We start from the raw sequence: 144179 nt of genomic DNA, 5'->3' as shown, positions 1-144179 counted from the left end.
TCTCTACAATTTTCAGCCAAGACCTTCAGACCTCCAATGACTCTACAAGACCAGATAGGAAGCCAAATCCCTCTACAAGACCAGATAGGAAGCCAAATGCCTCAAGGAAAAGGCCAAAGCTCAGAATGTTTATGGCACAATGCAGTAAACCCAGAACTAGAGCTCTATAGGCAGGTCAGTGTATTCTGGCTTGGGCTGGAATAGAGTCAATTTTCTTTCTAGTATCTGGTGCTATGCTGTGTTTGAGCTTTAGTCGGAGAACAATGCAGATAGCATGCTGACGGTTTAGCTGTTGCTCAGTAGTATTTACTTTCATCAAGGACTTCTCAGTCTCTCATGCTCACTCAGTGAGGAGGGGCACAGGAAGCTGGGAGGAAGCAGAGGCAGGACACCTGACCCAAAGTAGCCAAAGGGATATTCCATACCACAGCATGTTGTGCTCAGTATGTAAACAGGAGGAGTTGACTGGGAGCTGATAATAGCTACATAATGATGGGCTGGGCATCAGTCAGTGTGGAGTGAGCAATTGTATTGTGCATCACTTGTTTATCTTGAGTTTTAACCATCTCTCTCTTTTCATTATCTCCCCTTTCATTATTATTAATTATTATTATATTTTACATTATTCCAATTATTAAACTGTTCTTAACCCATGGGTTTTACCTTTTCCCATTGTCCCCCCCATCCCACCCAGGCAAGTGGAAGGCTCTGCTCAACTGGAGCTGGCTTGAACATCAACATTTGACCAAAACTTCTGGTGCTTACTTCCACCCCACACCCCCCTGCCACGTTATTTGTGAGCATGTCACCACCACATGCCATGAGCTGAAGTCTGAGTTCACAGCATGTCAACACCTACTAGCTCTTCTGGCTGGATGCATAAGCCAAGGGTGTATTATGTGTCCAAAATGCAGTAGATTGACACCCGAAGTAGAAGAATGGTAGGTGAGTGCTAAAAATGGTAGTTTATCACCCAAAAGGAAGAGCTGGCAGGAAGACGCTAACTACTGTATAAAAACTACCTACACAAAGTTAGCTTGTCAAAAAATTCTTGCTTTCATTGAAGGAGCATCACATTATCGATGGGTTATTGCAGGGTAGGTTTGCACATTGAGGCTGAAAACACAGTGCTGCTAAAGTTTTGCAAATTCATAACCTACCTCACCTGAACTAGATTGCCCTTACGCCTGTATTCTCAGATTTACAGTGGTTTAGCTGTTTTCCAGCTCTTCTGCTCAGCCTTCACTGTTTTCTCAAGGTTTGCATGGCATGCAACTCCTCTGCTGTTCCCTACAAATCCAGCTCAGCAGTGAATACTTTTTGTACTTCAGTCAGAATATCTGCTCTCCCATTCTTCCTGGTATACCAGAGATGTCCCAGAACTGCTCACTGCTTCCTGACTATGACATGGCTGAATGAAAGGGAGAAGTTTCTAATGTGTTTTCCAGTTGATTTCTTTTTGACTTGAAAGAGGTGGAAGTGCTGCCTATGACAATGTGAACTTGGACAGCACATACCAGAATTATGGTGCAGACTCTGTTCAGCAGAAAGCACAGGGAGGTCCATGGGCCAGAGGTTTAGTGCATTCCAGGGCTCATAATTGGATTTCTTCTCAGCTTTCTCTTTCAGTGAGACAGCACCTTGCTTCTGTAGAGTCCAGATGCAGTCTAATGCGGCTTGGCTGACTGGGGAGGCTGTGCAGGGCTGAGCAGCCAGCAAGCAGGTGAATGTTACTCAGGGACAACCTCCTGCTGTGCCACTCTCCAGCCTATGCTCTAACATCACAGCCAATTGCACGTACCCTGCCTGAAAGTCCCTGAGCTTCTGCTGGAGGCTGGAGGTAGGGCTCAGCTACTGGATTCCAGCTGAATTTGGCAGCTGATGTCTCTGCCTCTCATGGAAAGGCCTCTTCATCCAGCTCTGGGCACAACGGCATCTCACTGGGTGAACAGAGCAGGAGGTCTCACACAACCTGGCTCATAAAGCCATGATATTCAATATCAAGGCTGCAGGACAGTGTGCCCTCTAGGCTTTCACAAAGGGAGATCCCCAGCTGACCTGCCTGGCATGCAACAGGGCTTGGGACTGCTTTTTGGGCCCAATACAACTTGGACCACTTGGGACCTAAGCAGCCTCAAGCAAGAGCAAACAAGGAACGGTTTGAGGAAGAGGCTTGGAAGGGAGTCACTGGGGTAATGCCATTTACCCATCACCTCAGCGCACAGCTCCAGCAGAGTGGAGAGCAAGAACTGAAATTTCACCCAAAGGAAGGGCCCGGCCTCCTATCCAGTGCTGGGAACCTGCTAGCTTAGGTCAGTCCATGTGACATTTGTGTGACATTGCTATGCCAAAGTAATACATCAGAAAATATCCTTGAAAGATGCGTCTTGGACAGGGCTGGTCCACAGGGAAGATGTCAGACAACAAGAAATGGTCCAAATCTTCCTGTTTCCACTCAGGAGGAAGAAAAAGCTCTTTCCTAGAGGAGAGTTAATCCAAGCAGGACCTCACCTCCAGTGGGAGTTAATTTGGAAACAGAAGCATTCACTCCAATGACTGGTAAAAAATCATGTGCTTCTGCCACATCAAAACCAACCTTTTTTCTCTATCACTTGCCTACATGATGGACTTGGAACTTTAGGAACAAATTGCTCATCCTCTTTTTTTGCCTCAGCCTGCCAACAGCACAAAGGAAGTCGGACAGTCTCTTTTTCACCTCCCACATCCTTGGTCAATCATTTATATGAGCTAATCACTAGCTCCCATCTTCAGTTTTGTGATGCTCCCTGGAAGGGTAGATGGTTTGATGGACTGTTTTATTCCATGTTCATGAAAACACCTTCTCCAGAGAAAAGGCTGTACCTGTACATAAAGACTCTACAGGGGAAAACATTCTGCATGCAATCTTACTTGTGACAGGAAGCAATGCACAAAATACTAGCCATTGTCATACAAGTCTTTGAGAGGGACACATCAGCAGATTCATCCATGACAAACATTCACAGTTGCAGTCCAGAATCTGTAAGAAAGTACTCTTCAGAAGAAATAAAAAGTTCTGGGAGTTGCAATCACATTTCAGTCTTTGTATCTTTTAGCATCATGGTCACACTGAAGCAATCCCTGTAGGGTGTGCAACATTACTTACAAACACCATTGACAATTCTCAACAAAATATTTATAAAGCTTCAGTGGTAAATGGTAAGAAACAGATGATGATTACCTTCATAATCTCTTATTCCAGATATCAAAGTGGTTACAGTGAGCCTTACCAAGCTGAAGAACATTCAAGCTCCTGTACAAACAAGCGTACCACTTGTGCACCGCTTTTTCAGTTACTAATTGGAGTTGGCCAAATTATTTGTCAGGAATAACATGTTGGCTGCATTCAGCCCTTCCCCATGTTTGTGAATAACCCTCAAGCAGGCTGCAAGGAGGTCTGGGGTTTTTACACCAACCTACACCCATCTGAGAAAGCATGTCTGTATTTGTCTGAAACCAGAGGCCAGATGGGAGTACCGTAACCGCATGTTGGCTGTGCCATGCTTGGAGTCATGGAAAAGAGGGGAGAGTAAAACACTCTATCATAGACAGGGCAGATAAAGAAAGGGTTAGGTGGTTTTGTTTGCCTATTTGCTATATGTTTACTGAAGCAAACAGTGGATTGCCAGATCATTCGGTATCATTCTTGCTCTGTGTGACTTTCGCCCAGAACAAATTGCTGCTTCACATGACAGTCATTTAACAAAAGAGGTTTCCTTTCATTCACAGTGATAGAGCTAAATAATTGTTCATCATTGAAGTGCCTTATTTCCTCTCATTCCTGTCTTCCTCTTGCTCACCAAAGGGGCTCGTGATGCCCATCTTCTGTTCCTGCTCATTTCCTCTCAATCTCATTCATATCCCTGTTGATATCCCTGCTGTTCCCAGCAAGACACCAACTTCTTACTCTCCACCAAGGATGTTATTACTTTCTCTGATGCTTCTTCTTTCATCTATTAGACCCCTTTTGACCAAAAAGCATTCTTATGGAAAAGTTACATCTTAAATTGCAAGGCTGGTAATTGAAGGAGTAGAAAACCTTAGCCTACCAGTGCTGTGAAGGGCAATCTGAAAATAGCCAAAGAAATTTCCCTGAACCTTAGAGGACCTGTGATTTTTAATGGTGTACATTAAATAACCTTCTCAATGCCAGAGGCTTCAGGAGTTGTGATTTCTGAAATAGCTAGCTTAGAACACAATATTTTTCCTGGGATTTGTGGGAATAACTATGTGTTTTATTTGACAGCAGCTGTTATTTACATGTAGCTTTATGATAAAATGGAGGCATTCAAGGAGCTAGGGAAGTATCCTGGAAACTGCTTCACCTCCTGGAAGCCTTCCCCTGAGCACCTTGGCTTGTGAATTACATTGCCCTATTGATACTGCTCTGTCTTAAACCAGCTCATGCCATGTCTCCTCCCAGGTGAGCATGAGCAGATGACCAGGGTCAAAGATTCCTTTCTCATAAGATGATGCCTAGTGGGTAAGTTTAGCAGCATCAGAGCAAGGGATAAAGAAGAAGTCTGAGGGGACCCAGCCTGTAGTGACCCTAAATCTGTATCCTGGTGCAGGCAGGAAGAATGAGGGTGGTGCAGCCATCCTGGATTTCCACATCCTCTACCCCAACACCATCTTATGGAATAGTTACCATTTGTACCTGGGTGCCTTTCGGAGGGTTGCTCCTTGAAGTTATGCAATTATTTAATGTTGCTATAAGCTGAATTAGAGAGGTCTTCTTTTATTGCTTCATTACTGGTGAAGAGGTAACAAGAGTCCCATTAATTTGCTTGCAACCAGGGCCATGTCATCCCCCATCCTCCCCAAGCCATCCCATCCAGCTGTCATCAATACTGCCGGAGAAGTCCATCACCTGCAGCATTCCCAGTGTGCCAAGAGTTCATTAAAATTAACATCAGCTCATTACAGCCACCATCAGCTGTGCAAAGGCCTCCTTAGTCAGGTCTTATAAGCTTATGGTACAGTTGACCTGGGCCTCCAGAATTTAATGTACTGCCTTTATCTGCTGCTATTTAACATAATCCTTAGCTGCCGTGGGACAGAGAAGCTCAGACTCTCTGCAGTGTGACAGCCTCTTCCATCATGTCTCCAAACACAGCACTCATTTAATACTTCTGCTTGTTTTACTCCATCATTGCTGGTTTCATCACTGCTGTCTGCAGCAGGATTTGGTTCATTGCCAGACCTACTTTTGGTCCTGACGATTTATTTTTACTCTTTCATGGATTTTTTGTGTTAGGCTGGGAGCTGCTGCTATCCAATAACCATCTTTAGCTTTCGTTAGCTATAGCTGAACTCTTAATATTAATTCACCATTGTTAATGTCAGCTCCATTCCTCCTGGTTGATAATGAAGTATTAGTAATAATAGTAATATCACTTATGATTACTAGTGTTACATATCGCTATTTATGCCCTAGCCTTAGCAGAAGGGTTTTGCAGTGTTCAGGCCAGAATGCAGGGGTTTATCCTGTGATTCACAGCGCACATTGAAACAAAAGGTAATAGCTCAAGTGCCCAAATTTCCTGACTTTCAAACGTCAGAGAGTATGTGGGAACAACGTCAAACCTTCCTTCTGCTGTTCCGTGCGACCAGGGGCTCCCTGAGGGATTCATTCTGCCTTAGCTGACATTTTCCTTGGGAACATCATTTTTCTGTGTTTGTTTTTTGTTGGGGGTTGGTTTTTCTTTGGTTGGGTGGGTGGGTGGGTGGGTTTTTTCCTTTTTTAACAAACCTACAATTTACACAATTATTCTTTTTTTTTTTTTTTTTTGCTCCTGGCAGCATTTTGTGATGTTACATTTCTTAGAGAAGTGCAAACAAACAAACAAAACCTTGTTTAAACTATGAAAGAAAACCTCATTAACCTACATAGAGAGCAACCAGCCAACTCAGGGATAAAACTGTCCTAGTTTAGGTGTAAAATGCTGTACAACAGGGGGAAAAAAACCCTAAACCTGCTAGAAACAAAACAGGCTTTTTCATATTCCTAGGTGTTGGTGAGAAGGACAGAGGCTGGGAATGAAACAATGGCCAGCTTACAGGTGGGTTCTGGGAGCAATGAGTGTTTCGGCCCCAGGGATCTGGGGCTAGGATGCTTGGGAAGAGCCATTGTGGCCACTTAGCCCATTCCCCTTGTCCCTGGAGGACTGTAAGGAGCCAGAGGCAGCTGGCCTGGGGACACCCATGTGGGTTATGGGCAACCTGATGTAGTTGAAGATGTCCCTGCTCATTGCAGGGGGTTGGACTAGATGACTCTGAAGATCTCTTCCAATTCTGTTCTATGATTCTATGATTTTCTTGGAAACACATCAGCTTCACCCAGTTTCTGTGAGTTTACTCTGAAAGGCATTATTACCAGTACGATCCTCAGTGAGATACAGAGGACATACAATACTTCCCAGCTACCTGGGCCAGTGCAACTATAACAATGATCTCAGAAATTAACACGCCATTCTTCTGAAAACCCTTCAGAGAGCCCGAATCTAGACGGAGATGCCCTCAGAAAGGAAGTCCCAGGTAACAGGTACCCATGTGCAGAACACTCTGCAGGGTGGGGGCCAATGTAGTTTCCATAGCAAGATTATTTGGACCATGACGCTGATCTCCTTGCCCCCAGATGTCACCCGTTCTGAGTCTGTTTACTATCAAACTTCTCAGACACTGCCCTTCTCTGAGAAGACATCACACAATGCCTCTCAAATGAACATACTCAGCTGGGGAAGCTGGAGTGCATGCTCATGATCATTTTTCTAGCACATTTTTTGCCTTCCCATGGCTAGTTTGTCAAACAACCTCACAAACACAGCTTTATGATGGAGCTCTACCAGGAAAACTCTTTGATACATATTCATAGCAGATTCTTGGCTTATCTCTGAGCAGCATTCACACATGCTGCTTCCTTGAGCTGCTACTCTTTTTTTAATGCTTAACATACAAAAGTTTAATCACAAAATTGTTTAATGTTTGTTTCTTATGAAAAGCATTATTATTGCTCAAGAAAATTCTCTAGAGGTTCTTCATATATACAGTGCTGCTTGATGCGTGTTGAATTTAGATCAAGTATGCTGAGATGCAGCACTGCTTAGCTCCTTCTTGCCAGGGCTTACCAAGGTCAAATATTAGCCAAAAAGCTATTGATGGGACAATAACATGAGCCAGAGGAACTGTGTGCATCTTCTGGCACAGGTATTTCCTTCTTAATAATAATGACTAGGATGCGGGGCTAAATAAAGGTTTTCTGTAGCCAGAGAAGGCATTCCATCCTTTTCTGGATCCAAAAGAACAACTCAGCCAAGGAATAAGCCCTTGAGTAGCTGGGACAGGGTGGATAACAGCCGAAGGAGTCTGTCTGCTGGGAGGCAACTACTGATTAGGCACTGGCTGGAGCCAGAGCGGGCTCAGGCAACAAAGTGCTGCTCACTGCACCCAGTTAAAGGGAGTATTTGCCTTCACGGATGTTCACCGCTGCCTTGCCTCCTAGAAACCCAGCAGGCTGACGCCTAGGAAGACCTTTCCTTGTATTTCCAGGGAAATACAGCAGCCTGGTGGCTGCTGCTAGAACTGCTGCGGTGGCCCGAGGGCAGGAGCGAGCAGCAGGAGGAGGCTGGAGCAACAGGGGAGGTCATATCAGCCCCTGGGGTCTGAGAAACACAGGGAACGGACACATCCTGGGCATGTTTAATGTGAATATTGGATTTATTGCTACAGTGCAGAGAAACCAGATTATAGAAGGTATCTAACACCCCTCTGAAGGGCTCCCAGTGCTGCTGAGTGCGCCCAGCTCTATACGGCTGCATGCTCTGTGCATGCACTTTCAGAGGGAGGGATGGTTGCTGAGGATTGCTAACATGAGCAAACCTTGTCTTAGCCAGCAGCAATGTCATTAGATAGAGGCAAAACCCAGCCAGGCCTCTCATGACAGAGGAAAGAAAGGCCAGGAAAAGATCACTCATGCTGCACTGGTTCAGATGCTCTGAGGTCCAGGATGAAAATGTCCAACTGTGGGTCAAATTCAAAGAGAGTCTGGAGAGGGGAAAAACTCTCTTGTAACAGCACTAACATGTTTCCATGCCTCTGCCCAAAATAGTGCTGGGATAGAGAGACACCAAAGTACTCTGGGGCTTGCTACAAAGAGCTGTGTGGTGTAGGTGGTTATAGAACCCTTGGAGAGATCTATCTAAACTTTTCCATTTACCATAGAATTGCTGCCCCTATAAGATAGGGACAAGGACACATGACCTATGAGGAGAGACTGAGGTACTTTGTTCTGGCAAAGAGCAGGAGGCTAAGGGAAAGTATGATAACAACCTTTGATTGAAAAGGAGTCATAAGGATGATGCAGCCGATTTATTTGGCAGCAGAGCAAGGGATAATGGCCGCAGATTGCACTATCAGAGGTTTAGGATGAACACTGGGAAAGAATTGTTCCCTAGGATGGTGGTGATTCCTAAGGGCAAGAGGTTTGCTGTCAGGAAAGGTAGCCCTGAGGAGACAAAACATCATGAGAAGTGTGACGCACATTTCACCTCTTCCCAGCTCTGGCATTAATTTCTGATGTCAGTAGTTGCCCCTCCACTCATTTGGGCTGCCCAGACGAGGAGGGCTGGCAATGGCAGGGGCAGTGCTCCCAGCAGCACTTGTTTTGTTAACATCCTGGAAATGAAGGACAACTCGCCTGCAGGGCAATTTCTGTTTTGGTGCTGCCACCAACCCAAAGTGCTGCTCCACATCTAAACGCAGTCTACAGAGTGCCCTGGTGCTCCACAGACACATGGTCCGATAGCAGCTCACAGTCTGGTTTCTTCTCCCATTTTCCTCCTGCTGGAGGTGTCTCGGCCCCATTTCTCTCAGGGACTGGGCAGTTGCTACTCTCCATCTATCCTCTGCTTGCAGCAGCCAGCCCATGGCACCCGGCCCCTTCTTGCTGGTCACCTTCAGAAGGAATATGACATGCAGGCCATAAAAAAAAGGCTGAGTAAAATTAATTGTCATATTACAAACATGCTCTGAGAGCTTACAAAAGAGGGTGGGAGACAAAGTGATAATAATAAAGCAAGTTACGCATATTTCAGCAGCAAACTAGCTGTTTCTTGACACCTCGTTGGGTGGTGGTACTACATTGCTGTCTGCTGCAGAAGTCCAGAGTGGGACTTCTCAGTGTGTTCAACCACTGATCCCAGCATCTCGGCCACAGAACAGCTCTAATGAAAATGCCCTTTCAAAGGGCAAATGGAACCAAGTTCCTGAGAGGAGTCAGGTCAAAGGCACTGCTCCATAGCAGGAGATGTGTTGCATAATTCCTGTCAAGTCACTGCCCTCCTCCTCCTTCCCATCTGCTTCCCCACTGCCTCTGCTTCTGTCCTCTGCACACCCTGTCCTCTCACTGCAGCACAGTGCCCAGAATCCCCCAGCCTCCCTCCCCCAAGGCTCCCGTATGCAATGCTCATTTGATTACTATGTATGTGACCTCTCCAGCCCTCAAGCTATTTGTGTGCCTTGGTTGAAGGGCAGGCTCAGGAGGAAGCTCCTGCCAGGCATCTGTGACCTTTCTTGTGGCCTGAGCTTTAAGACATTAAAAAGTAAAGCATTCCTTGCTAATGAGCTGGTCCTGGGCTGGAAGAACAAGTCATTTCTCCTCCTCTTGCCTCCCTGTCAACACCCAACCAACAGTGGCTGAGCTGTGCTGGGTTGCTGCATGTTAGCACAGTGCCATGAGCAAGGGCTGGTGCAGACCCCAATCCAGGTGCCCTGTGGCACAGTGCACGGGGTTGGTAAAAGGCTAAAAACCTCAGCAGACCACTTGAAAAAGTCTTTTTTTTTTTTTTTGCTGTCAGATGATAGCTGATGAGTCTCAGACCTTCCAAAACAGAAGGGTTGGGATGTCAGGGCACCTCCATGTTACTGTGAAGGGCACAAGGCAGGAGAGCTGGGCTGGCTGCAGAGCTGACCTTGTGGAAGAACTCAAATTCTTCATCTTCCTTGTGACTCTTCCTGAGGATTTTACCCTGATGTAAACAAACTAAGCCCTTCAAGAAGTGCAGACAAGCAATAGGGACCTTTGAGGATGCTGACGGTCATTTATGAAGCAGGATGAGTCACTCTGTGTTTTGTGGCTTCCCAAAGTGTTTGTGTTGTAGTGCTGTATGCCCAAGTACATCTCCCAGGCCAGCTCTGTGGGCATATTTTCGGATGTCCTTTTCAGACCTGAAGTAAACAGTAGCCATTCAGTCACCAAATCCCAAAAGACTTCCCAAATTGAGAAATGCAGCAACTCACTTCTAGCAACTGTCAGGCAAGAGCTCTGTAATGACTGCACCATAATGCTAATGTCAAGTAGAGCAAGAACTGCATAAGCTGTGATGGTTAAAGGATCTGAATGTAATAGACAACATTGGTCTTTACTGACACACACAACTCTACCATACATTCCTCTTTGCTAGGACACTGTTCCTCAGCCTCTTTTAAAATGTGTAGCATCTCCAAAGGCCAAAGTGTGGACCAGAAGGGCAATCATTTGTATGTTTTCTCTCCCAGCAAAACCAATGTAACTTGTCCAACCCAAGGAGTTAGGAGGAGCAGGCGGGACCCATGGCCAATACCAAGCTAGTGAGAGAGGTCTTAAGAGGTGAGGATACTGTCTCATCAGTCACCAGGAGAAACAGCTCCATCCCAGGGAGCTGTGAACATTGCATGGCCGATCACCTGAGGCACAGTCTGGCTGCAGCTTTGCTGCCTGTGGAAGACCCCTGCAATCTTCATGAAGATGCTAAGCAAAGCCATAACCAGAAAAACCACTGGAGGGAAGCCTGCAGCACTTCTCCTTGCAGAGGCGGAAAGAGACCATATTCAGCTGTCTTTTCCAGCTGCTGCTAGCCAAGTATACCTCCTGCCTCCTCCTTGCTGTCAACGCCTAGGAAATGCCTTGATTTCAGTCATTGCTAGAATGTTTTTTTATCTTTGACTTGCTCTTCCAAGTTGATACCTCTTAAATATTTGCGTTTTCCTGGATTCTCCAGTATTGAAGACAAAACTCAGGGCTCCTGGAAGATGGTGTTCACCAAACTGCCATGAGGCTTTCTTTGTAGTACAAGGGTACCACAATACACTAGTAGATGTGACATTTTCCTTGCAAAGGCAGAGATGTCCAGAAAATAGCACATACTGTAGTACTACTGGGTCCCTAGTGCTGGTGAATATGTGGTTAGGGTGCCTCATCCTCCACCCCAGATGTGGTATCTGGTATCTTTATTTCTTCAGCCATGATCTAGTTTTGATTTAGGAGACATCTGCTGGCATAGAATCACAGACTGGTTTGAGTTGAAGAGACCTTAAAGCTCATCCAGGTCCAACCTCTTGCCATAGGCAGGGTCACCTTCCACTAGAGCTGGTTGCTCCAAGCCCCATCGAACCTGGCCTTGATGGAGAACTTTCATGGATGGCTGCAGACTTGTTTCCCAAAGATCATCTGCTAAGTTAAAAGATGCTCTGGGTACCAGACCTTGAAAATCTGTGGGTGGCTGTATCCAAATTCTTCAAGCCCCTCTCAATACTCAGTACACATCCGCAACATAATCTCTTTGTTCCTGTTCAAAAACCCCAACAAAATGGCCTTTTGCTGCTGAACAATCCTGAGCCAAGACCTTGGAGGGAGGTTGGGCAAAAGCCCTTGGTTGCCTGGAAATGCCCCTTCTGCCTCCTCCCAACCCCTTTCTGCACTTCCTCTTGCTTCTGCTGCTGGGCGAATCCATTTTATTAACAGCTCTTCATAAAGCTTGGCAGCATTTGGAAGACTGCAAGGTTTGCCTCTGAATATCAATAAGCAGCCTCCTTTCCATCCTAGGGAAAGTTTGAAGGAAGCAGGAGTGAAGCTCTGAGGATCAGTGATCAATGCCAGTCCCATGGGGAGCCCGGGTTTAGGAGATTTGATATTGAAATATTAACTGAATTCCCACCCAGAGTGGGCTGAGCGGGAGCTCTCAGCTGCTGGGAATGTAAAGCACTTGGTCTCCAGTCACTATGAGCACCGGCAGCATCCCAGGGGTATTTCCTCCTACCCTCCCCTTGATGCCAGCACCCGCGGCCTTGGCCAGATGGGCCCGCAAAGCATAGGAACAGGTCTTGTCGTCCCACTCAGCCTGGCTTTTACATGCAAAATGTTGGCAGAATTAGAGGTGAAATAGCTTTTCCTTCTGCAACAGAAAGCAGCATGGATTTACGCAATGGCCAGCTTGGTTTCAGGTTATTGTTGCTTGGGCTTATCTCCAAGAGCCTAGCAGGGCTCAGGAGGGTGATGGTGGCACAACTGGGGATAGGCAGGGATTTGTACTAAGTTGCTTTTGATGCAGTGTGTATTTGATTGGTTGGTTTTAGAAAAGACCGTTTCATCCATTTCATCTTTTCTTTTTCCTTTCTTTTCAATGAAATAATCATATGAAAACTTTCTTGGTCCAGGGGCAAACTTCCAAGAAGTGAGTGGCAGAATCACAGCACTTTGCCTGGTGCTTGAGGCATTGACATGGGACTCGAGGGCATAAATTCTAGTTCTCCAGAAAGGACAAGAGCGCAGAGGTTTTACTACATGGCAAATCCCCTACTCGAGATACTTGCTTTGTAGGCTGCCCCCCACTCTGAGCACATTGGCTTTGACCTAAGATCCCATCCCAGACCTTGGCAATCTTCCCAGCTGAGCTTAAATGGAGACTTTCCTGCAAGACATTTCACTTTTGACAAAAATAAACAAATAAGGCTGGCAAAAAATACTTTAGCAAATTCCCCAATCAGGCTCTTGGCTGTCTCCATCCCATCCAAAATCTGCTGCTGTTCCTGCAAAGAAAGCCTGCAGGCATCCTCCTTTGGCTAGCTACAGAGCTGCTTGTGCCCGTACTTCTAAATGGGTAGCGCTATAGCAATTAGGCATCTGTTTCTTGTGGATGGCCAGCACCCCTGGGGTCCTGGGGGTAAGGATGCCCTGCTAAGCCTCTCTGCAAAGGAATGATCTGAGCTTATTCCTGCACTGCAGAGACTACTTGGCCAAGAGGGAACAACAACTTGGAGGTGATGGGGAAGCTCCTCTTAGAAGGAGCCCGTTGCCTGAGGGAGATCCTGGGGGTCAGCAAATAGACTATCCTTGCTCACCTCTGTCTGAATACTCGCTGCCATGCAGGTGCTGCTCTCCTGGTCTGAAGGGTTCTGGCAACAGAGGAAGGAAGAATGGATGACACAAGCACCAGTAACACAAGCAGCACTACTACAGTGGAGTAAGCCCTTAGGGAGCCAGGGATCAGGAGCTACAGGTACCAGCTTGGTTTCCAGTGTCACAAACACATCTGCAGGGCTGCTTCAGGTCAGGTAAGACCAAACCACGACCTGCTCCCCCCTGCGCCCGGAACAGAGACACACAGCATGACCTCTTGTGCCAGTTGTCTGTGTCAAGTGGAATGATCCCAGTGTCCCACTCAGAGCAGTTCCAGTTCTATATGCCTCTGCTGGAACAAGACACTGGTATGGCATCACTGGGATGTGGCACTTTTTGCTTTTCCTGTGTTACTAGCACCACACTGCAGAGGTGCTCTGAAAACCCCATGCCTCTTCCTTTCCAGCTATATATTTTCTTTCTGAATTTTCCTCATGTCAGACGATGCAAAGCAATGCAGGCAGATTTGCTCTTGCTGGGAGCTGCTGCCTCATTCAGTCCCTCCAAGCTCCAAATTGTGGTTTCCTATGCAAAGCTGAAAAGATTTACTCCTCTATGGGCAGCTCCCTACACTGGACTTTAACCCGACTATCATGGAGCCCTTTCCTGACATCCAAGGAGTAAAAATAAAGATATCAAGAGCAATTCAGAGAGCCTGAAAGCACCGAGAGGGAAAGGGTGAAGTGCCAAAGTGCTGTCATTTAAAATAGAAAAATGCCTCAGGAAGGATCAAGAAATGGAGAAGATAAACATGGAAATATCTAGACAGAGATATGGAGAACACAGTAGAGAAAGGAGAAAATACAAAGAGAAGAGTATCTCCAGTGCTGTTATCAAGGGCTGGAACATGAGCAGGACTGTGGACACATTTGGTTTTGCAATGCTCAGTGACGGGCAGAACTCCTTTGTGCTTCCTGATGCACCCAGCATCTGGCAGAAGAACTTCAACACTTCCTTCTGCCTTCTTCTGTTGCTGCTGGCTCACCCAAAGTAACAATACAGCTGATGGTAGCATTTTGAAGGTCACCCTTCTGAGGAATTGGACCAGCCTTCGTCAACAGGCTTATGCTGACCTGAGTCCCCACCAGTAGCACAAAAAGGCATCTATCAACAGAGGTTTGGCCAACTGTATTTGGATAAGGAGAGGCAGCAGCAGCGTCCTGCTTCCCCTTCTCTCTCCAGGTTTGTCCTGCTCCTCATCTAGAGGATGCACAACTCCAGCTCCACCATCCACAAAGCAGGGAGATCAATGCCTTGCACAATCAGGTGAGGAACCTCCCTGCACAACATGGTTTCCCCCCAGGTTTTGGAATGGCTGAAGCATGCCCTGTGTTCTCCCTGTTTCTAAGAACAGTCAGCATGAAGAAACATCAAAGGGGACTTTCCAGCCTGCATTTCCTAAAACACAGCACTAGGCAACAGCGGAGGGGAGCTGGTGCTATTAAATATGCATCACCTTGCAGATCACAAGGTAGCACTTAGCCATCCTCTAATTAAAAGGCAGCTGCTTCCTAATACAGTGGAAAAAGCTTCCTAGAAAACACTAGACTTTCCCTGCTTGATGGATGATTGATGAGGAGCCCTTTATCTCATTCCAGTCCAGCTCAGAGACATCAAAGAGATCCTTCAGCCTTCTGCAGCCTCCTGGCAGTGCTGCTGAGGGTCTCTGCTCAAGAGACCCTCTAACCAGGCAAACAATTGGGATCTCACTTGATTTGCTAAGCCAGTACTGTAAAGGTTAATGCAAAGAATAGGTGGAAGCTCTTTTGGACATCCATGCTAGCTACAGAGCTGCTTCCTCTGCTGAAGAGCTTATAATGAATAAAAGAAATGTTGCAATGAATCAGTCCCTCTAGCGATGAGCTCTGGCTTCCCACTGCTAATTTTCATTAATTTATTACATTTGTATTCATGGAACATGCAAGTGTCCCAATCATGGTCCAAGATCCCACTATGCTGGGGCCTGAACAAACAAAATGAGACAGCTCCTTCCCCAAAGAGCTTCAAGTATGGAAAAACATGAGATGAGATGAGTGAAGTCAGTGAGCCACAGGGTGCAGTGAGATTGTTGGGCTTGGACAGGGCTGCAGTCTGATCATATTTTGGGGAACCAGTGCAGTACTGCATGACAGCGTGATGCCAAAGGTGCCTTTTGCATCATTCCCGTGTGCCTGGGATAAAGAAAGACCAGCTGGATTCTCAAAGTCATATTCCTCTAGAGGACAGTGGCTCAGATGTGGAAGGGAGCGCTTCCCACCAGGCTCAGCACCCCCTTTTTTCCTCAATGCAGGAAGCAGATGGTGAAGGAGGTACCAGCTCTCAGGACCTTGTCACCTCAGGGCTGATCAGAGCATTCCTACACGTCCCGCTCCGAGGAGCCTCCCAAAGGACAGAGCAGGTTTGAGCCCCTGAGGGAGGGAGCTGCATACAGGTTCTCATGCTCAGCACTATCCTCTATGGCATTGTAGGATCAAAGAGACACTGACTCACAGTCAGCAAGATGCAGATTGCATGTTAAGTGGCTGCATGCAGCTCCCAAATGAAGCTTCCTCTTAACGAGAACAGAGTCATTAGGGATGAGCCAGTTATTTATGCTACAGAAGAACAGAGGCGATGCTGAGATAATATTCAGAGGTGCTTCCCATCTAGCAGTAATGAATCAGAGCTTCTTCCTGCTTTTGCCCCAGTTCCCAGCACCTAAACAAGAACCTTTCCTGGTGGCCAGTGGAGCTAATATGCCCCCCTCCACTCTTCCACCAGCTGTGAAACAATGCCTAAAAGGCGGGCATATGAAGACAGGGATAGGGAGGGGGGAGAAAAAAATCAGCCTTGGATCATACATATTTTTTATGTGACAAATTAAAAAGCAAATGAACTCTGGATCCATTTCAAAGCCAATGGGATGAAAAGAATTTGCAGTCTTTTTTTCCTGCCTTTCTATTTATACCATTTCAGCTAAACCAAGGGATAAATTCCGCCCAGTATCTCCCAGCACCACAGAGCCTTCATGGGTAATCACATGCACCCAGGAGTCTTGATGGTATTTAAGGTAAAGCACAGCTAAACGCTTTGCAGGAGTAAGGCCTGAGCTTGTTAGTAGATCTCAGATAGGAGCACTGTATGGGAGGCAGAAAGGGCTACAGTGAGTTTTGCATAATCCCTCCCAAGGATGTGAGCTACTAAACGTGCAAATATTTGTCAAAGGTAAACAGAGAAAAAAGGTTTACTTAAGATGAAATAACGCACAGCGAGGAGCCGTCCCGGAATGAGCTTAAGAGGGAAAACATGCATGGATTAGAGCCTGTTTCAGAGATCGGCTCCAAGGAGCAAGGTTGAGATCTCGTCATCTGCAGCACACAGCCCTGATGGGGATCCCATGTGGCATATGCTGCATTTCTCTGGTAGCTCCTGTGGTGTCCTGGGAAGTCCTCTCCTCTTTCACATGGGGTGTTCCCACCTCGGCAGACGCTGTAAAATGGGAAGCCGGATCTCCTATCTCCCTGTTGAAGCTCCCAGTTCACAAGAACTGGCCAAACAAGCAAACAACCCCTGCCTGTGTAGACAGCAGGGCACTGGGAGATGATGCCCTTGGCACATCATGCCATCACCTTATGACGTGAGTGCTAAATTCCCAGATCAAAACAACCTTTCTGACTGGCAATAGCAATCTGACGGACATCCCTTTGCTTTCTACATGTAGGAGCTTGCACCAGGTTCCCTTTTACCCTTCCCACCAGGTTAGGTGTCAAACACACTCAATGCTCTCACAGCAGTAACCCAGGATGCAGCATATGTATCTTGATCAGCTTCTCTGCACCCAGAGGCAGGAGGAAAGATGCGGAATTCATGAGTAACCTTTTTGTTTTTCCTCTGTGAACTGTTTTCAACATTTAGAAATCATTTGAATATTATGCAAATTGAAGTGACTTGGCTTCTAAATATCATGAAAAATGCCCACTCTGGCAGTCTATGCCATATGGAAATTACCTCTGCTGAGATGTTGTGAAATAAATCACCATTAAGGGAAGGATGGATTGGCCAAAAGTGAACAGCTGACATGCCAGGGGCGAGGTTTGTGGTTAACTCATTCAGTCTGCAGGTCACCAGGACCCCTCAGGACACATTCTGCTCCAGGGCACAACAGGATACTCCCACTGCAGAAGGGCACTGTTCCACCATGGGCAGGCAGCTTCCCTCCATGCCTTCCAGACTGCCAGTTCAGAGACAGGTCATGGGAAATTGCTGTTTCATTTCCATTTCAGCAAACAGTGTGACCAGCTTGGGATGCTTGGGAAATGATTCATCGGGAACTGGGAAACCAGCTGATGTACTGGGCACCAAGTCAGTCTCTTCAGGAAACAAAGAGATGGTGATGGTTGGACTGCAATCTGGCATCATGAACACAGATGATAATTATTGTCAGCCCCACACCATTAATGCATGCATGCATGCATCCATCCATCCGCCCGTCCATCCATCCATCCATCTGTCTGTCCATCCATCCGTCCATCCATCCATCCATCCATCCATCCATCCACAATTGCAAACATGCAGAGGGGCATTGCCCATGCCCAGGACCTGGCAGGGTAAGCGAGATCAATGAGTGTGGATGCAGATGTAAGTGGTAATAGCTACCAGGAAATCGGGAGAGAGTGCACAGGAACTCATGGGTTGCCATGCGCATGAATCAAGGCAGGTGCAGGAGAAATGTGGCCAGTCTTGGTGCAACTGGTTCCAAACACAGTGGAAAAAACCCTGTTAGAAGACACTAGATTTTCCTTGAATGATGTGGAAAACAGAGGAAGATGGGAAGTCAGAAGAGAAGCCTTGAGGCCCTTTCCTATGGAAAGGGGTGGAGGATCCATACTATGGGGCTACCCAGAACAGGTCCTGGAGTGGAGTGGAGGGAAGCACATGATAAGTAGGGCTGCTTGTGTGTTTATTTTACCAGAGAGAATGAATACATCTGGTATTATGTTCAGCCTTTCTGCATTTGAAGTAAACATTCTAGGACTAATCTACTGCAGAAGTAATTAACTCTCTCAGCTCTATAGATCCATTAAGGGAATCTTCTGCAAGCTCATAAAGATTCCAGTTGTTCAGACATGGGTAAAAGCTGTGTTATTTACACGTGTGGGATGGAATCGTCAGCTCAGTCTGCATGTAGTGAGCGAGCTATAAGCAAAATGAAACCCCATCACAGGTCACAGGTCCTGGCTTGGTTCTACTTTGCTGAAAGTGCCCAAAGGACTTCGGGCTTGGGCGAGCTGTATCTGAACCCAGGTGAGAAGGAGGAGGTTTAGGGTTTTCGAGGGTAAGAGAGGTTTGGATGGACAGCCAGCCCTTCTTCAGGGGCTATCTAACTCTGGGAAGAGCCCCTGATAAAACACGGCAGCAACAATTCAGGACCACATCAGACAAGTGATGGATGGACAGATTGCAGTGCTAAAACTGTGCAATACTGTTAACACTGCCTGTGTCCCAGCTGCAGTCAGAGAGATGGAAATAAAGGTGGAGCAGTGAGCAGGGCTCAATGTACCCCGGGATGGGCTAGCAGCAGTGGACAAGCCAGGGTGCCCTATAGCTGCATGTGCGACTGAAATGGCCAATGCTCAAGGCAGCACTCTGAGGCTTTCCTCTAGGGCTGGCAAAGCCGTTTGAAGTCAGGAAGTGCTCGGTAAATGCCGGCGATTATCAAGTAGGTATTTCTATGCTCATTTGCTAGTGAAAAGCTTTGCGTTCCCCTGTAACTGGAAACCCCTTTGATGCAGAGGACAACAGCTATTCTCTGCTTCATTAAATCCCATTATAAACATCCCCCTGCTCTGCTTAGAAGCTGGCTACAACTGAAATTCAGCCTGCCCAAGCCATCAGTGGATCTGAACTCCCACCATCCCCCCCTCCCCTGCCACCCAGCCCTGAGCTCTGTGCTCTGCAGCACCGTTTTAGGGGTTAAAGCAGGGCAGGAGCTTCCCTGAGGAGCACACTGAGCCAGATGCTTCCCCCTCCTAACAAGCAGCAGGATGCTAAGCTGACTGCAGGCACTGAATCAGAAATTGTCATTCTGCTGCTTTTCATCCCATGGGAACTCCGTTCCCTCCTGACACAGGCTGGGTGAAAACAGCCCTTCCTGACCCACGGACTGCAGAGAAAGAAAGGGCTGCGAAGATGCGAGAGGAGGGGACCTCTGGAGTCCATTTCCTTTCCCTTTTCTGCCCCCACAGCATCCAGCAGGCAATACTGCCTTGTAACGCAGAGTTTCTGACGCACTGGGAAGGGGAACGGTTTATTTCGAGGTTTCCAGCAATGGTGTGAAATTCAGATCTCATTCAATAGCAGCTGACTCGCTCAAGTATTAGTTGAATTTCCTGCGAGGTTCCCTCATGCCCCCTCGCTGCCTTCCCCTGCTCCTTTGCACAATGTGCCATAATTACTGTGTAGAGAAACTGTCCCAGGACTCCAGAACCTCCCCTGCTCCTTTCACCAGCAGGTTCCTTTCCTTTGTGACTCACTTGTGCCTTCAACGCTGTACCTGTCTTCCCTGCCCCTTTCTGTTGCTCACCTGAGGTGGCATCTCTGCCTTGCATCTCCCATTTTGTCTGGAGAGTCTTGGACTTTTCTCTCCCATGGTTGGAGCTGTTGGAGCGAGGCCAGAGGAGGCCATGGGGATGCTGCGAGGGCTGGAGCAGCTCTGCTCTGGAGCCAGGCTGAGAGAGCTGGGCTGGGGCAGCCTGGACAAGAGAAGGCTCCTGAAGGGGAGACCTGAGAGCAGCTCCAGTGCCTGAAGGGGCTGCAGGGAACCTGGAGAGGGGCTTGGGACAAGGGCCTGTAGGGACAGGCCAAGGGGAATGGCTTGAACCTGCCCGAGGGGAGACTGAGCTGAGCTCTTAGGCAGAAGCTCTTCCCTGTGAGGGTGCTGAGGCGCTGGCCCAGGGTGCCCAGAGAAGCTGTGGCTGCCCCATCCCTGGCAGTGCTCAAGGCCAGGTTGGACACAGGGGCTTGGAGCAAGCTGCTCCAGTGGAAGGGGTCCCTGCCCGTGGCAGGGGTTGGAGCTGGAGGAGCTTTAAGGTCCCTCCCAGCCCAAACCAAGCTGTGTCTGTGATAACTGTACGAAGCTCCAGAGATGCTGGAGCACTGAGAGAGGCCCTAGGGTTGTGCACAGGCTGCCAAGCACGTGCCAGACACCCCATTGTACACTCACACAGCCCACACCAGATGCTAGAGCATGGTGCAGATTCTGCCATGTGGCCTCAGCCTTTCCATGTGCAGCCTTGGCCTCCTGCTCTCATGAGGAAGAGCCATGGGAGACCCACCACTGTGTGTGAGTCCACCAGGACTTGCCTGGCACAAAGGGTCTCTGGGGCTCTTGGGCTTTTAGACATTGGCAACCTTATAGAAAAATACAGCCTAAAGAGGTGGAAGCAGCTGGGGAAATACTACTTTCAGTGCTGGTTGAGTGATGGGTTTCCTTTGAATGAAAATGTTGATGGAAAGTGATTTTAATGTTTCCCTGAGCATTTTCCATTCTTCATTTCAAAATTAAAAAGAGGGGTTTATCTGAAATGTTTCTGTTACAATTCAAAGTCTGCACAAGGAGAAACTCGGGGGGGAAAAAAGTAGTTTAGTGAAAAATATTCAATTCTCAATCAAAATACAGCTTAACTGGGGAAATACGAACCGGCTGTAACAGTATTGGATCAGGAAAGAAATAGCTGCAGATAGAATCTTATTTCTTGGAGCTGACTTTTCATTGAAGCTCTCAAGTTTTATCTATGTGATTTTGTGTGCCCACAGGAACCAGGTACCTTCGGAAATCAATGCACTTTATTCAAGAATCCAACTTCCCCTCCAGAAACAGTTGGGGCAGCAAATGTTTGCCTTTCTCTCCACATTTCAAGTGACATCCTCTTCCCCTCCTCCTAGATCCACCTCCTGCACATCACAGAGGTTGCTGTTGAATCTGCTCTGGAACACTTGCGGTCCCTGCAGAGGTCATTAAGCAGTTCTTGGTCTTTATCTCCTCCCAGCTGTTTTCTTTTCTTTTTCCTTTTTTCCCTTTCTGAGCATGATGAAAGTCTTCCCTGGGTGGACTGAAGCTAGGACTGAACATGGACTTCCCATACTTCCTGGGACTTGGAACAAGAATAAGTACAATAGTGTCTCCCAACTGTTGATCATTATCAAATTAGTTGCATATGAATGGAACAGGCTTGAAGGATCTGTTTTTTGATATGAATCTCTGGGCACTGTTCTGTAATAATTGATGGCATGTTATAAATGTTTAATTGGCATGGCTTTATGATGGTGCATTACAACGCATGAGCTGTGATAGTTATTCCAAGTGAATAACTGTTAAACGTCAGACTGCTTTACCATATGGACACCACCAAGAGAGCTGCATAAAGAGGTTTTAGGCTTTTCAAAGTTTTCCCTGATCTGTGCATCTGAGTCTGTTCATATTCTAGCACCCAGGGTGAATTTCCAGGACAACAAGGCAAAGGACAAAGATGTCCTCAGCAGTCTATATGAAGAATGCACGTGGATTCTCCACATGCAACATTTCATGTCTCCTTAACATCAAAGAGACTGCTCGTTTCTTAATTTGAGTTTTTCTGAGAGCAAAACCATCCTCACTTCATGATGAAAAAGGGAGATAGATGGTGCTGAAATGATACTGCCACCAAAGACTTTACAAAGGAACCCTGCTGAAGGCAAAGATCTGGTCAGCTGGGAAGCCCTTGCCCTGAGCAGAGGGTTTTGGCTTCAGACTTCATGTACGGGGGCTCCAATACAAATTTATAATTGGAGAATTAGGTGCCGCATGATCAAAAAGCAAATAGCAAATGCCTGTTTCACCAGGCCTTGCTGCACTGGAGAGGTGGATTCATATAAAAGATAATGAACCATGGTATATTTGTTACAAAGCTAAGCAGCTAATCTGACATCCTCATGAAGCGACTGCTGTTTGCTACTGCTGCTCACGGGGTAATGTGCTGTGTTTGCTAATGAGATTCTGTATCAGAGTGTTTACCAGAAATCCTTTCAGCACAAGTCTGATTTGAATGAGTTTCAGTCCCTGCAAGACCCTGCCTGCCAGTAGTAGTAGCTTCTACTGAGTATACTGTACTACATACTATAGGTACTGTGTGGTGCCACGTGCCCCAGCCATGCACGAGGACCATGTTGCTACATGGCTTACAAAGATAACAGCACTGGAAACATCACAGTTTGAACATCTCAGAACCATAGTGCTGGGGTTTGCCCATGTCCTCTCTCAGTGACTGCACTGACTCTCACAGCCGCTTTGAGGCCTGGAAAGAGAAAAGTCTCTTGTATTTAGGAGGTTGCTCCCCTGAGCTGAAGGACTGCCACTTCCACATGAGCATCACCTCCCACCTGATACACTGGATGAATATGCCTGTAAGACCTGTTGGTAATGGAGCCAAAGTGAGAACATGTGTACTTCCAGAAAAATTTGAATTTGCTTGCTTTGTCTTCAAGCAACACATATCCATATCCATGCAGCTGAATCACGGAAAGGGTCCTCCTGGACTGCATGGACTCCAGGGCTGCCACATGGCTGTATCCTGTTTAGCTGATCCTGCTTGAGACTTACGTCTCAAGATCCTTGGTTATGAAGAATGGTCCTGGATGATCCAGATACACTTATCATTACTGGAGCTACCTCCAGATAGTGAGCTGGATCCTATCTTCAGTGCTTGTGTGTCTATGGAAGTTTGGAGTTTACCATACGATAACTCCCAGCACCTCTGTAAACAAAGAAATAAAAAGAATAACATTAGTTCTACTGCAGTGTTCTTGAGACAACAGAAAGGCACATGGCCTTCAGGGTGCAAATGTGCCTTGGTGGTTCCAGTTCATCCTGCTCTGGTCTTTGTTCCTGTCAGGATTCACTGACACACCACCCCGTGTCTCAAAGATTGTTCTGAGTCCAGGTGGTCTTAGAAAAGCGATAGTGCAAAAGAAGCCAAGAAATAAAACAAGCAGTGGTTCAAACCATTTCTACAACCGATGGTTTCTGTGGACGTATTAATCTGATCTGTTTAGTGCTGTCAGGAGAGGTGGTACTTACAAACTGCATGTTTGTTGAAACACTCCTTGGTGGGAATTTACGGGAACTCGTCCTCTCCCCCTTCAGAAGTATATCCCGTTTTAACCGTGGGGCGGAGAGAAGCGGCAGGAACGTTTTGCTTTTCTCACCTCAGCCTCGCCTCTCCCAGGTCACTGGGGCGGTTCAGTTGTTTTCTCGGGCCGTGCAGAGGCGCTTTTCTCTGCCAGGAGTTCCTCTTTCAGCGCTAATTGCGCGTAGTTCGCCTGATTCTTCTCTTGTCTCACTGCTCGTTTAAGTCAAGTCCCGGGTCCCACAGGGCTCGGACCAGGGCTGGTGAAGTTTGTGCGCACCGGGATTCTCTGTTTGTTGCAGTTCTCCATCCTCACGGCAGCAGCCGAGCTGCTCTGCGGTGCACTGCTCCAGCGGTGTCCCGGGGGTCTGTCATCCTTGTCAGAGGTGGTGGAAGTCCACCAGGGTCTGTAGTCACTATCAGAGCAGTGTCCCAGGAGTCTGTAGTAGTCGTTGGAGGTGGGTGGGTGTCCATGTGGAGTTGTCCCCTTGAAGGTGTGCTTTTCATGATGCCTTTTCCCCCCTTTCATAACAAGTTGGGGCAGTTCCTCTGCTCTTAATGTCACATACTGTACGTTCCTGGCCTTGCAGCAAACTCTTCAACTGCACCTGTCTGCAGCAATTCTTGGGATAATGAGCAGCAATTCCTCACACAAATCCTTGAGATAAAGGAGGGAAGAGTCTTTTCTCAGCTCCCCCCACCCATCTCTGAGACAATGGATTGGTGGGGTCTGATTTTGTTCAGTCTCTCACAGCTCCTTACACTCACCAAGTGCCCTTTGCTTCCTGATGACCAGAGTGCACTAATACCTCCATAACTATGTCAAGTTCTTCTTGACCAGCGTGGGCTAGTTTAGAGCTTGCCATTGTACTCATGTGGAAAGGATTCATTTCCCTATGTGCTTTCTTTTGTCTTTACTCACAGTAGTATGTACCTTATAACTTCCTGACTTCTATTTTATTGAATACTGCTCCGTTTCCTAACAGCCAGTTTCAGATTTGGCTGCTCTCAGTAACAGCACATCATATGCAAATGATGCCTCCTTTTGGTTTGTTCCCTTTTCAGGTAGTTTAGGAACATTATACACCTGAACCTCAGCACAGACCTTTGGGGAACACTGCCAGCAACTGATTTCATTTATTTCTGCTATTTATTCCTCTCCTTTAACATATGATATGTTCCCACTTATGCCAAGGCAGTGAGTTCTTGAGGAGCTCCTAATGAGACAGCATGCAGGATGCATTTGGGAAACCCATGTGCTATATATCAAGCTGGTTCACCCTTCTCTACATGCTTGTCAATTCCTTCAAAGAGCTCAGATGAATGTCTGAAGCATTTCTTTCCACTGCACATCCATAACTATTAATTTATTCTGCACTCCAGCTTTTTCCAGCTGTCCCAGTACAGAAGCCAGACTCACTGCTCTGTGGTGCCTCAGCTTCCCCAGGGGTTCACTTGAAAATCTGGCATCTCATTTGCCACCTCTTATTCCTTTGGTACTTGGGCCAATTTAAGCAATGGGTTACAGGCCACAGTGCTCAGCTCAGCAATTTCGTATCTGAGCTCCTTTATAATGCTCGTGTGACTAGCAGCTGGTCCTGACTGTCTCTCATTATTCACTTTATTGACTCTAAAATCTAAAATCCTCCTCACTGACACTTCAGTTGAAGGCTGTTCTCTGACTTGTCCTTCTCACCACCCAAAAGGCCCCAGTGAAGGACTGTTTCCGTATTCTAGTGCAAGGAACTAACAGGGATTTTCTGCTATCCTTTTACCTTAACGAACACTTCTCCAGACTTTGGTCACCTCTTGCTTCCTCCAGGTCTTCGGCAGGTTTCCTGATGGCCTCTCCTTCTCAGGACTGTTAGCTGCCAAAGGACTGAGCAGAACTGAGGATTAGAGAAAGATTTTTCTGCCTATACTTTTTCCAGATGAGCCCAAGTAATATGATGACCCACTGAGGAGCTGCATGAAAATAGTTCCTTCAATCTGGCCTTTGCAGCCAGCTGGGACACCCTCAATCAGCCGTGCATGAAAGAAGCAGGCTTATATCATCTGCTTGCATTTCCTACCAGTCCCTGGTGACCATGCTTGGAAATGAAGCAGACAGAAAATAGGAGTTTTTTAGAGAGTTTAAGAAGTCCTATGGAGTTGTCTATTAGTCTTGAAACTTTTTCCCCATAAATTCAAATAAGCTTTGGGGGTAAAATGTATTTCTTCCCCTAATGCTACCTGTTCCCCTTGGCATCAATCCTGTGACCAGTCCCTTACGGCAGAACTTGGAGTTATCTATGAACCCAAAATAGACATTTTCCCAGCCTCAAAGCAGTGTGTATAGCTCATTCAGGTGCAGCTTGGCTAAGGGACACTGAGTAGGGGAGTGCAGTTGGAGTACAGATTTTAAGCACTATGTGTGCACCCCAATCTCCGTGATGCCATAGCATGCTTGGCCCTCCTCTCCCTTATGGCATCTCTAGAAATGGCCAAAATCCATCGAAGACTGGGAGAGTCTCTCTTCTCCACCAGACTGCATTTAACACACAACTCCTTTTCTAACCAGGACTGTGCCTTTCTGGTGCACAAAAGTCTGTAACCCACAATAAATATTGTTAGAGGAGCTCTCTGCACCAGTTTATGAGCATTGAGGAGAAATGTCCACTGCTCACTGCTTGCATGACAGTGATTTCATGCTCTATTCCATGTGAGCCCTTCTGGACCTGGGTGCTGAGCACGCTATGCAAATGCCTTGAATAAAGGGTTTGGATTGGCACGAGCAGGGAACTGCAAGGGCCACCCTATACCGGCATCACATGGATAGCCATTACTCAGGCTTCTCATTAATGTTTAATGAAGAGGGATGCTTACTGAATTGTAACTAGAAAGAGAGCACCTGGATTACTAAAGACACTGTCCTGAGCCTTCAGCCTGCTCCATTTCGAAGGAGACTGCTGGGAGGAGTGGGTGACAGCAGCAGAGGTAGACAAGGGTAGAATCTCCCCACCTTGCAATCACCCACATGCACACACGCTCCAACACACACACCCCCTTCTGCATGTGCTTGACAGCAAAGTTAGGAGCTTGTGGAAGTCCGCGTGGCACAAAGGCAGCACCATGTGGAAACCCAGCATGAGGATGATACACATGTACCAGGATGCTCTCAGTGGAAACCACAGTCTGAAGGTCTGGCCATAAAAGCTGTATCTAACCCTTTTCCAGGCAGAGCTGCAAACCCAGGACATCTATTTTGTTCTCTGACATGTTTTGCAGTGCTCTCTCTGAACTAAACGATGCTTTGGCCAAAAGCAGCTTTATCTCTCTACACAGGTCACAGGTGTCCTGTAACAGAACTGAAGCAAAATGTCCTAACGCTGGGGAGCTGAGCCTCAGCTGCAGACCTGAAAGCATTTGCCACCCTGTCGGTAAATGAAGCTTTTTCTCTCTTGATTTTGTCCCAGAAGGGTGAGAAGGGCCCTTTGGTAGGGGTTGAGGGGATCTTTGCAGAGTGGTGCTGAGGAATGTATCAGCGCCTTCCACCCCCCAGGTTTCCAAAGCCAGATTTTTTTTGCTACCACATCAATTTAATTGTGGGGATAAACTTCCCTTCCTGAGTTACGCACCACCAGCACCTCCCCTCCACAGCATTTGTTCCTCTGGACAAAATTGACATCCCCCAGCTTAATAAAAGAAACGGAGCATTAAACGCAGCCCCAGCAGCGTGAGAACCTCCACACGAATTCCAAAATGTCACTTTGGAAGTTAGCACTTCATCTTTTTAAGCTGCGAAGGGTAAAGATCTTCCTCGATGCAAATTAGCACTGCAGCAAAGATGCCAAAGCTTCTTTTCCTCCCCCAGTCCTGGTAAGATTCAAGATTGCGGCAGGCTGAAGCTCTGGCAGCTTTCCCTCCCCTCCGCTTTCTAAAACAAACATTAAATTATGAAAATAAATGTAAAAAATCCCTTCTGCCGCCACAATCTGGGTGTTACGGATCAAATGGACCGGAGTCGGAATATAGAAAATCAAAAGGTTACAGAGAAATATCAGCTCTTCATCCTTCATTTCACAGCCTTTAAATCAGTATTAAATGATTGCGTTAAGAAGGCAGAATATTAGAGAGGGAATTGGCTGAAATTTAGTAGAAATCCTTTTAGTCAGTAAAAATGCAAATGTGTTAACAATAAAAATGGTTTGCAAATCCATACTTGTTTTGCAGCTTGGCATTTATTAAGGACACTCGGGCAATGTCACATTCTTTGGTTTCCAGTCCTGTTGCTTTTTAGACTTTGAGATGAACTGAAAAAGAAAACAGGTATTTCCAGTTTTAAATTGAAATGTTTGTGGTTTGACAAACAAATTTTCACCTTATGCCCCAAAATTGTTCTTTGAATTTCTGGTTTTCAAAAAATTTCAGGGTCAGTTTTGCTTTAGCTTGGAATTAAATTGGATCCCATGAAAAAATCTGGGTCTTTATATAAGCAGAGGTAAAATTTTCACCAGAACCGTTCCTTTTTATCTTCTAGCTCTTGGATTTGCATCCTAATTTGAGAGATCTTTTAGCTTTTATTGCTAGAATATGGTTTAGTAAATATTTAGTAAGAAACCTGTCAAGATTTCTTCTTTTCCTTTCTTTCTTTCAAGGAAGAAGTCCTTTTGGGATGAAATCTGCAGTAGTCATTGCTGGGAACTCAAGGACACGTGTAGGGGCATTCTCCATACACTCAGCTACTTAGTCCTGTTAAAAGCCTTTGCCACACTGGGAAAATGTCATGTTTAATATTTTCTCATGTGCTTCCTATTGTACCTCACCAGGCTCCCAGCAGCTTAGTGCTCTCATCATGCTCACGTTGCTATACTCCCTTCCCAAATACACTCACCATCTCCATGTGACTGGGACAGCTGTGATGATCCAGCACTCCACTGGGACATCCTTGATGAAGCCCTTCTTCTAAGATTCATGGTGTGAAGAGAAGTCCAAGCGGAAAGTAGGAGAAATCAGAGGTCTTGAAGAATAAAGGCAAATACTTTTAGTGCTGAAGGACATGGAAGGTGATGGACACACCGTGAGACAAAAGTACGTGGAAGCACTATGCTATGTGCTATACAGTGATGGAGACCACTACAACCAGTGTGTAGCCCATGGGAGAAGGCAAACGGACTCCCCTTTTTACAAGGAGTCACATGGAAAAGATGAGGGGTGATGGGCACAAGTCACTCCTGAGGAGATTCTGACTGGACACAAGAGGAATTTATTGTGGAAAAAGGCTAAAACAAATATTGCCCTTTCCCAGGAGCAGAGGACCCTTATTCATGCTCCCAATCCTCCTGACAAACCAGGGCTTCCAGGCATAAAACCTCACAGTTTTATACAGTTTAGGCGCATGCAGCCAAGCTAGAGAGAAACACAGCTTCAAGCATGCAAGTCACTGCTTTTGCCTACTTAGATATCTCCCTGATAGCAAGACTGATGGCTTTCTGGCAGAGAAGATTTCCCACTGTTGACCATAATGGGACTTTAGATGATTCCTCAGATGGAGACATCTCAGTCTGCATCAATGTTCAAGCAGATGAATTCTAACAGGGTCCCAGTCACTGACACGTGCCTGTACACTAGGAAGGAGCACTCTGCCTCACCTGATTCATGGCTCAGTGTTCTGGATGAGTTCAGGAGGATAAGGTCCTATCCTTCTTGCCCCATAGCCCAGTCTAGGGCGTGTCTTTCCAGCCTATAGCTTGCTTTTGAGTCACAGGAATGCTGGGCTCCCACCCCAGCTCAAACATAAGCCAGGTAAGCATCTATGGAGTAAAACTCCCCCCTCCTGTAAACCAGATTAAAACCAACTCCCCTAAGATAAAATACTTCCCTTCCTGTGAGAGAAGGTATTTCATTGGGCATTTTAACCCAACAGGAACTGTTTTACTTTACAAAATGCTCTGCAAAGTTGCGGGTTTCAGTCAACCTCAAACAATTATTTTTTTCTGGATCACTGGCCAGATCAGGAAAACAATTACTTGCATATCTCTGTCTGTGACAATCAGACAAGGCAGCCTTGCCCTCCGTCTGCAGAAGCAGCAGAAGGAGGTGAAAGATCTGAGCCATCACTGTCACACATGCAATGTTGGAGGCGATTGCCTTCTGGGGCCTGAAAAAACAAGTGGTTTTACAGGAAGCGGTAAAGTTAATTATTTCTTGAGCTCCTTTCCCTGGGGCGCTGAGGATGGGATGGGCTGGGATTCAGAGCACGTGGCTTGGAGCTTCACGGAAAAGTGTGCTTTGGTGCAGAGGTTACTGAAGCAAACCCACGGCACATCATTGATGCTTCCAGGAAAGTGAGCATAACCCTCAGAATGGGCCTGAACTGACTGAGAGCCCATTACCTCTATTAAGGGCTGCTCCCCATTACACTTAGTACAGATGTGATCTAATATGACTGATTCTGCCCCAAATCTGTTGATGATTAAATATTTGCAGTTTTTTAGAGACGCCCTCATGATTTGTTTTATTACATGCACTGGAGCACAGCTTTGCTTTTGTTGCTGCCATTTCTTTTAGTGCACCTAAATCAGAGAAATTCAGAACACAGGAAGAAAACACATGGCAAGTTCAGGGTAGAAAAGGAGAAATGCTTTACGAGGCTGTTAGCTGCAGGTTCACTTCTTTCCATCAGATCTTACAACCCTCCTTCATGTGGGAGGATTCACAATTGCAGGCAGCACAGAGGATGCGCTGTGTCTGTTCAAGCCACCCATCACCTGCAAAGTGATGATCGGGGCTGTAGATGTGAGGCAGGGTTCATGGGAAGTCTGTTTTCTTGTTCACTGGTCTTTGCTGGGTTGATTTCCATTTCGGTTTCCACTATCTCATTTGCAGTCTTTGGTGCAATTTCCTTCTCCATGGAAAGGGACAATCTGTGGAAGCAAATTACCTCTTGGAAGGGCAGGATTGACACCAGCAATCTTGATCTTCTTTTGCCCTTGGCTTTTCTATCTAGGATTAGGAACTAATTTGTCACACTTTGTGCAATAATGCGCAGGCAGCAGGCTGCACCCAGTGAAGATGGAATATTTGGGACTCGGAGTAAAAGAAGTATACCCATGCAGGCCACAAAGCTGCTTGACTTTACTATTTCTGCCTGAAATGTGAATTTACAGCTTAGCATATCCTCCCTCTTTGAGCAGACTGAAGGATTAGGGTTCACCAAGGCAACACCCAAGAAAACATGGGTTTTAGACATGCCTCTGGCTCTAACACAGTAGTACACATCCTAAATTTCAGTCCTAAAATGCCATCTCAGGCTGCTGCTTATAAAATCTGCTGCTTTGGACTTTGTGCAGCTGCAAGGCACTGAATTTCTATGCAAGACCCAGCCCTTCCAACCTGGTCTCCACAGTGCACAGCTTCGGTGTGTCTAATTTTTGACTGGTTCTAGCATACAGTCCAGCACTTCTTAAATAGCAACATTATCATCAATTGCAGCCTGTGCGTCATCTGCAGACGCAGTCTTCCATGCCTGCAATTTCCTACCACTGGATCTTGATTTGTCCTTATCTGCAAAATTAGACACTGTTTTGCTATCAGTGATCTGCACCTTATGGGTGGATTTTTATGCTGTCACTATTATTCATAAACTTCAATTTAATAAACTGAAAGATGGAGCCCTTTCTGTTTGTCACACTCAGGCAGGTTTTCCAAGACTTGACTCATCCTTTCAAGTCTTTGTCTACCTTTTCCTGATTAACAATGTGGGTATCAGATATCGATCCAGTAGTTTATCTTGCTCTCCCTGATACTGTATGCAGAAATCACACTGCCTCTTTCTATCCAGTTAGCATTTCCCTATGAATGAATTTTTTGGCTCATGTTCACCATCCCAGTTTCCTTATCTTGGAGTGAGCTTCCATTAGATGGTTAGCTCAGATGATCTCCAAGTCATTTGTGGGGTTACGGCTTTAACATTTCTTGTATCACAAGTACAATCTGTGCTGTCTGAGCCTTGATTTAAGTCCCTGCATGGGTTAAAATGTGCATTGTTCACCTGGGCCTGCCTTGTGGGATTTGCCCTTGATAACCGACCTGTCATTTCCCCAGTTTTTTGAAGACTATACACCATTCCAGCTGCTGTTGAATGGTCTGGGGATGAAGACAGACCAGACCCTACCAGAGCAGCTGAGAGGAGAGGGTGGTGGACAGCTCACTCTGCTGGGGCTGGGCAGCGTGCATGGTGGTTTCCTACCTGGTTTGGCCAAAGATTTGTCATGTGGCATTGTTCCAACAGGGGAAGCAAGTAGCTTCCTCACCAGCTTCCTCATCAAGACTTTGAGCAAACCAGTCTAGTGGAAGATGTCCATGCACATGGCAGGGGATTGGAACTGGAAGAGCTTTAAGGTCCCTTTCAGCCGAAACCATTCTATGTTTCTATTATTCCATGATCCAACTATTTTAAGTGGTTTCTGTGTGTGCAGAGTTTTTTCTCTCTGCTGCAGTTTTTCTCTGTGCTGCCCTATGTTTTCCTCCACTTCCCTATGTTTTCCAACATCAGTGAAGTGTGGCTTTTGCCAGTGTACTTGATTATTCCCTTGTCAGTGGAGAAGAGCAAGCCACAGAGCATCTGGCCAGTTTACTGCCGCTTCCCAGGCTTTTGGAGGAAGACTGAGCCAGTTGACAGCTAAAAATTTACACCCAGCCCCTGGTGCTGCAATCTGGTGCCTGCGGAGCTCACAGAGAGCTACTCTCTTCCTATAATAAACCTATCAGAGCCTCAGTGTGGGCTCTCCCTGCTCTTCACCCAAACAAGGGTGGACAGGGCTGTTGTGTTTATCACACCACTGTGCAGGTGTGAGATTTGGACGCTGTACAGAAAATACATCCAGCAGCTGAAGGAAGATGCACCAGAGGAATTTCTAGCTTTGCTCTGAATGGGATAGAAAGACAGGCTGTGCAGCAAAAACATTTTGCAGCTTGCTGAGTGCATCACCACTGGGGTATGATTAACGAAGGCGCAGCTGCAATGGGACAGACACGTGGCTCAGATGGACACAGAGACACCTCAGCAGTTCCAAGGAGTGCATGTTAGTCAGGTCTTTTGAATTGCCACTTGTAAAAAGGCAATGGTAGAGCAGCTACTTGGCGGAAGGCTTGTGCAGAAACAACTGCACTGGGGAGAAAAAAGCACCCAGGGTGAATAGCACAGCAGCAGGGCAGTATTGCTTTGTTCAGCTGCAGGGCACCCGTCACAGCAGCACCACCACTGCCAAAACCATCTCTCAAGGTCAGAACCAAACTTGAATAGTATTTTAATAAAAATTCAGTCACATTAGGAAAGAAATATACTGACTGCGGAAGGAAATAGAAGCTAATTGGTTTGCAAAGACCCCATAGCCAAGGCCAAAAACCCAACATGTGCCCCTGATGGGTGAACTATGTATGAAACAGCAGCTATAGACACAATCCCAGCAGTTTTTCACTCATATTAGGGCTCCTCCTGCCTGCTATTTGCCAATGGAGACCAGTGAATGAAGTGGTTGCATTTCCTTGTTATAAATTCATAACCAGAGGGGACTATTATGCTGATCTTTTCTGATCTCCTGCTGATCACAGAGCAATAGCCATCCAGCCCTGGTATTATGGCTGAAGAACAGATGGTACAGCAAGATGTTAAATCTTCACCTAAATCTGCACAGAATCCTGCACGTTTAAAGGCTGTGGGATAAACTTGTGCTTTGCTAGGGAAGAGCTAATCCTCTGCCATGCTTTGCTGTGTTGAAGGGCCCTTGCTCTGTGCCCATGAAGCCCCATGGAGTTCCATCAGTGCTGGCACAGGGAGGCTTTGCACTGTGCTCTATTGAGCCTGGTAGAGATGCCCTAACACCCTTGTGGTTTATGTGGCCAGGAGTATTCTGTGGTGTGCAGAATGATACCATTCACACTGGGATTATCCCATGATTTCTAAGCACTCCTGGAAATAGTGGCTTTCTGCTACCCATCCCTCCAAACACAAATAATGTGAATATCATAAGCATTTCTAATTCACATGAATAATTTATGCAAAATAATAAGTTCCTGATACCAATAAACAGAATAAATACAACTCCCAGAGACCACATTATAAACTGGAATTCATTTTTACACAGATATAAAACTGTTATGATCAAGTAAGGGGAGGAATAATCTCCATCAATATCACTTCCTTATTTCTTCATTGTTTTATTTGCACAGTGCTATGTCTTGGTATAGCACACAATCCATCCAGCTGTCCTGGGGAGCCTAAGAAGCTATTCCAGCAGGTATTATATTAATCATTTCTCATCACTAGACAGACATTGTTGGAGGCATTTCTTGTTTTGCTTGCAACATTAGATCACTTTTAGCAACAAGCAGAGTAAGATCTAAACATATTTCCCCCTGCAGATACTGAGACACAGTGTCTTGTTTGTAAAACACATATTTTCACTATTAATTCTGTACTGGCATTCACTGCAAAGACATAAAATGCCATTATTGGACACAAGGAGCACGTCTGAATTCAGGAGCTGCAAGTCAGTGAAAACACCCCATGTCACTTCTTGTTTGCTTCGATGCTTGCAGATATTTTGTTCTATTCAGGTCTAGATCATCTTTTCCCATTACTTCCCAGCTTCTACCATTTTATCATTCACTAAAGGATTTGAGAGCTCAACAGAAGCATTTTGATGCACTATTTACTTAGCAGTGTTACTTTTATGGCTGTATTCTGTGGGCAACCCTAATATCCTACTTTTCATGTAGCAACCATTTCCTTAGAGTGGATGGGAAGGAATCGTTTATTGGGCAACTACTGGTTTTCCTCATTGTTTATCTGATTTTCTAAACTGCTCCACAGCTCTGAAGAGCACATTTTTGACAGAAATTTGGGATTGTCAGTAAATAGTTAAAAAAAATCCTGATTTACTACTTCACAGCTTTTCAGACTTAGCTGGCTGCATTACAGCAAGGACAATATTCAACTGCATTTCCTAAGCAGCACAAATTAGCTCCCTCAGTAGGAATCTCTCTCATGCTCAGCATGGAAAACATCATGTCCCTTCAAAGGGGAAACACCTACCTCTGCAACTCTTAATTGCGACTGTTAATTGTTGGGCTGGAAGTGCTGGCTGGCTACAGGTGGGAACTGAAGATGATGTATGGAAGATGAACAGAGAACAAAGGCAGCAGCCAAGTGCAAAGCCTGTGTGCTTTGGGGGACAAAGCCACGGGGACAGGCAGCCTGGGGACCCAGCACATCCTTGGTAGAAGGGCCAGAATTTGAAAGGCAGCAGGTTAGGTGCGGGAGAGCTGAGTCTGGAGGCAGAGGGTAGAGTCAGCCTAAAGCACCCGCGGGGCAGCGCTCCTCAGGGTCTGTGGTGCTTTCTTCTCACACCTTCAAGCAGCCAAGCCTGGGATGTGCTACACAAGTGGGTATCACAGAAGGGTGAGGAAGGAGTAGTTTGGGGTCTAGCCAAGCCGGCTCCAATACCAGGAGGAACATCGAAGGGCATGCACAGAGCTGCAGGCTCAGCTCTACAGAACCGCCCATGCTGCCCAGCTATGGGTGCAGGCAGGGAATTCTGCATGGGTTACACGCAGGCCACCCTTCCAAGGGTTTGATGTGGTGTAATGATGAAAGCTGCAAAGCCAGGGCAGGATTTTACTGACAAGAAAGGATGTCATAGCAATAATCTCAGACACCTATCAAGGAACCTGCAGCTCTTTGGACATCGTACAGGTGCTGGGAATAAATTTCACTTGGTTTCTCTCCATCACTCTTTTGAGTAAAATCTTTCCGCAGAGAAAAGTGGTTCAGGGAAACAGTAACACTTAAACCACTGAGCAAATTAAGGAGGCCTCTGATTGTTTGTTCAGTTACTGTATTTTCAGGCAGAAATCTCTTTACAATTACTTTCATATGAAGATTTTATTTTCCCAGAGTTTGCGATATTCCCTCTTACTTGATCTTTGTCCATTTCAAAAACTTGGGCAACTGGAAGAGACATTTGAAAAGGCAAACCTTTGTTTTTAATTAGTCATGATTGCACAGAGAAAGCTACCCTCTGAAAAGGTTTGATGTTATCAGGTGGCTGGAGCTGGGAAGCTGGTATCCACGTGGGAGAAGCTGAGTTTTCTCCATTCTAACAGGTGTTCGGTGGCCAAAGAGAAGAAAATCCACACGCTGAACTAAATGCCCTCTTGGAGTATTGGGGAGAAATTTTGTTTCTCAAAATTTTCCTTAAAAATTGAACGAAAAAGTGATTGAAAATCAGTGTCAGTCCTTCAAAAGCAATTTCCTTCAGAGAAACACTGGCTCCCGAATGAAAAAAGATACTAATTTGGGGATTTTTTTCCATGCTACTGCAATTAACATCATCCATGCAAATACTCTTGTTTTTGAGTATAAGACAAATCTAGCCAAATCCACACATACTGTTTTGATCACATTCTTTGGATCTGGATCTTTCCTGTCCTCTAGCAGACCTACTGTGACTGTTTAAAAACCCCAATGGCAGTTTTCCTGGGCGAAGTCTATTTTTGACCCACCTCAATACAGAAGGCATATTCTCCTTCTTGTTTTGCCAAGGTGAGCAGCTCCATAGCCAGTCATTCACAGTCTAGGAGGTTCCTCGAGTGCATTGATGATAATTTCTTAATGCAAATGGTGGACGTACCAACTAGGAGAGCAGCGCTGCTAGATTTAGTACTCGCCAACAAGGAGGGTTTGGTCGAAGTGGTGACAGTCAATGGCAGCCTTGGCTGCAGGAACCATGAGATGGTGGAGTTTAGGATCCTGTGTGGGAGGAATAGAATACCTAGCAAAGCCACAGTTCTGGATTTCCGAAGGGCTAACTTTGGCCTCTTCAGTCAACTGCTAAGGGAAGTCTCATGGGAAAGTGTACTAGGCGGTAAAGGGGCTCAAGATAGTTGGTTAGCATTCAAGGATCGCTTCTTCCAAGCTCAGGATCGGAGCGTCCCAATGAGTAGGAAGTCAAGTAAGGGATCTAGGAGACCGGCGTGGTTAAACAAGGAGCTGCTGGGCAAACTCAAGTGGAAAAGGAGAATCTATGGATTATGTAAGGAGGGGCTGGCCGCTTGGGAGGAATATAGGACAGTTGTTAGAGGATGTAGGGAGGCAATTAGGACAGCTAAGGCCTCCTTGGAACTCAATCTTGCTAGTCGGGTTAAAGACAATAGAAAGGGCTTCTTCAAATACATAGCAAATAAAACTAACACAAGAGGCAATATAGGCCCACTGCTGAACGAAGTGGGTGCCCTGGAGACAGAGGATATAAAGAAGGCAGAGGTGCTGAATGCCTTCTTTGCCTCTGTCTTTACTCCTGCAGACTCTCCCCGAGGGCCCCGGATTTCTATCGCCCCAGAAGGAGTCAGGACAAAGGAGGAGTTTGCTTTGGTAGATGAGGATTGGGTTAGGGATCAGCTATGCAATCTGGACATCTGTAAATCGATGGGTCCGGATGGAATGCACCCACGGGTGCTGAGGGAGCTGGCGGAGGTCATTGCTAGGCCACTTTCCATCATCTTTGGTAAGTCGTGGGAAACGGGCGAGGTGCCTGAGGATTGGCGGATGGCAAAGGTCACACCAATCTATAAAAAGGGTAAGAAGGAGGACCCGGGTAATTATAGACTGGTCAGCCTTACCTCCATCCCTGGAAAGGTGATGGAACAACTTATTCTTGACTCCATCACAAGGCATATCAAGGATGAGGGGGTCATTAAGAACAGCCAACATGGTTTTATGAGGGGGAAGTCATGTATGACCAACCTTATAGCCTTCTATGAGGAAGTGACTAGGTGGAGGGATGATGGTAGAGCGGTAGATGTAGTTTTTCTTGATTTCAGTAAGGCATTTGATACTGTCTCCCACAGCATCCTCATAGATAAGCTAAAGAAGTGTGGGCTTGACGATCAAGTAGTGAGGTGGATCGAGAACTGGTTGAAAGGAAGAAGGCAGAGAGTTGTGGTCAATGGCGCAGAATCTAGCTGGAGGTCTGTGACTAGTGGAGTCCCTCAGGGGTCGGTGCTGGGACCGGTGCTGTTTAATATTTTCATCAATGACCTGGATGAGGGAACTGAGTGCACCCTCAGCAAGTTCGCTGATGACACAAAACTGGGAGGAGTGGCTGACACACCAGAGGACTGTGCTGCCATTCAGCGAGACCTGGACAGGCTGGAGAGTTGGGCGGGGAGAAACTTGATGAAATTTAACAAGGGCAAGTGTAGAGTCTTGCATCTGGGGAAGAACAACCCCATGTACCAGTACAGGTTGGGGGGTGACCTGCTGGAAAGTAGTGAACGGGAAAGGGACCTGGGGGTCCTGGTGGATAGGAGGATGACCATGAGGCAGCAATGTACTCTTGTGGCCAAGAAGGCAAATGGCATCTTAGGGTGCATTAGAAAGGGAGTGGTTAGTAGGTCAAGAGAGGTTCTCCTCCCCCTCTACTCAGCCTTGGTGAGGCCGCATCTGGAATATTGCGTCCAGTTCTGGGCCCCTCTGTTCAAGAAGGACAGGGAATTGCTTGAAGGAGTCCAGCGCAGAGCCACAAAGATGATTAAGGGAGTGGAACATCTCCCTTATGAGGAGAGGCTGAGGGAGCTGGGTCTCTTTAGCTTGGAGAAGAGGAGACTGAGGGGTGACCTCATCAATGTTTACAAATATGTGAAGGGTAGGTGTCAGGATGATGGAGCTAGGCTTTTTTCAGTGATATCCAGTGATAGGACAAGGGGCAATGGGTGCAAACTAGAGTATAGGAAGTTCCACGTTAACATCAGGAAGAACTTCTTTACTGTAAGAGTGACAGAGCACTGGAACAGGTTGCCCAGGGGGGTTGTGGAGTCTCCTACACTGGAGATATTCAAGGCCCGCCTGGACAAGTTCCTGTGTGATGTACTGTAGGTTACCCTGCTCTTGCAGGGGGGTTGGACTAGATGATCTTTTTAGGTCCCTTCCAACCCTTGGGATTTTGTGAAATCTGTGAAATAGGGGACCCTTCAAGGCAGAGCATCTGGGAGCCTCCATCCTGAGGAGGAGAGGAGGCTGCAGTGTAGGGCTTGGAGTGTAGAAAGTGCCTCCACTGGTCTCTTGAGGAGTGGGTGCACAATGGACAGGGCTGCTCTAGGTGCAAGCAACCTTTATGAAGAGGAAGTCCTGCAAGGAGCATCTCAGACTGGGGTAGCTACCTTTAATTTCTCAGCTCTTCACCCACCCTGTGAGTATATCAGTGCTCTGTTGCCCATGCATATCTGTTCTAAGTGCGGGGTGTGAAGAGGGGATGGCCACTGTCTCTGGTGTGAGCATCACGTGCACAGTCCCTTCAGGGATTTGGTTTCTGCCAGAATTCAAAGCAGCTTTTTTCTTGCTCCACAAAAGCATGATCAAAGCTTCCCTCCCTTGAGCTGATTCCAGCAATATTCCTCATCAAAAAGCAAGGAAAAAAAACCCCAAACCACAACATATTTGCCTGTGGTTGTCTTCCAAATAAATCCCCCTATCTCAGGAGGCTTGGGGATGCTGTCTCATCCCCAGTCAGCATCGGTGCTGCTGGTAAGATTCTGCTTTTCTCTGTCACCTTTGGATAAAATCCCCCTATTGTAGATGTTTACATCTACTTATTTTCCTTCTGATCTCAGGATTCCTATAATGTTTCAGCTCCCTCTTTAGCTGTATCATTAGTTCTGCACTGATCACTGAGAAAAGCCTTCTTGCAGAGCTTTGCCTCTGAAGCCAGCCCAGCACTGGTGCCCCAGTGAGAGCATTTCCACCTTCCTCTCCTCTGTACTGAGCTCCCTTTATTTATCTTATGGCTTGCAAAAGATCTCAAAGGCTTGTTTTATTAAGCAATCTTTATGGCAGTGGCTGTAGCCAGACTCTGTTTCTCCTGCACCTCTGTATATTAGGGTGGTCTGCATAGACAGGTCTTGTAAAACATGACATTTCTACTCAAGTTTTCCTTCCAGAGGCACTTGTACTGTTTTCTTTCCAGGCATCCCCCTGCCACTGGCCTGTGCTGAAGACCTGCATCCATGACAGTAAATGGCAGTGTCTTTCCATCGATGTGCTGATCATGCAGAGTGAAGATCCAGCTCTAACCTCAAACCTAAGCACATTGTGCTCGATGGCACCTGATCTCCCTCATGGGATATTTATAACCTCCCCCAGAGCAGAAGCAGGTTTAAAACATACCTGCAAAACTGGGGTATACAGGTGTCCTGGTGCACAGCTTCAGCCAGGGATGCTCTTGCTCCTAAGTTGTTTAATGCAAGAAAGCTGAGACAAAGTAAACTGTCCAAAAGCCTCCAAAGCTACAGTGGCTGCAGCAAAGCTGAGTCAGAAACTTTGAGTCCATAGTGTGTTGTGGTCCTCAACCTTGCTCCAAATGAAGCAACATGATGCTCGGGTAGGTGGCAGTAATCCCACAGCATCAATATTCCTTGGGACTCACTAAGCAGAGAGTCTCAAAGGAAGAGCATCTTTCCACCAGTCTCATCAATGTCTTATATAGAATTTAAAATTACCTTCTCTACCCTGTCCTCAATCCTTTTAAATCCTACCTCCGTTTGCTGGCCTGGGAATGATGGCCAGCACCTCACCTCCTGCAGATACCTGTCAGAGCTGGTGCCTTCCACAGCTCATGTCTGCCCTGCACAGAAAAAGCTAACACTCATCTGCCTGTGTGAAAACACATTTTAATTGAGCAGCCCCACTCAGCCAGGAACTTGGCTAAGTCTGAAAAGCCGCTTGCTTTTCCCTGTACGTGCCACTCTCCTGTCCTGATGTCATCTGCGAATTTCAGATTTATTTTTGGATAATTGATAGACATGTTGGAAAGTACAAAGGCTTCACCATTTCCTTGAGATCCCCACACAAACGTCCCCATTCAGTGACAGTATTGTGTTGATTACTAGTGTTTTGTAGTCTATTGTCGCTTCCCAACCCATTTAGCATGAACTGGGTAATGCCCAATACTAATGTTTAAAAACAGAATATGATGTCAGGTCCCTTGCAAAAGCTTTTTATGGGTTATATCTGTCAGCTTCATGCTGAGGGAGGCTTCAGTGTCATGAAACCCAGCTATTTTGACAGTGTGCCTCGCTTTGTTCACCCCATACACAATGGTCCAGGAACCTCGTGACCAAACAGCACAGAAGCCATATTCAGACTTCAAGATCCAGGAACCTTTGTCCAAAGGGGAATTTGTTCTGCCCTGAGGGCTGGCTCCGCTGATGCAGAACTCCTGTATTCTGTATATGATGTATTCTCTATATGATAGGACAAGGGAGAATTGGTTAAAACTTAAATAGGGGAGACTGAGATGAGCTCTTAGGCAGAAGCTCTTCCCTGTGAGGGTGCTGAGGCGCTGGCACAGGGTGCCCAGAGAAGCTGTGGCTGCCCTATCCCTGGCAGTGCTCAAGGCCAGGTTGGACACAGGGGCTTGGAGCACGCCCCATGATGCTACAAGCACGGTGAATGGGTTATCCATAGGGAGAGGGGGAAGGAGCTCTGCAGGGACAATGCTCAGCTGTTACCCTGCTCCCGAGGGTAGTTCTGGCTCTAAGCCTGACAGTGTTCAGCATCAAGCAATGCCTGACGCATCCCTGCGTCCCTCCAGCCCTGTAGTGCCCTGCTGGGTATCTCCGCTCTCACTGTCCTGCCCACCCCAGGAGGGATGAAGGCAGCTCTGATGGTCTCCCCCTGGCAGCCTCATCTGGGCTCCTGGCAATTAGTTCTCCCTGCTGTCCACCGGCTCTTCAAAGGTGTAAACAGGGGGCTGTAGGAGCACTTGGCAGCAGCCCAGGAGGAGCTCAATGTGTCAGGATGCAACAGGCACTTGCAGCGGGGATTTTTATCTTCCTTTTCTTTTTTTATCACCAAGGCGAGCTGCAAACAAACCTTTAATTAATTCCTCCACAAAGTTCTGCTGAGCTTGTGGCCTCCAATCTTCTGGGAGGCTCATTAACCTGATCCTCTCCCTCCCTGCTCCTTGCTCAAGACTGGCAGTTTTCACTTGTTGAATCTTAATGCCTTCCACTGGTGTAACAATCTGCTCTTGTTCACCAGACGCCTCTCGCCCCCAGTGCACAGGCTCCGGCTCTTTTTTGCTTATATGAGCTCATGCTACAGCTGCTTGAAAAACGACAAAGCTCACACTTCTTTGCAGGAAAAAATGACTTTCTGCAGAATTTCCCCTTAGCTCTGGGAAAGGAACCATCAGGAATTTCAGTTTTCCACTGAAATCCTCAGTTTTCAACAACGGATGTTGGGTTTTTTTCCCTCTGTGAAAGCCAAAGTGTTCTGAACATATTCCTGTTTCAGTGTTTTCAGGAAAAACTGGTGGAGAAAGAAACCAAACTGGTATCTGCACAGATGTACTCAGGCAAAATGGGAAACAGCCCCTTTTTTTACTGGGGAGGACTGTTTCACGCAGCTCTATCTTGATCAAAAGCCCATTGGTTTCAGGCAAGAGGCACCCAGGTTGTTTTCAATGTGCATCTCCAGCCCTGAAAATATTCCCTTACTGAAAAAGAGAAGCTTATAAAAGTAACTGAGATGTTTTGGAGACTGTGCTTTTAGTACTTTTCTGATTTAGTTCCCCAAGGTTAATGCAGGAGCATGGGGCTTTGCGGACTGCCCTGGGGACTGACACTGGGCACCAAATGCCTAAAGGGGCTGCAAGAACCCTGGAGAGGGGCTTTGGACAAGGGCCTGTAGGGACAGGCCAAGGGGAATGGCTTGAACCTGCCCGAGGGGAGACTGAGCTGAGCTCTTAGGCAGAAGCTCTTCCCTGTGAGGGTGCTGAGGCGCTGGCACAGGGTGCCCAGAGAAGCTGTGGCTGCCCCATCCCTGGCAGTGCTCAAGACCAGGTTGGACACAGGGGCTTGGAGCAAGCTGCTCCAGTGGAAGGGGTCCCTGCCCGTGGCAGGGGTTGGAGCTGGATGAGCTTTAAGCTCCCTTCCAACACAAACCAGGCTGGGGTTCTGGGATTTCTCAGCAAGCCCACATACACGCACAGTGTAAGAAGGAGCAGAGGGGTGCCCTGGGACCTTTCTTTGCCTCCAGCATTCCTCTTCCCTGGCTGGTGAGATCACTTTCCTGAGGGACAGATCCAGAGGAGGGACCCAAGCTGCATCCCTCACTTTGCTGGGAGGAAATGGGATGGCCTCTGCCTGACTCTCCTGGGGACCGGTGCCTAAGTGCAGGCTGCTATTTCCAAGCTTTTAATTCCACTCTAGAAACCTGAAATAGAATCAGTTGAACAGATTTTGGTTTGGGTTTTTTTTTTTTTTTGCATTGAACACACAGTTTTCCTCTTTTCAGCCCTCCTGAGGAACAAAACAAAAAGCAGAAAACCACTGACATTTCTGTTGGGTCCAAACTCTTTTGCCCACTTTATACATCACAGATTACTTACATGTTGATACCATTTACACCACTCTCATTAGAGGTGTTCTGGCAGCTTGCTGCTCTGACAAGCCAAATCCCATGTGTGTTTTGGGTGGATCACAGGGCAGCAGCACCAGATTCTGCTCTCCCACTGCCCTGCTCTCCAAGCACTGGGGAAAAACTCTGCCTCCAATGCTGTTGAAACAATCTGCCTATTTTACAACAGTCTTGAGAATATTCAGGACCAGCTGGGAAGCACTTGGATACCATAGCAATAAGCACCAGGCCATTTATAGCCTGTATTCAGAGCAGGGCTGAGTGAAACAGGCCACACATTAAACAGTGCCTGTGGAAAGGAGAACAGAGGCTCCTACCAGGTTCAGTGAGGTGAGGCCGTGTGGGAAAGCCATGAGATCATTTAGTTCATGATCCGAAGGCATGCTTACAAGGAGTCTCCAGCAAGCCTGCACGTGGAGGCAGCTCTGGTCTTCCTGCCTCTATAGCATTTGATGGAGCATCACCCTATTGCAAGGTCACTCTTCAAACCAGGCTTTCCAGCTACTGCTGCCCACCTTGTGTGGGGGAAATGAGCATCTCTAAAATTGACTCAAACCTGCTGACTGCCACTGGTGATGTTATGCGAGGCTAAATGCAAAGAAGCAGCCAAATATAAATGATTATCAGATTTCAGCCTTATTCGGGAAAGATGCCGATTGTTGCTCATTTAAGGATTTAAATTCTCTTCATATTATTTGATGAGCCCTGGACGAACATGCAGCAGTTTGTGTCCAAATCCCTCTTCTGCTGTCACCCTTTAAGGACACCTGGGACATCCTACCCCCTCAGAGCCTCCCTTTCTCCCACTGAGTAATTGCAATGTAGGGCTGAGCCCTTCTTGGAGGCACTCAGGTCTGGAAGTACTGCACAGGAACTCCGCCTTTCTTCATGACTCTTGTGACATGGGGCTCTGGTGACTGCCAGCCCCTCTACTTTGGCTGGGTTTTGCTGTTGTTGGTTGTGGCAAAGGGTAGAAAAGGTCCCAAGGGTCCTAACAAAACACCCTGCCAGCCCAGCAGCATGGTCCCAGGGCTGAGGGTACAAACACCCTTCCAGAGACTGGTCCCCACTCCCTGGTGAACCTCCTACAGCTGCAATAGCATTTGGGCTTTGTGCCCACAGGCAGCCTGCAGCCCCCCATTCCTAAAACAGGAGAGAGCACCTCCAAGTGCAAGTGCCCAGATCTGCAGTGGGCTCACACAAGGCAAAACAGACCTGGAGGAGGGAAGAGGGGGAGGACAGACTCAAAATAAGGCTGCTGGGGAAAGCAAAAAAGGGAAAAACCCACCTCACACCCTCTGAAACTTGAAACTGTGAGTTGCTCTGAGGCTGCAGGGATGACAAAGAAGGAGCTCCAGGGAATGGGTCTAAGGAGGGGGCTTCTGTGGAAATGAGGAAGCCCCATCTAACAGCACCACTTTGCAAAGGCCCTGCAAGGGTGAAGAGGGATGCCTGTTATCTCATCACAGCATATTAGCATTCTTTGTTTCTATATTATTATCCTCCTGTTGCTAGAGCCATAAAAGACTATCTCTAAATAGCTCGGCGTGGTGATTTGCTAATTGAGTTAACTTGGCTGCAGCAGCTGAAGGATGTGGTTTGTGATTAGATAAGACCATTGCCCCTTTCAAAATGAACAACCCATTAAGAGGGTTTTCTAGGTCACACTACACTGCTCAGCACAGCACTTTGCCAAGCACTGTGCAGCCCAGGGCCCATGGCCCCAGCCAAGACAGACAGTCATTACAGCTAATGAAGGTCTGTGCTCCCCTTCCTTTGGAGGAGGTACGGAGCCTGAGAAAAACCCAGGCCCTTCTCCAACCTGGAATCAGTTCCTTCTGCCTCCAAGCGCAGGGAAGTCCACCTCAGGCTGCTTGGACTTTCCAGGTCTTGCTGCACAGGTAGTGAGAGGGGTCCCCATGCACCCAGGGGAGGCATGTACTCGAATGTCCCCACAAGACAAAACCCTGCTTGTAGACCTCAGTTCAGAGTGGAACAACACTGCGCCAGAATGGTCTTTCAGGTCAAAACCTGCTGGTCCATCCCTTGCATTTCCTGCTGCTGTTTCCCCCAAGACCTGCCAGTACCATGCTGACCCTGGCCAAGCCTCTTGTTTCAGAAGCAGCAAACGAGACGCTTCCTCACTAGGACACATCTCAGATGTACCTCCCAAGTTGTGGAGAGCCAGCACAGACCCACTTCAGTGAGGACCTAGCAGCTCCAGTCTGTTTCAACTGTGATGCAGTTGTGCACAGAGCTCCTGGCCTGCCCATGGAAGAGTGGATGGAGTCGGTGGATCTCATTGCTCTTCCATGCACATGGCTATAGTTTTAGGTGAGCTAGTTCTTGGGTGCACATGGGGGCCAGCCCCCTTGGTTGTCCACAGCAGCTGGCACTGCTGAGCATTTATCTCAGCTTTGTTGGGACTTTCCTTGGCAGGAAGGCTGCACGGGGCTGAGTCACAGAGCCAGCAACGCAACCTGAAACAAGCTGTGTGATGCTGTGATCCCACCAAACCTCAAGAGCTGCATCACTCCATAGAAAGAGTCAGCCCAAAGGGAAGATCAGGTGGTAGCATACAGAGATCTATGTTCACGTAGAGACAGATCCCTGCTTTCTCAGACCCTTGTGTCCTCCAGCTCAAGCTGACAGAATTTGAGGCAAACCCTACATTTCTAACATCTCTGAACTCAGTACAAAGGGATTCTTCTTCCCTCAGTATTGTTGGGGTTTTCACCTTTGCCTGCACTCCTATCCCAAAGGAGCAGCCAAGGGAACTGGAGGAAACAGGCATGGGGGAAAGCAAAGGTAGAAAAGGATTAGGGATAAACCACGAGAAAAGACCACTGCAGCCATTTTCTGGAGCCACCAAAGTGCTTTCGACCATAGAGATGCACCTGAGAAGACCTCCCATGGGTGACCAGCTCCTGCGTCATGCCTGCCTGCGCCTGCATTGCTCCACAGTGGTCATGGCAGCGCAATGTACCCAGCTCAAAGCACAGAGGGGAGCTGCACCACATCAGAGGAGACAAAGCTGCTGTCCCTGCCGCTCGAGCACCGACCAAGCGGCTGTTCTGGAACATGAAATAAAACCCCATTTAACAAGAGCCTGAAAGTTTTCATCAAGTGAAATGGCCTCAGATGGAGCCTGGTTCCCCCCTGTCAGCTGAGAGCTTCAATTGGCAGCCAGACGAGTACCTGTCAGGGCTGGGCTGGAGTCATTAGCAAGATCAGAGTCCTGGCAGAGCAGCGGGAGGCTGGACTAGATGACCTAATTTGCGTCCCTTCCAGCTCAGAAAGGTCTGTGATGTATTTTTAATGAAGCACACACAATAAACTGCTAACATAATATTAGAGGCTCACTTCAAAGCTGGAACAGGCAGGGAAATCAAGGTGAAAGTTTCTGTGAATTCATCATTACGATGTGTCACTCATCTTCACTATGACAATCCCTGGGCACACCAGATGCTTCCTTTCCAGTCTTTGGTACAAGGGTTGGAGCCCACCCTCCTCCTTGTGTTTTTTCAAGCAAACCAGAAAGAACCTGGAAAGTATCAAGCTTGACTCAATGCCCCCCATAGGTACATGCATTGTTGCAGCCCCACAAAAGGTTTTGCAAGCAGCATAATTCCATGACTCTGAAGAAGGCTGAGGTCATACCTTAGACAAGCTTTGGGTCACCTGGGCTGCCTTTTGTTCTGCTGGCTGCTTCTCATTGTACAGCTGGTGTCTGTGAGGTTTAATGATTCCACGAGATCTGCCAGGGAGCAGGAAGAGCAGGGCTGCTCCCTCAGGGAATGCAAGCCAGGAGCTGTGTGGGATCCCACAGCTGGAAGGGGCCCCACCAGCCACAGGCTGCCCCACAGCATCTGAGTGAGGAAACAAGACCAAGAGATGGTGGCCAGGTCCAGCCCAGAGTCCACATCATAAGCAATAAATGGCACAGCAATGAGGCAAGTCCAAGGTGAAGCCAGAAAATGGATTCACAGGTCAGGAACAGATTCAGAGACCACCACGCAGGTCCATAGCGAGGTGACAGTTCCGAGGTCAAGCCACGAAGTCACCCCTCAGTGGCGGTTCAGATCAGCAGGGCTCTGTAGCCAGGCAGAGACATGACTACGGCCAAGCTGTAGAGCAGCGCTCCTCCAGCATGGCTCCAACAGGGACTGAAGGCACCAGGCTGAACATACACAGAGCTCGTGGGCCCACGGACTGGGTGGAGACATCAAACAAGGCTGGTCAGCACCATTAGGACCCATTATTTAACTCGGAGCCCTGGCAACATATATGAGCTTTTCCAGAAATAAACACACAGTGGAAAATGGGATGTCCGTGTACCAGTTTTCTCCTTTCCAGAACTATTAAGCCACTGTGGCACAAGAAAACAGACATTTTCCCCACAAACACCCATTCCTTCTGGGATGGCACCTGTTTTACCCAGTGGCTGGGTATAATCTCTTAGGTTCTTTAAAGACCACAGCTCTGGTAGAGATAAATAATATATTCCAAGGGTGGAAACATATCAGAAGCTGAAGGCAGTGCCTCTGACTGCACCTCAATATTCCTCACCTCTCCAGGTTACAAAAGCTGACCAAGACCAAACTGGTCAAAGATCAAAGAACCTCTCAGCTCCAACCAAGCCAACAACGCCGCAAGAACTTACCCATGTGGAGTCTGGAGGACCTTGGTATTGAACCCCTCTGGTGAGATGCCACTGCTGGAAACATACCTAAAAGTGACACACAACCTCAAAACATACAGAGTAAACATCCTGCCCCTGGTTTACAGAAATCACATGTGCATTTGAATGCATTCCCAGAGCTCCTTGTTTGAGAGACTTTAAGTTGCTTTCCCTTCATAGACTCAAAGAATGGTTTGGGTTGGAAAGGACCTTAAAGCTCCTTCAGCTCCAACCCCTGCCACGGGCAGGGACCCCTTCCACTGGAGCAGCTTGCTCCAAGCCCCTGTGTCCAACCTGGCCTTGAGCACTGCCAGGGATGGGGCAGCCACAGCTTCTCTGGGCACCCTGTGCCAGCGCCTCAGCACCCTCACAGGGAAGAGCTTCTGCCTAAGAGCTCAGCTCAGTCTCCCCTCGGGCAGGTTCAAGCCATTCCCCTTGGCCTGTCCCTACAGGCCCTTGTCCAAAGCCCCTCTCCAGGGTTCTTGCAGCCTCTTTAGGCACTGGAGCTGCTCTCAGGTCTCCCCTTAAGGAGCCTTCTCTTCTGCAGGCTGAACCAACCCAGCTCTCTCAGCTTGGCTCCATATGAGAAGACAAGCTTCTTCGATACCCTTTGTCCTCACAGCCTCATCCTCACAGCCCCAGCAAGCTCTGTCTGACAGCAAGGGAGAGTCAATGAGGAGAGAAAAGAAAAGGATTTAGCAAAATACAGAATTGAATAGTCCTGCCTGGAAACCTTGTTAGAATTTCCACTTTTGTCACCCAAAGCAAATGGGAACATTTAGTCTTTGCATCTTGAAATCAACTTGAAATTCGCGTGAATAACTGACATGGCTGGGTGAGGAGCGTGCCTATTACCGAGCCTCGCTGCATCTTGTCTCAGTCTCTAATTGTCATGCAGAAAGGGACTGAGCCTTCCAGGTAACCTGGTGTTAATTTCACTGTGGGGCGGAGGGGAGGATGGAGACAGCTAATGAATGAGAAGCAGTGATTGATTCCTGTCTCAGTGTCAGGACACTGAACGGCTGTTTGTCAAGAAACAAGGAAATGTCACTGGGATTTGTAAGCGCTTGTAACTATTACATAAAGCACTTTGAGTACGAAGCACATAAGATAACTTTCCGATGCTGCTGCTCTGAGAGTGTGTTAATACAACCACTGGCTCTTCTTGACATTTCTGCAAACAACTAATAAATATTCCATGGGAGCGGCTGCTCCTGCTGCCACTGTTGTTGTGGTTTGAATGGAAATACCAGGGGAGAAAAGAGCAGCTCTGCCCTTATTTAGCAAGCATGCAACCAAGTAAGAGTCCTCAGCCAGCCCACACCAGGGCTTTGCTCCAGTGAAAACACAAAGCAGCTGAGTATCCTGCCCTTCTCCTGCTGAAGAAGCTTGGATGCGTGTGAAGACCCAGAGGTTAAATGACTCACCCGAGGTCTCATATTGTGCATGTGACACTGGTGGAGATTGCAGCTCAGCCAGAGCTGTCTCTGTTGCTTTATCCCAAAGCTCAAAGGCTAAACAGAGTTCCTCAAGAAGGCCAAGGCAGTGGTAGGCAGGCTGATTTCAGAGGGTATCAATGTGGGAGATCTGTATGTATCTGGAGACTGCTCATGTTGGGTGCTGTAAAGAAAGGTGCTGTACCACTCCTCCAGAACACAGACATGCTGGTGCATAACATGCCATCCTGCTCCTGAGCAATGGGGGGGATCACACAGCAGATGTGGTGAGAGATGCTGCTGTGTTCCTGGGCCACGTTGTCCATGCCAGGAAATCCCCTGTCCTGCTCTAGAGATGCTGGATCCAGCTGCACTAGAGAGGCTTGTGCAGAAAGCAGAGCAGGATCTCACAGCCAGGCAGCAGCAGCCGCACATGCAGTGAGTTGCAGGAGTGCTGGTTTAAACCCCACTGACCACAACCTGCCAATAGCTGCATTTTCAGTGTTTTAAATTGTTCGCTACCTCCTCCCATGGAAAAGTCCAGCACTTCCAGCTCGTCCCAGATTCTGCAGTTGTTCCCCTTCTGCTTTAAATCCAAGTAATAATACTCAAACCCAGCCACAGAACAACGATTACAAGTAGGAGCCAGCCACAACCACACCACCACAAAGGAGCTGAGCCATGAGCAAACTGCTGCCAACAGCCCCGACCCACAAATAAAGCACTGCAGATGGACCCTGACACAAGTAAACCACCGCAGATGGAGCCACCCACCACTGAAACGCTGCTAAGGAGCCCAGCCTGTGACTCATCCGAGCTGTGTTGGTGCTGTGAGGACTGTGGCAGCCTATCAAAAGCTGTGATTTCATCCCAAAAGATGTTACTGTTTTTATGCCTGGTGACAGCTGGGCCTTTTTGGTAGCTGCTGACCTAGAACAAGTCTCTCAGCCTGCACTGAAGGTGGGTCATTTAAAGATCTGAAGCTCCTCATCGTTCAGTGAGTGGGCAGTGGATACCTTTATTTTCATTGTGTGTCTTTGCCAAGTCTCCATTATCCCTATTTATAGATGCCCTGGGAAATATTCCACTAAGTGTCACCGGCATTTACCCATCCAATGCCCTAGTTATGGCACAAATTAAGGGGTCTTTAATTGGTGTTTCTGTCCTGAGCCATATTCAGATGTCCAGGCTTGGCTTTATAGCGAAGGTCTCTGTGTAATTTCACAGGTCATTTTCCCTCACCGTGGTTGTACCCAGAGTTCATGTTATCTCCAGAGCTTCCAATCAGCCAGCACAATACCATGGTCCAATATCATCCCTGAGAAACATTTACTTCTCTTGCCTGTTTTCTGTTTCCCTGCCCACCCCCACTCCCAGTGACTCTGTGTGGGGGGGTTTATCTTTTTCTGAGTTTGAGAAGGAAACAGAGCAGCAATAGCTCTTCTTCCTCACTGTCTAATGACAGGGAACTAATCCAGAAGCACAGCTTTGAATTAGAAAACCTTCCAGACTTTATTATTTCTATGCATCATGCTTGTTTATAGCAAAACTCAGCAGCTCAGATAATCTGCTCCATATCAGTGCAGAGATGTGGGAACACCACTTGTTCACAAGGTTTATGAGAGCCTGTTTGGAAGAAGAGATCTCATCCTTGTGGAGTCACAGGCTGGACATTTGCCTATGATCTGTGGGGAAAGGATGGGACAGAGATGTCATCTGCCTACAACCCAGGGCCAAGGTTACAAGAAGACAGGTACCACTGGTACCTGTGTACCTAGTTACAAGCAGCAAGTACCACTGCCAGAGCAGGTTCCAGTCCCTGACACAGCTCTCAGCACTGCCCTGGGTCTTGTGAGATTTGATGTTTCTGCACTTCTCAGAGAAGGAGTGGGGACACTTCAGCCTCAGGTGGGAAAAGCTGGGAAATGGGGTCTCCAAACCAGTATGCAGCCAAGCAGAATGCAGAAGAGCTTTAAGAAGTCCAATATTAAACTGATTTCACTCCGGGGACCTGGGTATTGTACTCTAGCAGCTGGAGAGTCACAGTGATCCAGAGGACCAGCCTGGAAATGGGTCCCATCCACAGCAGAAGTACAGTCCCATCTCCCTGCCCTCTGCAGGAGGATGGGAAGATGGAGGGAGAGAGCAGAGGTTAAATAGACTTGACCTGATAAGGAAGGGAATAATCATCTCCTTGGCTAGCACAGAGCCTGGCAGTGCTTAAAGGTGGACCTGAAAACCTGGAAGAGTGTTTCTCTTTTGGTACTGTTCCTGCTTGTTGCAAGCACAAGTGTGGAGCTGGCAGCAAAGGAAAAGTGTGGATCTGTGGAGGCAAATGCCATTAAGGAAGTAAGCTTGAACACAATGTGTTTCCACCACTTGAAGGCCTTTATTTTTATCACATCTTCAAGAGTGAGAATTGCATTATCCAAGTGGTGTCAAAGCGGAGAGGACACCATGTGCAGAGTTGTGCAGCTCTGTAATGGTGAGTCCATTCTTCCCAGGACAGTCTGGACTGCGTCCCTCATCCATCCAGAGCTGTCCTGGCTTCTTTGTTTATTTGATTTCACTCCTGGCATCAAGGACAAGAGCAGAAAATTGACTGTGACTTGCACAGTGAGAAATGGAGAGAGAGAAAGTATCATGAGATGGGGAAAAGTCAACAAGGTCCTGAGCGCCACTGTGTAAATTCCGTTTAACTCAGTGATGACTGAGTGTAAAATAGGTCTTCTAGGGTTATCTGGAAGATTTGTTCCAACCCCAACAAAGCACAGAGGAGATGTGAAACTGCCTTCCTTTGAAGTCCTCAAACCCTCCCTATCCTCACCAATACCACAGTTCACCCTTTGCCTCTTCAGAGTTCCTACAGGTGTTCTTGCTGTCCACGGAATCCCTTTCTTCAGTTATTTGTCATTCAAATGGCCTTCTGATGACTGTAAACACAGGAATTGGCATCTGGACAGCAGGAAATCTAGGAAATTAGCACAAGGGACTCCTCTGGGCTTGTGGCCAATAAACAGTCCAAGGAGCCACTGAAAGCACAGCAGAGTCAAGCTCTAGAAAGCAGGAAGAGTGTCACTGTGTTGGCATAAAGCAACTCCTAGTCCATTCAGGATAAGTGACAGTAATGTGCTAGTCTGTTTTGTGTTAACCACAGGGAGCATCAAAGCCAGAGCCAAACTCCCCTTGATACTGATTTGGGTATGGGCAAGCCCAGATCTTAGGTCTGCTCAGGGCCCATTTAGTTGCTTCAGGAAATGCCACAACACACAGCTCTGCTCTTTTTTCTTTCTCTTTTTAATCTTTTGTTCAGGTTCATCCTGGATTTTACACCTCATCTGATTTTCTCATAAGCATTTTGACCACAAGACTGCTGCATAAGAGAGGCACGGGTGTGCCCCGAGATCATGACCAGATGGGGAGTTGCCACAGCTGCCCATTACAGCATGAGGAAGTTCTCCTGGCTTTTCTGTGGGCTTGGAGCGGTGCTGACCCCGTGGCCAAGTCAGGCTGAGTTGCTCCCTGCTACTGTAGTTCAGCTTCAGGTGTTTGAATCCCTCAAGGGTTTGAATGATGCTTTTGGGTGAGTAGGAGGTGCCAGGGTCTGCTTTGGCCGTGCAGGACCCCAGAAAATCCTCCACCACTGGCATGAAGGGAATAAATCCCAGCAAGCGTTAGAGAAAGCAGCTGGTAATGTGCTGATCACTCACCTGTCTTTGTAGATAAGTACGCACATAAATTGGACATGCACACAGGCATTAGAACAGGCAAGGCTGTCTAGCTTACCAAGACACTTAAGAATCCCAGCACAAGGCACTGAGTTCTTACTTCATCCTTTGAGCAGGACGGTGTATTTGCACCAAAATATGCCTGGCTCCTCTGCAGAGGCTGATGCTGGTTGTGAAGCTGGGATAACAGCAGTCAGATTTGCTGGGATCCCAGGGCTGTGAGGCATAGCATCTCCTGCCCAGCCACAGAGCTGGTGCTGACAGATCAGCCCCCATCTCAGCGCCAAGAGTGAACTGTTCACTAGTACAGGTCTATGCCACATATTTTTGGCAGCTCCAATGGTGGATTTGGAAGAGACATCACAAATGCACCAGTTTGGGCATTGCCATCCGCATCATTCACACAGGTGGAAACTGGCTGTAGCAGAGGCACAAAGTACCCCAGGAAGTTATTGCAGGTGGGCCTCAGATACTGCTATGCGGTCTGCCCAACCTGCGGCAGCACAGTCTTTCTGGGACATGAGCTGTCCAACAAGCAGCCTCCCCTCCTTCTGCCCATGGTTACTGTTCCCTCCACATCAACCATCTAGCCCAGAGCAAGGCTGGCATTAAGGCATGGCTCTGCTGGTGTCCTTCACTCCTGGCTTGGAGATGGTGCCTCCCTCTTCCACCTGTGGTCATTCTGGGAAGCTGAGCACCAGTGCTATGAACCTCAAGGGTGGCTAGGGCTGCCAGGAGCCCCTCGGCCTTGACTTGCACACACAGTTCTCTAGCACACATTTCCAGGACCTTGGGACCATGATACTGCTCTTGCTTTTCTCTAGCCTCCATTACATGCCACCTGCATGTGACAGGCTGGTCTTGCATGCACAGACCTCAATATCTCAATAGTCTTCCTGGAGAGAGAAGCACAGAAGAAAATCTACAGGCCAGGAGCTGCGTGTCTGGGGAGATGCACCTTATTTCACAAATACAAAGCTTGAAGTGCTGCTCTGATCTGGAGCTACCTTCTGCTTCATTAATCACAGAGCTGAATCTAGTTATCTGTGCATATCAGATGAAAAATGGCCCTGCACGACTTGTTGGGATTGCTCATTAACGTTCTTCTACCTGCAACCTGGAGTCCTCAGTTCCAAGGGGCTGGGCTATTATCTCCTGCTATTCTGAGCATCCTGAAATAAGAATGACGTCGAGTGAATGCGTGCGACAGTTCGAAGGGAACAGGAGCATTAGCAGAGCACGTTTCAAGCAACGGAAACTCTTTGCTGGCACCAGTTAAAGGTTGCACAACCACACCGAGTATGTCTTATTTATTACTGTCATGTTAAATGCTCAACCTGCCCTTGGATCACAGATTAGTTGGCATCCTGTGACTGTTCCAGCTCTGTGGCCGGTTAACGACCTTTACCTCTTGCAGATGACAACCGTTTAGGAAAAAGAAATCTTTATTTTATATTTTTTTTGTATACTTGTACACAAGTAAAATAAAATGCATATCTATATATACTGCAATCTTGTGGAGGAAAAGGCAGCATTCTTTAACAAATGCTGCCAGTAAACATGGCGTGATGGAATGAATACAGAAAAACTGCAATATTCATAAACATAGGATTAAAACAGCATCAAATTCATTACCTCTGCAAATGGGAACCTGCAGTATTGTTCAGTGAGATGTCAAGTTACAAACGGATTTTAGACATTCTTTTCAGAGCATTTCTTACACTTTTTTTTTTTTTTTTTCCTGTAAATAAACCGTATTTCTTTACCATCTGCTGTAGCAAAAGCTGCTTTTGGGCAAGTGCAGTTCCGAAGACCAAAGGTATAATTCACAGGTTTCAGGACAAATAAATTATGTACATCATGGGTTTTGTCTTTGTTTTTGATTTGTGGTTTTTGTTATAAAGGCATCCAGTTAAGTTTTGTGTAACAAAGCTCTCTCAGGGTGGATGGTAGTTCTGCTTTTGTCTGCGACATTTACGGAGGTCAGCAAAAGTCTAGTATTAAAGTGTCATCAACCCAGGAAAAGAGTTTTAGCAGAATAACAGTAAGCTCCACACCAAGGGGGGGATCAAAAGGCTTAGGCTGAGCTGCAACGTGGAGCTGTTTCCTGGCTGGGTGAGGCGGCACTGCGCCTTTGATCTGTTCTTTTTAGAGCAGCCCTGCCTCTTTTTGGTTGGGACTGTGGAAGGTTCAATAGGCTCTGGAAATTCTGGTCTCAACTTGGTCAATGGAGGGTCTACAATGCTGGGGAAGGTCCCAAAGGGGGAATCGTTTATCTGCTTGTTGCTGCCATTTTTGGAACGGTCCGTCTCAACGTACTTGGTTTTGGACATGTTCTCCTTATCCTTGAGAGGGTTGTTGGAGGATGGCCGACTGCTGTGGGAAGAAGGACCTGCCTTGCCTTTAGCTTCATAAATAAAAGACTTATCTGTTTCTGGATGGCAGCACTTGGAGGAGCCGTCATGGGAACCGAGAGGGGGGATCCCAGTTGGCAGTTTACCAGATCTGGTCTTAGTGCTAAAAACACTTGTTCGTATCTGGTTGTAGGAGTCGACGATGCATCCTTCCAGGTCAGCGCTCTGCAGCCTCTTGAGGTCTCTCCCTGCCAAGCGGGGGGGAAGGTGGCACTCAAGCTCTGAAGATGATCCTTTAAACTGCTTAAACCAATTCCAGAGCGAGCGAGCCTGGCAGTCACAGATCCACTGGTTGCCGTTCAAGCGCAGGTACTGAAGGGACACCAGGGGAGCCATAGTTTCCCCCGTCAGCACGGTCAGGTTGTTGTTAAACAGATACAAGGTCATCACTTTCCCAAGGTCATGAAAAGCCCGGTGGTGAACCAGGCTGACCCTGTTCTGGTGCAGCAGCAGCCGGTCAAGGTTGATTAGCCCTCGAAAGACGTTCTCTGACAAGCTCTTGATTTTGTTACCGTGCAAAAACAGGTAGGTGAGGTTTGCAAGATCAATGAAGGTGTCATCCAGCAGATTCTGAAGTTTATTATCCTGAAGGTAGAGATATTGCAAGGAGAACAACCCTCTAAAAAGCCCTGTGGAGAGCTCCAGGAGCCCACAGCGATCCAGGTGTAAGGTGTGGAGGTGAACAAGACCCCGGAAAGTGACAGGGTTGATAGATTTCAGGTTCGTGTTGTCACTGAGATCCAACTCCTCCAGTTTGCTGAGCCCATAGAAGGCTCCAGGCTCAATTAGGCTGATGTTGTTGGAGTGGATCCAGAGAATTGTCATGTTGCGGCAGGAGGTGAAGCTGGTGGACCTCACAAGGGTTATCTTGTTGTTGTGCAAGAAGATGCGCTGGCTCTGGATGGGTATCTCCGTGGGGATTGCTGTCAGTCCTTGCTGCTGACAACTTATTGTAATCTTCGGTTCACTGTAGCACACACACGCCCCAGGGCAAGACTCCACTTCTGACTGGATGTTCAAGCAAAGCACCAAAATCAGCAGTTTGCTTCCTAAAGGATAACAAAAATAGTATGCAAATTAAGCAGGGTTATGGAAGAACGCTTTTCTTTGCAACTAATAGATGAGCCTGAAAATCACCCTTCTAAGTGCATTGCCACTAACCACAAACAACATATGCCAGGGGAGCCAAACAATTAAAATGCAGAATTAAAAATGCTCTATCACTCAACACAAGAGATAAAATTGATACACACTTGTAGTGGCAAAGTCTGAGCACTTCCTCAGCCTTTCACTCTTTCACTCAGGCCTCTGACTTCGGTGGCAAAAGAGAGCCACCATCATTATGTATTTGCATCATGGGTCTCAGATGCACATCTAACATATGGCCTATCCCAAAGAGCTTACCTCTGAGCAAAGGAGCTGTCTTCAAGGGGGATGTTTGTCTCTGCCACAGGCACATTTAGAACAGTTCAGCTTATAGGAAAGCATCTGCCCAGCTGTGGCTGATGCCAGCAGCCGCAGGGTTGTACTAAGCAGCTCTGCATCCCATTCCAGCAGTGCCACCAGCTCCTTCCTTTTCCAGATCATTGAACAACTCTGCAAACCAAGCAGGTGTCTCCAGATTGCACCCAAAATGTGAGATGGAAATGTGTCTTTTGCGACTTTCCGGGAACAATTCAGGACTGATCTAGTCTTCCTGCAAGGAATAACTCTGAAGGGTTCCCCGAATAACTTACAGGTCAACCTGCCTGTAGACGTCTCAGGTACAAGAGCATCCTTTCCTTCTCTTGGTCAAACCTTTATGCCACTTATTCTTCCTTCTGTTCCTCTCTCCTCTTTTTAATCCTTACAATCTGTGCAGCCACTGAGGAAGAGGAGAAAACAACATGTTTTTCCACAGAGGGCAGTGCTGGTGGAGGAAATCATGTGCAATGTTTGATTCAGGGATTCCTCAAAGGTTGCAAGGCACAAGTAGATTCCATGTGCCCCAAGCGTGCAGGCAGCCCACTGGGGTTGAAGAGCCATGGAGAGGAACATTTTCCGTGGTGATGATCACCTGCTTCCCCAGGAGCGAGGCTGCACAGGAATCACAAGGAAGCCTTTTGATTCACCACATTCACCAGCCCCATCTGGGATGCTGTGAAAGGGCCTGGAGAAGGGACAGAGATGGGCAGAGGCTGTGCACCAGCATCTTCTGAAAGAGGAGCTGGAGGGAACCTTCAGCTGAGACACCTGCGCAGGGACCTGTTGTTTCCTACCCATGGAGGGGAAGGCAGGAAGAAAAGCAGCTTCAGCAGTGCTTTACCAGCAATTAGCAACAAGTAATTAGATTGCTTCCTCTAAACCGCAGACAGGAGCTAAAGTGAACGGGCAGCAACAGTAGCAGCAGGAAGCTCCATTTGTGAAATACCACATGTGAGCAGGGACATGTGTGTCTCCTTCCCATCTCATCACAGTATCTCTGGCAAAAAGAGCATGTTCCTCCAGCCCAGGAACCACAGCAGCTTCCCCTCTCTGCTCTTGTGGGAGGTTGTTTTCTTCCTTGAAAGACTGAGAATACTTCAGGCATGTTGATGCCTTGTTACACCTTCAGGTAAAAGAGTGGAGTTCAAAAACGCAGGCAGAAAAGGACAACAATGCAGAATGGGATAAACTGGGGAGACTGGAGAGAGCCTGATTGCATCCAGCCACATGTACACTGCGCAGCACACGGGGCCAGATCCTGGAGACAAGAAACTGCATCTCATGGAAAAGCCTAAAAGGCAATTGCATTGCTAATGAAACCACATCATCTCTGCACTGAAGTAGCAACCACATCATCTCTGCACTGAAGTAGCAACTTCAAACCCCAGTGATAACGGATTAAATCATACGGAAATCTCACCAAACTTTTTACTGAAGCAAGAACAAAAGGTATTGGAGAAGCCAAGGATGGAAAGTCACTTTTCTGCAATATGGGATCCCAGGCCTGAGCTTCATTATAGGGAAAATAATTCACTGTGTGCAGCTAATAAATCTGTGGTGATCCAACAGTCCAATGTAAGCGGGAGACTTCTATATCTCATAGTCCACATGGGAGAAAAAATAACAGCTCAGCACACAGAGATAATTTGAGCCTGATATTATTAGCTGCTGAGCAACCCTGGAAGGCAGTGTGTTGAGTGCAGTATTATGACACATTCTGGCTGCCATGTCATGTTTTGACATATCATGTCCCATTGTATGGAGCAAAGTAACACGAGACAACTGAAATTCCCTGCTGGAGACATGTCACACCAAGAGGACCCTCCTGGGAAATCAAAACAATGCTGGCAACCCTCTGTCCTGCACGATTCCTCTCCAGCTGATAATGAAAACCTGTAGCCAGAGAAATAGGACTTCCTGCAGCCTCTTTCTCCAGTGTCATGATTCAGATGATGGGGGCCGGGGTGGCACTGGAGCAATGGGATTCACCTCACTACGCAACAGCACCCGCTCCAGCAGAACAGCACCCAGAAGCAGAGACCACTTCAGGCTCCATGGCTTTTCCCAGCTGATCCTCCCTGCCGTGGCCATACCATAGAGGCTATAGCCTACAGCCCAGATGCATCCTACATGCCTTATAGCTATGTGACACGCTCGCAGTGGAGTGAATGCAAAGAACCATTCCTGTGCGAGAGGAATCATGATGACAACACTTGTGTTCCAGCACCAGCCAGGGGAGGCAAGTGCATAATAATTATGTATATACACAGGGAGAGAAAGAGAGAGCACAAAGCAGTTGGCAGAGAAGAAGTCATGCATATAAATACTACCCTGCCCTGTGCCACCCCCTCCTGACAGCCATGCCCCTGCACCCTCTGCTTCACTTCATCGCTATGCTCCGATCGTGCACCACCAGCCCTTTCCTATGGACAGAGCAAGGTCCTGTCCCAGCTCCTGAATGTGTGCAGGGCTTGAGGCATGCTACAACACCTCCCCAGCACAGAGGAGTAGAAGGAAAGGGGCATATCCTTCTCCACTCTGAGACACAGGTTTTCTTCTCCTGCTGCCGCTGTCTCTGAGGCTGCTGGGAGCTGTGAATCAGTGGCACTGATAGCCAGCTGCCAGCCGAGCAGCACAGGGAAATTAATTACAGGCAGGGCTGGCCTGTGTGCTTTAATTAGGGACCTGGTGTTCACGAACTGCTCAGATTAGTTCCTTCCACCAGAGACAGTTACTGCCAATCATCCAGCAAAGCCTCTTTCCAGTTAGTTTCCTGTCGAGCAGCTCAAGCATGTTCTGACTGATCCATAACAAGGCTCAGCACCCAGCAGTCATCAGAGGGCTCCCAGCTGGCTCAGGACCTCAATCACAAGCAGGAATGGGTGCAGTCCACAGACAGCCTTGGGAAGTCAAGGTGACCCATTCTCCCCAGGCCGGGTGCCAAGTGACTACTTTAGGACAGGGATGAGCACAAGGCAGGGTCCTGGGACAGAAAGGTCGCTAAGACCTGGCATCAAACCATGTTAACACAGACACGGTTCTAGGATGGTTTGCAGCCCAGCACAGCTTATTCCTGTCTGCCTGGAATATACACCCATATTTTCACTTTCTCTCACCCTACACCAAGCCCTGCAAGGTCGAGACAGGTCAATGGTATCACTGCCCTGTGCTCCTGGAGCTGGACACCATCAGCTGGAAACAGGCACCTGTTTTGGGGCCCAATGCCATAGAATCATAGAATTGTTTGGGCTCCTCCAGCTCCAGCCCCTGCCATGGGCAGTGACCCCTTCCACTGGAGCAGCTTGCCCCAAGCCCCTGTGTCCAACCTGGCCTTGAGCACTGCCAGGGATGGGGCAGCCACAGCTTCTCTGGGCACCCTGTGCCAGCGCCTCAGCACCCTCACAGGGAAGAGCTTCTGCCTAAGAGCTCAGCTCAGTCTCCCCTTGGGCAGGTTAAAGCCATTCCAGCCAGATGCCACAAAGCAAAGCACAGACCTAAGCCCCTTTATGCTGCAGCATGGTGTGGAGCATCGCTTCATTGAGCCTCCTGCTCTAGCACAAGGCTGGGGCTATAACACAATGGAAGGAGCTGGAGCACTGATCTGGTGACTGTATTGCACATGTGTGTACAAACGGACACCCCAACACCCATGAACTGGGCACCGAGGTACAAAACCAGGCGCTCCACATTCTTCCATTGTCCTCCTCACTTCCTCTTGTTCTTCCCCCTTTCTGATGACCTCTTCCTTTCCATCCTCCTTTTCCTCCTTTATAACCACCACATCACAGGGCTCATCCAGCTGAGGTGAAGGCAGCACCCAGGCAAGCCAGTCCATTCCCAGAGAGACTGTGGCACATCCTGGCTGTGCCCAGAGCCTTTACAATGTACACCATGCTGCAGCTTGTTTCCCTTGGCAAAAAGTAGAGGGGAAGGATGAAGCCCTTGAGAGGGTGGTCAGGTAAAGATCACACAGAAACAGCTTAAAACTGGCCAGAAATAGCAGGAATGTCATGGGCTCCTGCTCCTCTTGTGAAGCACCAAGTATCCATGACGCTGAGGGCTCCCAGCATCACGGTGCTGCCCTGAGTGGAGAGGTCAAAGTCCTGGTCTGAGGGCAGATGACAAGAATCCAGAGGACCTGTACAGAAAGAGCCAAGCTCCTCTGCAGTCTGGTTGGCAGAAGCAAATGACATCGCTGGTTTTCCTGGAGTCCTGGTTCATCCCTGGCTGTGGGCTCCTTCCCTTTCCAGGAAAAACACTCCCTGTAAATACATGCCAGCCCTTCTCCCAGCGGGGAGCTGCAGCATCCTTCCATCAGTCTGCCAGATAGATCCACCCGGAGCTCTGCATACACAGTGCTCTCTACCACCACTACCAGATGATTGATGCCAGACCCTCCACTGCCTGCAGGACTCAACCTCAGTGCCCATCCCTGAGAAAAAGGGTCTTGGCGCAACACCCGTTCCCTGCTTTCCCAGACAAGAAGCCATCCTACCCTTTCCAGAACGTGATTAAACCTTAACTGCATAGTTCCAGTCAAAAGCAAAAGATGAAAGAAAACCCCGTACCTGGTACCTTCAGTCCCTCCAAAACTTTGGCTTTGAGTTTAGCATTTATTCCTCCAGAGCTTTCTTAAAAGCCAGAAAGCTCCTTCAGTCAAACTGCCGCACTTCCCCTTTGCCATCTCAGAAGTGTTATGACTCATGGAACTGGGAAGCAATTAAAGTGGGTCCATTATCTGTCTTTCCACTGGTCCCCTGTGCGATCGCATTGTCAAACATGGCAATTAGAAAGAAAAGGCTCTGGGGGCCTCTAATAGATGCTTTGCAAACTTTGTAAGAGGCCAAAACAAAATGCAATTTTCAGCAGTTTGCAGAGCCGTGGCCTTTCTCTGCTGCTCTGCACTTGTCTCGATTGATTTGGAGATATTATAATGTGCCTTTCCTACAGTGGAGGGTCAATAATAATTTGAATTCTCTCCCGGTTGGACATAAAGGGAGCACTTTACAGTGCAAGGCATTTTGCTGATGCACACAGCATTCTGCCTTTGTTTATAGTACAGAGACACTCGAGCTGCTTAATTCCCTGTTCTGAACGGGTATTGTTTGAAATTCAGCACATGGCTTCGGAAGACACTCTGCAAAGCAGCTTCAGTGTCTGTTGCTTTATCTTGTGACCAAAGGTGGGTCTGTGTGTGTGAGCTTATGAGTGCCAAAAGGAAGAGGGTAGCACTTCTATGCATTTCAAGTTGAAGGAGAATTGAGAGGTGAAAGAGAAAGAATTGGTTTGGATTAGTATCACCCCAGGGTGGAGCTTCTCTCCCTTCTGCTGCCTCCTTCCTCCTTCTGTGGCAGAGGAAGGATGGCTTGTGATGGTGCAGCTGGAGTGGCTTTAAGGGTGAGGAGGAGAGAAGTGACGCTCTGTCACCACACAGGCACCTGGGAGAAGCAACCACTGTTACGGCTCTGGGGAACTGAGGACCCAGAGCAGGTATGAACAGAGAAGGTCACAGCTGAGGAGAACACTCTGAGATGTCACCACAGCAAGGGGCTGCAGCTCTGTGTCTGTTCTGGCGCACGCTCCAGGCTCAGGTGACTGGGTCAGCAGCTCATGGGCTGGAGCTCCGAGTCCCAGCTCACATCAGAACACCTCCACCTTGTTCCAGTGTCAAATCCCAGCTGCCTAAAAACAGGCGGCTAATTCTACCTGAGGGTCTGAGGTGCCAACAGGAGTGCTGGCAGAGTTGACACAGCTCCTCCAGCAGACCTGTGCTGCTCTGGCAGCTGCAGTTTGTTCTGATATAAATCACAGACTGGTTGGCTTGGCCTTTTCCACAGGAATAGTCCAATTTTTTCCTTTAAGATCGTAAGCTTTTCCCTTTGAAAGGTCAGAAGCTTTTCCCTTCCAGCTATGCAATAGATAGTTGGAAACAGGACAGATGGAAAACATGCAGATTTATTACATCTTACACGAGAACAGCTGAAAATTCTGCCTCTGCTGATAGAATTGCCAGAGTCTTAGTCCCACTAGGTGAGGTGGCAGAGCACAGAGCTGGCAAGAGCACTCACTGAAGAACGGCCTAGGATATCCATAAGGTTTTCCTATGCCTATCCATAACAAACAGTGATAACTAGGTCAGCTTTTAATACCTAATAACCTCGTATCAAAGATTCAAGCAAAGTTTATTCCTCTTTTATGTAAACCATTTTAAGGAGCATCTTTAGCCTGTGTGGATAGGTAGGGATTACTAAGAGCTTGTTTCTGTGAGCTACTGCTGCAGCTTGGCTGCTGGATCAGGAAGATGTCACTGCTTACAACCAGCTTACATTTTAAGACTTGGGCACAACTGTGAACTATGGTAATATTTCTGCTTGAAAGGAAGTGGATATTTGGGCACATGATTTGTTGCAGCGAGGGGCTTCACGGTAAAATTCATAACCACAGACTAGATGGCAGATGCAATTCAGCATTTATAAATACAAAGTAATGTACACTGGCAAACAGCCCAGAGCCTTACCTAAACAAATAGCATGAGCTATGGCCACTCAGCAAAGTGATCCTGGGGACTTTGTGGAGGGCTCTCTGAAAAGCTCAGCCTGATGCCGAATGGTAACAGGCACAGTGCAGGAGCTGCAAGGGACAGAGCAGGACATCTGAACCTCTCTGCATGAGTCCATGCTGCAGTTGCATCCCAAGTATCATCCTCCCACCTCTACCATGAAGAGGATCTGGAAAAGATGCTGAGAAGTACAACAGAAATGTCTAGAGCAGCTCCCATACAGTGACCTAGGGCTTGGAGAAAACCTGCTAGAGTGGAAAGAAGGTTCCATAGTCTGTCATAGAGACAGGGACATTCTGCTGCAGGCAGCTCCTGCATCACTGTTTACCTGGGGCATGGGGACTATGCCAGGGTAATGTTCACACCATTTAGTTTTGCCTTTCATAGAATCATAGAATAGTTCGGGTTGGAAAGGACCTCAAGATCATCCAGTTCCAACCCCCCTGCCATGAGCAGGGGCACCTCACACTAAACCATGTCACCCAAGGCTTCGTCCAACCTGGCCTTGAACACCGCCAGGGATGGAGCACTCACAACCTCCCTGGGCAACCCATTCCAGTGCCTCACCACCCTAACAGGAAAGAACTTCCTGCTTATATCCAATCTAAACTTCCCCTGTTTAAGTTTTAACCCGTTACCCCTTGTCCCGTCACTACAGTCCCTAATGAAGAGTCCATCCCCAGCATCCCTATAGGCCCCCTTCAGGTACTGGAAGGCTGCTCTGAGGTCTCCACGCAGCCTTCTCTTCTCCAGGCTGAACAGCCCCAACTTCCTCAGCCTGTCTTCATATGGGAGGTGCTCCAGTCCCCAACATCTGCTTCTGACCCATGCTGGACCAGCCCAAATGGTCCCTTGTCCGACTCCCTGCAGCTTTCCCACGTTTCTCTGTTATAACAAGGGCTTTTCTTTTCCTCATTCCCTGGCCTCACAGGGCATTACTAGGCTATAATAATCCATATGAGTGTTATTGTTATACAGGGACCTAATGACTCCACTATTTAAACCCCTTGATATTTTCTCCTATGACGATTTCTTGTGACCTTTTCTTTGAGATGCTTTCACACCTCCATGGCTTGCAGCAAGCCTTTGAAATTCAGCAGGAGGAAAACCCTCTGGCTACAGAAGAGAGAGAGGCTTTTTATTATTAAATTCATATTCAAATTGGCTGAAATATAAACCGTTAACTATCACCTTTTCCTTTCCCTCCCTGATGTTGCTGAGGGAAATGCTGGCAAAGCACCAGCAATATAACCCTGCCCAAATGTTGTTAGGCTGAATCAATGCTGCTGCCAAAACTCTGGGAGCGCTGCAGAGCCCCTGGCAGGGATGGGGCCGAGAGCTGCTTTGGCATGTGCCCGTGAATGGATGGAGCTGCCCTGCTTCAGGTTTGTGCTGCACTCAGCTCACGTAATGAGTCGTGTAGCCCAGCCTGAAGTGCTGCTGAAGAAGCAGCATTCAAAGCCCTCTGGAGGTTTGTGAGGGTGGATTCTAAGAGTTTCACATGACATAATTCGCTTTTACCTTCTTCTCTTAAAAATATCCTCACAATATTAAGTCCAAAAATCACATTAAGGGAGCATGATTTAGGTGGAAAAGATGAACGCCCAGAAGTTTGGAAATGTCACATGTATTGCCTCCATTCTCTGCCTGGATGCATCATGGAAATGACCTTTCATTTCTGACCACATACGATATTTTTTCTGCTGAAATCCTGTGTTGTTCATGGTAGAGGCTGGATATACCAAAGAGCAGGGCTATTTGATGATGTACTGCCACAGGGACTGAAGAACATCACAGTCCCAAAGGTTAATGGAACTGGATGCAGTATCAGAGCATGTGGACATACTTATAGAAGTTAGGGGTTAGGTTCAGATGCCTAAACGTTTCGTATGCTGGGCAGCATTCAGAGGACCATGAGCAGCAGGTCAGGGAGGGGTTTCTCCCCCTCTACCGTGCTCTGGGGAGATGCCCCTGCAGTTCTCAGATCTCAGGCAGAAGCTCTTCCCTGTGAGGGTGCTGAGGCGCTGGCACAGGGTGCCCAGAGAAGCTGTGGCTGCCCCATCCCTGGCAGTGCTCAAGGCCAGGTTGGACACAGGGGCTTGGAGCAAGCTGCTCCAGTGGAAGGGGTCTCTGCCCGTGGTAAGGGGTTGGAACTGGATGAGCTTTAAGGTCCCTTCCAACCCAAAGCATTCCATGACTCTAATATCTGTGATACTGCCACCATTCAATCCTCATACTGCAAAGAATGAGGTGGGAAGATACACACTGTGAATCACAGCTAGCTCCTACAGAAGTTAGCATTATCTGTGCCATATCTGTAAAACATCAGGGACAAACAGGTCTCCAGAGGAAGTAAACTTTGGTTCCTGAGATGACTTAGATCTCCTGTGGAGCCCACAGGAATGCTTTGAAACACCATTACTAAGAACAGAGTTTCCTGCTTATCCAGCCCTGGCGCTGGTGACAGCACCGAGTGCGAGTGACTCATAGGGAGGAGAGGTAAAGCTCCAGATGGCATTTACACCTGCTCCCCCAGCCATCTGGGACTGCACCCCACCTTGCAGCTGCAGTCCCACCAACACATCATCAGCACTGCAAGTGCCCCATTGCACCAGGCACCGTTCTGCTTGGTTTCGCTCTACAATGGCATTTGTCTCAGCTTTTGCTTATGGACCTAGCACCTGCAGATGATGTGGACTGGAGGAGTGAAGCCCAGGAAAGAGCCTGGGAGGAAAAGCTTCTCCAGTAGTTTCCCATGACCTCAGTCTGGTTGTCTGCATGGATGCAGACAACCCTTGCAGCTGAAGGAACAGCTCAGGAGCTAACACCCCAGGCAACACAAGCAGGATGGGGAGAGGGAGAGGTTCAACTTTAGACACAAGCTCCTTTTCAAAGAGCAGCCAGAAGTGAAGACATGAGAGAAGACACAGATCACTGAAGATCCTATTCCTGTACCCTGCTCACCATATGATGCTCTCTCCTTTCTGAGCCTGGATGACCAGAGCTGTCTAACCACCCCTTGAGCTGTCACCCTGAGCAGTGGAGTAGCAGAAAAGTAAGGTCTCTGCCATGAAGCTGCCTTGCAGCAAGCTCTGTGGTGCTGACACAGGGCACTTCCCAGTGCTCCCCTGGACTCCTGACCTGTCCATGCAGGCAGTGGGATAGAGCCCAGCCTAAGATCCCCTCTGCCTCCTTTCTCCTGTCTCTCCTGGCACCCCTCCCAGCAGCCTGGCATGTATCCCTACCACATTCCTGTGCCTCATCCTTTCATTCCCTGATAAAAGCTGGGACTGATCTTTAATAAGTGTGCAAATTCAACTGCCGCTGTCTCTATCGAGTGCCGGCTTTGTCTCCATTGCAGTTTCGGCATTAGACATGCTTGCCTGCCCTTCTGCAGCAATCTCATCCGCTCTCAGCAGATAAGACACAAACATCCACGACTCTATAAACACGTTTTTCTGAGCTGTGCAGCCTCTGTGAAGCTGAACCAGGATACAATAGGACACCGGTGATACACCCTGCTGTTTGCATGGAAGTCAGGAGGTGAGCAATGGGGAAAAGATCCCAGCCTGCAGCTGAGGCAAAGCTTGAGCCTCACTGAAAGCAGCAGCCCCTCGTGCCTGGCTCAGCTGCCCACGTCTCTTACAACACCCATCCTGGGTTCAGACATACCAAAGTTCACCACCAAGGATTTACACCAGATCTCCATGCCAAAAGCCCTTGGTTAAACTCCCAGCCTTTGGGTCTCATTACAGCCAGAGCAGATTACAGCGCCTTCCTGCTTTTTAATCAAGGTAGATGAAAACTCCCTATTCAGACTCTGCCTTCCCCTCTTTATTCAGAGATTGTGTTCATCCATTTCACCACTACAGGGCATTAAATGTTCATAATCACCTGTTACCCAGTATGGCCCTTAAATCAATTTTAGAGCCGCTGCCCTGGAGCCGGCAGTCTCCCAGCCTGATGAGTGGCCTACATTCCATGCTCAGAGATGGATGAGCGAGCATTTAGCTGTATTAAAATTCATGTTGTTTCAATGTTACCAGTCTACCAAGCAATTGCCATTGCTCTGCATTAGGGGCTTGCCTTCATCATTATTTATCATGGCCAAATTTGAGTTGGCTGCAAACTTTACGGGCAACTAATTTATAGATGTTTTCCGGATCATTTGTGAAACTTGTGAAATACACTGGGGTGAAAGCTGAGTCCTGCACAGCCACCATTCACACAGCTTGCTCAGCAGTGATTCTCCAACAACAGTCACATTCTGAGAGCTTTTAGCTGCCTGTTTCTTAATCCATTTAATAGTTCTCAATTGATTCTATAGACAGTATATTTTCAACCAAGTAGATCAAGTGCCCAAAGTAAGTCTAAACATATTATGAAAATCCAGATACATGGGAAGAAACTGTTGGGATTATGGTCCACATCCAATACACAGAGACGTTAGTCCATGCCCAGGGCTTGTTGGCATTGTGGCAATATGATTAATAAATAATAGTGACAGCAATATCTTTAAAAACACTATCAGAAAAAAAATGAGAACTCAACAGGGTTCAAGGATACTTTCTGGGAAATCTACCAGTTGAAATTAATGGTATTTCTATGCCTTTGATCTGTAGCTTTGTTAACATTTCCTTTTTCTCCCGCAGCACTGAGATAGACCCAAGCAGCCTCTCCTCACCTCCTGGGCTTCCCCACATGCTGATTTAAAGCAGTGATGGGCACTGGCTTTCCCTGCCTCTGGGACTTCCCTGGTTTTCAGATGTTGAAAACCAATTGGGACCTTGTCATCTGATTCTGACAGCACTCCAATATGCACTCCTTTTGAAGTGGCTTGCACGTTCACCTACGGCTGGATTGCCGTCACTCTCCATAAACCACTCTTGATGGATGGGGCCTCACCTCAGCTGGGCATCCCTCTCTGGAGATGCTACTTCACAGCCTCCACAGGCAAGCTGCTGAAGGATCGTTCCAAAGAAAACAAAAGATTCCCTTAGCACTGACTCTGACAGGCTTGTTTTTCTCCAGGACCACTCTAGTTAATACTATTCTACCACTGCCCTGTCAAACCAAACTTCCTTTCAGTCTTCCACAGCAGGCAAGGTACGCACTGGTGTCCCACTGCTGGCCTCGTCTGAGAAGGGGATCTTGTAGCGACACATTTTACTTCAGCCCCTGAAGCATCTTATTTAATTAAAAGAACCAAACCATGAAGCTTATTGAAGGCAATCTTCATCCTATAGCGTGGACCCGCAGATCTCCACAGGGACATAAACCTCACACCCTGCCGTTCAGCCACTCCATGCAGAGCAGTTTTAGTGCAGCAGGACTAATTTCCCCTAAGTGGCTATTAATATTTCATGGCACTAAGTGAACTTTTTTCCATTTCATTTGCTATCTTTATTTGTTTAATTCACCCCCTTCAGCACTGGATGGAGACCAAAGGACCAGCTGCTGATTTGGGGGAAATATGAATCAAGTTATCAGAGGAATTATATTAAAGTGAAAAAGGGAAGAGATTCATCAGATTATGAATGGAAAAATACATCAGAATCACAAACATGCACCTGGGAAGCTCAGTGCTGCAGAATAACCCTGAAGTTCAGAGCAATAACATCAGGCATCAAAATGGCACCTGATAGGAAATACACACATTTACAAGCAGAATATCCCATTTCGTGCAGCCTGGAATAAGCTCATCCCAACATATTCAGTGTTATTTTCATTTGGATTCCTCACACTTAATGCAAACTAAGGAAAGAGAAGAGTAAATCTTGTGGATTTGAAGGCACAAAAAAATCACTCCTCATTTTCTCCTGCTCTCTTTTCCCTGCCAAAGTGAAAGCAAACTCTCTTTTCTCTAGGGAAATAGCTTGTGCAACTTCTGACAGGAGCAAGGACAAGGAAAACAAATCCTGACAGTTCCAGCAGGCACTATCCAGACCACGTGGCTCAAACCAGTGTGTTTTGTGCCAGCTTTGGCATACAAACCTCTTCAATGCTGTCACATCCCGAAGCCAGAACTCCACAGAAACTGCCCAACAAACCACCTCACCCCAGCACACCCCCTTGGGTGGGGATCAGGCTGGGGATCTCACATGGGGAAACCACAAATGCTTCAGAGTAAAGCTAGGAATGTCGGTCTGTGCTTTTCTTATCCGTGGCAGAGGTTGGAACTGGATGACCTTTAAGGTCCCCTTCAACCAAACCATTCTGTGATTCCATGATTCCAGTGACGCTGTCTCTGCCTTCCCTCCCCTGGGAATTTTTTTTAGAGATGTAGCATTACGCAAACTGAGACAATCTCACCTTGATTCCATAGACCAAAAGGCTCTTGCATTACAACCTTCATCCTCATGGAAACATACTTCTACCCAGGATTTAGATGCTACTACTTCTGCTTCAGCACCCTTGGCCTCTGGCTTATTACTTTCCTGTTAAGATGTTATTTGGGGTGACATCCCTTCACCCCACCTTTTGCTGAGAAAACCATCCCAAACAGCTTCCTCTGTTGGACAGCTTGGTGAAACCAGCACCATGCAGCAGTGCATGTAACAAGCAGCAGCAGCCTGACACACCAAGCAATTGGAGAAAGCACACAGAGCAAATCAGGCTGACAGCAAAAGAAACTGTGGACAAATTCTTCACTGAGTGATAAAATGCCAGCTCAAGGAAGGGTGTCTTCCAGTGCTTCGAGGACTAAGCCTACGCTGTTCGCAAAGGAGGACAGTCTCTGCTTGACTTTGCACCACTTCTATCCTGATCTCTGCTGCTGTGTATACCCAGCAGCTTAGCACTTCTGCCTAAGAGCTCATCTCAGTCTCCCCTCGGGCAAGTTCAAGCCATTCCCCTTGGCCTGTCCCTACAGGCCCTTGTCCCAAGCCCCTCTCCAGGTTTCCTGCAGCCCCTTTAGGCACTGGAGCTGCTCTCAGGTCTCCCCTTCAGGAGCCTTCTCTTCTCCAGGCTGCCTCAGCCCAGCTCCCTCAGCCTGGCTCCAGAGCAGAGCTGCTCCAGCCCTCACAGCAGCTCCGTGGCCTCCTCTGCACTTGCTCCAGCAGCTCCACGTCCCTCTTGTGTTGGGGGCCCCAGAGCTGGATGCCTTCCACAGCACCTTCTGGATCTTTATTCTTCCCAGGTGATTGCATCCTTTGCTGAAGCCACTCTGTGTCCCTCATCCTTAAGATAATGCTTTCTGAATCCCTAAATCCCCTTTTTTATAAAAACATTCCAGCTCTTTCCCTGGCAGCCTAGAGGTCACCTTATGTTTTTTCCATTCTCAAATGTATGGTTTGACATTTGCTAATGTTAAAATCCAGCAGCTATTTCTTTCTCTTCTCCTCTTATGTGTTTAAATCCTGCTGAAGGTGTTGCATGCCTCTTAGCCCTCCTGTTAGTTGCTGGTGCCCAGAGGCTATTATCAGGGAACCGGCTAATCCTGGATTTGGAACATCCCCCTGGGGTTTCCAGTGACAGGGTAGGGGGGGTTGTCTGCTGCTGGGTTTGTTTAAAAATCAAACAAGTTCAATCAATGTCCTCCTGTTCATCTCCCCTAGGACTCTGGCCAGTTCCCATAGCACAGCATCCCCCTGTCTCCATCTGGCATGAGCCAGCTTGTGCCCAGGCAGCCAAGAAGCCCCCAGCATCCTGGCCTGTACTAGCACAAGTTTGGTAGCAGGGCCAGGGCAGGGATTGTGCCCCTGCACTGGGCACTGGTGAGGCCACACCTCGAATCCTGTGTTCAGCTCTGGGCCCCTCACTGCAAGAGAGACATTGAGGGGCTGGAGCGGGGCCAGAGAAGGGCACGGAGCTGGTGCAGGGCCTGGAGCCCAAGTATGATGGGGAACGGCTGAGGGACCGGGGGGGTTCAGATGGAGAAGAGAAGGCTCCGAGGGTTCCCGATGGCTCCCTACAAGTGCCTGACAGGAGGATGGAGCCAGGAGGGGCTGGGCTCTGCTCCCAAGGAACAAGGGATGGGGCAAGAGGAACCGGCCTCAAGATGCACCAGGGCAGGTTTAGATGGAGCTGAGGAACAATTCCTGCCCCAGAGGGTGCTCAGACATTGGAACAGGCTGCCCAGGGCAGGGCTGCAAGCACTGTCCCTGCAAGCATTCACACACCATGAAGACGAGGCCCCAGTGCCATGGGTCAGTGGTGTCCCTGGCAGTGCTGAGGTAAGGGTTGGACTGGATGAGCTTAAAGGGCTTTTCCAACCTGGTTGATTCTGTGATTCTATGATTCCATGATTCTCGGGTGAGTGAACCAGCCACAGTGGCCGGTTGCTGGGGCAAGGGTAGCAGTTCTTGAACTCAGTCACCTGTGAGGCTGATGGCACATAAATTCCCTTGCCCTGCTACCAGCTTGAGGGTGCACTCTTCCATCTCCACGTCCTGATGGACCTCAGCATTCAGGCGTTTGCTTGGCCAGCAGATTACGGAGAGGCTTTCAGCAGTGCCTGTTGCTGTACAATCGTTTCATCCATAAGCCCAATGTGGTGAGAAATGTTGTTGTATCCCCACAACACCTGACTTGAGGCAGAGACCTGCACCTTTACCACCGGTTGGCTGGGCAAGGCAGGCAGATTGACAACATACACCACAGCATCAACCACCTCACTCCTGGCACGTTCCATGTAATAGCAACTCACACTGGACTGGAGGAATAACTACTGCTGGCTGAAAGATCCCAGCTGAAGCTTAATGTTAACTGGTTGATATATGGAGAGGAGGATGTGTGCTGTGATAGGCCGTTGGGACCGCTACTAGACCCAGACTCATTAGGCACTCTCATTAATGATCTAGATGAGAATGGGAGAAAATAGCAGGTTAATTAAATTTGCCCCTACTGAGCTGGAGAAGCTTTCAGCATTAGTGGGGAGAGATAAATGACAGGGAGGGCTGTGGAAAAAAAAATGTCAGATTGATAAAGGCTTGAGAAATGCAGCTACTTCTGGGGAAAATGATCAGCCTTCCAACTAATCAGTGCGAAGGGAAAGACTGTAGACAAAAGAGCCATATCTGAGGAGCTGCCAGAGAGCTGCAAGATGATGGCTGATAATGAGAGAAGGGAAGGTGGCTTACTTGGGAGTGAATTTTTACTCTGTGTTTGCATCGCTGAACCTTTGACCTAGCTTGGGGCTCCTGGAGGCTATCAGAAAGAATACAGTTGTTATTATTGATCACCATTACAATAGCTCTTAAGTTCTCGTGTTCTTCTTTATCCAAAACACCAAGAAATTTATGGAAGTAGCAAGAGAAAGGCCATTATCCAGAGGTGAACTTGGGGGACTAGCTCTGTGCACAGGCTGAAATGTCTTAATTGTGTGTCATAAGGGTTGCAGAATCCCAGAAAAATACAGAAGGAAGCAGAGTAACACCATAAATTAACTGAGCTGAAGGAGGAGCAACAGCCCTTCTAAGGACTAGAGCAAGGCTCACCCACAAGGAGATATGGGAAGACCACAGGGGAAAGCATGCTGTCTGTCCTCTCTATTTCAAATTTGAACTTCAGAAATGAGCTGTGCAGTGACCGGCTACCCCATGTGGTGAGGTTGATACTCACGTGAAACTAGAGCCACAGAAAGCCAGCGACAAACACACGCCAGGGCAACCCCAGGCAAGTTAAATAGAATCAGAAAGTTTGGGACAAAATAGTTCCAGCTCCGTTTCTGTATTAGAGTGGAACAGAGCATCTAGATGTAAAACCATCACTCAGACCAGAACAGGACCACAGGTCAGTGCTAATGGGCCTCCATTTTGCCATCCGTATGCAAGGGAAGGACATTCAGTGCTCCACAAAAAGGATTCTTTTTTAGGAGAAAATGGAGAAAAAGAGACATCAAAGCATCACCTTTTAGAGGTACAAATACTCCCAGGCCATGACAGATGGATAAAAGTCCCTCACCCCAGCTCTGCTCCACACGAGTCGGAACTTCACAGGAATCTGTAACTTAAACCAGCTGCAGTCCGAGTGGTCCGTGAAATGACAGCAATGAAAGTCAGGTCCCATGACACACACACTCCAGTGGGGAAGCAACTGTGAGACAAAGCTCTTTGAGAAAGAGGGAGACTAAGTGTACTTAAAACCATCTCTAAAGGGAGTAACTTCAAACAAGAGTGAGATATTCAAGGCAAGTGTGGAAGTCTGACTGCTTAAAACATCTACTGAAGAGCAGAGACAAGGCAACATGGCAAAAAAAGTGAAGGCTTCCTAGGAGTATTAATGCACAAAACCAAAGCAATTCTTTCAATGCTGGCAAAATAATTTGTGCATGTCAGGAGGAACAGACCCCAGCTTCCAGAAGGATGGGAGCTTTTATGGCTGGAGGGGAGTTCAGCCATTCCTGAGGACTGAAACAGTACAAGGAAAGCCCATTGCTGAAAGACATTTACAAGAGACTGAGATGAAAATCTAAATGAGAGAGTTGAAAAGCACTTGCAACAAGGGACACAAGATTTTTGTGAAGATGCTTGTAAGCTTTGGTGTACCTGAGACTTTCACAGCCTTGGCATACTAGTAAATGGGTGATGTAGGGTACTAAGTTAAAACAATAAACATAGCTATAAATAAATGGTGATCAGCTGCAGACCACTCATTTGGATCCGGATTATTAAACACTGATCAGATCACATCCAGACACAAGCAATTCAGCAAAGGACACCAAGGAAAAACAAGAGGCATGAAATCAGCGTTTCTGATTTATGAGCTGGTTATACACCACCTAATCTGAGAGAAGAAACCCCCAGGATAATAGGGATAGACCAAAAGGCTTCAATTTAGTTCTGTGTTGGTGGATATGGAAGATAGTGAAAACGTGTGGTACTTTAACGTACAAATTTGCTTTTTGATGGAACAGAAGATCCCACCCAGCCTTCCACCCCAGTGACATATCCTCTAAAGGGGCACATTATCACCCCTGGCTCTTCTGCATTTGCTTCACTCACCCTGCTTGTAATAGTCAGCTGAACCTCAATGTAAATTTACCATCAATCACCCTGTCTCTGTGGACTATCTGAAATAACACACAATGGTGAGGAAAGGTATCAGGGCTTTAGCTAAGATCATTAGGAACATTTGCATGAAAGAACAACCTTTAAGAGAAATGGTCTGAGCTGAACTTCAGCTGAAGTCACTGACCCATTATCCCCAAAAGAAAGTACAAATAGGCTGACATTTTAGAGCATGGACTCTCCAGTGACTCTGACATTAGAAAGAGAAAACAGCTTTAAACTACAGGAAGCATTTATATCAACTCCAGAAATCGAGGCTGACTGGAAACAACCAGTGTCATCCCAGTCAGATTCACAGCACTGTTGTGCCAGTCTGGACACTGGACAAAACGAGTTAAAGAGGGTGGCCAAACAACACTTTCCGAGCAAAAGCAGATGTTGATGGACTGCATACCTAAGCAAAAATGAAGACTTAAATTGGGATAGAATAGAATTATTGAATGGTTTAGGTTGGAAGGGACCTTAAAGATCATCTAGTTTCAACCCCCCTGCCATGGGATATTCTTGCAGACAAAGAGTGTTATACTTTTTAACCACCTTCAACACCATGAGTTAGTGGACAAATCAGAGAGAAATGCCAGGAAAATAGAAAGACTGTTCAAAAGGGTGGAAAGCCTGTTCCAGTGCTTGACAACCCCGTCCTCTTCTTCTCCCCCAGGATCCTTGCACTGCTGGCTGCATCTGGGCCCAGAAACATAAATTGCAGAGCACCATCCCCTGAACAACCGTACATCACTTGGGTAACTGTTGAAAGCCAGGCAGCATGAACCATGGGGCTTTCAACTCAGTCTTGGCTCCTAAATCTCTCTTTTACCCTGACAGCAGAAGCACAGGCAGGAAGGTCAGGTTGGATGGGGCTTGGAGCAACCTGCCCTAGTGGAAGGTGTTCCTGCACATGGCAGGGGCTTGGGACTGGAGGAGCTTTAACGTCCCTTCCAGCCCAAACCAGTCTGTAATTCTATGTATTATTTGGAGTTCATTCTTTGCTGGCCTGATTGTCAGAGCTATCCCAACCCCAGAGCTTCAGGTGGTGCCAACAGCACTGGCAGAAGCTCATTAATGCCTGCACTTGTAGTCAGAGCTGCAAGGCAGGGGCGCTTCCTGCACAAGGATACCTTGAAGACCCGATAGCAGCCTGGGTGCTGCAGCCTTGCATGTCGCCATGCCACGGAAGCATGCTCTCCCTCACCAAATGCTGAAGAAACCTACAGGATTCACTGACTTTACAACTTTTCATGTTCACTAAATACGAAGAAGCTCTAAGACTGCACATGCAACATCCCCTAACAGCAGGAATACCTGCTCTGCCCATTATAAAGCAGGGTCATATGCCTCAGCACACTGTAGGCAGGGGGCTGTGTTGGTAGAGTGACTGGGTGAGGCACCAAACATGGCAGGCTTCATGTTGACAAGTAATTAACAGGTGCTTGAGGGAACAGAGGCCCCAGAGGGGGGTGACATCGAGGGTTTGCCAACCTTTTCCCCTAAGACAGCCCCTAAGAGCTGCCACACAACTGCAATATGATTGCTACAGCAACCTCTGCCCTGGGCTGAATTCCAGTCCTTGCTCCACTTTCTGCACCCATCAAGGCCCCAGCCTCACTCAAAAAACAAAACCGCCTTCATCCACAGGTGAGATATTCTGGGGAGGGATGACATTCTGTCATGACTCCTTCACACTAACATCACAGACAAAACAGGAGGGAACTCTGAAATGCTTTAAAGCTTCCTTCAAAGAAGGAAGTCAAAACATTACCTGTGGTTTCCTTGACAGAATATGACCCACAAGATTACTTCCCTGGATGAGATTATAGAGCTGTCACTCACTGGCACTAAACACAGATCAGGACATTGATGAATGACTTGTCCTCACATTAAATGGAGGTTGCTCTGATCCCGTTGCTCCCCTCACTTCAGCAGCTAGGAAAGACAAGGGGAGGAGGAGCAAGGGGCAGGAGCTCCACCTCAGCCTTAGCTTCCTTGCCAAAGGCAGGGAGATGTGTAGGCACTCACGCACTGCAGGTCTTGATAACTTTCGGGATTTCATCACTGATCTTATGAAATTTAGTGAAAGTTTTGCAGTTCCAGCTTTTGCGTCCAAGATTTCACCACAGCTTTCTTCCTAGTGCTACTTCTGTTCTTTTTCCTGGCAAAGAAGTTGAAAATGCTAACTGATCTACCTCCCCAAATCTCCTAAAGGTGGTGAACGAAATGTTCCACGCTGTGTTCTTTACGAGAATTCCCTTCCCTGTTCAAAGCTGAGCTTTGTAGCTGCTGTTTGCAAACACAGGCGATGAGGAAAAGCTCAATGACAAGCTCATAAATCACAGCACCCCCCTGAAGACAGTGACACCCCTTTCCCAAGCCATTTACCATGATCTTCTGATTTGGGCTGGCCTCCCTGTAGCTTCAAGAAGGGTAGCATGGAAAGAGCTTGAGAAGGTCCCCAAACCAGCCAGAGGCTGAGTACACCCTGTCCTCAGACTGAAAAACAGTTCACAAAAGCGTGAAAAGAGGAAGCAGAACACATGGCGATCGTATTGATGGTTTGAAAGGACAGCAGGGAGGGAGGAAGGTGCTGACAACCTGCACTCACAGACTCTGCTCAAGGAAGCGTGGCAGAGGCTTTTGCTTAGCCCGACCTGTGGGTTTTGATTTAAAGGGCTGTGCCTTCTGGAGTCCAGATGACCAATAAGTGCTCGTTGCTTTTAAGAAAGCCCTTGTGCCTTGCAATAATTCACCACTGATTGCCTACATTTCCTTAAAAGAGCTCATTTAGAGTTGATTTAAGTACTCCTGGGGAGGGCAGGCAGATAGGTAGGTAGGAGGGGGGGGTGCAGTGATTTACAGACCTGGTGTCAGCTGCGGAAGCAGGACAGGCTCTCCTGCCTGCAGCAGCAATGGGGACTGGCTGGAGGGTTGCTGTGAGTCCTAGGACCCCCCAGAAAAGGTCCTGGAGATGATCCATGGCAGGCATAATCTCAGGAAATCCTGTTTCTCTCTCTTCAAAGGCCAGCTCCAATACACGCACAGATTTGGTCACACCAACAAATCTCAGATATTAACATATTTGCAGTTGTTTTTCACTATTCTAATTTTGGGGAGGGGATCCAACCAGTCTGGTCTAGAGACTCAATTCAACTCAAGAAGTGCAGGTGTTGAGAAAGAGAAACATGATGCTCTGGACTCCATTGTCTGTGAAGAATGCAAAGGTTATTAGGTTTAGTGAAATAAATGTTTGGACAACCAGCTCAGATGTTCACATTCATACGGGGCTGCTCTGCCCTTGTTTGAAGTAACACCTCTGCAAGGACCTTCAGTGAGAACTTGTGTGGACACCGAGCACAGTAGGTTTTGCCCTGCTAGATGCCTTGCTGCTTTACAGACCCTCCTCTCTGCTCTCTTCTGGCTCTGTAGATACCTGCTCAGCTATGGACACTCTTGGAAGCAGAGGCAGGCGGCTCAGTAATGTGTGTAGGCAAATCCCCAGTGGCTTCCTCCATTGCTGATCATTGCACAGCTGCTCTGCTGAGCATCATGCATGTGACAGAGATGTCTGAGAAGGAGAGGCAAGTGCCCTGCAGTACTGTCCAGCTTTTCATTCTCACCCACAGCCCGCTGCAGAGCACAGTCATCCCCAGGGGCCGAAGGGCAGGTCCCTGCGAAGCTCTGTCTCCTGAGAAGTATAAAAGCAGGAATAATCCAGCAGGGTGCAAGCTTTTAACTACCTATATCCTTGTTTGTAAGCATGCTGTCCCTTTAAAACACTGTGGCTTATATTTCTATACACTCCTTTCTGGCAGGACTGAAAAAGAAGAAAAATAAAGAATAGGATTAGAAAGGAAGAAAAGGCTCTGTTTAGAAATAAGCAAAATGTGGAGCTTTATGATGTGCTTCCTTCCCTCTGCTGAGTGCCCCTCTCCATTACTGCTCTCCCAGATTGAGAGCAAGGCCAACCAACCAGGGAGTTAGCTGCCCCAGCGAGGTGCAGAAGAGGTTCAGTGCTTCTCATATGTTCATTGTTTCCAACCCAGAAGCCTTATCTCTGATTCCTCCCTAGATGAGGACTGGAGAGCTGTCATAACAAGGACTGGTTTCCATAGCAAACCCAGTGCTTTCAGATGGAGAGGCTCAGCCCCGCATTCACTAGAGCTGAAAAGAAAAGCATTTATTCCCCCATAAGCATGAAGGACAGGGAGAAGTCTACTGCCATGTGTGGTTTATATTTCATGAGCTTCCTCAAAGCAGAAATAGCCTGCTGGCAGCTTTCTCCATCTAATTCAATGCACAAGTTGAAGCCTTTGCGATTCAGAGCTGAGTCTTGTTCCCTGTTGATCAGGCTGCTGGTTTCATGCAGTATCCAAGGGTCAGCAGTGGGCCAGGCTGTAGCACAGAGGGTTGACATGCTGCTCCTGGCCCACATGCGTTGCTGAGAAGCAGAGATAGAAACCAGCACAAGGGCAAAACTGAATTGAAGGCACCACAACCTCAACAGACAGCACGCGAGGATGAGACAAAGGGGCAGAACAGTGGACATGAGATGTAGATGACCAAGAGTGCTCCATCCAGTAGCAGGCAGGAAAACAGAAAGCACCAGCCAGGGATACATGGGATTAAGATCCAGATTCTGGAAAGCACCTGGGGAGGTGTTGGGCGTTGTCAAGGCCAAAAAAGATGACAGCCCATGGATGAAGAGTGGGCACCCTCATCATCATCAAAGCTATTCTCAGCTCTGCTGTGCATCACCCTGTCTGGTGGTGGAGCTAGTGCTCCATGCTCCCAGGAAAGCTGAACCTGTACCCTCAATATTCTACAGTCCTACAACCATGACAGCAGAGGGGTCATGCTCGCCCTCCAGCATCTCTGCTTCTCATGTGAAGCTGCTTGAACAGAGACAAGCCCACGTTCTGGACTCTAGCTGCATGACTGCATGGAAAACGGTGGAAAGGACACATGAAAGGACACTTTTCCACATCCAGCACCTCATGCAGAAGTCCATGTGATACCCAGCACTAAAACAGCATGAATCCAAATGGCTGAGTTATTTCATCTTTTTCCACAGCCATCATGACTACAAAACCATGTTCGAGATTAAACCGATGCTTGCAGAGGCAGGGTTCCCAACAAAGGGAAGGTATTACAGAAGGCTGGGTGGGAAAACTTGTTTAGTTGACAAAGGAGAGGGAGAGAGGAATGTTGCCAAGGGCAGCAAGGGTTACAGAAAGCAAGAGAAATGATTTCTCTGTTTCTCTGTGACAAGGGATCCACAGCTCACTTCACACAAGCACTGTGCAAGTCAGTCACTGCGGACTCATCTAAAAGGGGATGGGAAGAGCTGGAGGCTGCAAAGACATCTTCGCCTGCACTGGGGCCAGACCCATGCTCCCAGGGCACAGGAGAATCGATTCTTTTCTGGACTGGTCCTTTGCATGCAGGAGAAGAGGGATCACCTCTCCACCCCTGACCTGGAGCAGTGAGGGGGTTTGCCTGTCGCGGCAGTCCTGCCCTTCATCAGGACTCATGCAAGTGCTGCATGGAGTGGTTCATCCCTGTCCTCCAGAATGAGTTATCACGTCTATGCAGAGCAGACAATGCAGGCGCTTGTTTCTCCTCCAGATGGAGAGATCTGTATTTGCAGTGGGCATTAGATTCATAGCAAAGAAGAAAAGAACAACCTTGCTGCAGCCATAAACCTCCTTCCCTCATCTGTGTGCACACAGTACTTGCAGGACAGTAGAAGAGACACTGTGCAGCCCATAAAAGACTGGGGTTGTCCTTTAAGGTCTCACCTTTATCATCACAACAGTAAGGGGATGACAAGCAGAAAATGCACCAAGGTGTTTTTTAATGTGCTGGCAAATGTCATCTCAACAGCAGAGCATCCCTCCCATTGCCTGCTGCTTCCTCCTGGCTACAGAATGAACATCTCCAGTCCCGGGACGGGGCTGAGCATTCTGCAGGTAGAAGGGAACAGTGTTTCCCAGCGTGGTGCTGGCAGCCTGTGGCCTTATGCCCAGCTGCATTGTGGAGTCTGTCTGCTTCATCCTCTCCTCTGCCCTCTGACATTCCTTTCCTGTGGGAGGCAAGAACAGGAGCCTCCCTGTTCTGCAGCCCTGTGCCCTCTGCTGTGGCCAGGAACAGTGCCCCATGCCTTGGTGCAGGAGGAGACTTTCAAACCCATTTGCAGATGCCCGTTGGCTAAGGGGAGGCAATAAAGGAGGGAAGAAGCTCTTTTAAGTATTAATTACATGTCAACTTATTTGCTCTAGAACTACCCCGGGAGCACATGAAGAATTACTGAATTAATTAGAGAATGAATGACCCCTAACTCATAACAGTGGCCTCCCAGCTTTGGCAGCCATTTGTTAATAGCAATGAAAAGCACCAGATTTCATTACAGAACGTAACAACGGAGAAACCACTTGTTCCAGGCCTTCAGTATTCCCCTGACAGAGCACAGGATAGTTATTGTCCCATTGAAATCAGCAAGGGTTGCTGTATAATGCTCCTAGCATCTCACCCGTTTGATTTGGGGACCAAGAGCTGCAATGTCTGTAGCATGCTGTCGATACAGCACATCAGAGCAATGACCAGGGGCAGCTTTCGCTCTTCTGCAGCTCTTCCCAAGCCAGAGACCCAGCAGCCTGTGCATTCTTAATTGACAGAATTAGGAAGCTTATTTGAAGAGTACTTGAGTCCTCAGAGTCTAATTTCCTGCTGTATAAATAATACATCTGTAACAGCAGTCCCAGAGAAAAGGAAATAAATAAATAACAATAAAGCATGAGAAGCCCAGATGAATATTCTGGCTTCCATCACACTGTGAGGATCCTTCATCCTTCGCAGAGGTTTTTCACAATAGCCCGCAACTGCATTGTACCATTTCTCGCCTCATCTGCTTTAACGAAGGGGGTAGGAGCTGGAAATTACAGGCGCCGGCCTCGCCGCTGCAGGCGTGATCACACCTTTTGATGAGCACAGCGAGGGGCTCTCCCGTCTCCCAGCGGGAAGCCTTCAGCTGTGTACCCATTGAAGCCCCCCACCAGCAGCACCAGCTCCCCCAGCCCTGACCAGAGGGCAGCCAAAGGGCCCAGGATAGTGAAGCACCGTGGATTTCCTGCCCAGGTCAGCCCCATCGCTGCCTTTCCCTCCCTCCCATGGCAGCCCGGGGCCGGCACAGCCCCAGGAGATGGAATAGCAAGTGCTTATGTTATTAAAAGCCATGTTGCTGAACATACATATTCATGGGTGGGGAGAGGATGAGAACTGCGCAGAGCATCTGCAGTTTTGGCAGATTGCAACTTTTTAGGGCTGAGCTATGGGAAGTTGCTGGGTAGAGGCATAAAACAGAGAAGCCTCATTGCAAGAGCTCTTTGAGCAGGACATGGCTTAGTTCTTAAATGTTTGGTTGGGGCTTGGAGCAAGCTGCTCTAGTGGATGGTGTCCCTGCCCATGGCAGGGGGTTGCAACTGGAGGAGATTTAAGGTGCCTTCCAGCCCTGACACCTAGATTCTCTGACTCAGCACTTGGGACCTTCATGTTTTGATTTCAAGTGTGCTTCACCCCCCTCTACTCTGCGGGCATTGCTGAGAGATGCAGGCAAAGCATCTGCATCTCTGCCCATATTTGCTGGGCAGGGCTGGGCTCCTGGTTCTGTGGATGCCACCAGCAGGGAGCCATCACAGCCATGGGCTGGGGAAGGAGCTGCAGCATTTGTGTGTTCAGGGTTTTGACTATCTGCAGGGCTCCCACAGACCGAGAAGCAAACAGACCTCTGAGAGGCTAAGAGGAATTGAGAAGGAGAGCTCCAGGACTTCATTGGAAGTGTTTTCACAGCACAAATATTTGTATTCCTTTGATGTGGGATTTACAAGCACACACTCGACTCCAACAGGGAGAGCCTGCAAATATGAGAGAGGTTTCTATGTACACACCACTTGCTCCTGCCTTCCTCTCTCTCTGGCTTTCTCCCTTGTGTTACCTGTTATTTCTTGTGTGCCTGAATCAGGGAGAAGGGGTTTCTGGCAAGCAAGGCAGTTAACTGGTGCTCTCACTAGGAGAAGGGGAGCACACAGGAGAGCTTGGGGTGGGGAAGCCCTTTGCTTCCCCAGGTACTTGGGGCTGGAGGGGTAGTGTAGCCTGTCCCATGCAAAGCCCTAATGTCCCAAGCAGGGGCAGAGGTACCATTTCCTTCAGCTCACATTTCTTTCCTACAGGCAGTTCCATAGTGTCAAGGGAATTCCCTTGTTCTCACCTGATGGGCAGAGTGAAAAGAAGGGCTGTGGCAAATGGAGTTGTTCCTTTCCCCACGCTCTGCCTCAGAGGACCACAGCATCGTCTCCGCCTCAGAGAGATGAAATCTGGAGCAAACACAGCAGACAAAGGGGCCCGTTTGAAACAGCGCTGCCAATAAATAATTCATGGGAGAGAAGTGGTGAGTCTCAGGGGAGCCAGCACAGGGATCTGTGAATCTGGACGAGTTTGCAGTGCTTTAATTATGCAAATTGACAAATGTCTCTACACTGAGAAATTCTGCTAGTCCTGCAAAAGAGCAAGAGCTGGAAAACAGCAAGAATTTCCCAAGGCCGCATGCCCAGCCAGCTGCCAGCCACAGCTGGCAGGGGAATCTCACCGAGGCCCCTCTGGAGGTAGCTCTGCTGCTTTGAATGGCAACCAGCCAGATCCCCCATGCAGGAGGCAGAGCGCAGTGCCTCAACAGCTTCACCATGTCTACATAGCCATGGCCTCAGCCCTAGCTCCAATCCTGCACCAGCACCAGGACCCTTTGTTCCCAGGATGAGCTGTCAGGGAGTGGGAATGAACAGCCAGCTCAGGGCTGTTGCGGGATCACAAATGATGTGCTAACATCAGATAAGATTGGCACAGGGTGCCCAGAGAAGCTGTGGCTGCCCCATCCCTGACAGTGCTCAAGGCCAGGTTGGACACAGGGGCTTGGAGCAAGCTGCTCCAGTGGAAGGTGTCCCTGCCCACGGCAGGGGTTTGGCATTGGATGAGCTTTAAGGTCCCCTCCAACACAAACCAGGCTGCGATCCTGTGACCTTCAGCAAGGACAGCTGTGGATCCTCAGAAGATCTTTCCTACCAATGAGCTCAGCTGCACTAAAGGCAAACGGTTGTGTGGGGAGATACAGCCTCTGCCCCCAAAACACATGAGTAGGAATATGGAGCATGTTCTCTCGCATCTCTCAGAAATTGCTGCTTGCTCCTCTGCTGCTGTCTCATGGCTGCAGACAAGGCACTGGGCTCCCCCATGCTGGCCCTGAGCCCTGCATCAGCAGAGCCAAACACCCAAAGGATGGAGGACCTGCAGTCTTCTGCTGAGGGATGCTCATCTGTGCCTGGTGGACACATAGGGGGTATAGATTCACAGAATGGTTTGGGTTGAAGGGACCTTAAAGCTCATCCAGTTCCAGCCCCTGCCATGGGTAGGGACCCCTTCCACTGGAGCAGCTTGCTCCAAGCCCCTGTGTCCAACCTGGCCTTGAGCACTGCCAGGGATGGGGCAGCCACAGCTTCTCTGGGCACCCTGTTCCAGGGCCTCAGCACCTTCACAGAGAAGAGCTTCTAAGATCCTATCCAAACAGATAGACATATGGATAACGTAAGTACTGAGTTATCCATAATGACTTGATGAAGTAAAACCTTTGCCTTTGTAAGACTTTTGTCATATGGAGCTTTTGAAAAGCCAAAACTTCCTTGGCCTGTCAGTGGGCCAGGCAGAAGTGGGGCAGAAGGAATCCAAATCTAGGGCACCGGGGCTAGCAATCTCCCCAGCAGCAGATATCCCATGTGGGGTGCACAGAAATCAGCTCCATTACAGACCAGCCATCCCCTGAGACCCCAGACACACTCCTGTTCCTGTGCCCATCATGTTGTTTGTCACCAGAGTAGATGAATTTGGTGCTTCATCCGGGCTCATTGGGATTGAGAGGAGGACCGGGCACTGCTTCCTGAGAGCAGAAGATAGTCTTGGTGAATCCCATCATGGAGAAGGGCATCTTGGGCTTTTGGTCATGAGCAAGAGGAGAAACCCAAGGCCACTGACACTGCTGTCCCCGCTTCCCCTGTGGCTGTGCTTGGTCAGGGCTGTAGAGCCCAGGGGCTTGGTGGGACACAGCATCCCCCTCCTGTGCTGCAGTCGGCCAGTTACAGACCCTGACTTCTCTGCAGATAGTTATAATTCCCTCCCTACTTTAACAGTTGTTGGTTTCATTTCTGAAAACCGACTTTTCCCCAGTTTTGATGAAAAATATTTGATTTTCTCTCAAAATATGCAGCCCTCTGTTACTCGAACGAGACACTTCCACTGAAAAATTAACACCACTGCTGAATTATTTTTATGCTTGTCTCTTTGGAAGAAGGTGGGAGAAGAGAGGAAGGGAGCTGCATCATTGAAAAAAAATGGGAAATGTCAGTGCAAACAGTATTTTATGCAGAAATGCCTCGTTTGATTGAAAATCCATTTTCTCACAAAATAAATTTTTCATTAAAACTGTGTCACAGCCAAATCCAAACAGGGACAACCTGGAGTGGAGACAAGCCACCTTGTTCCACTGAGCTGATTGATGCCATGCTGTCTGGAAGCAGGAGCTGGTGGAAGCTGTCTTGACCTGTCAGGTGCAGAAAAAGGTTTGATGAACCTCCCAAACCCAGCACAAAGCAGGGAGCACTGAGGCTATGGTGTTTGCTCAGGCTCTTCCCAGCACCTTGGCAGGCAGAGCATCACGTTGCTGTCTGCACTGCTGCCTCCCTAAGCAATCCAACCTCTCCCCTCGCATTTTTGGCAGCTCAATGGTGGGGCAGGGTAAGGGTGATGGTTGAGGTGAAATGCAAGATCTCTTCGGGGGGATCTGCTCTGCTACAACGCAGGCTGACACAGCTCAAAGCAGGAACAGTGGAGCACAGCCCAGCATCACATGGTCACCAGAAGCCTGCTGTTTCTCAGGTTCTCCATCCCAAAAGAGATGGGAAAGACAGTACATAGAAGTATTGTACTCCACACTAGGGCTGCAGAGCAGCCCCTATGAGGTTTTTCCCTTCCCCAATGCACCCATCAATCTGTTAATGGAAAAAGCAACTCGTGACTGCCAGCCCTCAGGGCTGCATCAGCAGCGTGTGACACATCCCACTCTGCACATGCCTGCAGAGCTGTTCAATACAAGCAGGATGAGCAACCAGCCCTTCAGGGGACTCGGGATATTCTGGCCCCAGTTCTGTACTGGAGACACGGTGCTGGCAGCTGGATGGGGTACCCAGATCTCCTTGCCTTAAGGGTTTGCTAACTGAGCTGCTGGTGTGTTACAGACTCATCACCCACATCAGTCCCCAGGTCATAAGCTGGTGTCTTGTGGGGCGGGGGTTATCCCGTGTAGGTTTGGATACTACTACACTGTACTACCCATAGCTTGCAGCAAGCAGGAGCCTTGGCTGGATTTGGGTTATTCTTGGGTAGATTTCTGGGTGTACCTTCAGGTCTCTGTGCCCCCATTCATCTGCCATAGTCAACAGCTCTAGGAACATGTCAACTCCAGCCACCCTTCCAAGTGCCCTTTCCGTTGCAGTTGTGATCTCAGATCAGAGCTGAGACCTTCCCTATGCCAGCAGAACACATGTCCCCATGTGCAGAAAGCAGCACAGAGCACAACACAGCTTCTCACCAGGGCACGTCCAGCCCCAGACCTGCCATAAGAGAATGGTCCTACTGCAGAGACAACATTTTGTCACACGTATTAGCTCCTTTGCCTTGAAACCAGGTAGCGATCATAGAATCGCCAACGGTTTTGGGTTGAAGGGACCTTAAAGCTCCTCCAGCTCCAGCCCCTGCCACGGGCAGGGACCCCTTCCACTGGAGCAGCTTGCTCCAAGCCCCTGTGTCCAACCTGGCCTTGAGCACTGCCAGGGATGGGGCAGCCACAGCTTCTCTGGGCACCCTGTTCCAGTGCCTCAGCACCCTCACAAGGGAAGAGCTTCTGCCTAAGAGCTCAGCTCAGTCTCTCCTCTGGCAGGTTAAAGCCATTCCCCTTGGCCTGTCCCTACATCCCTTATCCAAAGCCCCTCTCCATATGCATGGCTCCTGGCTGGATTGAGCCATGCTTTTGGTGCACTTCAGCACCAGGTCCAAGCCACATTTGTCTGGGACCAGGGCAGCCTTTGCAGGGTTGCACTACAAGCTCTGGCTCCTCTGCAACACAGCCAGAGTCCATTTTCCCCCTCTTCCATTGGGATCCATCAAGATCCCTGCCAGGTCCTTGGCCCTGTTTTACAGGTCTCTCTTTGGGCAGCTTCTGACCTTGAGTCAGGAGATCAGAGGTCAGTGCAAACCCGCTTCGTTCAGCACGGCCCAAAGAGGTGAAGGCCCAGCTACTTTCTGCCTCATCACTGGAGACAGACAGCAGCGTCTTAAAACAGGATTCTCTCATCAATCATTTATTGGATTTATGCAGCTTCACTTAGGAACCTGATTTATATTTCCTCTCAATTTACTGCATTTGAATTGTTTGCAAATAGGCACGTGAATCATTGGTTGGAGCAGAAAAAAAGCTATTTTCAAGCTTCATTTAGGCCGTTTGAAGCATTAATTCTTAGTTGCAAAGGCTATTTTTTGCTAAATTGGCTTTTAGATCTTGTCTTCCTTGTGCTGGGTTATAAATTTAGTGCTGTTGGAGCAAAAATGATCAGAATTGGATTTCTTTCAGCCTTCTGAGGCAGGTGCAAGGGCCCCATTCTGTGCTGGGTTGCACTGCGGCAACGGAGAAGGTAATTTGGCTCTTGCTGTTGAGACAGAAATACCTGCCCTGCCTCTCCAGCACAATTTAGCTCTTGAGAACAAACCGAAGCCCTGTGCACACTCTCTTGTCTTCCTCTGGCATCAGGACTGGGTTTCTCCTTCAAGCATATCCTGACTCCTTAAGCTACCCTCCAAGGTAGTTTTGGTCTCTGAAAATCACCTCGGAATCTCACAACAGAAAAGCCTTCAACTCAGCTGTTTTAAAGGTGAACTTGTTTCAGGGCCACCACATCCCGGCAGCGTGTGGGTGGTTGGTGGATGATGTTTTATTTAAACACAAACGCATCAGATTCCAGCTCATCTCAAACAAATCCTTTGCTGGGAAAATATGCACATATTTTTGACACAAATCTGTCCGCGGCTCCATTAATTCTCTGCCAAAGTGCTTTACCTGCTGGAGCAGATGATAATTCAGCAATATAAACAGAGCCTTTTAATTTCATTTTGGGATCACGAATGGAAACAAACTGATTAACAAAAGCAGGGTAAACAATGGCTCTGCCTCCTCCTCTTGGTATTAATATTCTCCTCGTATTGACGCTGTTTTCCCAGGAGCCTGTGTCAACACACGGTGAGGTGGGTGCTGTGATGCCTGCGCTTTGTGCTGAGCCATTCACATCCAAGGACAAGGTTCAGTGCCAGGAGTACGGCTTTTGCCTTCTCCATAGGGAAATACACCAGTGGGGATGGGGGGTGCATTCTCTGGGCTCCTGCTGCCTTCCCAGGAGCTCTTTCTCCCTGCTGCCAGGGACTGCCCCACCATCCCTGGGGTCCACATCCCCACTGCAAGGGAGGCACTCCAAGGTGGCACATGAAGCTAATCAGGCAGGTGTATCTTCAGGCATCCCAAGAGGGTTTTGCTCAAGGGCAAGGAGAAGGGAATAAGCCTGTGACACCACAGAGTCCCTGAAAGCAACCCCAGCCCACATGCTGACGTGCATGCTTTGTATTGCTCCAGCACCACAGAAAGCAAGCAGTGTTTGGGAGGTGACATAGCACTTATAAATGTGTTGGTAATCTCCTATAAATGACTTCAGTAAAGCATGGGGGAGTGAAAAAATGTTATCCCAGCTTGAGCAAGGGCAGAGGGAGGTGTTCAGAGCTCCTGCACCCACGTTGCAAATCCAGCAGAGACTGAGAACCCATCAGCCACAGAATGGCTCGCTCCAGGGAACACTGCTGGACTGAGACACTGCTCCTTTCCACAACACCTGATAAAACAGATGTATGGTCAAGCAATTAGAAAGAGCCAAGATGTGTCTCTGCCTAGACACCACCATCACCACATCCAGCTAACTGGAATTTGGTCCATGCCAGGATGCACACAGGGGTGGCAGATGGCTTGTAGTAAAGGTGCTACTGGCTCCTGGAGCAGGGGAAGGGCTGCACGACAAGCTACACAATCATGCTCAAGCCACAGGGTGTTTTAACCCATGATGATCTGGTCTGTGCGCCATCCCAGCTGCCAGAGAGAGAAAGCTAGAAGCTAGCAAAGGTTTGGTGCTACAGACACAGTTTTTTCTTGCTGTACTAAACATAACAGCTGCTGGTTTAATCTTTTCTTTGCGGAATGATAGACTGGAGCTCTGCAAGGAACTGGCACATGCAGGTCACTGTAGGGACAGAGTAAGTGAGCATCTGTTAACACACCTTTCAACACAGAGCCATGAGAACCATGATGCTCATGATAGGACAAGGGGAAATGGGTTAAAGCTTTAACAGGGGAGAAGTTCTAACGCAGAAGCTCTTCCCTGTGAGGGTGCTCAGGTGCTGGCGCAGGGTGCCCAGAGAAGCTGTGGCTGCCCCATCCCTGGCAGTGCTCAAGGCCAGGTTGGACACAGGGGCTTGGAGCAAGCTGCTCCAGTGGAAGGGGTCCCTGCCTGGAACTGGATGAGCCTTAAGGTCCCTTCCAGCCCAAACCAGGCTGGGATTCTATCTGCTGATCTGGGTCAGAAATCTGGGAGAAATCAGCATGACATCTTCATACTCAGACTGTGACAAGTCAAGGTCAGGGGACAACTCCCATTCCTGATGCAGGGAGTAAGGAAATGGGTGGAAGCAGATTCAGGGTGAGTGGTGAAGTGCAGAGTCTTTTGTTAGGCAAAATCACACCTTTGCAACAGGAGGACTATGAAACCATGAAAAATAAGAGTTCCAGGAAGAACCCTTAGAAATTGGGTAACGACAGAGTAAGCACCCTTGTGCTCATTTGTTGCAACTGGAATTGCATTCTGAGGTTGTCATAAATATTGAACAAGCAATGATTTCTCAAATGCTCTTACTGCAAGTTCTTTGTGAAGTGGTGAAAAGGTTCGTGGTGTAGGGTGTGCTGGTAAGGAGAGGGAAACCCAAGTTCAAACTGTGAAAGGACACCAATGATCTATGGTGTGTAATCCGCAAACTGTCACAGTATGTTCTTATGAGACAGCAGCTGAATTACCTCTTGAAAGAAGAGGTGAAATCAGCACTTGAGGGTCCCTTTTTGTTTATCAAACAGATTTGTTCTCAAATCATCTTCAGAGCATTTTGTTAGGAGGCCTGCAGATGCTCAATGGCTGTCAGCAAGACCCCAATGTAAGGAAGCTCCAACAGCAGTACAATAAAAAAATCCTGGAGATGATGTCTGTGATGTGGACGGAAATGACTCTGGAGCCCCCAGGACATGCCTGTATCCTGTATTTAAGCTCTGTGCTTCCCCAGCCAAGGGCACATGCATGGAATCCACCAGCCCAGAGAGACACATGGTGTCACCACGCTTGTGTTGTCCTGGAGGATATGGTAGGAGGTTGTGGTGGAGCAGAGACCAGAGGAGACCTGGGAGTGGAGCTGGGTTTGCTGGCTGGCTTTGCCAGCGAGTAACCTTCTGCTAACTTCTTGTTATAATCAAGGCTGTCATCAGGAGGATCCCTTTGACTTTGGTGAAATCAGCCAAACTGAGTGTTTTAACCCCGTCAAGAGGTAGGTGTGATCTCCAGGTCAGGCTGGCACAGACAAAGCAACTCCTTTCCCAGCACGCATGATGGGAGTCTGGAAAGCTGGGGCAGACGCTCATCACCATCCTGCATTTGTGAGATGCAGGATCCTGGGATCTCATGCTAAGAGGTTATTTCCTCCCAGGATGAGAAACATCCTTGGGAGGAGATAGCCAGGCCCCTCCAGCTCAGAGCTAGTGTGGGGAAGGTGAATGCCTGTTCCCATCATACTGGCAGCAAAGCTTTCTGATCCGAGCACAATGAACAAGGAGAGCTGGTAATACAGTTATTTGGGACCTTCTCTATACAAGCAATTCATAGTGTTTCAGAACATCTGCAATGATCGATGCTACTTGTATTTGCTGTGTGATTTACACATGTACTGAGCAGCTGCATGGGCTGTCTATGAAAACTAAGCAGTTAGCACCAATACACTGTGCATTTCCACACACGTGCTTGCACACAAACAGAGAATAAATCAACCAGGAAAAAAAAAACAAATCTGTGGGATGCTTCACTAAATCCCTGTCTCTGCAGCACTTAAGCAGCTCTGAACCTGGGTCTTAGCTGCTCCCATGAACGTGTTTTTTGCATCCTTTTTTTCATACAAGAACCGGCATATTGAAGCAGAGCAAAGGTCAGCAGGGCTTTCATCCTGTCTCTAACACAGCCAGCAGCCTCCACTTAGGTAAGAGTACATGAAGCAGGGCAGGAATGTGATAAGCCTTCCCCTAACACACTGTCAAAGGTAGGAGTCAGCAGTTTGGAGGCTTCCAACATCAGGACTGCACATGAGCTTTCTGTCCACCAGTGAATCCCAGAGACCACGCTTGGCTTTCCTCTCTTTAAACTCACTCTCTGACTCCCACAGCATCCTGGGCAAAGATTTCCAAAACTGATGGATGTGCCACAAGACTTTGCCCATTCTACTGCATGCTGCCAGTGTTACAGTGACTGATGCATTACTCTCTGCTCATCTGCCCTCCCCCACTCATTGCTTCGGAGATCTCTGTGTAAAAGGTTTCTGAAAGTGTAAAAAACTCTACGTGGATCCATCCCCACCCAAGACCTATTTGTTCCTATCAACCCAAACCATTCAATATTTCTATGATTATTCAAAACATGGATGTACCATAGACTTAATATACACATATTAAAAAATCTATTCAGTGGCATAAAATCTTTGCACATTCCAAACAGATTCCTTTTTGACAATAAAAAGTGATCTCAGTTTTTAATGTACAAAAAGTTGCTGAAAATTACTTGTACACACAAGTTGACATTTCCAAATGAAGCAGTGTAAAATGAACCTAGTACCCCTAGCCCCAGAGAATTAGGAAGGCCTTTTAAAAGAATTTAACTGCTTGAGGAGACAAAATCACAATAAGCTCAATCTTCAAACTCTGACAGATATGGTCAAATCAAAGCCCCTGGCCATCTTGTTAGGAGACGCCTCAGTGCATAAGAAGGTGGAGTATGTTGCTCAGCAAATGGGTCTGTATCATAGAATCACAGAACGGGTTGGGTTGGAAAGGACCTTACAATCATCCAGTTCCAACCCCCTGCCATGGGCAGGGGCACCTCACACTAGACCATATCACCTAAAGCTCTGTCCAACCTGGCCTAAATATATCGTTCTTATAACAAAGATTTTCCTTGGGCTTTGGCACTGCTATTCAGTATGGAGGAGCATCTTAAGGACTAACCTTAAAAAATAAACTCCTTCAGAAACAGAAGCCTCTATAGAAAAGCTGGGAAGCTACCAAGAAACTAATTAAAGTAAGCAGCACAAAACGCTAGCAGCAGAGAAGCCTGTAAGAAGAGAAGGAAAAGCAGCCGTGCAACAGGAAAAGAAACAAAACTAATTTAAATTTAAAAACCATCTTTTTTTTTTTTTTTTTATTTTTCCCCAACTGCTTTGTGCTTTCCCTGATTTCTCTGCACAGAACAGCCCTCGGCCATAGCTCAGCCATTGCTGTGTCACACACACATCGACAGCTCTCTGAAGTGCTTGGCTTTGAAGCAGATCTGTGCTCATTCAGGCTCCCAGATCCTGCAGGAGGGTCAGGAACAGTGTCCAAGCCATGTATGTGCCTTCACTGAGCACCTTCCTCCTCTGAAGAAGCAGTGCACTACAACTCTCTGCAGGGCAAGGGATGGAGCCCACAAACCTGGTCCAGCAAGTTCAAGGGATGAACAAGGATCTGGCATGCAGGAGACAGGTCAGGGAGCTGAAGGGAGAATAAACCTGCCCCTGAGGCACATCCCTGCCCTGTCCATGGTCACTGGCTGAGCAGCCCTAAGAGACAATGTTCTCTGACCTCCTGCACTGCAGAGACAATAAAACTGACGGGGTTTAATTCTGCTTCAGGCTCACAGCAGGAGGCAGATGCAAAACCTGTCCCCTTAACCTGTCAGTGACACCGGAGCCATCATCCCCCTTGGCACAGCAGCTAGTGCCTGCTCTAGCTAAACAACACGTGCTTTAGCTCCAGCTCCTAACACCAGCCCTTATCTCACCTTTTCCCACCAGACCACTCAGGTGCCATCTCCTGCATTGGCCTTGGTAGCCATGAGTCACTCCAGCTCAAAGACGGGTATCTGAGGCGGGGTTGGCACAGCCACGGTGGGCCTGGGGCCCACAGCTCTGTGCAAGCCCCTCTGCAGGCAGGTGACCCTGCTGGCTGCTCCTCTCATCTCCTGCCCCACACAGGTCCCATCTCCTGCATGGCGCTGGTGTGACCTTCTGCTGCTTGAAGTCCCTCAGGTCTGCTCATGCACAGACCTAAGGTGCTTCCGCCTCCTCCCGCTCTCAGTGTCTGCATTTCTGGTGCCACTTGGCTCCTCTGACTTCAGCCAGATGAGCTTACAGACCCAGCACACCCCAGCCAAGCACCATCACACCGTGTCTTCCCAGAGGCAGAGCAGCACCAGCATGGCACATGTTAAGGCTGTGGCCTGACAGCTCAGGACTTTCCACCAACACCACCCATGCAAAGAGAGGGCCAGGTCTTCATGAGCCCCATCACAAGCACCGGTTGTGGATACCAGGGCAGGTCCCCTGGGGTCATCAACAGCTTCAGGCACTTCACAGCCTGAGCCTCACGCTCCGGGATTGCAGTGAGATGGGAAAGGTCGAGCACTGAGAGTCCTTGATGCAATTCTTTGCAAAACCACTCTGGAACCTAAAACCACTCAGGCTGCTATTTAAAGAGGAGACGTTCCCAGGAGACAAGCTTGGCACAGAGAGTAGGAGAGGAAGGAGTTATTACCCTCCCTATACATTGTCTAGGAAAGCTTTGCTCCTTAGGGTAGCCCTGGCCTGGCTTTGCGTGAAACCCATGGAAAGAGGTGTTGCAGAACCTGCAGAGGAGATGACTCCAGCAGAAAGCATGGCTAACCGTGGAAAAGGAGGAGAACAAACAGTGCCGGCTTGGAGGCATTGTGCAGACCCAAGTGTAGCTCCCTGTTTGTCAGCTGGAGTAGTAACAAGCCCCTGGCTAGGGGAGATATGGACCTGAGCATCCTCCAGCTGAGCAAGGGCTCATACCTGCTTTCTGCATCAGCCATGACATTACCAGTGCCTCTGCCCACTGCTGCTCACCTTGCTGAGGGGGGCAATGGGGAGAGCTCAGCATGAGACCATCCACACACCCACATGGGCAAGTGAAGCTCAGAGTCAGCCTGTGCCTTAGGAAGGAGACAGACACCAAGCAGCTTGGCACAGGTGGACAGCAGGACCAGGCTCTTGTGGGTGGACCATGGGTGAATGTGTGCTGTCCCGCCGGGGGTGTCCCTCCCACCCGTGGGCAGTGCTTGTAATTTCAGGACAGGGCCCTGAGCCAGAGGAGAGGTGCTGACCTTTGTTAGCAAGGCTCCTGGTCCATCCCCAGCCCTGCTCATGTGTTCACCCCCTGCTCCGAGTGCTGGAAAATGCTGATTTTTCACTGTGCCTGTGTTTTTGCAGTGAAAGGGAGTATTTCTGCAGCACTCGTGGAGCTCAGTGTGAGCAAAGAAAAGTCAGCAGAACCAGAGGGTTTCCACTAGAGAGACTGCAGAGCAGGAATAAAGGAGGGAGAAACTTCCGTGCACGTTTACCCCTGCCTTTGCTATACTCCACACGTCCTGCAGTGCACACTCGCCTGCAGTTCCCACTGTGTCCCTGCTATTTAGGCACCACCTATTTTACTCTCAGACTCAAAGCCGGCAATTAAAACTGTCACTGCCCTGAAGGCAGGATCCCAAAGGACTCTGGTGGCTGTAGCTCAGTATCCTGGAATAGCCATGTCCAGCAAGCTCCTGGATTTACCATTGCTCCCAGTGATGGAACAAAATAGGGGGACATGCTAACCCATCAATCTGATCCTGGCTGCAACCCACATGGCAGAGAAAAGATGATGAGAGAGGTCTAGCTTCAAAGGGAGCAGCAGGTGGCTGAGGGTGCATGAGGGCAATTCCTGGTCCCTGCAAGCTGGAGACAGGTTCCAGGTCAGTTCTGGTCCAAGTCTTGGCGCTGCTCTCCCTTGCCATTGGTGCATTATCCTTGTTATCTTAGCGTCAACTCCCTTGGCTCCGCCCGCAGAAGTGAGCTGGGATGCTGGATCTGCTGCAGGACAGGCTGGGTACCAGTTTGTCTTTGGAAGACTCACCAAGTTTATGCCTTTGCACCTCAGAGGTGTTGGGGGTCGGTCCTTGGTGTGGGGAACTGTGACTGAGCCCAAGTCCTGCCTCTGCCACTCTGTATTAGGTGTCCAGGGATGAACCTTGAGCCTCTCACTCCTGCAGCCCTGGGGCAGTTGCAGAGGAAGGGAAGGGGCCTGCAGGAGTTAAGCCAGTTCACCTCTGGTTTGACCATTTCAACCAAGTCCATTCAATGCCTCAGCCCAGGACATCCACTAGAGCAGGTTGCTCCAAGCCTTGTCCAACCTGGCCTTGGACACTGCCAGGGATGGGGCAGCCACACTAATCTTTCATGTTGCTCTGCCTCAGAAAAGATGCTGTAGTAAAGGAAAAGCTTGGGAGGCCCAAGCATTAGCCACAGCTCGTACCCGGCAGTGGGAGAGCCGAGGTTGCATCCATCCAGGATGGCATAAAAAGTTAAACCCCCCTTCAAGCCCCATGCCACTCACTGGCACTGAACAGCAGATAAATGCAGAGGAAGGAGGGAGAGGCTGCTGCTGTCCAAGCAGAGGAGAGAAGAACTGCTGGCACAAGGTGAGCCAGCTCCACATAGAGACGAATGAAGTAAAACAAATCTTCATTTTCCTTGTTCAAATTCACCAGATCCAACTCTTCCTGTTCCTCAAGTCTGTGGATCTGCCAGGGCATGTCTGAAAACAAGAACTGCTCATCAAACATGCAGCATCCAGCCAGTGTCATGGATCAAGTCACAGTGCTGGGAACCAATGCCAGCAATAAACATGATCACACTTCGGTGGCCTTCTGCAAGTCCAGAAGGAAGCTGGCCCATAGTGCAGCAAAAGGAAGGCAGGATTACAGTGTCACTGCATGCAAAACCATCCCAAGTGAGTTCAGAGAGAGGCACAACCCTGAAGAGGGGGACCAGCTGTAAAGAAGAGTCTAAAGCAATACCAACAGCCAGGAAAAATCGTGAGAGAAGGACACATGATCTGCCTCTCCTCTAAAGAGAAGCCAAAAGAGGTGACCTGATAACAGCACCTAAGCACTTTCAGAGAAGAAAACTACAGGGTACTCAAAGGTTCTTTAATTCAGCAGAGGATGGCAAAGCAAGATCCAGTGGCTTATGGTTACAGCCAGAGAATTCAAATCAGAAATGAGTCACAGTGATGAACCTCAATCACGAACAGTGAATGGAAACAGCAGCTCCTCCATCTACTGGTGCTTTCAGAGTGTCCAAAATACAAGCTGCATTCCCACACTCCATCCCGCAGGGCCCATGCACCATCACTCTTTTAATCAAGCCCCACAGGAAAAAGTCACCATTGCCTGATGTGAGGGATGTGGCAGCCAGTCCAAGGCTGTACTTAACACTTGCAGCTCTTCCATTAGACATCCCAGCTCTGGGTCCTCAGGAGGATACTACAGCCAATTACAGCCAGTGCCTGATACCACCCAAACTGTCCCTTTCAAGGTGGGACTTCTATGTTTATGGTCCCTTCCCCTCCTACAAGCAGATTGTAACATGCATACCCATGCAAGGGCAGACAGCACCCTCAGCAATGCAAACAGCACACACCCTGCTCTCTCCTGCTGCCCTCTCTGCTCCAGGTCATCAAGATTTTGCTGGAACCCTCACCAAGCGCAGGCAGGGATGCAGATGCACATAGCTCCCCTTGCTTGGGGAGGGCTTTGCAGCACGTGCAGCACATGAAACCTGCCACCCAGCCTCCTGAGCACGCTCTCCGCTTGGTCTTCATTGCTGCTTCATTGCCAGCTTTGCCCTTGGCCACCTCTGTGCTGGGCTGTTTGCTTGTGAGCTGAGTGTCACCCCATCGTGCCTCATTTCCCGTCCTCTCCCAGGCACTGCACACTGAGCTGTTGTTTGCAACACCCCCAGCTCAGCACCATCTGCGGCTCCATCACCATGCTGCCTGCGCCTGCCGGAGCTCACTTAATGAAGCTGTTAAATAAGGAACGCCACTTGCCGCGTGTCCCCTGCACCCACGCACAGCCACAGCACCCACCCCACGCTCTGCCATCACCCATCCTTGCCCTCTGCTCACAGCCCCACAGGCAATCTTTGCTCTTCATGACAATGCTTACAAGCCAGGCTGTTAAAACCCAGCCTGAGACAATGATTTCATGTGGAATCTGCACCAAATGCTCGCATAAATCTCAGTCTTGCACAGTCTCTTCATTCTGTAATTCCAGTCTAAAGGGTAGAGCCAGCTGAGATGCTTTTGACAGAGCATTTAGAGAATGCAGCACTCCTGAAAGAGACTACAATGAGGCATCACATCTATTTTGACAAGAGCTCCCCAAACAAACACCTCAACACAATTTGCTTTAATTGCCCTGTTTCCTGAACATTCAAATATCCATTCCAAAATGGATCCTGTAGCTTCATTTTTATTGCTGAAAAGAATATACAACACTCTGCATAGGAATTACAGAAAACAAGATGCTCCCATATTTGCAGAGCAGCCAGGATTGTATTTCCATGGGAAAACTGAAGAGTTATTTTTGTTCTTCCTTGGGAAATCTGGGGCGGGGAGAAGAGGGGGCTAACACTGAAGTCTCCCACAGAATACAAATGCCGGGTTTTCAGCATCTCTCCTGAATAGTAATCCAGTTTTCTTAGCAGGATTAGTTCTTTATAATCCTTGGGTGCAGTTTGCCCTTGTGTCAGCTATTTCCTCAGCCCTTGTTCCTGAGCTTAGCTGTGTCTGAGTAGCATTGCCATGAGCTGCCACTAAAGCAGGACTGGGTCGCAGGTCTCTCCAGTTACCCTTTGTATACTGGGTCTGGCTACACAGGAGAAGGGCCCCATACCTGTTGGGAGGTGCACACTCAGCACATGCCCAGCTTTGCTGTGTGCCCAGTCCCACAAAGCTGTAGACACTGTGCTTCTCTCTTGCACAAAACTCTAGTGCAGGGAGGCTCCAGCTGCAGATCTGGACCTACCAACTGCTCCAAAAGGAGCCTGCATCCAATGGGTCTAAGGGACTAAGCAGCCCTGCTTGCATCACCAGGGCAAGTCCCTGTTTCAAGGACACAGGTCTCCCCTTCCACATTTAGGGAGTCTGGGTCTCAGCTTCAGCAGTGGCTTCCCCAGAAGGGGCCACTCAAAGCTGCATTGGAGGAAACTGTCCTCTTGGACTTCATGTCACTTCCTGAATGCTCATCATGGAGTCCAGTGGCTCAGCAGCAGCTCTGTGCTGTTGGGACAGTTAACTTTACACCCAATTTCTTCCCGTTTCCTGCTTCAGCCGGAGATGTTAGCACCCAGGCATTCATTCACTGCTGCAGTGGGTCATCCTGGCTGCCCAACCATATCACATAAAGATAGCATAGAATGGGTTGAGTTGGAAGCTCACCCAGTCCCGGTCGCCGGCCACAGGCAGAGACACCTTGCACTAGAGCAGCTTACTCCATGGACAGGTAAGCATGGGCTCTGCAGCGTTACAGGTATGAAGGTGGTCCATGGCTGCCCATGTCCTGTTCGGATTCCCAGTGCAAGAGAGCTCCACAATGAGACCACAGAGGATCCCTTGGTCTGGAGGGGGAAAGTGAACTCACAGCTCAGCAGAATACAAGAGGCATCCAATTGGCTAAAGCAAAACCTCTGTTAGTCAAAATAAAATGGAGATGCTTAATTATTAATCAGCTTATATGCAAAAGAGGTATCATAGCAGGATGGGGGAGGAGGGGACTCATTGTTCCTTAAGAATAAATATTTAACATGATACAGAACAGCATGAATTTTTAAAGAGAAGTTTCTGTAACTGCTGAAGCTCTTGATCTGCTAAAGAAGCAGAATATCTTCTAGCAGCAACGCCAGCTTCTGGAGTGGGCAACAGCCATTTCCACACAGGGACTGCAGAGGAGGAGGAGGAAGGACACAAGAGCCTGGGCCCCAGGAATAGCAGCTTTGCAACCATCCTCCTCCTACACCCACCACAAAGCAGCTCTAAAAGTGCAGCTCCATTTGGTGGGGTCAGTGGAACAGCAGAGGGCTCATCCTGCCCCGCTGGGTCTGTGACAGAACCCAACTGGTTCCTCCTGATGTCAGGAGCCTGCTCAGTGAGAGCACAGGCTCAGGCAGCTGAGGTGCTCCAGCCACTGACGCTATCTGGGAAGCGTGAGGAAGGCTCATACTCTCCATTGTGCGTGGGGCTGGTGGTGCTGATGGATGCAGGGTCAGGAACCCTGCTTGCACCCACCCATGCGCTCACCCTTCCTTCTTCCCACTCCTTCCAGAGCCTCAGCATCCGTCAGCTGCTTTGGGCACTGCCTGCAGCCTCAGGAATGAGTCAGAAAGGGAGTAATTCTGCTGGTCCTTCAGCAGGGAATACGGTCTGCTCCAGCCCAGCTCAGTCCACACCAGGCACCAGACTCCAAGGAGCCTTTCTCGCCCCAGCGTTGCAGCTCACCCAGCTCTTCCAGCAGCTCCTGTTGGGAAGCGGCTGCTGCAGTCAGCTCCCAGGCAAGCCATCAGCTATGAATATCTGGTACATGCTGGATGGGGCCAGCTGAACGTGAGCAGCCTGTGCCCAGGCAGCCATGAAGCCACCAGCATCCTGGCCTGTACCAGCACCAGTGTGACAGCAGGGCCAGGGCAGGGATTGTTCCCCTGCGGCAGCTCTGGGTGGGGGCAGTTGGGCACTGCACAATGACACAGAGAGGAGGAAAGGGTTTGTGCAGCAGAGATCAGACCCCACAGCTCTATCCCCACCCTCCTCAGGGCCCGCTGGCTGCTTGGAATAGCTATGGGGAGCAAAGCAGGAGCAATTCAGCCCTTCCAGATTTCTGTTTGTCAAACCAAAGGGCACTGAAGCCATTTTCACAAGGTAGGAGCACCAAGAAATGATGCTGACAGAAGGCACAGATTGGGGCAGGTCCCCAGTGTCAGACCAAGCAGCAGAGAGAGCCCAGAACAGCAGTACCAGCTCTGGGTATGAATGCAGCAATGGTTAGGAAGGCTGAACATGCCCTTGGCATGGAGGATGAGCATGGACAAAAGGTGTGTGTGGGACAGAGCATCTGCAGGAAGGTTCCAGAGGCAGGGCAGGGAGCCTGGTGGTAATGGGCGAGACCTCTGGCCCCATGTGGTGTGCTGGATGAGCTTCGGGAAATCTCTGCTTCTTAAGTTTCACATTCACTATCTGAAGCCAAGGTGTTTTGGGTACCACCTCCAGCTTCTTCCCAGCACAGACGCAGCATCTGCTTGCAATCAATGCATGGAGTCAGATGCAGCAGCACCGAGGCAGTGGCAGGATTGTCTCTTCCCTGCTCCTGAAATGAAAGAGTTAAAGCAGCTACACTTGTGAATGATCCTGCTCCCTACTTGTCCCTGCTCCCAGGGACTTCAGGATGGTCCCCCCTCTGCTGATGTGCCACATGAAAACTATTACACTCTCCCTTGATATATACCTCCCATAAATCCAGGGACTATAAATTAGGGTAACCTTCTGCTTTAAGGCCTGCCTGAGCTCCACAAAGACATCCCAAAGTCAGGCAGATCCTCACTGGAGACACAGGAGCTCTGTCCTCACTTCCCTGGGACACACAGCCTGGCTCAGGGGCACAGAGCAGCCCTGCCAATTGCTGCATTTATAGAATCATAGAATCATAGAATAGTTACAGTTGGAAAGGACCTCAAGATCATCCAGTTCCAACCCCCCTGCCATGGACAGGGAAACCTCACACTAAACAAGGCTTCATTCAACCTGGCCTTGAACACCGCCAGGGATGGAGCACTCACAACCTCCCTGGGCAACCCATTCCAGTGCCTCACCACCATAACAGGAAAGAATTTCCTCGTTATATCCAATCTAAACTTCCCCTGTTTAAGTTTTAACCCGTTACCCCTTGTCCTGTCACTACAGTCCCTGACGAAGAGTCCCTCCCCAGCATCCTTATAGGCCCCCTTCAGATACTGGAAGGCTGCTCTGAGGTCCCCACGCAGCCTTCTCTTCTCCAGGCTGAACAGCCCCAACTTCCTCAGCCTGTCTTCATACGGGAGGTGCTCCAGTCCCCTGATCATCCTCGTGGCCTCCTCCAGACTTGTTCCAGCAGTTCCATGTCCTTTTTATGCTGAGGACACCAGAACTGCACACAGTGCTCCAGGTGAGGTCTCACAAGAGCAGAGGGGCAGGATCACCTCCTTCACCCTGCTGGTCACGCTCCTTTTGATGCAGCCCAGGATACGGTTGGCTTTCTGGGCTGCGAGCGCACACTGAAGCCGGCTCATGTTCATTTTCTCATCGACCAACACCCCCAAGTCCTTCTCTGCAGGGCCGCTCTGAATCTCTTCTTTGCCCAGTCTGTAGCTGTGCCTGGGATTGCTCCGACCCAGGTGTAGGACCTTGCACTTGTCATGGTTGAACTTCATAAGGTTGGCATCAGCCCACCTCACAAGTGTGTCAAGGTCCCTCTGGATGGCATCCCTTCCCTCCAGCATATTTGCTCAGGGCTTGGGGAAAAACCCTGATTTGGCTCCTCAGAGGGAAGACCAAAGCTGGTCTCTGTGCCCCTCCTGCTGTCCCTGGGACCTGTCACCACTCCTTGCACACAGCTCCTCTCTGCCACTGTCCCCAAGCGTCTGGTTAGGGTGAGCAACTGCCTCACTGATGAACAACAGACTGCTGTGACGCTGGGTGCATGGCAATGAGCACCAAGTCCTCACCATCACCTCTCAGAGGTCAAAGGAAAGGACCATAAAAGAGGTGCAGCACTTCCCTGCCCATCTCTGAAAGCACGGTACCCTGTGATGACTCTGCACTGTGTCTTGTCAGGAGCAGACAGCTCTGGGTACCACCGAGCCCGTTCCTCTGCTCCTCCACAAGACACAAGTGGGTCATAGTGGCCTTATGCCATATGCCCACACTCAGGATCCAGCCCCAGCACCGACCCTCACCCCACGCAAACTCTCTTTGCCCTGCCTCATCCTCCCACACATCCCACATGGCATCCCTGCTGCCTGCAGGATGCTCCAGGGTGCACTGTGAGCCCCAGGGCTGCAGGCTCTGGAAACAGAGACCAAACTGGGATTTGCCTCCCTGCATCCAGCCCCAGGTTGCTGGCAGGAGTAATGGGAACAGGATCATGGGTCATCCACTGCCCTGGGGCAGCAGAAACCCCTCACAGAGTTACACTCATTCCACACCAGACCTTCACCCGCTTCCTTCCCACTTTGCTTCCCCTGGGGCATCTCTCCTGCCTGCCAGACACTAAGTCAAACTGTGGACAGCAGCATGAGAGCCAGACCCACTTCACAGAGCCCACCTTAGCTACATGAGCCAGCGGGAACACAGCAAGCTGGGCCCTCCAAGCACATGAGGTTGATTTCCCCCTTGGAGGCTGGATTCTCCAGGCTGGGGGGCAGCAGAGGGGTGCACACACATGGTCTCACCCCAGCAGAGATGCAGGTTCTGGCTGCGTGGGGGCTTCCGGGCTGCAGCAAAGCCAACGTGCAAGAGCAGCCACCCGCAGACCTGCAACAGCGCGTCCTAGGCCATCTGTGAGTGCAGGGGTGACAAATGTATGCAGTTCCAGGGATGGCTGTGGCAGAGGCTATCCTGCGCCAGCAGGACCGCACTGCCACGCATGGAGCTGGACCTGCTCTCACCTTATAGCCATGGAAGATGGAGGAGTGGGAAGATGAGAGCCAAGATCATGAAGACATTTCCATGGCTGCATCAAGAGAAACATGAGCAGCAGGTCAAAGGAGAGGATCCTGCCCCTCTACTCTGCTCTCTTGAAGGCCCACCTGCAGTACGGTGTGCAGTTCTGGTGTGCCCAACACAAGGACATGGAGCTGTTGGAGGAAGTCCAGAGGAAGCCATGAGGATGATCAGGGGCTGAAGCATCTCCCATATGTAGACAGGCTGAGAACATTGGGGCTGTTCAGCCTGGAGAAGAGAAGCTGCTTGGAGACTTCAGAGCAGCTTCCAGAGTCTGAAGGGGTCCTACAAGGATGCTGGAGAAGGACTCTTCATCAGGGACTGCAGTAACAGGACAAGGGGTGGTGGGTTCAGACTTAAGCAGGGGGGATCCAGGTTGGATCTAAGGCAGAAGCTCTTCCCTGGGAGGGTGCTGAGGCGCTGGCACAGGGTGCCCAGAGAAGCTGTGGCTGCCCCATCCCTGGCAGTGCTCAAGGCCAGGTTGGACACAGGGGCTTGGAGCAAGCTGCTCCAGTGGAAGGGGTCCCTGCCCATGGCAGGGGTTGGAGCTGGAGCAGCTTTAAGCTCCCTTCCAACAAAAACCAGTCTATGATTCTAGGGGCCTATTCTACCAGGGCAACACTTGCCAGCCATGATCCAGCCTTCTACCATGAAAAGGTCTTTTCACAGCATCAGCAGTGTACGTGCACAAACTTAGAACACACAAGACCACATGGAAGGCAGGAGAGAGCAGATTCCCACCGCCACACTGCCATGGGCTGCCATAAATTCAGAGGGTTCAAGGCAAGCCTGCCCAGATCTGCTTTGCCACTGCATGCTTCCCAGTGAACAGCCTCTCCCTCTGCCTCTGGTGCTGCCACCCAGAGCATCTCACAGCCTCATCTGGGCAGACCATGAACACACACCAAAACCTGAAGCTCAAACTAAACAGATGAGCTTCCCAACAAAAAACACCCCAAGAACCCAGCCTGCTCATCTGCTTCTGGATGAGAAATCTAATAAAGTCATTGATGTGAGTTAGGGCTGAGCACCATTACTCTCCCCCAATTTGCGCTGTCAGCCCCTTGTAAAACATGACATATGACTCTGAAAATTCATCTTGGGCACCAAACAGAATTTATTCTGCTGTAAAAAAGAAATGCGCAGAACGAGACGGTGAAGAGTGGCCCAGGGACCTCCACAGCCCTGCAAACACACACGTACTGATCTCAGCAAACAGTTTATTCTATTCCCCACTGCTGCCATCCGTCTCTGCTCCATCCATTGCCCGATCCGGCTGACAGGAGAATATGACTTTTAAAGGTCACCACTTAATGATGTTAAGGAGCCATCCTCCTTCCCAGATAAAATACTGATCAATCTAATATTTCTGACTGGACTCTGCTCATGGAGAAGGTGCATGGGGATCCTGCTCCCCTTTATGTTCCAAATGTACTTAAAGCCTTTTCTGAAACCAATCTGATAATTCACGCTGGGGACAGACACAAGCTGGAACTGACACATGTGTCCAGTTTGCAGGCAGGAAGCCAGCAAAAGGGGTGATGAGATGCAGTTTGGATTGCTCTGCAACATAAAGTGCTATTATATCCTTACATAACTTAAGTGTATAAATGTTCAGCTATTGCCTCTCCTGTAGCCTGTGGAGAATTAGAGCAGCTGAAGCAGCCCTGGACCCACTACTTTCCATGCATTCCACATTCCTGGGCTCACAGGTCTCATGTGCAGCTCTACTGGTGTATGGCACCACTGCCCCATGCTCAGCAAACTTACAGAGCTGGAGCATCATCTCCCATACAGCACTGGGAGGCCCTGTGCCTCCCAAACAGGGTTAATCTTTGCTTCTCAGTGTCACATACCAGGGACGTTTACACTGAATCAGTGCTGGGTTGCAAAACATCTCCGCAGTGAGGTTCCTTGTGGAGCACTCTGACACGTCCTGTCCCATCCTCTGCTGAGCCATTTCCGGGCTGCTCTTAAAGCACAGCAGTCAAGAAGATATGGTTTAACAGGTCTGGCTCCCTACAGCAAAATCCCTGCTCCAAGGAGACCTGCCAGCACCTCTGTGCCCCATCCCTGCCTTGCAGAGGGGCACAAGGGGAGCCCTCCCACAGCCCAGGTACAGAACCTGGGCTCTCCTGGGTTAAAATAGCTGCATGATTTAATCATGTGCCTCCTAAGCCCTCTCCAAAACTGGGCAGCCCCAGCACTCGATGCAGAGCCGGAGCAGCACACACCATCTCACATCAGCACCCCCATCCAGCCCGCTCTGCATCCCATCTCCAGGCAGAGGGATCTGCCTTGTGAGCAGCCTGAGAAAAAGACAATTTGAATACACAGTCCTCAAAATGAAGCAACGGCTCCATTTGGAATTACACTGAAGAGCACTTCATTTGCTTGTGGATGTGCAGCCTGAAACACTCGCACTACCAGAGGGAGTGTGGTTATCATTTATTCAGCAGGCAGCACATTGCAGTCTTTCAGAAGTCCTCACAACGAGTGCCATGGATGGGGCAGGAAGCAGGGCTGTTTTGTTTAGTTTGTACTTTTCTAAGCACAGGGAGAGGGGTCAGCTCTGAATTTCCAAAGCATCTCAGAGGTCTCAGGCTTCAGAGATCACATCCACACCTTTGCTTCCATTCTTGCTCATTTTGCTCTGCAAAGTAGATCACTCCAACTTTGTTAGGAAAACAGAACACCACAAACCTTGAGCTGCCTTGCTCCAAACCCCTTCAGTTCTTTCAGCAACAAAGAGCAAATTGACACCCAGATCTGTATTCCCAATTCCACATGAAAATAATGTATCTTTTACCTATCTAGGCCAGTAGCTTAAAGCAGCCAAGGGGACTGGACTGTGTGCACAGGCAAACAAAACCAGGTCAGTTGTCTTCTTCCCCTCTTCTCTTCACCTGGATTTCAAATGGAAGCGAATGGAGTTTCAGCTGAGGCAGAACAAAGCTGCATCACAGATGGCTGTAAAGATCCTGAGCCTGCAGAGGCCTATGGATGCATCGCAGAGGGTGGGATGCATGGCATCATGGAGGTTGGGATGTGTGGCATCATGCAGGGTGGGATATCTGGTGTGGCCTCCCAGACGTGCTGCCTCCTCTGTGTCTTTGTTTCTCCAAAGCCTCTGGAAGAACCTTGGGAACAGTGTGCAGCTAAACCCCAGGCTGACACCTTCCAGCTTCCCCAGGAGAGAAGAAACAAAGGGCTGTGGCTGGCAGAAGCTGCACCATGGAGGATGCTGTTGGGATGGGTAAAGGGAATTATTTCCCCTTTAATTCCCTCACCCAAAGGCAAACCTGTAGCAGCACAAACAAATAGGAGCTGTCCCATGGGTATCAGTCTGCCAGCATGGTCTCCTCACTAGATAGGGGCTTTCAGAGCAGCAGGATTCATACAGTTGAGCCTCTTACAACTGTTTGCCAACAGGGAAGTTGTAAGAGCAGAAAAGAGCCCCCATGAAAATGCGACAGCTACAGCCACACTGGGGAGAGCAGAAAACATGGAGATGTTCGCCCTGATTCTCCCCATGCTCAGGGCCAGAGCCCACTGGCTGCATGTCAGGCTTTAAATCATCAAAAATAACTAACATGACCTCTGGTTCCTGAAGTCAGCTCATGCTCACAGACATAGAACATACACCTGTGCCTATGAGCACAGGCATAGAGCATCCTCCCCCTCAGGAAGGGCGGTAAAGGGGCTCAAGATAGTTGGTCAGCATTCAAGGACTGCTTCTTCCAAGCTCAGGATCAGAGCGTCCCAATGAGTAGGAAATCAAGTAAGGGATCTAGGAGACCAGCATGGTTAAACAAGGAGCTGCTGGGCAAACTCAAGTGAAAAAGGAGAATCTATGGATTATGGAAGGAGGGGCTGGCCACTTGGGAGGAATATAGGACAGTTGTTAGAGGATGTAGGGAGGCAATTAGGACAGCTAAGGCCTCCTCGGAACTTAATCTTGCTAGTCGGGTTAAGGACAATAGAAAGGGCTTCTTCAAATACATAGCAAATAAAACTAACACAAGAGGCAATATAGGCCCACTGCTGAACAAGGTGGGTGCCCTGGAGACAGAGGATATAAAGAAGGCAGAGGTGCTGAATGCCTTCTTTGCTTCTGTCTTTACTCCTGCAGACTCTCCCCAGGCGCCCTGGATTTCTATAGCCCCAGAAGGAGTCAGGACAAAGGAGGAGTTTGCTTTGGTAGATGAGGATTGGGTTAGGGATCAGCTATGCAAACTGGACATCTGTAAATCGATGGGTCCGGATGGAATGCACCCACGGGTGCTGAGGGAGCTGGCGGAGGTCATTGCTAGGCCACTTTCCATCATCTTTGGTAAGTCGTGGGAAATGGGCGAGGTGCCTGAGGATTGGCGGATGGCAAAGGTCACACCAATCTATAAGAAGGGCAAGAAGGAGGACCCGGGTAATTATAGACTGGTCAGCCTTACCTCCATCCCTGGAAAGGTGATGGAACAACTTATTCTTGACTCCATCACTAGGCATATCAAGGATGAGGGGGTCATTAAGAACAGCCAACATGGTTTTATGAGGGGGAAGTCATGTATGACCAACCTTATAGCCTTCTATGAGGAAGTGACTAGGTGGAGGGATGATGGTAGAGCGGTGGATGTGGTTTTTCTTGATTTCAGTAAGGCATTTGATACTGTCTCTCACAGCATCCTCATAGGTAAGCTAAGGAAGTGTGGGCTTGATGATCAAGTAGTGAGGTGGATCAAGAACTGGTTGAAAGGAAGAAGGCAGAGAGTTGTGGTCAATGGCGCAGAATCTAGCTGGAGGTCTGTGACTAGTGGAGTCCCTCAGGGGTCGGTGCTGGGACCGGTGCTGTTTAATATTTTCATCAATGACCTGGATGAGGGAACTGAGTGCACCCTCAGCAAGTTTGCTGATGACACAAAACTGGGAGGAGTGGCTGACACACCAGAGGACTGTGCTGCCATTCAGCGAGACCTGGACAGGCTGGAGAGTTGGGCGGGGAGAAACTTGATGAAATTTAACAAGGGCAAGTGTAGAGTCTTGCATCTGGGGAAGAACAACCCCATGTACCAGTACAGGTTGGGGGTTGACCTGCTGGAAAGTAGTGAAGGGGAAAGGGACCTGGGGGTCCTGGTGGATAGGAGGATGACCATGAGCCAGCAATGTGCTCTTGCGGCCAAGAAGGCAAATGGCATCTTAGGGTGCATTAGAAAGGGAGTGGTTAGTAGGTCAAGAGAGGTTCTCGTCCCCCTCTACTCAGCCTTGGTGAGGCCGCATCTGGAATATTGCGTCCAGTTCTGGGCCCCTCTGTTCAAGAAGGACAGGGAACTGCTTGAAGGAGTCCAGCGCAGAGCCACAAAGATGATTAAGGGAGTGGAACATCTCCCTTATGAGGAGAGGCTGAGGGAGCTGGGTCTCTTTAGCTTGGAGAGGAGGAGACTGAGGGGTGACCTCATCAATGTTTACAAATATGTAAAGGGTGGGTGTCAGGATGATGGAGCTAGGCTTTTTTCAGTGATATCCAGTGATAGGACAAGGGGCAATGGGTGTAAACTGGAGCATAGGAAGTTCCACGTTAATATCAGGAAGAACTTCTTTACTGTAAGAGTGGCAGAGCACTGGAACAGGTTGCCCAGGGGGGTTGTGGAGTCTCCTACACTGGAGATATTCAAGGCCCGCCTGGACAAGTTCCTGTGTGATGTACTGTAGGTTACCCTGCTCTTGCAGGGGGGTTGGACTAGATGATCTTTTGAGGTCCCTTCCAACCCTTGGGATTCTGTGATTCTGTGATTCTGTGAAGGGCAAGCAGAAGCACCGCTCCTGTCTGCCTGACCTGGGAAAGCAGCTTAGGGGTAAGCTCAGAGATGAGAGTGGCAGGGAAGGGGCCGGCACACCAGAATTAGCTGCCCAACAGGAAGGGGATTACACACTGCAGCATGTCCTGGGAGCCAGCCAGCAGCCAGGGCTGGCAGGCAAGGGGTAGCTGGGGATGGGAAGAATCAAGAAGTCAGGGCTGGGCTGACCAGGCAGGAGGCTGGGGATGATGGGGCTCTGCAGCCTCACCGCAGCTTGGATGGGGCTGGTTGAGGGCAGCTGCTACACAGGGATCAGTACGAAGGGGAAGAAGCAGGTCATGCACAGAGCATGGCCCAGTTGGGCTTTTGGGAAGAGGCCACTCTTCCTTATGATAGCCAGAGGTCAGCAGAGTGCTCAGGAGCTCAGAAGGGAATGAGAGGGTGTGCAACATGAAGACCCCTTGCACACACAGTGATGACACTGAGCCCCTGAGCAGCAGGCAGCAGTGTCAGCAAATAGGTTTTGCCAGAGGTTTCTGTGATTTCTGAGGGTCTGCAGTGACCTACCCACTGCTTATCCCTCCTACAGAACAGGAGCTAGAGGCGGATGTGGAAGAGATGTATTTACCGGTGACATCTCAACTCTGAAGCAGTATGGATAGAAAAGAAATAGAGGCAAGAAATGTGACAGATTAATGGTCTAGGGTTGAAATATGAGAAGTTTCAGAATATGCCTGCACATTCCAGGTGCTCTTTAAATTTGTACATTCTAGGGACTCTATTATGTAAAATTTAATTGCCTAAGAAATCCATACAGCTCCGTGCTCTGAGCAGCCAGAGCAGCGGGTTCTCCTTTTTGCAATCTTTATTCAGGATGGTTTCAAAGATTGAAATATGAGCTCTCCTGGGTAAAGGGAGTTTACTAAATCAAGTGCCACAGTTGGGTTGAAGCACAGAAGATGGTGGCTAAACAATGGATGCAGGCAGGTCCTGCAGGGCAGGCTGCATCCCTTTGCTTTGCACAGTGCCCTGCTGCTAGAGGGTCTGTGGGAGGGCTGAGAAGGGTGCAGAGCCAATACAACCATTTTGCTTGGGATAATCTGCCCAAAACCAGCTCCTGGGACTCAGCACATCCAAAGTCCAAGGAAGAGATGAGTGTTTGCTTGGGTAGAAAGTACAAGGTTTGTTAAACTCTGGGCAGCACAGCTGAGCTGGACAAGCAGAGGGGTATCATAGAACCGCAGCCTGGTTTGTGTTGAAGGGACCTTAAAGCTCATCCAGCTCCAGCCCTTGCCACGGGCAGGGACCCCTTCCGCTGGAGCAGCTTGCTCCAAGCCCCTGTGTCCAACCTGGCCTTGAACACTGCCAGGGATGGGGCAGCCACAGATTCTCTGGGCACCCTGTGCCAGCACCTCAGCACCCTCCCAGGGAACAGCTTCTGCCTAAGAGCTCATCTCAGTCTCCCCTCAGGCAGGTTAAAGCCGTTCCCCTTGGCCTGTCCCTACAGGCCCTTGCCCAAAGTCCCTCTCCAGGTTGCTTGTAACCCCTTTAGACATTGGAAGACTGTTATAATGTCACCCCAGAGGCTTCTCCAGGATGAACAAGCACCAAGGGTTTCTGCTGCTTTGCTTTACCCTGTGCTGAGCACGCACTTACAGAGCACAGCCATAGCCCAGAGAATACAGATGACAGCCAGCACCACCCCAATTCTCCCCTTACTGCTGTACCTATGAGCAGCCTGCAGGAAAGGCATGAAGAGAGGGGCAGGCTCAGAGCCCATGTGATTACATGAGATCCACTTTGAGCTCTGGAAGCACTTTCTGAGAAAATCCCTTCTTTTCTGACTGATCTGCAAGGATAGAGGATCAGGGCTGATCCTGTACTAGGCAAGGAGCCCATTTGGATGGGAAGGAGCAGGGGCTGAATGTGGAAGGCTGCGAGTCATGCCCATGGGCAGAGCCCAGCACAGCATCTCCCTCACAGCCTCTCTCCTGCAGGGACTGACCTTGTCCAGGTGCTGGTGCCTCCAGCACAAAGCAGGAATCCAGACCTGGACCTTCTGCACCGTAAGAGAGACCAAGGAGAGAGAAATGAGGCACCACCCTGCGGTGTGTGAACGCAGCAACCACCGGCTCCCAGCACAGCCTCTCCAGTTCTCTGCTGTCCTGCCCCACTCACATTCCCTGTGAGCATCTCTGTGGAACCATGAGCTGCTGCAAAAACCCTGAGCCGTGCTGCTCAGGAAACCTCACCTGCAAAGCCATTCACACCCCTCTTAAAGTGATTGGGCAGAGCTGGGCTTGACACGGAGAGATAGAGGTGAGTAATCCCCTCTACAGACACCCAGCTTTGCAGAAGCAACCAGCGAAGGGATATTTAAGGTTGCTACTGAGCACTTAATACAGTTTATATTTACAGCTTAATGGCTTTTCAGCATCACTAACTTCCATTCCAACAGAAAGACTTCTACTGTATTGCCTCAGCTTAAGTGCTAACATCTTCACATTAATAAATATTTTAAGCCCGTGGAACTCTAATCTCCTCTGGCACGGAGCTGGCATCTTCTCAGCTGGAGGCTGCATTTGCACATGAGAGAAAGCAGATGGAAAAACACCTTCCCGGTCCCCAGGACCACATTAGCATGGAACCTCAGAGCACCTCTGCCTGGGGGGAGCTGCCTTTTCTCTCTCCACCTCCGAAAGCAGGAGCCCCTGTGGGGCTCCCATGGCCCCTGCAAGACACCTCCTCCTCCGAGCTCTGTATGTGGATGCTGGGCTCCCACCAAGGGCAAACCACGCTCTGCTGGCACATCCCTACCCAGGGATGTTTCCTGAGACTCACTGACGGAGCCAAGCCTTCAGCTCAGCCCCCAGGAGCTCCTCAGAATTCCCTTTCCCTGCCTGTCACACACCCTCTCCATGCCTGAGCTCTGGGTGCTAGGACCTGCAAGGGGAAGCCCCTCTCTGTAACCACCAAGGCTCACACACACCTAAAGCCTCCTTCCCCTGCTACTGAGTCCAGCAGATGCAGGGCACAGAGCAGTTGCCTATGCACATCAGGGAAATCACAGGCTTTGGGCAGAAGATGGGCAGAATCAGCTCCAGAAAAAAAGATTCAGCTCTGTCCTTGTTCAAGCCTGATGGGGGTGACAAAATAAGCAGGAGATGGAGATTCTGCCATTTGGTGGAATGGACGTTCATGGCAGAAAGAACCATCTTAGACCTTCTGACCATAGTGCATGCCTTAAAACCACTCTCATCAGCATGAATTCACAGCATGCAAGAAGCAATCCGCATCATGGAGAGCCATACCTACATGAACTGTCCATGCAGAGGAGGGGGAGACAGAGCAGGCTCTAGGAAGATGTGCACATAATCCAGCAGAGAACACGCTGAGTAGAGGACCTGAACCATATGAGAGTACCCTTCTCATAACCTGTCCAGGACTCTCCAATAGGCACTGGCCCACAATTGCTGTGGTTTCCCACAGAAAGGTCACAGTGTGCAGAGTTAGGACCGGTTTAGCACTGGCCCAATCTAGCCCAGCACAGGCTGCACTGCAAGGCTTGGGGCAGCAAAATGGTTCCACCTGCCAAAGCACAGCCCTCAGAGAGGCTGAGCATGCACTGCCCCACCTGCAGCCCTGCCAGATGGGTCATCTGAGGATGCTGCTCCTCATAAAGCTCCTTCCAGAGGGCACTGACAGAGCTCAGTTCAGGGAACTAGAAGAAAATACAGAATGCAGCAAGATGGACCCGCTCAGGGCAGGCACAGGTCCCTTCTGCAGCATTTAGTCCATGGATCACCTCAGTTGTAACATGGGGCTGTGGCCATGGGGCACTTTCCACCAGTGTCCCTCCAGGCCAGGCTGGGGCTCATGTTGGTCCTCGGGTGAGAGTGGCTCCTGCAGACAAGTGCAATGACTTCAAAACCTGAGAGATTCAAGGAGAAATCTGGAAAGCCAGCCACAGCCTAAAGTCCACCCGGGCTCAGGGTGTAACTTCTAACAGGCTAGGGGCCCTGGCTTCCAGCCCAAACCACCCCGGGATTCTGGGATTCTATGACTACAAAGTGCTCCTGGCACAGGCTCTGCTGCTCCACAGACATCCTGCCCCTTGTGAGAACAAGATGCTCTGCCCCTCCAGCGACCCTGCACCATGCAAGCGGAGCAACCTCTCCCAGATCAAGGTCCTGTGGACCATGGAGCTGGGCATGGTGAGTATGTCCACCCTCTCCTTGCTAGAACACATGCAATCCTCAGCGAGGAATGAGGCTGCCCCATGCTAACCATATCTGTTCAAACAGAAAGCTCTCACAGCAAACTCCTACTTTGGCTCACAGTGGGGGATCCCTGCTGGTGAGGGAAGCAGCGAGGCACGAAGGCAGAGGCACTGCTTTCATGTGCAGCAATAGGATGGGGCTTTGTGTCCCTTCCAAGGGACCTAATTGCACAAGAGTCACACACGCACACTCCTGAATCCAGTGAGCAAAGCCGTGGCTGAGAATAGCAAACACGTATCAAGCACAAGCTGGGTCATCTCTGTTTTGAATTGTCTATGTGGTTTGCTACAGGAGGGAGGAAAAAATAATCCAACCCACTTCTGCTCTCAAGGCTCCAGCTCTGGAAATGCCATTATGCTTTGGCTTGAACAGGGAATTTTACAAAGCTCAGTTGAAGGAAAACCTTGACTTATACAGTGAGAGATAAAAATCCTCAATGTTCACAAATGAATGCACCCATCTGCTGTGCACTGTGTTATCTCCCTCCAAAAGAAAGGGAAAAAAAAAAAGAGGGGGGAAAAAAAGAGGAAAAACTGAATTGAACTTTGGATGCTTTTCATTTCCCTACAATGTGCAGCAAACTGTGATTCCTATTCATTACGAGAGAAGATTGACATTCATTATAGTGTGCATTAAATTCCTCATTCTTCTTCTACCTTCAAAATTAGTCTACAGAGGGTAGTAACTAGCAATTTCTATATTGAATTTCTAGTAACTACAGTGGGGGTTTTGTTCCAAATAAGCAAGGCAATTATGAGACACACTTCTTCTTGAAATGGTGAAACAGGCAGTGCCATTTGAAACCTCCGTTGCTTCCCTTTACAGCTGCAGTTAGACATGTGCACAAGCAGCTCACATGTTTGCTCCTGAATGCATTTTGGAAGGAATGCCTCCACCCCAGAGCACAGGCATCACACAGTGGGTGGGAGCTGCAGCTCTGGATGTGTGCAGCTGCGATGTATTACCAGACATGGGAGAGCCCTCGTTTCTTTATTCAAAAAACAGTATTTGTAATAGGCCAGGTTGGACACAGGGGCTTGGAGCAAGCTGCTCCAGTGGAAGGGGTCCCTGCCTGTGGCAGGGGTTGGAGCTGGAGGAGCTTTGGGGTGGAAAAGCCCAAACCAGGCTGTGATTCTATGATCACCACATGGCAGATGTGGAGAAGCTATCTCCAGAGCCAAGCAAAGCAGTGGTGAGGAAGATGTCAATGGGGTCAGAAACTGTATGGCCCACAGCTTCTGATGCTGGATTCATGTCCATAAAGCCTTCTTGGCTTGCACAGGCTGCCCTGGCGGCAGGGCCTACCTCTGAAGGTGTATGGAGGGCCACCCACTTTCTATGCAGACATTTTAGCCATCCTGAAGATAAAAGCACATGGGATGGAGACCCCCTGGCCCTGCACAGTGCCTGGTTCTCCTTCGCTTGCTCTGGAGGACACTTGGCCCCTCCTGCCAGCCCAGGGCACATCCAGGAGGCAGAGCCCCAAGCCCCTGGGCTGCAGCTGAAGCAAGAACTGTTGCCTCATGCCTGACTGGCCACAGCAAGCTGAAGGGATTTCTCAGCAGGGCAACATGGGGGCATTATGCAGTGCTGGGTCAGTGCTGCAGACTGGAGTGCTTTAACCTGGTCAGTAACCTGAGAGACCCATTCGCATATGCAACCCTTGTGCAAAGCCCACACCATCCATCCCTTTGCTGATGCAGTGGGTCCATCAAGACTGCAGCACAGCTTTCACGCAGCATGGGTCACTGAAGTAGGAGCTGTCACTCTCCCTGGAAAAGGAGTTACAATAGATGGTGGTGGCTGGAAACTTTTAGCATAGGTACCTGAGAAGGCAGGCTGGGGTGACTCCAAGGGTCTCCGTGCTGGGGGTAAGGGACGTGGGCACTTGGTAAGTTGCACATCTGCCTCAGGATCAGCTGGAGACAGCAGAGGCAGCACAGCTGGAGAGGTACACGAGTGCCACCAGTGCACACCCCGTGCTCTCATCCAGACAGTGAAGCATGACACCAGACAGACTCTCTCTACACACAGCAATCAATCAATTTTTCTTTGCTATTTTCAGGCCAGGCTCCAAAGTCTCAACCTCTGTCCCTAAGGGACAAAGCCAAAGTCATTGGAGCTGCCCTGCAAGGTGCCAGAGAGGAGCAGGAGACTCTGCAGCATGACACGTGCTCGCCCAGGACAGGGAATGGTCAGGAGAGATGCCAGGATCGGACACTGAAGGACACAATGAGTTTATGAGGGGCTGAACGCTGCCAGCACCACCAGCAGAAGACAGAGCAGTATTTCTGCCCCAGGGCAGGTGAGAGCAGAGTCTGTTACAGAAACCACGTGTCTGGAGCCTGTCAGCGGTTTAAGACGCTGTCTGAGGGTGATTCAGGTTTTGCATCTTTGCCTGGCGAGTTCTCTGTTAGTGCTGCTGGACTGTGAGTGCACCACCCGGACACTTGTCACACACATCGCCCCATCAGCCCTCCACTGATGCACACAGGGAGTACCGCAGGGAGTTAAAGGCAGCTTGGATAAGGCATGGCCTCGAACATCACGTTATCAGCACCAGCTGAGTAATAAACCTTGTCAGGGACATTCAGGCTTCTGAACCTACCAAGCAAGGGACACAACTGCCTTCTTGCTCATGCAAGACTGCACTAGAAGTGCCAACACGTGAATTGAGATAGCTTTCGTAAAAGCAGGCCACCTCCTTTTACTGGCTGCACTCCCACCCAATAGTATGTCCCTCTTAGCTATTGCATTTGATGTCCTAAAGACAGTGGAGACCACGAGAAACCAGCCTGGTTGGACCAAGAGAGAAAAGGACCAAGAGGAGTGAGTCTGAGACTTCTACCCAGGGTACAGGCATAATCATGTGGATTGAAATGCTGTGTCCCCAGAGGCAGCATATCACAGAAGTGGGTGACACCAGCACAGCATCCTGATCTTGGAGAGGAAATGTTTCCTTAAATGGAAATACTCCTTAGTGAGCATCCTCCCCATCTCGTTGTTCTGCGACTTGGTGTCCATCCCTGCCCTGCATTCCCCTCCAGTGCTCACAGCCCTTCTCCCAAGACTGCTGCATTTATTGCTTATTGATTAAGGAGATTTTAATACACCTTGTGACGGATTTGTAATAGCTCTTATCTGAATGTACAGAGAGTTGCACAGTACATGCAGAGCTTTGTCATTCTCTTCATTAGCACCCAAGCAAATAAGAGTACACTAGATCTGGAGATCCTCAAAGCCTCATGCTCCCCTCCTCAGAGGCACTGGATATGTGAGTGCTAATTCAAACAGTTCAAGCTGCTTGGAAGGGCACCTCCAACGTATTTGTCATCACTTTCAAAACCTTTATTTACTCTGTGCTGTTTCCAAAAACCCCTCTGGGAGCTGGGAAATGAATCTATTTTCCTATTGAAACCAATCACATGGACACCCTGCCTCGCTATTTTTAGGGATGCTTGTGAAGGCAGGCTACACTGTTATTTCAGGGTCCTGCCAGCCTAGAGCTGCCCATGCTGGCTGATAGCAGAGGGTCCTGGAGGAGCGCCCAGCTGCACACCTTGGCTTGTTCTCTGAGAGTTTCTGCTCTGCTGACCCTGAAGCATTTGTCCCGAACACAGACAGGTCTGTACCGGCAACTGTAATAACCCCACAAGAACGCGGAGGTGACACCCTGCACAGAGCTACACAGCCAGAGCCACTCACACAGCTCTGCACATGTATTCTGCCTCCCCAGAGCTACGTCTGAAGCCAGCACAGTCCACAGAGAAATGGTGGAAATGCTGCAGAGATAGAAACATCCAACACCTATAGAGGGCCTACAAGAGATCTGGAGAGGGGCTTTGGACAAGAGCCTGCAGGGACAGGCCAAGGGGAATGGCTTGAACCTGCCCGAGGGGAGACTGAGATGAGCTCTTAGGCAGAAGCTCTTCCCTGGGAGGGTGCTGAGGCGCTGGCACAGGGTGCCCAGAGAAGCTGTGGCTGCCCCATCCCTGGCAGTGCTCAAGGCCAGGTTGGACACAGGGGCTTGGAGCAAGCTGCTCCAGTGGAAGGGGTCCCTGCCCATGGCAGCGATGAGCTTTAAGGTCCCTTCAACCCAAACCAGGCTGGGATTCTGTGATACCCACCCTGGCAGAAGCTCATAAAAGCAACAGAGCTGATGTAGCAGGAAGGGCTTTGGCAGGCGATCCAGAAACCAGGGCAAAGCCCTCCACAGATGTTGATAGAGACGCTGGTTATTCACCTGTCCTGAAATTTATCTGCTTTGCCCAGTCACTCCTGCCCACACTGTAATCACACCTCTTTGTTTGTTCCATAGCTACCTCCCAGGGGCAGCCTCTAAACTCAGACCCTCAGTTCAAGCCTCTGGTCTGAGCTCAGGTTGTCCCATCAGCCACTGGTAGCTGTGAGAACTGGGATTCCCTTTAGCTCTTTGCCTATTGCACATTCAGTGGAATGGGGAGCTCCCTCCTACTGCAGCAGCATCGTCTGGATCTGACCCTGCAGTGGTCCCCGGGCACGGGAGCCCTTCCCAGCACTGGGCTGGCTCCCCCGGGCTGCTCCAGCCACTGTGAGATGTGACACTGCTGAGAGCGGCCCCCAGCACCCGGCGATGGGGACATCATCACCTGACATCACCCAGGAGCTGGCTCAAGCCACTGAAACACGTTCCACCCATCACATCACATCAGCTCAGGGCAGGCTCTGCTGACAGCAAGGCCAAGCATGTGAGCTCCCAGCACTTCCACAGCACAGGAGATCCTGCTCTCAGGGAGCACCCAAAGACTCCCCAGAGGACCCAGCTCCCCATGCTGTGGGTTGGCCGGATACATCCCCAGAGACAGAGCATATGCCAGCGATGCCCATTCTCTCCCGGCAATCCCAGCTTGATGCCCTGAGTGACATTTCCCAGGAAAAGAGCAGCTCAGGCAATTCAAAGGTTAGATTTGCATATTTCCTGGTGCTGCTCTGAAGAGCCAGTCACTGGTTGGAACTGCTCCCAACAGGGAGCAGCAAACACCCGGAGCCCACCAACGCTGAGGGACCCTCCTGGGTGGCATCATGCAACTACTCCACATGGGCCTTTAGTTCTGAAAGGGAGCAAACCAAAGGAGCACAAGCAGTGGAGGGGATGAAGCTCTGGCCATGCATCCGCAGCACAGCCCAGGGAGCTGAGGAGGAAGCCAGCATTACCTCCATTACTCCCTCTGAGGAGCAGCGAGGACTGGAAGCATCCCGAAGCAAAGGAGGCACTTCTGTATTAACTGGCATAACATCTGCTTTCAACACTGTGCCTGGGACTGTACTACTCCAATAATGTGCCCATGGAGGCCACAGAAAGTCTCGACAAAAAGCTCCAAAGGCTACAGGCTCAGCAAAACACACATTAAATACTCTTCTGGTGTGTGCAAAGGACTGTTACAAATTCAAATGAACAAGCCACAAGTGAATCACCCAACAGGGAAGGGTTGGCTTCAGCTCAACAGAAGCAAAGCAGCAATCAGGGAGGGCTCTCACTGGGACAGGGCTCAGGCTCAGCCACAGGCTGCTCAAACACAGGGAGAAGCTCCTCAGCAGCACACACGGTGGGAGACACAGGGCACAGGACCACCCTGCAGCACCAGCTCCCCTCTCAGCAATGCCACGTGGCTCAGCATCAGCCCAGACAGAAACAGAGGCAGCCCCTTGTGCAGCACTCACCATGCCTGGCTGGCTCCAAACACATGCATGGCCTTGGCACACACAGCCTCACATGTGTGCACATTGTACCTTACATCCAGGCACATCTACACTATGAAATGGGCATTTTGGTCCTACAACCATCCCTACAGCTTCACGATCCAGAAAGGCCTGGAAGGCCCCTGCAAGACTGCATGAGGGTGTACTTGATGTGAATGGTGGATCTTGCCCATCACCTCATGAAAGGTTTAGGGGAGGCAACAGTGGGGAGCTGGGGATCCCACGAGCTGCTCTGGCAGCTGACTGCAGCCTGAGCCAAAGGTTCAGAGTCAAGGCTCTTGTACAGGGGCTGTTGGGGTGCACTTGCAAACACCGTTCATCTCCTTTTCCTCTGTCGATTCTGACACTCACAACGAGGTGCAATTTTCCTTACAGTATCATTTAGCTCCCATCATACTGAAAGAATCCTGTGCCATTACAGCCCTATCTCCCATCATCACTTCCCACTTCTCCTAGTGCAAGGTGTCAGGCTCATTCCTTTAATTCAACAACACCTCTCAATTTTAGAGGCAGCAGTAAAAGCCTGCCCTGCCCCAGCCCTGGATGCAGGGCAAGCTCACGTCTTCGTTAGCAGCCCAGTGCTGCATTGCCCACCTTCACAGCAACTGGACATGGGACCTACAGTGCCATCAGTTTGCCCTATCATCTCCTCCCATGGGGATGCTCAGTCTGCACTGGGTCTGTTCTAACACAGGGGGTGTGGGGAGAGGCAGGGGGGAAGCAGACATCACCACTGACACCCAGACAGAAGGACCATGATGAGGGCTGATGAGGAGGGGCTGCGTGCCTGGCTCACACACGGGTGGTGGGAGCCGCTGGCCCATGGCCTGTGCGTGTCACAGGGTAAATCACTCTCCGGACAGCAGGTCACCAGTGGAACTGGACCTGGTGACCCTGTGCTCTGCTCCTGGCCTGTACACTGTCTGCATTGCAACTGCTGGCAGCAGCACATGGCCAAGCTCAACTACCCCATCCATGTAGCGAGCAGAGCAAACCCCACACCCGTCATTGCGGGTTTTAGGGGTTTTGACATCAGCAGGTTCCTCCATTAAGCCATTGTTTTACAGGGTGGCTTTATGAGCAGGAAACAGAGCACAAATGTGCATAGCAAGGGAATCATGCTCAGATGAGCAGCAGTGAAGCCTTCATTTTAGGAAGAGAGGAGCAAGCTAAAAAGGCTCAGAAACCCAGCCAAAATCAACACAGCTCGCATACTCCAGAGGGTCCATCTCAGCCGCAGCAAGAGCAGGGAAGAGGGTGCGGGCAGGAAAATGATTCCACAGCACGCAGAGAGCTGCCTTGGCTGGCACCCCGTGGGTGTTTGCCAATGCAACAAGCTCAAAACGCAGGCACTGTACACGTCAGAGGGCTGGGATCCCCCTCCAGCACCTAAGGCAGAGCCCGTGCAGTGCAGGGAGTTCCAGGGAGCCCAGCACAGCTCCCCTGCATGCCTGCCAGCCCTGCAGCCCATCCATCACAGCACAAGCCCAAGACACTTCACATAACGCTGGGCAGGTGGCAAGGCTGGAGCAGGCAAGAGCTCTTCTGGGGATCCTCACGACAGTTAAAGCATGCCAGATGCTGCCGCGTGAGGGGCGAGCCCAGCTCCAGCTCCCATGCAACACGTGCCGTGCCAACATGCCACCAACTCACGCACACAGTGACACGCAGTCAGCCCCTTCCGCACGTGACGGCTCCCAGCAGCAACATACCAACTGCGGCTATCCCAGGAGAGAGAAAATTCCCTGTCTACCTGATGGGAGAGTACCAAGTGGCTCTCCAACCCCTTCCTTATGCAGGCTGCAGCCACAGGCACCCCTTCTCTATCACAAGTATCGTGCGCACATGCCTGAGGTCAAGCTCCCCCAAGCTCCTTATAAATCCAAGGTGCTCAGGAAATGACCAAGCACACTGCTTTGAACAGAACTGTGTCCCCACAGCCCCGCTGGCCACCCAGGAGCTCAGGATTCATTGTAAGCCTAGCAAAACAGCAAGAAAGCCAAAAATAAACGGAGCAAAACGAGAGCATTTCCCACCAGAAAGCCATGGCCAAGTAAAGCCAGTCTCTCTGGGGCTGGCTCCCAGGAGGCAGCTCACATTCATTTACTGTGCCACCGGCATCAACGTCTCTCTCTGGCTGTGCTGCTCCTGCGGTGCTCCCGTCCAGCCTGGGAGCAAACGGGCCCCGGTGCTCACGCACACCACCGGGGAGGCAGAGCCTGGGCAGGCGGCAGCAGCAGCCCCAGCCCCTCACGGAGCCTCCTCCCAGGGCTCGGGACCACCTTCGGCTGCACACAGGAGAGGAAGCAGCCTCAGGAAAACGGGAATGGGGCTCGCTGACCTGAGGATGCTGAACTGGCCACTGCCTGGTTTCTGGACAGCACATTTCCCTTTAGCACAGCCCAGCGCCCCAGCAGCAAAAACTGTGTCGTGATAGAACTGTCTCTTGCTAAAAAGACCAGGTGTTCTGGAGTTCGAGGATTCCGGGTTGAGAGAAACTCAACACAATACAGAATAATAACTATTAATACAGGGAAAATGTAACGATACAGTAAAGGGTATCTCTGATGGTTGGTTATCTTACCAAACCCAAGGACCATATGATGACGATCAGGAAACCAGCTCTGAGAAACATCATCACAGTGCAAGGAGGTGGGCTCAACCTTAGCAGGCATCCCCACAGAGGCAACATTGACCTGGGTGGTATGAGGGTCTGCCTCCAGCATCGCATGAGGCTTGGGTTTTTATACTGACAAAAATGCGCACTCATTCTGATGCAGGGGGCCAGCCTACATCGGAAGAAGTGGCCAGTAATATCTAGAAAGGCCTCCAAGGGTTGGGACTTTTCTGGGGAGTTCCAAAGAGCTTTCTTTAGAACTTTCTTTCCGGGGAGTTCTAAACTTTCCAGGTAGGAACCAAAGCAGGACTCTCCAGGGAGGAGCCAAAGCGGACAAACAGTACTTTCCTATCTTTGTGTGTTTCACCATGGACCATTATCTATTGTCCTTGACACACCCGGAGAGACTTGTGGCTCATCTGCCACAATTGTGGGTGACATCAAACCCAACGATGTTACCTCTTCCCATCTTAGGTTCCACAATCCCTTGGCCAGGCTCTGCCTCCGCACCCCAGCTGAAGTCTCACTTCACTGCACATTGTCAGAAATTGAGGCTTAAATATGACACGTCAAAATCCTGCATGATCTGACACCCCCATGACCCCCAGGCAGGCTCAGCTGATGGAGTCCCTTTGCTGTCTCACCCAGAGGGGCTCAGATTCATATTGTGGATTGAAACTGAAGTAGCCAAGTGAGGGATTCAGCAGCTGCCAGCCTGCACAGTGCAAGGGGAGCAGGGGCTGATGTGGACAATGCAGCCCTACAGCACAGCCTGGGCCCCTGCCCATGGGGCTTCCCAACTGCCCCAAACACCAGCCTGGCTGGGACCATCCAGGCAGCACCAACATGAAACCCCATGCTGGTCATGCACTGATGTTGGTCTTTGGAGAGAGCTGGGCTGCTCTGCAGACCTTTATGGACTCTGTGGAGACCCCAACGCAAGGTATGAAAGGGTTGTTAGAGAAGCAGGGCCAGAGCAAAGGGGCAAGGCAGTTGTGTGACAGCAGGATCAGGCCTCCTTCCTGCCTGCAAGGCAATGCCTGCCTGCAGCTAATGGGCTCATCCCTAATCATCATCAGCTATGGGACATACCTTGAATTCAGGTGACAGATCTCAGCCTACTCCCTGCTGGTCCCCCTCCTGCCTCACATCTGGCAGCAGCTGCTGCCCCAGCCCAGCAGGTCCAGCAGGCCATCCCCACATCCAGCTTCCTGCTGCAGAGCATCCCACCATCCATCACTGTGCATGTGGTTAATGTTCCCACTCAGGACTGTGAGCTGCTGTAATTACCATTATTCATCCCCCCTCCCTTCAGGAAGTATTAGCTGCAGACTGAGGAAAGAGGGAGGGAGGGAGAGAAGTCCCAGGACTTGATAAATCAGCTGCTGGCAAAGAACCAAGCCAAACATGACTGCACAGGCATCCAGGAATGGACACAAACGCCCCAAACGCAGCTGGCACCATGCACATGGAAGTCACGGAGGGGCTGGTGTTTGTGGGTGCATCTCTCCAGGCAGCTACACCTCTTTAAGGGAAGGTCTGCATTCAAACCAAGTTTAAGTGGAGGCAAACCTCAGCTTCATCTTCACCCAAGTGAAAACCAGTCTAGCTGAAGGTGAATGGGGACAGAACTAAACAAAGCCAGGATATGAGTGCCTGCACGGACATGAAGCAATTGGCCTTCACAGTGGCCAAGATATCTACAGAGGTCTCAGCCCTGCTGCTAGCAGAAGAGCCAGGGCAAACTGTCCCACCTGAGCTTACGGAAGGAAATCTTGCCTCATGTCTCCCAGCCCTAGGACACTGAAGACTTTCCTCCTGCCCCCAGGGTGGCCAATTCCAAAGCACCTCTGGCCTGGGTGCACAACACAGCTTCAGAACAGGATGTGCAAATGTTCATGGCTGCAGCTCCTTGCAAGCAGAGTAAATGCCACAATCCTGGAAACCCAGAGCAAGCCCCTGCACTAACACTTCGTGCTATTGCTCCTGAACATATAGGAGGGGAAGGGTACCACTGGTCTGAGCCTGCTTGCTCTTGCATAAAGGCTGCTAACCCGTGTGGGAGGACACTGCCTGGTGGTAACATCAGAAAGGCTCCACATCACAGTTTCAAAGTGCCCCCAGACCAGGACACGGGTGTTCTTGTACAGCACAGAGAAACCGTGAGCAGTAAGTATAGGCCGACATCACGTTACCCACCTGACAACGGTGGCTGCTGTCAAACTGTGTGGATACCAGCACACAGACTCGTGTCTTTTCTCTGAAGGGAAAGGGACAGACAGCCCTCTAGTGTAAAGCCAACGCTAACCGTGCTTGCACGGGCATGGAGAGCATCAGTGACAGCCAGACCCTCACTGGACACGTGCTCTTGGGAAGGGACCTGTCCCCATGCAGATGGTTTTGCTCCCAAAGTGCTCACACTGCAGCTTCCCACCACCCCTCAAAACATACCCATGCCCTGGAGATGCTCCAGTCCTGAGGGTCCTGGTGGCTTTCAAGTGGTTGTTTTTCTCTGCAGAGGCAAATACAGCATTAACAGCCTCAGCATTTGCTCTTAGGATTCAAAAGGTGCCTTTTGTCAGAGGAGGGTGTGGAGCCTTCACTTGCAAAAGACTTTTGAAATCCCTTCTTGCCCCACAGCTGATGGCACATCTCTGACACCACCCCCCCACACACACCCCAGCCATGGTGTCTGGGAGCAGGAAAGCTGAAATCAGGACCTCCAAAGGTGTTTTCCTTTCCTCTCCCCCCTCACCTTCTGCTTAAGAGCCAGCCTGAGTTCACATCTCCTCCCTGCTCACGTCGCTGTGTTATGCACATGGGGCATCACACGTGGCTCCGATCATCACTCACAGCCGTAAGAACGATGCACAATTACAATCAATATTTAAAGTCATCAAACAAGCACACCCAAATTTAAGAAGTCACACAATTCATTCCGATTTAACGACCCCTGGTGCAGAGCAGAGCTGTGCTGGAGCTCCAAGAGCACGGGTCTGCCCACAGGCTTCACAGTGTAATGAAAACACAGCACTTTTAAACACTTTTCCCAATCCAGCTCACAAAATCTGTCACTTTGATGTGAACGGCCCCAGCCTCAGCCTAATCACTCACTTTTACTTTCTCTTTAGTAGCTAAAGAGGCAAATGAACTCCCAGCAAACTGCACAGCTCCAGGAGAAGAATTCTGCAGGCAGATGGCTCTTGCAGAGGATTTGTTCTTTAAAACAAAAGAGTGAGCCTGTTTCCCCAGTGAGCAGCACACAGGAGATGATCTGACACGAGCGACCTATTCTGAATGGTTATCCTAGAGCATTGCTTCCACCACAGAAGTGCCTCTTCTTCCTAAATTATCATGTCAATTATAATCATCACTAATAACTGATCAATTAGTACAAGTCCATGTATGGCACTATAATTATCCCATGCACTCAGGGAAGAAAGGGGAGCATCAAATTTGAATGCAAACACTCCTTTGTTTGCAGCAGAAGGTACAACACAGGGAGATGAAAGAAAGCACAACTGTTAAAAAGGCAACAAGATTCAAAGAGCCATCTGAGGGAATATAACAAACTCCCACGAGATGGAGCAAAGCTGTGATGGGCTGGAAACCCCCATGCAGGCAGTGAACCTCACTCTGCTGCTGTATTTGATTTGCTTTCTCTGGACCTTTTTCATGTCCATGTGGAATTGCAGCTGGGGATGGGGATCAAAGCATAGCTGACAATAAAGACTCTCCAGACTTTCATGGAGACCTCATTGGATAAAGTACAGAAATGCAGGACAATAAAGTTTTTCTCAGCCAGCTTCAGGAACTAAACAGCAAAACATGTATCGTTTGGCGAAAGGACTTTGATCACATAAGGATGTTGATGGTGGAAGGAAGAACACAACCCATGTCAAGGAGTAGCTTCTCCTTAGCTGTCTGGACTGGAACTTGGGCAGTAGCACAGGGAACGGGGAACAACCATTCAACTTTGGAGAAGCCAAGTGGAGAGTGGAAACCCTGGGCTTTTTCAAGTGTTTCTGACCCACCGCTAAATAACACTTCTGTATAATAAAGGAACCAATTTACATGCAGGTAAGCATTTATTTTCTTGAATATCCAAGAGGTTTGAATGAGTGAAAGACGAAAAGTATGAAGTACTCACTTGGTAGAAGTGCATGAGGTTCTGCACCTGGAGCAGAATAACCCCATGCACCAGTACCAGCCTGCTGGCTGTGAGCAGCAGCCTGCTGCCAATGGCCTGGAAGCTATGGTGGACGCCAAGGTGAACATGAACCATAGAATGGTTTGGGTTGGGAGGAACCTTAAAGCTCATCCAGTTCCAACCCCTGCCCCGGGCAGGGACCCCTTCCACTGGAGCAGCTTGCTCCAAGCCCCTGTGTCCAACCTGGCCTTGAGCACTGACAGGGATGGGGCAGCCACAGCTTCTCTGGGCACCCTGGGCCAGCGCCTCAGCACCCTCGCAGGGAAGAGCTTCTGCCTAAGAGCTCACCTCAGTCTCCCCTCTGGCAGGTTAAAACCATTCCCCTTGGCCTGTCCCTACAGGCCCTTGTCCAAAGCAACTCTCCAGGCACTATGTGCACCATCATGCCTACTCCACCACTGCCAAGCCTGGTTGGTGATGGACAAGAGGTATCCCAACCTCGCCAAAGGGACATGGGCCACTCATAGTCTTGACCCAGGCCAGGTGACAAAGGGCTTGAGCAGCCTTGGCCAGACAGGCCAAGAAGTCTGAGCTAAGGCAGAGAAGAGGATATCTCCACCCTTGGAGATGACACCCATCCTTGACAGCCCCTGAGCAACCTGATCTAGCTTTGAGATGAGCTGTGCTTTGAGCAGCAGGTTGATTAGATACCTCCAGATGCCTCTTCCAAACTATCCTATGTTTTATGACAGACAAAACATGCTCCAAACCCTGCTTTGCCTGGCTCTAACACTGGACCCTAACACTGCCTGGGGGAGAAGGGCTGCAGCCTGCTACTTGTGAGTCATCAGGCTGATGCTTCACACTGCTGAGCTGCCAAGAAACTGTACTAAACCCCACAGCACTGGAATACTTCCTTGCTTCCAGCTTCCCCAATGTTTTGCACATGCTTCTGTAATGCTTCAGCTTTTCTTGACAACCAGGAAGGCTACAAAAATCAAACTTTTCTAATCCCCTGATTCCAGGAGCAGAGACTTGAGAGGGACAGTAAATACTGTAAAATCTGCTGGTGCTATTGATCAGCACCAAGCTACAATGCAGACGACGTGAGGAAGGCAAGGCCAGACCAGAGACAAACCTGCTGGTGATGCAACAAAACCCCTAAGGGGAATATCATCGGTCTTGTCACCTGGCACTGTGTCACTGTTCAAGGAGTGATCTTTAATTGCACAGACCTCCACTTTTTAGCTCTGGACTGACCTTTAAAAGCATATTCTGGATCCCCTGGGAGATAGCTCAGCATCACTGTCCTGCGTTAGAGCTGGAAATGCTGAAACTAAATCACAGAAAGGCTCATTGACCTGGTCAAGGGTACAGAGAAGGCAGAAGCAGGGCCAAGACGAGACTCCTGAAGCCCTGGCTCCCAGGAGCTCTCTAAAAGCCAAGTAAACATGGACAGGGTCTGTGCAACACATGCAGATGTGTTCTGTGTTACACAGAGCCTTTCCACACATGCTGCACACACCCCATAGGAGGTATCTCTCGCTTTGATGCCAGTCTACTCTGCATCTACACATCATCCCTGACCACCATTATCATGGATAATCAGCCACCCAACACTCATGCTGCTTCATGTCTCAGTGGCCATAAAAAGACACCAGGGCAGGCTGAGGTGAGTTGCACATTTTAGCAAAGTCTGTGTGAATTGCTTTGGTATTTCCATGCAAACACGGAAGGGTCCACACTTTGCTTCTTTCAGCTGATCATGACATTTCAGTACATTTGTCTCCTTTTCTCTCAGTCCCTGGAAACCTCCAGGAGCTGCAACCACAAGCATGAAAGGGGAGGAGAAGCTGGGCTTTGTAGATCACAAGCCTTGCTCCTCCCTCCCACACCTCTGTGTGTGTCTGTGATGGGGGAGCCCGAAACCCCATTACTCACAAATTCCAGATAGATCCATCCGGGTCTAGGACACAGCACCAAGCTTTTTGCATGGGCAGGAGGGAGAATCCCTAGTACAATTCCCAGCCCTTGCAGGCACCATACCATAATGCTGCCTCTTACAAGGAGTCGTTGCAATGGTACAGGATACTCCTATTCCACTGTGTGCGTGCCTCCTGCATAAAGAAAAAATCTAAGAACATCAAAAGAGGCACTTGGCACTCAGAGATATATCTTAATGAAGGTGACAGCAGCAGAAAGCATTGCAAATCCAAGGAGAAGAGAATGCACACCTAATTAGACTGACTCTTTTCTTCTGCCTGTGGCTGGATGCGCAAGGTGAATCCTGCTCCGGGATTGCAGCTTCAGCCCCTCCAAGAGGATACACGCGGGGCTGGGCTGGGTGAGCAACTGGCACAATAGCCGTTTGCAGGCTGAGCAGAGACTGGAGCTCAGAGATTCACAGTCTTCGTTGTCCTGCTTTACGCTGAGTCTCTGGCTCAGCTGATCTTCCCTCTCCCTCAAGTCTCAGGATGATGGGAAGGGAAGACACTGCACTTTCCAGGGCAGGCAGCAGCTCCCCACAGCCAGTATCACCGTGCCTGCAGTGTGTGTAGCAGTAAGCCTGAGAGCTGGCCTGTGGAGCATCCTTCCCCTTCCCTGTCCCCATTTGATATTCTCCCTCACTGCTTTCGAGCCAAAGAAGGTGGAAAATTCACACAAGCGCTGCTGGATTTTGCAGGTTTTGCTTATTCCTCTGGAAGGTTTAACGGCCGAAGTCCTCATCAGTGTCAGAAGAAGATGACACAGGCACAAGGCCTTCATTCCCAGCACAGTGGTTGTCACAGAGTTATCAAGACATCATGCGAGTTGTGGACCCCCACATCCTTTGTGCCAGCTTCCAACTCCACAGTGAGCCACCAGGCTGAGTGACAGACAAGCATTCCCTTGCCCTCTCCTTCCCAAGCCCTCTGAGCAGGGCAGGTAGCAGCCAAAAGCAGAGGGAACACCTCAGCTGTGTTGCAGTTTACCCCCTTGCTCCTTCCCACCGCCGGTGCCTCCACGCTTATGAGCAGCAGGAGGCTCCCGAGTGGGTTTCACTGAGGTGAAGCCCAAAGCACCTGAACACGGAGGGAGGCGATTAACGAAGGACCGGGCTTGCCGAGGCAGGGCCGCCGAGCTCCCCGCGCTGGCGGTGAGCGGCACCGGCTCCCGCAGCCACAGCCACAGCCGCCGGGAGAGCAGCGGCGCCTTTCCCACCGCTTCTCATTACCTTCCGAGCGAGCTTCGTCTGGCGCTCGTAGCGGGGAAAACACCGCAGCGGCAGCCGGGCCACAGCGGCACCTGCACGGACGCAGCTCCGGGCGTGGGGCGCTGCAGCGGCACCTCCGGCTTTCTGCCCTATTTCTCTTTAGAAACCTGCTCCAAGCCGCCTCGCTGACGGTCCCACAGGGGCTGAGGGATGTGCTGCCGGAGGGGGGGACGGGGACGAACGGGACACGGCCAAGCTCAGGAAATGCTGCAGCTCCTTGACACAAAGTGAACATTATACAGAAAGGAAATATATAATAATAGCTGATGAGTCGTGTTTTCTCTCAAATTGTTGCTCTCACAGCAGTGAATTAGTGCCTGAGGGTGATGCAGGTTCTCATAGCACCGATCTGTCAAATATAGCTTGTGTTTGGATTTTGGTTTTAAATATATTTTATAAGAGAATAAGTACAGAAAGGCCTCTTTCAATAGAAATAAATTGCACTAATAAGGCAGCAAGTGCTGAGAACAGGCAAAAGCTCTGCTGCCAAACTGCCTCTGGTGGCTATTTCTGGCTTAGACTTGAAGTATCCTGGCAGCCCGGGTTGGGAAATGTAGTCCACATACAGTAAGTAGGATGGGCATTCATCTAAACATCATCTCCCAAGGTTCGTAAGGACTTTACGGTCGCACCTAGCAGCAATCCAGGCTGCCCAGCCTCTCACGGGAGCAGTTCATAAACTGCAGGGGAAAAAAACCCAACCCAAACCCCTTGAAGCCTGTTCTATAAATAAAGCTGTTGTAACAGATTTTATATTTCATTATCTCTGCATTGTTTCACATTATGCTGGTAGCAGCCGGGAGTGTTACAGTGTAGAGGAAGTGCTGCAGCAGGATGGGGGAGAGGCCACCCCGCGTGCCTATACCACACCATCACCTGGGTACCACTCCACACAGCCCACAGCCACCCCACAGCATCACCGTACAGAAACAACCCACACCACCGGCTTGGCACCAGGAGTGTGCCTTGGCAGACAACTATGGGGCTCACATCACCAGGTAACCCATGTACCAGGCTACAGCACAGCACATAGCAAACACCAGTATCTCCCTCGAGGGCCCGTGGAAGAAACAGTCACTGCAACCTGCTCCCAGGGTGTTTTCCAAACACGAATATATCAGCCGTTTCAGGTTTAAAAACGATGCAAACTCTCTAAAGGAGGTGGTGTGTCATTTGGATCAAGGCTTGGAGATGTCCTTTGATCACCACAAATAAATCGGCCAGAGTGCCTTCCAAAACAGAAAGGAATAAAGAATAAATAAATAAATAAAAAGACTGTATTTGTGTCACTGATGGGAACAGGAAGCAAGGAGGAGGCTCTGCGTGCCCAACACTGCCTTGACCAGCAGCCTGGACGGCAGCAGAGCTCCTTCACTGGGCTGATCCCTCCAGCTTAAAATTGCAACCCGTGGGCTGGGTTTCCAGCCACCACACCCGGGTGGTGGCACACGCTTCCCCGAGTGGTCTGAACCTGCAGCGTGAGAGCGTGTGCTCCTCCGAGTGTAGGTCTTTATTTCGGGTTCCACCCGGAGCCGCACGGCGGAGCGGCTCCCACAGCAGCCGCAGCCCCATCCCTCCACACCGGGGGCTGGGAAGCACAGACCATCGCCAGGGATGCCAGAGCAGGTGGAAAAAGGGCTATCTCCAGCCACAGGACCCTGCCCCGCCGCATGCTCTGTGCCTCTGCTCCAGCGGGGCGAGCCCAGGGGGGGCTCCCGCGGCAACCCCGTTCTTCCCAGCCACTGGCTAAAGGACCCCACACCGGGCAGACGGGAGAGAGGGGCGGCCCCGCTGCACCCCGGTAATCGCCCCAGCGAACTTCCCCGGTCGGAGGCTCCCGCTGGCGGCCGGGCCCGGGGAGCGGAGCCGGGGCAGCAGCTCCGAGCCCACGCGGGGTGCGGGCTGGGGAACGCGCGGTGCCGCTTCCCCCAGCGGTACCAGCTTGTCCCGGGCGCCCCAAGGCCGATCCGGGGGGGGGGGGGGGGGTGCGGGTAACCCGCTGGTGGGGGCTCAGCCCGCTGCTCTCCATCCATCCCGCTGCTCCCCCCGCTGCTCTCCATCCATCCCGCTGCTCTCCATCCATCCCGCTGCCTCGCTCGGCGGACGGAGCCGCACCGCGCAGTGTCGGGGCGCAGCCCGGTGCTCGCACCCGCTCCGGCCTCGCCTCTCCTCAGCTCCCGCAGACGCGGATCTCCCGCTCCCCACCGCGCCCCACCGCCTGCCGGCCCGGCCCCCGGGGGTCCGGCCCCTCTCCCCCGCGGTGGGACCGGGCCGCTCCCGCCGACCCCGCGGGGAAAAAGAGCGATAAAGACACCAAAATAAAGACAAAGTTGCAGCGAGGAAGTTCCCGGCCCAGCGCGAAGTTGGGGACGCGGCTGCCCTGCCCCTGCCGCCCCCCGGGGGGCCCCTGCGGGGGGTGGGTGTGGGGGACGCGGGGACGCACCTACCTTCAGCTATCGCCCTCTTCATCTTAGGGGTCGGGGAAGGCACGTCTGGAGGCGCGAAGTCGAGCGGCGGCGGTACAATCCTTGCGGGAGCGGGGCAGATCCTCGTGCGAAAACTTCAGCCCGAGCGCGGAGCGGCGGCGCTCGGGGCTGGGGGTCGGGGTGTCCCTGTGCCGGCGGCCTCGCTCATCGGGGGAATGAGCAGCCCCCGAGCTGGAGTCAGCATCCAGGCGAGGCTCCCCCTCCCTGCCTCCCTGCCTGCCTCCTCCCTCCGTCCGTCCTTCCTCCCTCCCGCCCGCCGCACGCACGGGGCCGGGGCTGCGGCAGGAAAGAGCCGGCGGCGGGGAGCGCGGAGCCCGCTGCACTGTATCCCGGGAAGCGAGCGAGCGAGCGAAGCGGGGCGCGGGGATGGAGAGGCGATGAATGTTTTATGGGATCATGTGGTTTGACGTGAGAGGAATCAGCCTAGATCGGTTTTACTGGCTGGAGGAGTGAGAGGGAGGACGGGGGAGACGGGCACGGGATGGCGGGAGGGAGGGAGGGGCCGCGCCGGGGCACACGGGGCGCGCAGGGGACGCTCCGACGGCAGCGGCGGGTCCTCGGCGGAGCCCCCGCGGTGCGCGGCAGCGGCCCAGGCAGGGCTGCGAGGGGCCGGGCGGCGCCGGGCGGCTCATTCCTGGAGGAGAGGTGCCACCTAAAGGAAGATGCGGAAAGGGAAGCCCGGGATGAGGCGGGCATCGGCCCGGCCCGTTCCCCGCCGCAGCCGAGCCCGGCGTTGGGATGCCGGGCCCGGGCGGTCCCTGGGGATGCAGCGCAGCCGCGGGGTGCTGGAGGATCAGCGGGTGTTTCCCCCCCACGTTGTGGTCCCTTGGGAGGCGGCGGGAGACCCCCGGCACGGCCGCATCCCTCCCCCCCCCCGCCTGGTTTTGCTTCTGCTGGTGCGGAGCCGCTGCGTTCCCTGGAGGAAGCCTGGCACAGACAGGCCCTTTGGTAGGGTCCGCAAGAGAGGTCTTCCTCTGGCGTGTCTGAGCCCTCTCACCAGGTCCCACCCCTGCTCTTTGGGATCACTCTCCGGTGAAGATAGGATATCCTCCAGAAGGATAACAGCTTACCTCAGTTTACCCAAAAAGCATGAGGCTTATACTGGTCATGGATGAGGCAGGGTAAAGCTGGCTTTCCCATCCTCCTCAGCCCCCCTGCAGCTCCCCTCCTTCCCTGCCCTGGAGCAGACAAGTGCTCACTGCACAGGCAGATCCATCTGCAGCTGTCCTGGGAGGCAGAAAGATTTTTATTAAGTGAACTCACTTCGTCAGTGGGGAAAGGAGGAGGGAAGGATGGTGCCAGAGAAAGCTGTACATGGAATCATGGAATCTTAGAATCCCAGATTGGTTTGGGTTAGAAGGGACCTTAAAGCTCACCCAGCTCCAACCCCTGACACGGTCAGGGACACCTTCCACTAGAGCAGGTTGTTCCAAGCCCCATCCAACCTGGCCTTGAACACTGCCGGGGATGGGGCAGCCACAGCTTTTCTGGGCACCCTGTGCCTTTCCCCTGGTCTGAGGTTGTACTTTGATGGTGGGTGTCCATTAAAATGTCAGCAAAAGATACGTAGACAATACCTGGAAGCCTCCCTGGCATCTGTGGACAGCTGAGGCTGTTTTCATAATTAAAGCCTACACTTGCTAGACTACCTCCATCTGGCTCCAATGTCCACTTAGGCCTTCCTTGCCTTTCTTTGTTTCCATAGATTGTAGTGTTCAGTGTGGAGAAGAGAAAGCTCCTTAAGCGGAGACCTTAGAGCATCTGCAGTGCCTAAAGGGGCTATAGGAAACCTGGAGAGGGGCTTGGGACAAGGGCCTGTAGGGACAGGCCAAGGGGAATGGCTTGAACCTGCCCAAGGGGAGACTGAGATGAGCTCTTAGGCAGAAGCTCTTCCCTGTGAGGGTGCTGAGGCGCTGGCCCAGTGTGCCCAGAGAAGCTGTGGCTGCCCCATCCCTGGCGGTGTTCAAGGCCAGGTTGGATGGAGTCTTGGGTGGCATGGTTTAGTGTGAGGTGTCTCTGCCCATGGCAGAGGTTGGGATTGGATGATCATACGGTTCTTTCCAACCCAAACCATTCTATGATTCTGGTTGTCAGGGGTAAAGGAAAAATGAAGTCTGAGAAGACAAGAAGTGTTCCCATGCAATCTGCTCGCAGCATGCCGCCTTGTTGATCTGTGAACATCTTCTGGGGAAGGAGGATGCTCCTGCCCTGCTATTTCTGCAGTGACAATCTAGCTACCACCGATTAGGAATATGCTGCTGCTCACTTTTAAACACACCTTCAAGCACTCGTGCTTCAGTAGTGCCCTCTGACTTTGCCATCGTACATGGTGCATCAGGAGGGAGATCACCTATGTGCAGAGCATCAAAATTGCTGCAGATAAAAGGACCTTGGAGACGGAATTGTCTGGGAGAGAGCTGGAAGGTGAACATGCTCACTGAAGGAGTTAAGGCTGAAAATGAGAGGTTCTAGCAGGAAGGCAGTGGCTGCGTGTGGCTGTTGGGCTGACATTTCTGAAAGGTTAATCTTGAAAAGGAGAGAGCACATCTGGAGAGGGCTGGGGCTGGCCTTTTTTGTGGATTCCTGCACCACTTTGGGATGGTTTAAGAACCAACACTTTATAAGACACAGGTCACCACTGAAGCAACACAGTGGCTGTGACCTTGGCAGGGGCACATGGCACCACAATAGGACAGGCGTTCTCACGCCAGCTTGTGTTACCAGGTAGAGGACACTGGCTCTCCCCCTGTTCCTGCATGTTGGGTGTTTGCACTTTCCATTTTCCACTGTGTCTGAGCATTGTCACGCGAGGACAGGGGAAAGGAGAAGGCGTCTCCCAAGTAGGAGGTCTGGGGAAGCTAGGTAGCTTGGAGTTACAGTGCAAGTAATTCTGTGTAGCTCATTTGCAGCTTGGAAAGCAGCCAGCATTCACCAAGATCAGGAGACACCTTGCTTTGACTGGATAATTACATGTTCGTCTTTACCTAATGCTTAATCACACTTAGATCAATTCTCTTCCTTTACAATGGGAGTCTTGTTTGCAAAGTGTCAGCTGTTCACTTGCTCTCTTTAACCTACATTTGTGGGTAGAGTGACTCTAATGTGTTTGGGGCACGTTTCTGGGTCCAAGGGTGCTGAGGAGAAGGTGGAAGAGAGAGTTGGATGTGGAAAAGCAGAGAGGGCATGTAAAGTGTTGCCAATAAACAACCAGCCCAGCTCTCTCAGCCTGGCTCCAGGGCAGAGCTGCTCCAGCCCTCGCAGCAGCTCCGTGGCCTCCTCTGGCCTTGCTCCAGCAGCTCCACGTCCCTCTTGTGCTGCTGCCCCAGAGCTGGATCAGGGCTGCAGGGGGGTCTCCCCAGAGCACAGCGGAGGGGCAAGATCCCCTCCCTGAGCTGCTGCTCACACTCTGGGGTGCAGCCCAGCTCATGGCGGGTTCTGGGCTCAAGCACACACTGAAGCCAGGTCATGGAGAGCTTCTCCTCGCCCAGCACCCCAAGTCCTTCTCCTCAGGGCTGCTCCATCCCATCTCTACCCAGCCTGTGTCTATGCTGAGAATTGCCCCAGCTGGGGTACAGGATGTTGCCAACTGCAAGGTCCTGCTAATCACACACACATATGTGTGTATATATATATATATATATATATATATATACGCACTTACATCAGTCTCAGGTTACGTCAGTCTCATTTATTTCCTGCATCAGGACACCCCGCTGAACAGAGGGTCCTGGATACCAGAACACCTCCCATGGCTGTATGAGCAAACAGTGCACTGCAAGAAGGACCCAGTAGCCAGGAGACTGAAGCATGGCTGGCCACTCCTATAGTCTCTGTCGTGCCAGAGACATGCTGATTGAGCCCTGGGTCCTGGTGTGAGATCTGTCTGGCTTGAACCATCCAACCTCCATGGTGGACACAACACTCCATCTCTGCAACTGTCTCAGCTCATTGCCATATCAATGGCACTGAATATCTGTTGTTTTTACTTGTTGTTTTGCTCTTACTGCTGTGAAAAGCTGCACCAGAGCCTTGCAGAACCGGGATGGGCAAGGCAGAGCGAATAAAGCTTCTCCTCTGTCAGCACATCCACTCCCTACACAGCACCCCATGAGTGCTGCCTCTCCCTGGAAGGTAAATTATGAGCCTTATAGCTTCTGCTTCGTGATTTCTCTCAGATTCAGGCCTCTTCTGCCTGAGCAATAGGGTCGGCTTGGACAAGTTGTTCCTGTAAATCATCTCAGCACTCGCTTCAGCCTGACACATCAATCGCCTCTTGTCACGCAGTAAAAGGTTCCCACCTGGTCCTGGCACTGCTGCTGAGACTGGGATGTGCCAAGAATCATTCCGAGCATCATAGGGCCATGCAGGAAGGGCCACAGATTTGTTTAGGCACCTCTTGCAGAAAGCTGCTCAGTTTCAAGCCTGAGTGGAAGAGATGAGAGCTTGTGCACGGCTTGGAGCCACCCTGAGCTCTCTCTGCACTCACTGTGAAGCAATTGTAAAGTCAAAGATGCTAAATGGACTTTGACGAAAGGGAAACGCAAAGCCCCAGGAAGTTTCTTTAGTGACTTCTTGGACAGATTCTTGGTTCAAAGGAGGGTCCTCCATGGTGGATCTGGGTGCTTGTAGGCTCTGCTGAGAATGGCTCCACATCCTGTCTGGCCCTATTAGCAGCTCAGGCAGTAGATTAGGCCATGATTTCTGGGCAGGATGAGGTTTTTTCCCTTCCAAACGATGGCCTGGATAGGGTTTGTGACTGCATGGACCATATGAGGGTAGGGGATTCTCATCAGCATGTGCAGAGAGAACCAAGGGAAGTGGGGAGAAGGGCAGCAAAAGTCCAAACGTGGACCAAGGGTAAAACTTGCTCCTCTATGGACCTGAACCAGGGGACCCGTGTGCATTCCGGTCTGTTAACTGCAGAGTGAATGAGGCTGGGTTGCACTCACATAGCTGTGTGCCTCACAGGCCCACCCAGCGACCTTGTCCAGAGAAGAAGAAAAGAACCATGGCCTTTCAATTTCTGTACTGCTGCTCCCTGGCATCTCTCATCCACAGAAGAGAGGCTGAGCTGAGCTTTTAGGCAGAAGCTCTTCCCTGTGAGGGTGCTGAGGCGCTGGCACAGGGTGCCCAGAGAAGCTGTGGCTGCCCCATCCCTGGCAGTGCTCAAGGCCAGGTTGGACACAGGGGCTTGGAGCAAGCTGCTCCAGTGGAAGGGGTCCCTGCCCGGGGCAGGGGTTGGAGCTGGAGGGGCTTTAAGGCCCCTTCCAACGCAAAGCACTCTGTGATTTTATGATTCTATGCTGTGGGCTGTAGCTCATATGTTTTTTAAAGGAGTCAGCTTTTTGTTTTCCTCCAAGCTGACAGTGTCTCCACCATGATGGTGCTAATCCTGGATGGATGTTGCTATGTATTATTTCTCTTGTGTTACTGAGACCTGGTTTATCCTGGTTGGTTTGGGGTTTGTTTTCTAGTTAAAGACAGGGAAACTATTCTATATTTTTTTAGGCTGACTCTTGTTCTCTCAATGCTGACGAATGTCCTGCAGTTGTAGGGACATGCAGAGGGGCTACTGGAGAACAATGGCAGAGAATGAACACTTCATGAGTCGGAGCACCAGTCTTTACAGCCTGATTCTAAACGTCACATCTATTTCCTGGAGGAACGAGAGCATGGCAGTACCACATGACCAATGAAAACAGCTCCGAGTTCAGAGCTGCAGCACTCCCAACAGAGTTAGCAAATGAGTTGCAGACTGGGAACTATCTGCAAATAGTTTCCAATAATGAATTGAGGTGCGAAAGCAGCAATCTGCTCCCAGACAATCTGTAAACAGAGGGAAGGAAAATTCACCAAAATAAATTATTCATCTCAGATTACTCTCCTCGCTCATGTCTTCACTTGCAAACCTCCAGCACCTGCAGAGATTTCCAGGGATGCTCCTATACCTTAAGCAGTGCTGTGTTTTGGGGCAGGCATAATGATGGTGAGGCAGATGAGGGTGTCCTGTCACTACCTGGCCAGTGTTTATCCCTCCCAGCTGATGTGGGTTTGCTAACAAACATGAACCAGCTCAATGGGTTGTCCAGAGAAGGTGAAGGTAAGGCTATTCCAGGCTGAAAATGAGATCCTTTCCCTGCTGTCATCATCAGAGAGAGATGGGGGAAAGGGAACCACCCTGGAGTGGGAACCAGAATAGAGGTAGGAAGGGAAGGGATGAAGCAGTGGGCATGGAGGGGAAAGGAGAGCACATACCAAAGAGGTAGAGGAGCAGGGCAGGCTGAAGGAGAAATATAACTTAAAGCTGGGCCAAACCAGTGGGACATACAGATGTGCCACATCATGGGATGGCATTCCTGAATAAAGGCATGTGTGCTGGATGCTGGAGCCCACCTGTGTGATGAACCAGGAACTGTACCCCACCATCCTTTGGAAATCCTTAGTCTTAGAAGGAATTTGCCCTTAAGAGGAATGAGTTCCCTAAGAATAGCTTGAACCTGGACAAACACCACTGATCTCAGGCAGACTGTCCAGGCAATAGAGACTATGAGCAGGCTGTGTTTGAATGATGTGAAGGATTCACCATCCCATGCTCATGCACTCTTGCTGATGAGTTTAGGACTTGGCATGGCTTGATGCATGAGAAACTGGCTAAAGAGCAGAAAACCTATACATGCTAAAGAGAAACATATGGAGCTGGAGGAAGGTGCAAGATAGGAAGCTGGGATATGGCACTGATTGTTCAATCATCTACAGAGATTGCTCCCTCTGAAGTGACTTGAGCTGTTTATGGGTCCTCCTATGCAAGACCTTCAGCTGGGACAGATGAGGTTTAGGTAGTTTTGTCATCGTGACTGTTGGTGCCCATGGATCTCCAGATGCCACAGTCTGCTGCTTTTGCTTTCTAAAAACTGGTGCAGTCACACATCTTCAAAACTCAGCATATGAAACAGTAGGTTGGATTGGAGTGCATCCAGGTGCTTCACAGAGAGGTATGAGGCACTATTGTCTTCTTTTATTAGAATTTAACAGGGTTCTCCATGTTCTCCTGAAAGCACAGTGTGGGAACATCGAGCTGGGATGTGGAAGTGCAAAGTTCAGAGCACAATTTTCCATCCATCATCATGCCAAGTGGGGCAGAAGACTGGAGGAACATTGTATTGTTCACAAGAAGGTTTTAGATTAAACATGACTGCAGACATCACCTGAAGAGAATGAGTGGACTGTTTTCAAACCTCATTTTCTGTCCTATATGTTCTATATTGGGGAAGTACAGTAACACTTGAACAGTGAGCTCAAACATGATGGATTTTGCCTTTATCCATTTTGGCACTTATTGCCCCAAACTACCATGATCTCCCACATGATCATGTGGGATCATCTCCACAAAGGGCCAGTTTGGCCTTTTGGAGCTGCCTGTCTTGCAGCCCAGCTAACACTAAGCACCAAGCCACAGTGTTCCCGTGGCTCCGGACTGCAGTGATTTCTCAGGAAGATCAGTGCCGAAACTACTGAGGTTTTACAAAGGCAATGTCAGCTTTGAGAACTAACCCAAAGGAAATGATTGGTCAACCAGCTCTTAATGCAGACCTGGCAAACGTCACCGTCGAGGCTTTGCTCTATTGACAAAAGGCAGGGGAACGTTTGGGCACCTGATTCCCAGGAGGAAACTGGGAAGTGGTGGGAGGAGCTCATGGAAGAGAGCATTTTGGCAAACAATACTGCCATGTTCGATGAGAGAAACATGGTGGCCTGAGCTTAGAAAACCTCCTGTGGTTGGGCAGCCCTGTGAACTGCACTGGTCTGGTGGCTGCACGGTCATCCGTCCTTTCCTGTTTCAGTGAAGAGGTGACTGAAAGCCTGTTCTTGCATAGTGTGTCGCCGTAAAAAAGTGCCCACATACATTCCTAAAGTGGTGTTCAGGAAAAGACAGAAGGCTGGAGGTAAACGTAATGCTTCTCTGTGGGAAGACTCAGTGTCCCATGAAATCAGTTCTTCTCAATGAAAATTTGGCTGTCTGGAAACCAGCTGCTTGATTTATGTGCATAGCAGCAGCAGTGAAGACTGTGAGCCCCGTGTCTCTTGTTATCATCTCCTATAAATCTAGGACTCCTCAAGGCTGTTCTGATCAGTTCTCGTCCAGGTGAAGACAGGGACACTCATGCCATGCTAGCTGCTTATCAAGGATAAATGTCACAGTACACCATAAGAGGTGATGTCCAGCTGTGGATGCTGGAGGATGCTGTGCGAACAAGACTCAGAAACCTCATCTCCTTCAAAACCTATCACAGCATTTCTGAAGGGTGTCTCCATGTCTCCATGTTGTTCCTCTTTGCCTTGATTCCTGGGTGATGGTGTTTGTGCCACCCCTTGTCTAAGGATCACTCCAGAGAGCACCTCACAATTTCCCATGCTACAGGCAAAGGTTCAGAATCTCAGGAGAGTTGGTGCAGGTGCTGCAGCCGTGCCATAATGTGAGCATGGGGCCTCTTGCTTTACCTAGAAGCACCTCACCCTGCTCTGGCATTGTAGGTGCTCTCCTTGGACTGTCACTAACAGCTCTCTGCTGCTGCCTTGCTGAGGAAGATGTCCCATTAGATGAATACCCCCTAAGCAAGTGGAAGAATTCTTGCACAAGGGCTGCGCTCAGACCAGGCCGTGTTTGAACTCGGGTGCCATGTGTTCCAGAGACAGCGCTGTCCATTACTTTGCAATGCAATAATATTTTGGTTTGTGATTGTTTGCAATTAGCCTCCTGCAGCAGATGAATAATCTGTTCTTGTTGATTCGACAGAGACGTTGTTTGGAAAGGGGACAAGCAGCATATTCTGCCTCACCCAGCAAGCAGAGGCATTAAAGGAGAGAGATATGGACACACCAATAGTTCCTAGCGACAACTCCAGTAAATTTAGCAACGCTGGCACGAAGAAAGCAATAAATGCAACCAACAGCGATTGGAGGAGCCACAAAACCTGCTGCCACCAGGCAGATGACCCACTTGAGAATGGCTGGAGAGAGGGGTCGGGGGCAGAGCCCTGCCCGAGGCTGCTCAGCTCTGAAGTGTGACAGCCAATGGCACCACAACCCCCGTGGGAGAGATGCTTTCTCACAGTCAGAAAATATAAGCCATTTTCAGAAGGCGAACAGATTTTGGTTGGGAGGTGAGGGAAGCGCGGGGCCAAGAATAGAAGGGAACAGTGGGCGTAATTCTGACTCCCTGCTGCATTCAAAGTAAAGTACAGGACAAGTTTCAAGGAAACAGCAGGCCAGACCTTGGGGGAGCTGGCAGAGAAAATCCAGCCTGGCAGGGTGCTGGTGATCCGACCATGCTGCCCCAGAGAAAGCAAGAGAGCATCAGTGCAGACACATAGCTTGAACAGCGCAAAGGCAAGGGACATCACTGCACTTATCTCAAGCAGGTACAAATGACAGTCCCCTTATTAGGCACTATAAAGGAGAGATGTGAAGCAGGAGATGATCCTGGGTGACAGTGGTGAAGTGGATCTTAAGCACCACAGAGATGAGCACGAAACAGAGACAAATCAAGTCACTGATTGATCGCTATCAAAACATAAAGTTTGACATTATATGTATATATGTATGTATACGTGCTTGACCGTGCAAACCCACGCACACACAGGTGTGCTGCTACGCACACTGGTACACAGCAAGCAGCAGAGCAAATCTCAACGCCATCTACGTGGTGAGAGCAGGAATTGCAGTAGGCCTTCCCGGAGCAGAAGGGATTCCAGGTACCAGTTACCAGGATGCTGGGGACATCAGGTAAAGCCATCGGCCGCAGGGCACAAGGCTGAGAGTCTCAGGTGCCAGGCAAAGCAGCCCTGAGCATTTTGGCTGCAGGAGCTGTCACTTTGGCTTCTTTTCTTCATGAGTGGTACCTGCAGGGCCAGGGCTTTGCCCATGGTATGCTGGAAATAACCACTTCTGCTGTATGTGCTCAGCACTGCAGCTTTGGCTTGGACACAAGCTGAAGCAGCGATAGACAGGCTGGAGGCAGAAGGCAATGTTAAAGATATGTTGCTGTCCTGGGCATCTGAGGCATGATGTGCACGGCTGAAGGGGCCTTTCCTGTGAATTGCTGTGGAGCAGGGGAACCACAGACCTGAGGCTGTCCATGACCGGAGCTGCATCTCTGACCACAAGCACGAGTGATGCTCAGGGAGCAGTGCAGGAGCCCTTTACTTACTCAAGCAGCCGAGGAGAACAATTGCACCAGTGAAAGACCCCCTATGAGTCTGCATCCCATTCAACTTTAGTTTCTCTTGTGCACTTGATCACATAGAAACTGGAAGAAGGCAGGTCCACAGGACTGATCAGGTCCCCCAGCAGTTGGTCTGTGGGTCTTGTTGGTTGTTTTGCCTACGCTAACGCTGTCTGAGTTCCCACCAAAGCAGCAGGGGAAGGCCTCATGTAAACACTCCTCTATCTTCCATGGCTGTTTTCATGGCAAACATCTCTGATCTGGTCTAACAGATGCCCTGTGGAGAAAAGCTATCCGTCACGCGCACTTGAGAACTGCAGGCTGGAAGTTCTTGCACCACTGCCTGGCTGTGGAAGGACCTTCAGTGTCTGGACTGGGGCTGGTCTGTTCCTCAGGCTCCAGAGTGTCTGTGAACCATTCAGATGATGGAAGGTGTGTGCTAAGTGACACCAAGCCATCTCTGAAGGGCATCTTCCTGTATGTGTGTGATACTGTTCTCTGAAATAGCACAAAACAGCTTCAGACTGAGGAAGACCATGGACAGATTTGCCAGAATTCACTCAGAAAACTGTTTCAAAGCATTTCAGATGTAGCTTGCAAATATCTGGATGTGTTCTCAGGGGAGTGGGTGGTAGGTGCCTGTCTGTGGTGCTCCCAAGGAGCTGCTGTGAATATCAGAGCTTTGCTAACCACACGTCTGAAGTACCCCTGAAATAACGGCCCTGCAGCCTGCACATCGCTGGAGAGGGAAGATGCGCTCCAGCAGGACAGGAAAGTCTTCTGAAATCAGACTGAATCCCATCCCACTGGCCCTTCACAGCATTGCTTTTCCCCTTTAAATTGCACAGAACATCTGCTGAGCTGCTGAAGAGCTTGGGCTGTGCTGTGCCCCAGCCCAGGAATGGTGCTGCTTTGGGAAAAGAGAAAACCAGGGGAGGCAACCTCCCTTAGGGGAGCCCTGAGGGATGTCTGCAGCCGTCTCCCAGCCTGGCTTGGTCTGTTCTGCACCACATGGGTGATGAGCAGCCTGTCTGCCTTGTGGCTCCTGACAATCACAGCTCCCAATTCACTTTTAATGACAACGAGCACAAAAGGACTGATGAAAATGGATTTTTTCCCTTTCCTTTTTTAGGAAGCCTGGCAAAATGTCCGAATGCTCTGTGGCCATCCTGTGCATGGAGAGCGTTGCCCAGCTCTTCCCTGTGCTGCTTTGCCAGGCCTGGAGCAATTGCAGATCTAATTTTCAGCAGCATAAGCGGGAGGAGAAATCTTGGCTATCAGTCATCAGGAGATACTAATCACTCCCACAGAGGTGTTTACTGGAGGGGCGTGTGTGTGTGCGTGCCTGTGTATGTGAGATGGGAGATGAACTGCCATTAGAATTGCAGATCGTGCACTTGTTAGCAGAGTGCCCAGGCCCTGCTTTACAATTTGCTAATAATAAAACATTTGTTCCCAGCAAACAAATGCCCGGATTTATGTCTTATTCACAAAGGACTCCAATAGATATATTGATACCTTGTGAATCTAAAGCAGAGAGAGGTATTGAAAAGCGGCTGTTTACTTGACTCCATCAAGCTCCTCTATTGATAACTGGGAGGCATTTATTTCACTATGGATAGACCACTTTGAATTGCTAACTCTCTGTTGCCAATACGTCCCATATTTAGGGTTATTATATCACCATAAAATAGCTTTATGGAGCTATGAATACAGGCGTACATCAATATCCACAACTGCAGCCACTGCTGTTCCATTTGCCTGACAGTGCTGGGAGAGCCCAGGCTGTCCCAAAGCCCAGAGGGCAGGGACCAAAGATTCCAGGGGATAAACACAAAGGAAGAGCTCTTGGTGCCTTTCACTTGCCTTGGGTGTAGATCCCAGTAATGCTTCCCCCCTCCAGACCTGGCTGCTTTGGCACTGGTGGCTCCATTTCCCAGCACATCTGAATGCTGCAGTAACACTGATATGCTCTTGGGCTGGCCAGGAAAATGTTAGGCACCCAAAAACAAATGCAGTGGCTCTAGTCTTCCTCTACAGCCATGGCTACACAGTGTAGGTTAGGCTGCTAGCTGGAGCGTATAGGGGTGGAGACTGACTGTGGTGCTTCCAGGTGAGCATGGGTAGGATATGTCATAGAATCATAGAGTCATAGAATAGTTTGGGCTGTAACGAACCTTCAAAGGTTGTCTAATCCAACCCCCCACATCTTCATGGTGGGGACATCTTCAACTAGATCTGGCTGCCCAGAACCGCATCCAGCCTGGCCTGGAATTTATCCAGGGATGGGGCATCCACCACCTCTCTGGGTAACCTGTGCCAGTGTTTCACCACTCTCGTGGTAAAAGAAGGACCTCAGATGTCAGCAGGAGGAGGCTACTCTACAGGAGGAGTTTCAGACACAGGAAAGACACACAATGCTGCTGGGATTCCACTGGGGGTTTTGAGCCAGCCAAAGCCAAAACAGCCATGTGAGTCTGGGGTCTCCCTTCCCACCCCATTCACACATCCACAACATCTAACTGCATGCTCAGGCGTGTCCATATTTCTTGGAGAATCATTAAATCTGGACTAAGGTCTCTGGAGTGCATGCTCAGCACTGTAACTGCCACAGGAACGGACCTCTCTGAGGATGTGTTAGGCATTGCAGCTTACATCCTCTGTTACCTTTTAGCTGCTAAATAATGCACTAATAGAAAAGGAAACCTTAGCCAGGACATCTAGATTAAGATGCAGAGCAACCACAGGCTTTAGCTTTCATTTTCTTGCTCCAAGTGATGCGTTTCTTAGCTCTATTTCTACATGTCTATGTTTTTTGTGGGGTTTTTTTGCATAAGCTTTCCAAGAAGAGAGAGAAACAGATTTTGACTGTAGCACTTGAACTTTTGCTACTAACATTCTCCCTCACAATAAATCTTCTGCTTCAGAAGGAAGCTGCTGGATCTAAGAAACCAAATGCATACAGTACTGAAAGCACAGGAAAGGCTGAGAGATGCCTTTCAGAAAGCTCTAAGATGGTATAGCTGATTGATGATACATTAGCTCTATCAGCCTATTTATCTTTCTGCTTACTGTTGTGCTCACCTTTGAGGGGAGTGGCCTTTCTCTTTATGACCTGGGAGATTTTATTCTATTAAATTAATAATTAGTGCTTCATTTACTTGGGATCTCCAAGGCCCAGACGTTATTGATTTACCAAAGGTGGTACAGGAGAGAGATGGAGCCTCTTTCTCTGAAGTTTTGGGCAGAGAGTCAGCAGGGCTCCTTAGCTATTAAAGGGTACATTTCCTGTGCTGCAGCAGTCTGGAGAACAGGCAGGCAGGGAGAGGGGAGCCAAGGAGGGTGTATTGCTGCAGGCTCAGCCCTGTGCTGGCGTGCCCTAAGCCCTCCCATG

The 144179-nt window shown here is 49.6% G+C and overlaps 1 protein-coding gene across 1 annotated transcript; it reads right to left on the bottom strand.

The window, feature by feature from the left end:
- Positions 1–54212: 54212 nt before the first annotated feature.
- On the bottom strand, positions 54213–130768 carry RTN4R (reticulon 4 receptor). Its single transcript, XM_065692524.1, has 2 exons — positions 130525–130768; positions 54213–56161 (listed from the first exon to the last, which is right to left on the bottom strand). Exons 1-2 carry the CDS (start codon positions 130544–130546, stop codon positions 54729–54731), a joined length of 1455 nt encoding a protein of 484 aa, XP_065548596.1. The 5' UTR covers positions 130547–130768; the 3' UTR covers positions 54213–54728.
- Between the last annotated feature and the right edge of the window lie 13411 nt (positions 130769–144179).

The sequence above is a fragment of the Lathamus discolor genome, chromosome 12 (genome assembly GCF_037157495.1).
Source record: "Lathamus discolor isolate bLatDis1 chromosome 12, bLatDis1.hap1, whole genome shotgun sequence".
In the NCBI taxonomy this organism is placed as follows: Eukaryota; Metazoa; Chordata; class Aves; order Psittaciformes; family Psittacidae; genus Lathamus; species Lathamus discolor.
This window is presented reverse-complemented; position numbering and strand designations above follow the sequence as displayed.

Coding starts and splice junctions, on each gene's coding strand:
- RTN4R (XM_065692524.1), bottom strand. CDS start 130,546: ATGAAGAGGGCGATAGCTGAAG. Junction 56,162..130,524: donor GAAGAGGGCGATAGCTGAAG/GTAGGTGCGTCC, acceptor GTTATCCTTTAG/GAAGCAAACTGCTGATTTTG.